The following is a 143665-nucleotide window of genomic DNA, read 5'->3' on the forward strand; positions in this document are numbered from 1 at the left end:
CTTTTGAGAAAGAACGCAGAGCTTTTGACTAGAAGTTTTCAGTTGAGCAAAAAGTTTTAAATGGCCCAAATTGTAGGGGCTCAAAAAATTCAAGAGGGTCTGAGGAAATGAAACGGACCTAAAATTAATTTAACTGTCTACTTAACCAGGAGCATACGAACATTTACTTTTAGGGCAAGTCTAGATTACACTTCTATGAAAAGGTCCATGAATTCTCAGAGTCAAATGATAAAAGGAGCAGGAAAGAGAGAAGCCCTGGTAAGTGTGGGTGAAACAGCTGCCAGTTTCATGGTCCGATGGTTGATGTTTTTTTAATGATACCATTTGTAAAGTGGGTTTAAAATAATATTTTGACTAGTGACTTCACGTCTATAAAAGGTATTAATTATTTTGGAATTTTTCCAATGTTTAGATGCTTTGTGTTTTGGACACACTGATTGATTGGTTAATCTGCAGCTGCCTCCGGGAGCTCAGCAATTTTCCCGTCTTGTTGCTATGAGACGAAGACTTCTCTGGAACAGCCAGTGTGACTGACAGGCATCTGAAGCGGTGGTGGGCTCTGCCTGCCGGCCACAGTGCCATCAAGCGGCCATTCTGTAGAACAGTTTGACAAAGTCGGTTTGCATTTCCACTAATGACAGCACCTTAAAGTCGGCTCTGTTCCAGGCAAATGAGCAAGGGAATTGTTTCTACTCCTCATATTCTTCTACACACAGGGAGGATTTTATCTCCAATACATGAATCATGCCATGGCAAGAAGGATGGCAAAAGGATATTGGCCTGGTAGTAGAAAGCATTTTAGTTTTCCCCTACTTTGACATCTGTTGGTCTTAATTTCCTCTTCTAAACAATGAGAGGCTTGTGCTAGGGTCTCCCAACATCCCTTCTCCTCTAAAAATCTCTAATTCTTTGCTTCTTTTACATGAGGTTCTTACAGAGGGATGCACCCTCAGAGCTGTTGCTGGTCAAGTAACTCCAGCAGATCTTGGTTGTGTGGCTCTGAAACTGAATAGAGGCAGGTAACAGCAAAGCTGGAGAGGTGAAGGGAGGGACTGTGCCCACCAAGAGAGGTAAAACTGCCAACCTTATCTGGCAAATGACTGATCCCAATGCCTGGTGGGTAAAATTGTTCTTCCTGAGCAAGAACTCTGGCCCAGGGAGTCGGCTCCAGGCATTCTGGGTAAACCAGAGGTCCACAGGGAAGCATATGTGAGCAGGATGTGCAGGTTGGTTACACAAATGCTTTCACTGAAGATGAGAAGAGAGAAATTCAAATTCCACCTCAAAGAAGGATGCATCCCTCTCTCCCTTCCTCTGAGTCTATGGGAACCTGGGGCCAGGGAAAAGTGCCTGTACTATGAACCCCACCACATCCCCCATTCTCACTTTCTTGAATTCCTGTTTGGAGACTACATGAATCTGATTCATGGTGTGCATCATCGTGTACCTGGTAAGGAGACTGGAGTAATTCTCTCATTCTCTCCAAAAGCCTGCCTCCCTGCAACTTAACTCTAGTTCTTGACAAGCAAACGTAAGGTACTTGTGCAAATATTCATCAATCTGGGCATTCTATCTGATTTTCTCCAGTTTCAGGATTATGTGAGATAATAGGAATACTATATATTAAACTAAACTAAGATAATGAATTATCAACATGCTGAGAGATTATAGCTGTATTTTCAGAGGTCATGAGATTTTGGTGCTCTCTCGATTATAATTTAACACTTTAATTTGTCATTACTTGGGGGCATTTAAAAACTAGTACTTTTCTATGACAAGAGTTTTTATGAGATGGTCTCACTGAATTTCTACTTACTGGGTAAACTCATAGAACATTAGAGACAGGACAGAGCTTAGCAATTTTCTGGTCTCTTTTCATTTAAACTGAGACCAATAATATACATAAGAATAAATTAAAATGAATTAAGTTTAACTATTTACAATCTAACTTTAAAAAATAATATTCCATTTAAAAGGGCAGGAAATAAAATCACTTCTATTTTTTTTTTTAAACAAGTTTATCAAATTCAAGGACCAAGTGAGATAAACATTGGCCTCATTTTGTCATTTTTAGAGTGCCATTTGCTCACGGAATAAGAATATAAGGGGAAAGAAAAGGAAGGAAAATATAGCTATCATTTTTAACTTTTGAATGTATTGAAGGAAGCACCACCACTTATAAACATCGGCTCTATAAATATTTTGCAGGTTAAATGCTTTATTGTTGTTCTTTCACTCAAATATCAAAGCCAATCTCGTCTTGTTTCCCTGTGTCTGGTGAGGTGGGAAGGTACAGGGTTCTCTGTGTGTCTCAGAAATTCGGCACTACAAGTCCAGGAACCTATCCACAGACAAGGAAAAGGTGAGGGCCAGCTCATTACATTTCATCTAGACTCTCCTTTTAAGAATGGCCAGCTTCTCTTAGACCGTAGTCTTCCACCAAAGCTGTAGCCAGAAAGCTTATGGAGGCCTGGATGGGTTTGGCTGCTCATGTGCTCTCTAGAGACACTGCTGTAATGTCAAGGAAAGAGCAACCGACCTGCATTCTCGGGACCTGAGCGTGAGCACCAGCTCTGTCACACGCCGACTTGAATATGCCACAGAACTTTGAGTCCCAGTACCCTCGTGGATAAAACATCAAGGGGATAATAAGTACATCACAGAATTCTTGAGAGGATCAAATGAGATAGTGCAAAATCACAGAACATCTGGAATTATTTACTTGCAGCTCTTGGTAACTAGGATGTGAAAATGCATACTAGTCTTGTCTGTAAGCCCTTTATCGCTTGAAAACTGTATTGGTCCTAGATTAGAAATAAAAGGGACCTACAAGCCAGAGAAGAAAATCTCAAGTTATCATAGGCAAAGAAGAGTTGATTTTGGGAGGGTACAATGATGTGAGGAACAGGCACTGGCTGGCTGGAGAAAAGGCCTCATGCCTGAAGAAGGTGCTCCTTGCCCTTGCAGTCCTGGGGAATGGGGTTGGGCCAGGCAGCCAAAGGGCCACCTGTCATTCTTCCCTTTGGCATTTTCTGGGGCTGCCTAGCAAGGGCACCAGCCTATTTGCTTGAGTTTAACTCAAAGGAGGAAAGTAAATGTCCTAGACACAACCTAGATAGGATACGGGTGTGAGAAAAACATCCTATTGACTTCAAGTTTTTAAGGTATCATCCAATGCCTAAGTTAAAGAGAAGTGAAAATGAGAGAGAAAGAGAGAAAGAGGGATTAAACAACTCCATAAACTTTCCCTACAAATCCTGATTAAAATTCAGTCACACAAGACTGTCTAGCAGTTCCAGTATATCTCCAATACTGTACATGGAGTGCTTTCTGGGCAGTGATTATTTAGAAAAAGGTAATGTAAAAACATTTACAATATTAACACTTCCTAAATGGTCTTTAATAAAAAAAAAATACAAGCCTCTGAATTGTGTGACAGGGAGGATTCCATTTAAAACAGAAGCCCATAGTTACAGCATTTCAGTAGGAAGGACAAAAAGGAAACAATAACACTAGGTTGATTCATTAATCAAAGACTGTATGTATGATTTACGCTTTTCGAATATAACGGTAAATTAAAAGTAGAAACATTCTCTTTTTTGTGTATGTCACTAGTATAGTAAAAGGAGCTCAAGGTGAAACAGTAACTAAAATTAAAAGAATCATCAATAAATGAATACACTTTACGAAAGAAAACATTTCCCTCAGAAACTTGATTGAAAAAATATATAAATAGCTTCCGTTTGTATAGTTAAAGTTTTTAATCTCTGGCGCATAACAATAATCGAAAGAATTCTGAGATTTTAGACAAAAGTGTTTGGTGGATTTGAGTTAATGGGCCAAGCAAGTTTCTTTTCCTTGGCTTCTCTGTCAAAGGAATCATAGATTGAGTCTTTGGTTATCGTTTTGGCCACGGGAGGGATTTCTGAAATTCCCACATAGTTTTTTTTGGCCATCCTCGAACTGGTGGTGATAGTATAGGCATTGCTGCGGTAACACTTCATCGAGGACATGCAAAAGGTCTCTTTCATTCCTCTCCTGAAACTAGCATTATAAATGGAATACAGAGTAGGCTTAGAGGCTGAAGAACTAAAGGATATGCACGTGATGGCTGCGAACACAAGGGAACTTTTCTTATAGTCTTGTTCCTCGGGGTGCCACAGCTGGACCACATGAAAAGGCAGCCAGGAGAGCAGAAACAATAGGTTCAAAATGAGGAACATCTTGACCGTCTTCACTTTTGTCCTCGGGACAATGTTCATTGTCCTCCTCACAGTTCGGCCATCAGTGCCTATTCTCCAGATATACTTTACGACCTTCTGGTAAAACAAGATTATGAGGACAGATGGGATCACAAAGCCCACCAAGAAATGGATGACAGCGTAGGCAGTCCCCTCCCACGAGGAAGGGAGGAAATAGTTACAATGGTGGTCCCAGCTGGCGCCGTAGAAAAAAAACGCGGGGGTCACAAAGGCTGCGTTGAAGATCCATGACGCTGCAATCATTTTCTTGGCTTTCTCCCTGGACACCTTGAAGCTCAGGGGATAGACGATGGTGTAGAACCGGTCAATGCAGATGGAGAGAAGGACGTAGATCTGGACGCCCGGGGTGAGATGCTGCACGTAGCGCACCATCTTGCACAGGGCGCTGCCCAGCGTCCACTTCCCGGCGGTGAACTGCAGCAGGACGAAAGGCGAGCTGGCGGCGCTGATGAGGAGATCGGCACACGCCATGGAGACCACAAAGTAGTTGGTGGTGGACTGGGTCCTTCGGCTCCTGTGGATGACCAGACAGACCAGGGAGTTGCCAAAGACAGAAAGCAGCCACAGGGCCCCAAACAGAACGCTGGCCGTGGCCACTTCCCCGGGTTTCAGTCCATACTGCAGGTCTGTCCTGTTGCTCCTCCAGCTGTGCTCCTCGTGTGATTCCGCCAGGTCGTGGCTCGGCAGAGGGGTGGCCGTGTCAGGGAAGCTGTGGTTGTGGAGGGGCACCAGGAGTGTCGGGATAACCACAGGCGGCTTGCTGTTCTCCATCCTGTGAGCAAAAACCATATTCATTTTTTTCCTCTTAGTTCTGGATAAGAAAAAAAGAATGAAGCCTCCTGTTAAAATGGTGCCATTTGAGCTTGATTCCTAAGGCTAGCGATCTTATTTGGACACTCAGATTGGTTGTTGTTTGCCAACGAGTAGGACTCGTGCATTGGCAGGAAAACATGACTGCTACCCAGAACAAACTCGGGCCCGTTTCTCTTTTGTTTTAGCAGAGCCCAGCGCAGGTCTCTCTGGCCTCACCCTCTCTTGATCCTTAGTCAAATGTGGTAAAACTCAAACCCAAGCCCCACACCTCATTAGATCCTTGTCCCCTCCACGCATGGGGGATAACAGAGGGTTAGAGAGTCGCAGGAAGGGTGTTCTCCTCAAGGGAGGAGCTGATGGAATTCTGGGCTAGTGAGAAGCTCCCGGATGTGGTAACGGCTAAAGCAACGAGGCTGTAAGAGCGGAAAACTCAGGCCCATGGAAACACTCAGCTGTCAGCGATGGAGACAGCTAACAGGAACCTGTGAGCACAGACTGGCCAGCTACTGAGAAGGATCCCGTCCTTACTGCAGCATTTCCATTACAGAAAAGTATTAAGGAAGCCCATGGAGCCACCAGGACACTTCTGCCTGAGCCAGAAGAGCGCCTCACCTAATGGCATTTGAAAACAGCCCGCTTTCCCCAAAGGTGATGTGGCTCATGTCCTAATAGCTTGCCACCTGTCAAGGTGTTGGCGCTGTTCTCTAGTTATCGTCTCATAAAGTGTCGCACTGACTGAAGGAAGAACGTACAAGATGTCTTCTAAAGAATGCAACCAGGCTACTAGGAACCTTAGGCTTTCAGATGCTTAAAAACAACCAAATGTAACTGTTACTCAGCAACTTTTTAAAAGCTTACGATCCTTCGATATTAAAAAAAATATTATAAAGTTTAACACTGGTCGTTGTAGTATTCCATGAGAAAAAAGAAGTTACACCTTTTATTAGGTAAAGAAGATTGTGTAATTGTGGGCCATTCTATTAAAATTGAGGTGACTGGTGGCAGTGGGGGCGTGGATGTTTAATTTGGCTGCGTCCATTAACCGGAAAGAGAAAGCTTAGCAGTTGAATCTAACAACCAGAGCAGCACCATGGGGCCTCCGGCCCAGGGCGGGGCAGGGCGCTCCGGCAATAGGTCCTGTGCCCCCCTTGTGGGCTCCTGCGACGACACCTCACAGAGAAGCGTTTCAGAAGTTCTAGAGGCGGAATGAATAAACAGCTCCTAATGATCCATTTCTCTGGAAAGGATTTTGCACAAATTTGTACAGGGAATAGGGTTTTTCCTATACATCGTCCTCACCACAAAACCACAAGCAACAAAAGTCTGGACTCAGGACAATGTGCTAAGTGCCAGCTCCATGTTTCCTTCAGGGTTTTTGTGTTTTGTGTTTTTTTTTGGGGGGGGAAGGGGCGCGGGGTGGTCCATGAGGCAGCCCTACTTAATTTCTCAAAGAGAAATGTAAGGTAATTAGACATCTTGACTGCTAAAGGATCTTTAAACATGGCTGGCCAGATGACAGTCAGTTGTCAGAATAACAACCATGCCCTGGCCGTTTGGCTCAGTGGATAGAGTGTTGACCTGCGAACTGAAGGGTCCCAGGTTAAGTTCCAGTCGAGGGCATATGCCCTGGTCGTGGGCTGGATCCCCAGTGGGGGGAATGTAGGAAGCAGTAGATCCATGATTCTCTCTCATCATTGATATTTCTATCTTTCCCTCTCTGAAATCAATAAAAACATTTTTTTTTAAACTAGCAACCATACTTTCCATATTAAAAAAAAATCAGGAAACACAGTCTAAAAACAAAGCATACGATCTAAAATTAGCACTGTCCTAGAAAATGTAGAATGTATGAACCTCCTACTTATACAATGGAAATAATCGTTTTACCTATATATTACTATGTGTAAAACCTGTAAGATGCAAAAAAAAAAAAAAAAAAAAAGAGAGAGAGAGAGAGAAAGCAAATTTAAAAAAAAATATTTCAAGTTTAAAAATAAAACAGACAAGCACTTTTTCAGAAAGAAAAGGCTGCTCCAGACTGGGGATGCCTGTGGCCTAAATAAAATGGGAGTATGTGGCACAGGCGCTTCACAGTCAACACACTCAATTAGAAACCTGTCAACTTCCTCTTGTTTCTCTCAGAGCAAAACTCAGCTAAGAGAGGCGAAACTCTAGTCTACCTTACCCCTAGCAACCACAGCCCTGCCAGGCCTTCTTCCTCGTTCCCTCCAGCTGCTTTATGCCAGTGCGTCTGCTGGTTTTGGCAGCACTACCCCTTGGATGCTCTGACGTGGGACAAGGGGGTCTGGGGAATTCCTGAGGAGAGGTCTCCCCTGATGACCGCATGACTTTCTGACTTGACCTAAAATTGCCACAGCTCTGTTTATTCAGCAAAGAAAAACAAGAAACGGTGCTGGGTACTAAGGAAACAAAGATAAGGGAGACCCATAAAAGGGTAGATGTATAAATAAACTGTCTGCCATATTATAACTGAATTCTATCATAATTTTAATTAACTGCTAAAAACAGATAGGGAGCTAAATGCCAGAGAAAAAGGGATTCCCAATGTTGCTTGGGATAAGAGGAAGAAATGCAACGGCTTCACAAAGGATGTGGGAATGAATAAGACTTCTTCAGAAAGACAAGGTAGTTAAAAAAAAAAAAAAAAATGCCCTCATTCCCGAAAGGGTGAGAAAGAGCCAGTGGAATGAATTTGAGGGTCACCTTTTTGGGCTGACCTTTGTTGGGCACCTTTCCCCTTAGAGACATAATTTCCTGCAGACTTTACCTCCCAGAGTATATAGTTCCTAAATGCCCTACAATCAAACTGACCTACCTTTTCCTCATGGTTATGAGAGCCTATCTTTTCCACATCTGTGGCCAGACAGTGGACAGGAGTATTAGCATATTCAGAATGGATGTGGTATCCTTACCCATACAGCACTTTGTTAGCCCTTTACTACAGTATTTTCCATTTCTTTTGCTTTAGACCAGTGGTTGGCAAACTGCGGCTCTTTGGCCCCTTGAGTGTGGCTCTTCCACAAAATACCACGTGTGGGTGTGCACGTACAGAGCGATGGAAACTCCGTGGCCCATGCACAGAAGCTGGTTTTCGGTCTCAAAAGAAATTTCAATCATTGTACTGTTGATACTTGGCTCTGTTGACTAAAGAGTTGGCTGACCACTGCTTTAAACCAATGGTTCTCTAGCTTAGCAACACTGGACTTTCCCAGGGAGCTTTAAAAAAATATTGACGCTGGGGGTCCTACCCCAGGGCTCTAATTACATTGGTCTGGAGTGCAGCCTGGGCATGGGGATGTTTCAAAGTTCCCCAGGTGATCCTGACGGGCAGCCAGGATCGAGAATCACAGCTTTAGAATGACTTCCAAGTTTCTGTCCTTCCCCACTCAATTATGGCTCCTGGAAGGAGAGCATTATTCCTTTTCCCAAGCTCTACAGCCTCCATTGAAGTTCGCTACATTAATAATTGCTTATTAAATGTTTACTTAGTTGAACCCCTAAGGACAGAGAACTGAATTACATGACTCCCACTCTAGGTGGCTCTGCGAGGAGAATTACAAGCAGAGAGAGAGAGAGAATTGTGTATTCTTGGGGAGCTGGCACATTGGTGACCATGGAGATAGGGGAAAACGTAAGAGCAGGGCCAGTGAAACTGAGTCACCCGGGTCCACTGCTGTGTGAAACAGAACTCTGGTTTGAGGGAGAGAGAAGGTAGTTGAGGAGTCCTCGGGTAGACTCAGCACCCCTCTCCTGGAAAAAAATAGTCTGCCATGTTATAACTAAATTCTAAGGCCCCAAAGTCAAATTTCAGAAAGCTTTCCCCACTCCATTGATTTGGGGGAAAATACATCTTCAATGGATGCTTTGGAAATACAAGGGCTGCTTAATTAGTTATTATGTCCAAGTCATCCATATGTAGTAATTTTAGAAGACTTCTTCACCTCTATCCTGCTCAACCTTTCTCTTCCTGACCAGTTCTGAGCCCACCATGTGACACACACCACTAAGTTAAAATGTGTCTCCATAGTCCTGGCTGGGGTGGCTTAGTGGGTTGAGCATCGTCCCATGCACCAAAAAGTCACTGGTTCTATTTCCAGTCAGAGCACATGCCCAGGTTTCAAGTTTGATCTCCAGTCGGGCTATGTGTGTGAGGCAACTGATCGATGTTTCTCACTCACATCAATGTTTCTCTCTCTCTCCCTCTCCCTTCCCTTCTCCCTAAAAATTAACAATCCATTAAAAATCTAAGAGAGGACTTGTATACATGCATATAAGTACAACCAATGGACACACAATTCTGGGGAGGGAGGGTATGTATGGGGGGGGGGGCAATGGTATATGTACACAGATAATAATTTAATAAAAAATTTTTTTTAAATAATTAAAAAATCTGAGAGAGGAATCACTTGTCTGTCGGGCTCTGAGAGATGCATTTCTTAAAAATATTGTTTTATTGACTTCAGAGAAGAAGGAAAAGAGAGATAGAAATATCAATGAGGAGAGAGAATCATTGATCAGCTGCCTCCTACACACCTCCAACTGGGTTCTGAGCCCACAGTCTGGGCATGTGCCCTGACAGGGAACCAAACCATGACCTCTTAGTAGAGCAGTGGTCGGCAAACTGTGGCTCCGTTGACTAATGAGTTTGCTGACCACATTGGCTAGACTAAGAGAAGTGTTTCAATATGTAAGTGGGGAAATGGTGGATAGGTTGACATGGTATAGAACTGGGGATAGGGTGGACTTCTGAAATGATGGGATCCTAGGAAACCTGGGAGGGGAATACGTGTATCACTTTATAATTTTTATTTTGAATATCTCTCTCCCCATTAGGTTCTAAATTCCTTGAGGACAGAGAATATGTCTTTATCTGCATATATCTGGAGCATATAGATATTAATAAAGGTTTATTGAACAAGTAAATGGACAGACATGTCAATGAAAATGACATAGTGTCTGAAAATAAGTAAACAAAATGATAGCAAATTATTTTAAAGTCATGCCAGGGCATTGTTAGATGGGCTTCTCCAAGGATTAATTCTCTGGGACAAAGTGTCTGTGTTTGATATTGCTATTTACACAATATGACTAGAGTCCAGATTTGTGAAGTTACATGTGAATATGCAGACTTCTGTCCAACAGGAGAAATAACCCTAAAGGTTATATAATAGATTTATTGCCCTGTAGGACATTAACCAGTCTTGTGACTATATTGCCATCTTATGCTGACATTGTTTAAAAGAAAACAAAGCACAAAACCCTATAAATATTCATTTCTTCAAATGCTCTTGGAATCAGCCTTATTGGTTCTTTTGGTAATAAGTTAATAAACCTTTCACACGTTCATTCTGTATTTATATGAGAGTCATGATTTTAACTTTGGAAAATCGTATTTGATGGGTGGATGAACGACTGTACACTGATGAGAGGACCACAATGAGAAACAGAGGGGCCCAGATGACAAACTTGGTTCACTTTACAGTTCTGCCAGGGGCTATTCCTGGCTCAGCTCATTGACTGCTGCTTTGGTTTCTTTCAGATTCAAAAAATCCGAATTTTTCCCCCCCTCCTGAAATTATAAGGATTCACAGACCTTCTCACAATGTAGGAAGACCCTTTTCATTTCTGAGATTTGCTTAAACATTTAATGTCAACCTAGAATTTGTATGATATTGACTTTTTGCATGATTTGGTTGGGGGGAACAAACAAACATGTTCTGTAGAATGGGAAGTATCTGCTAGACCTAAATAGACCTAAATACATAAGGCTGTTTATTAACGAGCAGGAAGATGAATTACAATGACAACAGTAGTTATAACATCACTACTACCGAGAGTTGATATTTATTTTGTGCTTACTATGTATCAGATATTTTATATGTGTAGCCCTTGGAGGTAGCTCTGTTTTACAAATGAAAAAGCTGAAGTTCTTCCCCAAGCACATACAGTGGGAAGTGGTCACCCTCGGACTGCCTCCCTCCACAGCCTGTACACTGAACCTCCATTGGGGCTTTGTGCCCAGCGAGGCCACAAAGGGCTGGATCTGAATTCAGGAGGTTGAACTGGCTGTACATGGATATAGGTCTTTCTTGACTCCTCAGTCAAACGTAGGAATCTAAAGCGATCCCCCACAGCCTCCTAAACACCCACAGATACATCTGTTCAATATGCTAGCTCAGAAATATGTGAAAATCACTTCCCCCCTATACTGGATGGTGGCTTAGCATCCAAAGTTCAGCAGATACATTGATTTGGAAACACAGCCTTTCTTCGGAATAAAAAAAACATGAGTTTTAGAAATTCATTATGAACAATGATTAACTGTTGCCTTTTAAACACATAATGAAAGCAGAATCTATACCTCGTTCTGAACTGAAGTACAGAAAAAGTTTTATCATTTGCTATTACCCCAAGTAGGAAATTATTTTTATATTTTAATAGTTTTACTATAAGAAAATACCATAGTGGTAAGACATTTTCTCTTAAGCTTTTCATTGTTATGTAGGCTTGATTTGCCTCTATATGAACATGAGGATTGCCTGGAGCCGGCATGAGCTGGGGCTGGATTCATGGGCTCCCCGGAGCCAGCTGTGCACATTTCTTTCCAGCTCCAAGTTCAATGACATCGCGTTATCATCGTGAATCACCCACAGTAGGACTAGTCACACCACAGAAACGGACAAACACTATATGAATCACGTTCTTCTTCCTGCAGAGGCAGTTAGAGGTAACCTTCACCAGCCCACTAACTCTAGTAGTGTAGGGTTTACGGTGCAATCTATCTCAAAGCTCTGAACCTACACACATCCCTAGATTTATGCTAAATGGCTGAAGAAACCATATAGGCCCTTTGAAAGTTTCCTGAGTGGCTATCTTACTTTCTGGCCCTAAGCTGTGGACCCTGAGCTGAGTGCTTTACGGAATGACATAAGGTCCAAGCAGCCACCAGCATGACTGTGGTGGGGGACCAGGAAAGCCAGAGAGGATAAGACATGTTCTCACAATGGGCCACCCACATAGGGTCACCAGATGAAATACAAGATGATCAGTTCCATGTGGATTTCAGATAAATAACAATTTTTAGCACAAGTATGTCCAAGGCAATATTCCAGACATGGTGTCCTGTGTTTCTATGGTAGATAAATAATAATTCAATAAAGCTATTTTCTAAAGGTAGTTCCGGGACCTTTGCCTCCCTTTCTCACTGTGCTTCAGGTGACAGGTGGTAATACAGAGTGCAGCTAGGAAGGTGGAACCAGGGCACAGGGTTCCCTGGCTGGGAAGGGTGCACAGCCCCAGGGGTGGTACCAAAGCAGCAGATCCACCAGCCTGCAAGGAGCCACACCAGGTCAGGCCATAATTCCATTTCTGCTACAATCTGCGGGGATCCAAGGCTACAGGGACCATCACACAAATGTACTCTGTAGAGGAACCCCAGGACCCAGGAAGAGGAAGAGAGAAAGAGTCCCAGCAATGTTTGCACAGACTCTCCCATTAGCCTGGTAGGATGAAGACTTGCCTTTTTTTTTTTTTTTGCAGCTTGATTTTGTTTTTTATTTTTCAATTACAGTTGACATACAATATCAAATTCGTTTTAAGTGTACAACATAATTAGACATTTATCACTTACGAAGTGACCCCTCTAATAAGTCTAGTACCCATCTGGCACCAGACACAGTTATTACAGTATTACTGACTATATGCAGGCTTGCCACTATTTAAAGGAAATAATGTGTGTAAATAGGCAGAATGGACCGCCAAAGATGTCCACACCCTAATCCCTGGAGCCTGTTAATATGTTGTGTTATACTTAAAAAAAGGGACTTTGCATATATAATTAAGGTTATGGAATTCAAAATGGGAAAATTATCTTGGATTATCCAGGTGGGCCCAAACTAATAAACCCTTTTCTCTGGTTGGTAGCAGAGAGATGTAGCAGAGGAAGAGACAGATTCCACGCATAAACGGGAATTGACAAGCTGTTGCTGGTTCTGAGATGCAAGGTCCACTTGCAAGAACCAGGAAGGCCCGGCAGGCGTGGCTCAGTGGTTGAGTGTTGACCTATGAACCAAGAGGTCACAGTTCAATTCCCCGGTCAGTGCACATGCCTGGGTTGTGGGCTTGATCCCCAGTAAGTGGGGATGCAGAAGGCAGCCAATCAATGATTCTCATCATTGATGTTTCTATCTCCCTCTGCCTCTCCCTTTCTCTCTGAAATAAATAAAAATATATTTTAAAAAAGAAGAAGAACGAACCAGGGAGATGCCTCTAGGAGTGATGCCCTTAGTCCTGCAACCACAGTGAACTTGGGAGGGGAATCATCCCTGCAGCCTCTACAAAGGAACACAGACCTGCCAACTCCTGGATTTCAGCCTTCTGAGACCAAGCAGAGAAACTAGCCAAGCATACCCAGTCTTCGGACCCATGACATGAGGGACTGTTTTCTTAAGCCACTAAATTTGTGACAATTTGTTATAGTGGCAATAGAAACTAATTCAACATAGCATTTCTTATAAAACTGAGTGTGAAGACTAAAACTTATACCAACTATCCTATCACTTTCCATTACCCTACCAACATCTACTAGAATAGTAGAAATCCTGAAAGGCTTAAAGAATGTAGTGCTTTCTACTTGGCCTTAAACATTGGACTAGGGACCAAGAAAGCTGGGTTCTGACTCTAATTATAAGCACAGAACAGCAAGTCAAGGGACCCAGGTCTTTCTTTTTTTTTTTTTTTTTTTTTTTTCAGTGTAAGGACCTTAATTAAGTAAATCAATCTCTCTGAATCCGTTTTCATGTCCACATGTGAATGAGTTGGTCTGGATGATTTCTAAGGTCATTTTAATTCTAAGAACTAAAACTGATAGGTAGACATTGTAATGAGCAACACACGCTCACTTAACTTATAATCTACCACCCGCACTAGCAGAGAGCTCACCCTGAGAGTGCATTTTGCCAGAAAGAGAGGGAAGTTGTTTGGAGGTGCTGGGGACCAGCACTGTGAGCCTTTGATATTACAATAAACATTCTTTGAATAACCTGCACCGTGCTCACTGAGTTAAAGTAGAGGCAAACAGTTGTCTTGGAGCTCAATGTTCAGTTTCATTTCCAAGCTCTGGTTCAGTTCACATCTCTAGTAGTGTAACTTGAATAGGAAAGAGTTGGGGAGGCAAAGACCAGACCAATTACATTCACAGGAAAGAACTGTACAAGAAATGCGATCTACAGATGTTTGAAAAAAAGGTGAATGATTCATTATGAACCGAGTATAAGCACTGACTGGGGAGTTATCTGCACCACTGTCCGCCACCCAGTTTTTCCAAGAAAGCAACCTTCAAGTTCATGGAGCAAAAGTTAGATTTGAACTTGCATTAATGTGTATTTTTTTAAATATATTTTATTGATTTTTTTACAGAGAGAAAGGGAGAGAGATAGAGAGCTAGAAATGTCGATGAGAGAGTAACATCGACTGGCTGCCTCTTGCACACCCCCTACTGGGGACATGCCCGCAACCAAGGTACATGCCCTTGACCGGAATCGAACCTGGGACCTTTCAGTCTGCAGACCGATGCTCTACCACTGAGCCAAACCAGTTTCGGCTAATGTGTATTTTTCATAGACAAATTATCCATATATATATATCACTGAAAATATTGTTGGATGCATACTTGCATGTTTCACATGGTTAATATTAATTTTAGTGCCATATATATTTTTAGACATTTTATAGGTTAAAATGCTACTGCTGACATTTCTCAATGCTTATTTTCATCCTCTCGGCATATCATCTAATCACCTATACCAATATTTTTCAATTTTTTTTTCTTCAGAGAAAGACATGATAAAAATGTTCTTATGTGTGACATTCCCCAATAGATATATCCAGAATTATCTGCAACTCTAGAAGCTCAACCAACAACTCCAATACTTAATCTTCAACCTAAGAAATCATGTTGAAAAGAAAATAATTATTTAGACATCCTTAAATTTATAATTAAAATTTAAAAATAAATCACTGTCAAACCTTGGTAGTTTGTTTATTAGGAAGCGAATACTTTTGTCTGGGACACAGCAATCTGTTTTGATACTTTGATCAGCACTGCCCTGATATACCACAAGTGACACCTGAAATCGAAATTCTTGAAGGCTGAAGGGTGCCTAGTTCAGAGATAATAAGAGAAAGAAACATAGTTATTTTCCTCACTAGTCAATGGTGTGATTCGATAAGCTTGTTATAAATGTCCACCTATGAAATTTCTCTGTAAGTAACTAAACTCCTACCTATGATCTCTAAAGCCTTTGACATTCCAGGATAGTTTCATAGCCTGCACCCAAATTTGAAGGTGCATTTCCTTCTTTAGATGTGGAAGAAAATAACTCTATGCACATTTTAAATATAAAGAGGCTGTACAGTGTAGTGGTTGAGAACACAGGCTCTAGAGCAGTGGCTCACAGGTCATTTTACCTCTCCGAGGACATTGGGCAAAGGCTGGACACATTCTTGGTTGTCACAACTTGAGGAGGAAGGTGTTACTGACATCTGGTGGGCAGAGGCCAGAAATTCTGCTAAACATCCTCTATAATAAATAAAGATGTAATATGCAAATGGTCATTACACTTCTGACCATGTAATAACCGGGTCATAGATCAGCAGGATGGTGGGCCAGCCAGTTACAAGTGGGCAGCAGAGAGCTACAGGAGGGGGCAGGGCAGCAAGCTATGAAGGGGAGGTGGGAGATGGGGAGAGCTATAGGATGGTGGGGCAGCAGGCAGAGAGCTACTGGAGGGCGGCAGCAAGCTACTGGAAAGCTACTGGCACACGGATTCGTGCACAGGGCTACTAGGTCTATAATAAAGAAGACACCCCCTCACCCCTACAAAGAATTATCTAGTCCAAATGCCAAAAGTGTTGAGGTTGAGAAACCCTGCCTTAGAGCCAGCCTACGTGGGTTTCAAATCACATATTACCTATGCAGCCACCGCAAGTAATTTAGCATTTTTGTACTCATGAGCATCTTCAACAATAAAATTAGGACAATACCTAGACCCACCTTATTGAGCTGTTGTGAGAATAAAATATGATACAAGAAAGGAGCTAAGACCAACATCTGGAACAGAGCAAGTGCTAACATTTACTTTTGTTACTGTTATACTAGAGGCCCAGTGCACCGGTGGGGTCCCTCAGTGTGGCCTGCAGCAATTAGGAGGAAACCAGCTCTCCAACATCCCCCGAGGGTTCCCAGATTGTGAGAAGGAGGTTCTCAGGTGAGCACCTGGAATCAAGCTCCCTCCTCTCTGGTTCCAGGTACATCACCCAAGAAGCGCAGCTGCCAAGTCACCACAGCTCAGCAGCTCCTGCGTTGAGCATCTGCCCCCTGGTGGTCATTGTGCATCATAGCTACCGGTTGGACAGTGAAACAGTCAGGTGGTTGCTTAGACTTTTATATATAGATAGATAGATGCTTTGGGGGGGGGGGGGGGGGACGGACAAAAAATACACCGAAAATTTTAACAGTGGTTATTTATAGGTGGTAAGATCATAACTTATTTTTTATTTTCATTATACTTCTCTATATTTTCCTGAACTGAATTTGTATTAATCTAATATCCAAAAACATATATAACATATATATATGTATATATATGTGTGTGTATATGTATATGTGTGTATATATATATATATATATATATATACACACACACACACAATATTTATATTGTTAATCCTCACACAAGGATATTTTTCCATTGATTTTTTAGAGAGAGTGGAAATGAGGGAGAGAGACAGGGAAACACTGATGTGAAAGAGACTTATTGACTGGGCTGGGATTGAGCCTGCAACGGAGGTATATGCCCTTGACTGGAATCAAACCTGCAACCCTTCAGTCTGCAGGCTGATGCTATAACCACTGTGCAAAACTGGCCAGGGCCCAAAAACATACATTTTAAAAAAGAATATAGACTTCACTTGTGATATACTGGAAAGAGCATAGAATTAGAAAGACAGACTGAGGAATCTGAGGAAAGGTTGGATGGAGGAGAGGCTGGGGAGAGATTAACCAGGGAAATCATATGCATCATGTACATATATGCATAGCCCAAGGACATAGAGAATAGTGTGGTGAAGGCCTGGGAGGGGAAGAATGAATTAATGTGAAAAAAAACAAACAAATTGGACATCTGTAATACTGTGAACAATAAAGATAAATTTTAAAAAGAAAGACTTAGATTCAGATCCTGGCTTTCTTCGCTGTGTGTGACTTTGAGCAGATAAGTTCATCTCTCTGAGCTTCAGTTTCCTTATCAGAATTTGGGGCTAATCATGCCTATCATAGCACCTCCATCAGGATGAACCAAGAGACATCCAATGGGTAGCAAGGTCTGCCGAATGAAAGGCTCCAGGAGATGAATGCTTTACAAGTCTAGCCAAGGGGAAGTGGCTCTACACACGGAAAGAGATGCATGGTGGTAACTCCCCTTTTGCCTTTAAAGCCATCCTCTCAGAGAGGGTACCTCTCATCCCATCCCATTTTGTGCTCTGGTTCATAGAAAAGAAATTGCATCCACTCGGGTCTTTCCTAAGGTGTATTCAGATTCCCAGGATCTGAATACACCTTAGGAAAGGATAATCCCGCTGGCAAGGCATAACTCATTTGGCAGAGTCTACTAGTGGTGGGGCTGGTTACTGTGACCAAAAGACAGGATGGAGGCATCCCTTTCTCATGTCCTTCACCCGTGCTCACTGTCCCTCTTCTTATTTCCTCTTTCATGCATAGTTTCCAAGTTCAAAGCCTCTCCTCCAGGGGAAGGCTCCACTTTTTCTCTCCTGTCTTCTCCTGTTCAGCTGGCTGAGGAGACTGCACCTTTTAGATTCCAGAGGGATGAGTAGGAAGCCCAGGTAGACTTCCAGATGAAGCCTCTTGTGTGCACTAGCCTACCTGCATGAGTGTGAAGGGGACAGGGGTGGGGGAGGTGGGGGGGACTTGCTTCCAGCAGCAGGGCTTTTTCTTTTGCACAGTCCCCTCAGCAGATAGCAAACACTGGAGGGAAGGAGGGTGAGTGAATAGGATTCAGGGATGCGTACCTCATTCACAAACCCCACTCTTCCTCTACTTAATGAATTAATTAGATGGAAAAATAATAGGAACGGTTATATTTGTGACTATTTTAACCCCAATTCGCCTATTAACTCGAATTCAAATGCTAAGCAACCTTTCAAAGACTTAGAAACAATCTTTTGTAGTCCGTTTGGGAAAGGCTGCCTGGCTCTGACCTGCTCTGACACTGAAGGTCCCAGGGTTCTCTAAGGAGGAATCCTGTAGCTCTGGGGGCTCTTGGGCAGCGTTTTGGGCACTGGGATTCACAGTTGATTAAGACAGAGCTGCCCTGGGAAGGAACTGACCTTCTCAAGACATTAACTCTCAACCCAAAGGGAATTATTTCAATGTTGGGAAATAGTGTCAGGCAAAAAAAAACATCAGATATTAGCGGTACCTCCATCTAGATGTAAATAAAAATATCAGAAGACACAGACAACTGTACGGTGGTTACCAGAGGGAAAGAGGCAGGGGATAAAGTGTAAAGGGGGCCAAATATATGGTGACAAAAGATGATTTGACTTTGGGTGGTGGGCACACAGTGCAATATACAGATGATGTATCATAGAAATGTACACTTGAAACCTACATAATCTTATTAACCTATGTCAACCCAATAAATTAATGAAATAAAATATCAGAAGAACTTCATTCTAAATATACATAATTCTAGAGGCCCAGTGCACAAAAACTTGTGTGCTCGGGGGGATCCCTCAGCCTGACCTGCACCCTCTTGCAGTACAGGACCCCTCGGGGGATGTCCATCTGCCGGGTTAGGCCCACTTCCCAGGAGATCAGGCCTAAGCTTGCAGGTAGACATCCCTCTGGTAGCTCAGGAGCCCTCATGGGATGTCCAACTGCTGGCTTAGGCCTAAGCTGCAGTCAGACATCCTTAGCGCTGCTGAGGAGGCGGAATAGAGTCCCGCCACAGCTGCTGTGCTCAGAGCCATCAGCCCAGCTTGTGGCTGAGTAGAGCTCTTCCTATGAGAGCACACTGACCACCAGGGGGCAGCTCCTGCATTGAGCATCTGCCCCCTGGTGATCAGTGTGCGTCATAGTAACCAATTGTTCTTGGTCATTCCGCCATTAGGGTCAATTTGCAAATAACCCTTTTATTATATAGGATGCCAGGGGAATTGGTAATGTCCAAGAAAGAATTTATAGATATGTCTTGAACTCTAATGTGCCATTGTTCAGGGTCAATCTAACTAGCATACATAAATTTCAGGCATAATTTTTTCCTACTGCACATTTATCTCTTCATGATCCTCCCTATAAACATATGCAAAACAAAATAGGCATGGGCCCCAAAATGGCTCCTACCAGGCCCCAAAATGGCAGAATGTTGTCAGTCTTGAGTCTTCCCATTCTTTATCTGTAAATATATATGGAAAGCTTACCATAAATCAGGCCTGGTGCTAAGTGCTAGCAACCCAAAGATGGAAGGATATAAGAAGCTCCCTTCAGTTGACCAGATTAGTGTGAACGTGTTACTTATCCTAGGGAAATGTAGATTTCAGCAGGGATGAAAGGCTTAATCTAAAGGACTAACTAAAGTTCAATACTGTAGGGCACATAATTACTCTTCAAAGTTTCTTCAATGAAACACTGAAGGGAAACACCTCATTTAGTGAAGAATTTTACAAATTTTAGACTCCTTTCCCTTATCTTCCTCTTAGTATCTTTGGCTTAGCAAATTCTCTTAGTTTTCACACAGCATATAAGAACGAGATCAGTCATCTTTTATATCAAAAGAGCAAGAAGGAAAACTACACAGACCAAAGGAAAAAAATCCTTGTATCTCGGAAATTTCCAGAACTTAAAAAAACACACAGAAACTTCCTCATTGTTCCTTAAAAACCTAAAATAATTTACAAAGAGAGAGATCGATTCCCTTGTTTTAAAATGTAGTATTTTAAAGCAACATATCTAATCAGTTTGATATCATAGTTTATGTTCATAATTTTATAAGTGTTGAATCTGTTATATTAGGACCCGGGTAAGTGCTTTTAAAGAGAATATGCTTAGGCTGGATAGAAGAATGTTTCTAGGTTTGATTTTTTTAAAAATCAACCATGATGTAATTCCAGATTTCTTTTTTTCCTTTAGACATCATTTGGTCACCATAGTAACACAGTGTTTTACTACCAGATATCTATACAGCACAAGGGGAAGAGAACAGGCTATTACTTACTCGGTTATTTGGGGGTACAAAATGTGACTATTGGGATAATTCGAGATTAAATATAGATTTCACTGGGGATCTGTTTTAGGCAGGCAAGCTGATTCAATCTTCTAGTAGCATCAACTGAACAAAAATTTTTAACCAAATCAATTACTGACATCATCTGAAATAACACCAAGAAGAGAAGCAGCCTGGTTCAGTGGTTAAGATCATGAACTCTGGGGTCAAGTTTCTTGTGTCCAAATCCTGTACCTGCTATTTCCTAGCTGTGCGACCTTGGCAGAGCCCCTAACCTCGCTGTGCCTTAGTTTCTTCATCACCAAAATGTGGGTACTAATAACACCTCTTCTAGAGGGTTATCATGTGGATTACATGATTGATTTTTGTGTGCTTAGACGGATGCCTTACATACAGTAAGAACTTTGTGAGTATTTGTAAAAGATAGACAAAGTAAAATTTAAACTTGTTAGCTTTCTCCTCTATGCTGGGTAGAAATGGTCAAGATACCGAGATTTGAATACATGGCAGATTATTTTAGCCTTTAACTTTGGGAGATTCCTTTGGGAATTTCATGAGGGGCCCCCTTGGTAGCTGTTCTGTAAGGCTTGAAATTCGGGGGCAGTCTGCTGTCCTGAACCAGAGCTGAAAACTATCACAAGCCCTCCTGGAACATAATTACAGCCATGTATCTGGGGGTCCAGTTTCCCTGGGTCAGGAACATCAGAGGAAGAGGACTGCACAGCACAAAGAAACAGCACGCCTGCCCCCTCATCTCCAGAAGCCACTGCCAACAACCTCTGGGAGCATGAGCAAAGAATACACCGCTGGAGAGGGGTGAAATAGGATTTTATTTCAGTGACAATGAAATCTAGTGGGTTTCAGTAACATTTTTTTTCCCTCCTTCCCAGATTCAAAGAAAAAAAGATCGTTTTCATCAATGACTGCTTTGTTTTATGAATTACCATTATACAGAATTTCCATCTGTTTCTTCAACAGGCACTTACTTTGGTGAATTATTCATTTTGCAGAACTACCTAGGCATCTTTGCTGGACCCATAACAAAACTAAAGCCCCTAACCAGCCAATAAGCCAAGACAAGATCCCCAAATTGCCTGGAAAAAAAAAAAAAAAAAAAAGAAGAAGAGGAAGAAGAAGAAAAAGGTTTTATTTCTCTAAGCCGAATTTCAGTCACAATACCGCGGGATCTCTGGCACATACCTCCATCCGGACTTGATCTTAGAGCCAGTCTCCGTGGGTCTTCTTGGTCAGCAAGAGCCCTTGCATGGGAGTTTGGAGAATGCCATAAGCCACCAGGAAAGCTTGGGAACACATTCATATCTGTCTTCTGCCTTTCCCTTGGCTCGCGGCCGGCTTCCTGGTAGGGAGACAAGATGACGCTGTGCAGGGTTGACTGTTAAACCATCTTCCCGCCCCCAGCCCCACTCTCTGGGTGCCCCTCCCTGCTCTTTTCCAAAGCTCTGGAATGTGTCACATGGGAAATGGATCATGTGGCTCCTGGGGAGAATGTGGCCATCTCCCCTCCCCCTCCCCCCAGTTTTCCTTTCGGGAGCAAAGCAGCAGAAACCTCCAACCTGATTGGCTCAGGCTGAAAATCTCCATATGAAAAGGGAAGATTCAACTCTCAAACCTTCAGCATTCTCCACTTAATTTTTTGTTTTCTTTCTCATCTGAACGTTTTAGTCTGGGCATTCAGAGGTGCCTGGTAGGGTTGGAAATGATGCTTTCTCCCCAGCCCCTATCTTTCCTATTATCAGTCCCCTAACATACAAGGGGTTCCCTAACCAGCCTCCGGAGCCCCCTTGGCACATCTGGGACAATGGAGTATTCAGCACCACGGACAGCATTACAAACCCTTCCGTGTTCACCAAAGCCATTTTTAATTCATTTAACTCTCAGGTAAATAAAAATAGTTTTAAAATATTTCCCTGAGGTCTTTTGCCTAAATAGACATCAGACTAGCCATATATCTGGGGGTCTAGTTTCCCCTGTCTATCTATTTACGGTTACTTTGTAAATACAAATATAATTTTTATATAACATTAAACCCAAAGGGCATTCCATATCTACCTCCTTGTTCTCCCACAACCCATCCCCACCCTTTAAATATGCTGGTGTTTTGGAGGTATTCTTGCGATACAATTTAGTATATGCCCATATGTCTATGCTCACGGAAAAATCACAGAAATAAACAGGATTTCTTGAGTGTGGATATCTGCACGTCTTTAACCTCATCCCTAGGCCTCAGACAGGGCTGCATTAGAGTAGCAGGGAGGAAGCCTGGTAGGAGCTGTTTTGCTCCTCGGTCTATCCTGCTTTGCTGACGTCTCGGTTGCCATGGTGCTAGGTAACTGCTGAAGGGGATGATTTCTTTCAGAAACGGTCACCATGGGACCCAGCTGGCTACAGAAAAGCAGAAGGAAAGGGGCTGAATTGCTGAGGAGGGTTTCCAATTAGCATTTTCAGAGCCAAACTTACTTAATGGGCCCTTACCTTACTGAATTGTTGCTGACCCCTAAATCTTGGAAGGATTCTAGGAATTTGTGTGGACACTGTGATGACAACTCCCTCCATCCTCTACAGCTTCTTTCCTTAAAAATCTGTGTAGGTGTGCCTTGGCTGGTGTAGCTAAGTTGGCTGGGCACTGTCTAGTGTACTGAAGGGTTGCTGGTTCGATTCAGGTTCTAGGCACACGCCTGGGTTTCAGGCTTGTTCCCCTGTAGGGATGCTGCTCTCATACCAATGTTTCTCTCTCACCCTCTTTCTCTAAAAATCAATTTTTAAAAAAATATATTTTATTGATTTTGTACAGAGAGGAAGGGAGAGAGATAGAGAGTTAGAAACATCTAGAAACATCGATGAGAGAGAGTCATCGATCAGCTGCCTCTTGCACACCCCCTACTGGGGATATGCCCGCAACCAAGGTACATGCCCTTGACCGGAATCGAACCCGGGACCTTTCAGTCCCCAAGCCAACGCTCTATCCATTGAGCCAAACCGGTCTCAGCTCTAAAAATCAATTTTTAAAATATTAAAAAAACAAAAAAACTGTTTAGTTGCAACTGAATGAAAATGCCAGCTTCATAGAATGACTGTGTAATGCCATCACCAAGTGGTGGAAAGAACATGAGAAACATATTTCTCTTCAGGCTGGGACGTCTGACTTTTGTGAAGCCATTCATCAAAGACCTTCACTAGGAAATGCTTGAGGTCCTCACCTGATGTTTGACACTAGGAACCATTTTTAAATGTGTTGCAATTTTACAGGAGCAAAGATAAATATATTTTCATGTGAGCTGCTAAACTATTTTTAATAAAAATAATTTGATTAATAAAGTTAATTCCTTGGGTAACATTTGGACTACCCAAATCAGAAATGTAAACCAGTTATATATTTGTCTCCTAAGGCTGGCATATAGCTGATTATTTTAAACTCAGAATCCTATCTATGGCAATTCTGAATATTTATGTTTAGGGAGAAGATCTGACTTGCAATGTGCTGAAATTCGAACTGTGAGAAAACAGGTAGCTCAGGGGAGCTGGATTATGATTTTAAGAAATTGGAGTTCCGCTTTTTGGCTAAGATCAAGTGAAGAAATTGAAATTTCTTACTGACTCAATATCCACAGCTTAAGACATATTTACTCCTTTTATTTTAAAAGAGTCAGGTTAATTCTAGTTTTTCTAAGACTCATAGAAAAAAAAACTCATAGAGAAATTCAAATGCCACTTTCAGAAAATTCACTTATCAGGAAAGCTTTGAAGTTTTTGAAGAAACTGTTAGAAAACTAGCAGACTGGTGACTTGACTATCATCTCTCTTATTAGTCAATAACAACAACAAAAACAATAAAAATAGCTCATATTTATTTTGTGTCATGTATTCAGTACATGACATCATTGAATCCTATCAAGCTATGAGACAGATGAGTAAACCAAGGCTTAAAGAAGATAAGTAATGTGCCCCAAACTGCTCATCTGGTTAGTGTGGGAACTAGGATTTGAAACTAACCTTGACTCCAGGTCAGGCACATTATATTATACTAGTCTGCATCACCAGTCTTAGGCTAGACCAAAATAACTTGTCAAACGAATGTTACAGGATTCATTACTATAGCCCTTTGACAAAAGAAATAAAAAAGATTGCTTTAAATTTTCGCGACAAAAAGAGGCCAAATTATTCATCCCTTTTAGAGTAATTGTATATGTACATCATGGCTTAATGATAAAAATAATTTTTAAAAAAGAAAAAATCATAATTAAAGTAATTTTAAAAGAAATCAGAATATTGTTAATAATTACTACAAAGCATATTGAGTAAATACTAATTCTGTTAAAAAATATCAATATTAATTTTGTAATGTAAGAAACCTCTGGGACAACTTCAAGTGAACAAACATCAGAATTATGGGGGTCCCAGAAGAAGAGAGAGAGCAAGATACTGAAAACATACTGAAAGAAATAGTGACAGAAAACTTCCCCCACCTGGTGAAAGAATTAGACCTACAAGTCCAGGAAGCGCACAGAACCCCAAACAAAAGGAATCCAAAGAGGACTACACCAAGACACGTCATAATTAAAATTCCAAGAGCAAAAGACAAAGAGAGAATATTAAAAGCAGCAAGAGAGAAACAGGGAGTTATCTATAAAGGAGCACCCATACGATTGTCAGCTGATTTCTCAACAGAAACCATGTAGGCCAGACGGGAATGGCAAGAAATATTCAAGGTGATGAATAGCAAGAACCTACAGCCAAAAATAATCTACCCAGCAAAGCTATCACTCAGAATCGAAGGCCAGATAAAGAGCTTCACTAATAAAAAAAAAAAGCTAAAGGAGTTCATCACTGCCAAACCAGAATTATATGAATTGCTGAAGGGGGTTCTTTCGGAAGAGAAAGAAAATAGAGATAAAAATTATGAACAAATACATAACTATCAATGAATCTAAAAACCAAGGGAATTAAAAAACCTGATGAATAATATTAACTGTTGAATATAATAGAATCAGAGGTATGGAAAGGGAGTGGACTGATGATTCTCAGGGAAAAGAAGAGTGGGGGGTGTGGAAAGAGCCTGAACAGAAACTGTGCACCTATGGATGAGGACAATGGGGGGCGGGGAAAGGGCAGAGGGTGGGGTAGGAACCTGGTGGAGGGGGGGGGGGAAATGAGGGACTTTTGTAATAATATGAACAATAAAGGTTTATTTAAAAAAATAAAAATTAAAATAAATAAAATAAAAAATATTAATTTTGTAATCACCAAACATACTCCTAGCCATTTGGAAGAAGAGAAAGAGACAGTTATCTTTCATCCAAACCCATAAAATCCTACAATACTTATGTAATGGAGTGTTATATTGAAAATTATTTGCATGATTTTTATTCCTCTCCCAACATAATCAATCTGCCCTAGGAATAGGAAGTATGGCACCATTTAGAACTTACAAAAGTAATGGAAAGAAGTAATATTCACCTTCTGAAATTCAAACTAGGAATGTGCATCAAAACAACAGGCTTCGAATCCAGGCTACTGTTTTGGAAGCCATTCTTGAAGTTCCTTTATTTCTGCTTCCCTTGTCATCAACCAGAGTTTACTTAGAGTGTTCAGTCCGGTAGAACAGGTCTTCAGACTAGGCCAAGTAAAAACTTCCAAGGGGTCCTACAGCATGCAGACAGTTTTATGAGAGCTAATTTCTTGATTTTTAACTTCCACAAGCAACTTACCTTCAAATACTTCAAATACACAGACACACACACACACACACACACACACACTAAATATCAATTTTAAAAAAACTTTTAACAAAGAAGGAAATCCTGCCGTTTGTGACAACATGGATGAACTTGTAGGGCAATGGTTCTCAACCTTTCTAATGCCTCGACCCTTTTAATACAGTTCCTCACATTGTGGTGACCCCCAACCATAAAATTATTTTCGTTGCTACTTCATAACTATAATTTAGCTACTGTTAATGAATCGTAATGTAAATGTCTGTGTTTTCCAATGAATGGTCTTAGGCTCTCATATTACTTCTGTAATCGCATATATCATATTGCATTGTGTTCATAGATTCTTGTAGGGAGGAATGTCACCCAACTTATCTTTATACCTTTATGATATGAAAAAATAAAGTGGGTGCTCAACAATAGCATTTCAGCACCTTGAACAAGCATAACTTCAGACTAACTTAAAACAACTTAATTTTTATTTTACACTATGAGTACCCTTTCTAGAGGAGTTTTCTTCTCCCAACCCTGAATGAAAATTTGGGCAGTCCCGCCCTAACTGGTTTGGCTCAGTGGATAGAACATCAGCCTAAGGACTGAAAGGTCCCAGGTCGATTCTGATCAAGGGCACATACCTTGTTGCGGGCACATCCCCAGTAGGAGGTGTGCAGGAGGCAGCTGATGAATGTTTCTCTCTCACTGATGTTTCTAATTCTCTCTCCCTCTCCCTTCCTCTTTGTAAAAAATTAATAAAATATATTGAAGAAGAAAAAAAAACTAGGGCAGTCCTATTCCTTTTTCTGGTTACTTTTAGTTAAGAGACGTTAGTAATTGGCCCCGACTGGGTATCTCAGTTAGTTAGAGCATCATCCTGATATACCAACGTTTCAGGTTAGATCCCCTGTCAGGGCACATACAAGAATCGACCAACAGCCCTGGTGGGTGTGGCTCACTGGTTGGGCATTGTCCCGTGTCCCAAAGGGTTGCTAGTTCATTTCCTGGGCAGGGTACATGCCTGGGTCATGGGCTGCATCCCCGGTGGGGTGTGCAGGAGGCAGCCAATCCATGTCCCACTCTCATGTTTCTCAATCTCTCTCCTTCTCCCTTCCTCTATCTCTAAATATCAATTTTAAAAAAAAACTTTTTTAAAATATATATTTTATTGATATTTTACAAAGAGGAGGAAGGGAGAGAGATAGAGAGCTAGAAACATTGATGAGAGAGAAACATCGACCAGCTGCCTCTTGCACCCCCCCTACCGGGGATGTGCCCGCAACCAATGTACATGCTCTTGACCGGAATCGAACCTGGGACCTCAGTCTGCAAACCGACGCTCTACCACAGATCCAAACCGGTTTCGGCTAAAAAAAACTTTTAAGAATCAACCAATGAATGCATTAATAAACGGAACAAGTCGATGTTTCTCTCTTTCCTTTCCCTCTCTCAAAATCAATAAATAAAAATTTAAAGAAAGAGATGTAATTAAAATATTCAGTCCTGTTAAAAGCTACCACCTGACTTAAAGTTAAGGCTTTTCTCCCTTCTCCTAGTTTGTGCCTGCTGTAGAGGGAAGCTTAATTTAGGTAAAGAGTGTGGCCACTTCTCTCTTTCCCTGACTTTATTTTCTAACATCGCTCCAATAACTCCATTCAAATATCCACTTCAAAACCCCTTCCCCAGTCATCATTTTGGTACTTTATGCTTTGGATGAGAGTGAGAGTTTAAGAGTAATCTAATCAGTTCTCACCCTCCTACATTTTTCAAAAGGCCTACAGAGTGGTCTCTCTCTGATTCAGGCAGCACTCCTATTTTTTTTTTTTTTTTTTTTTTTTTTGCTAATCCTAAATGAGGATATTTCTCCATTGATTTTTAGAAAGAGTAGAAGGGAGGAGAGACAGAGAAAGAGAAAACCATCAATGTGAGAGATAGATTGGCTGCATCCTGCACGTGCCCCAACTGTGGCTGGGATAGAGTTTACAACCAAAGTATGTGCCCTTGACCGGCATCAAACCCAGAATCCTTCAGTCCACAGGCCGATGCTCTATCCACTGATCCAAACCAGCCAGGGCAGCACTCCTATTTTAACATACTTTTATAACAGCTTAACTGAAGTGTCACCACTTGGATTTTCTATTTCTAACTTTCAATTGCTTCCCTCCTCATCCCGAGTCTCCTATCCTTCTATCTGACTCCATTCCTCATTTCTGCATGATCTGCTATTCACCCACTTCATAACTTCTAATTATTGACCCCTGCACAGTCTCTGCAAGGGTGCCTCCTTACCAAGGAGACAATTTCACCATTTCACCAATTCTCCTAATAAACAAACTAATGTGCTTCTCAAGAAGAGGGGTCCAAGTAAAGAAAGGTTTCTATGTGGCAGATTTCCTGGCCATTACTGCCCCATATGGGTCTTGATATCCAATGACTGAAGGAGTAGGTGGTTTCAACTACCGATTCACTTACATTCCTAGAAACCAGAGTTGGTGCCCCAGAAAGTACCTTGTCCTTACAAGCTCAAATTCCATGCCATCCCTCCTATTCCAAATGATTCCCAATTCATTAAAAGGCTACAAAAACAGACTTGAACCTCGCCTTTCTCATATTAGCACCAACACCACCAGTTGGGTACTTAAGGCAGCTATATAGGCTATGAGAAGGGGCTTCATCATCAATGGCCTGCTGCACGGCTTTCCCACAGGCATGGACCCACTGGAGAAGAACATCCACATGCATACACTTCCGCGATGCCTTGATGCTCCTCCCCAAACAATGGAGCAGAGTGGGCTGTAAAAGTTCACTCCACCCCTTCACTGCCTTTAGGCCTGCTGATAGCCCAAGATTCATCATGTGACAGAGCGAATAGAGACATCATTATCTGTGTCGCCTGTGCTAGATCAAAGGACCAGCTTAGGAGGCTCAAATTCCCCAGTTTTACATAAATCCTATATATTCCTGGGGCCTGTATTAATGACTTCATCACTGGCCTTTCCAAAATTAAGATGGTCAGCACATCCTTACCATGGTGATCTGTTTTCTGAACATACTAGTAGCTTACTATGCCCCATTCGTCTGCCCATCTCAAACTCTAGCCTTTATTTCTCCAGAATTTTTCAAATACATAGCTATCCAGATCAGGTGGTCTTACACCACAGGTCTAACTTCTTTCGCACATGTGTCAAACACACGGCCCGAGGGCCAAATCCGTCCCGCCAGGCCTTGCAATGTGGCCCGCACCGCGCTGTCATCACTGCACTCCGCTGCGTTTCCATCACAATGACAGTTTATGACTGTTCAGTAAACCATTCGGCCCGCGATTTAGGCTGGATTTTAGATTTTGGCCCCTTCTCTGATTGAGTTCGACACCCCTATATCTAGAGGGAACTCTTAAAGCAGTGGTTTCTTAGTAGCAAAATGAAGAGCTTGAAGACATACTGATAAAAAATAAATAAATAAATAAATAACCCAAAACAAACAAACAAAAACCCATACTGATCTCTGGAATCCACTCCCAGAAATTCTTTTTTAATTGGTTTAGAATGAAGCCTGGGCATTAGAATTTTTAAAAGCTCTCCAGGTGATTCTAATATGCTGGCAAGGTCTAGAATTTACTTTAAGGCTATATAAAGCATCCAATGTATGCAAGATAGCATGCATAAATGTGGCAAGAGGCTCAGGGAAGAAACCCTCATTTGTTGATCATATACTACATACCAAATTCTATGCTACTCACTCATATAGTCTTCTCAATTGCACCTCATTTCTTCTTTCCAATCATCCTATGAGGTCAGCACTGTTATCCTTATGGTACAGAGGGAAACGGGAGAGTTCAGAGAGGTCACACAGAATGACTGGCAGACCCAAGAATCAAACCCCAGGTCTGAGTCCCAATTCCACACACTTACTGTGACACCATCCTGAAATGCCATGCCTCTGATAGCTGGATGATCCCACTCCCTAGAACAAAAACCGAAGTTAGCTTTAATCCCGAAATCCTATCCTATTGTATCCATGGGTTTTTCCTGCAACATTTTCCCATGAACTCCACACAGATAGACCAGCTGCTAGGCTATACTGCAGGCTGCCAAAGTGAAATGAAGTGCTCCAGGGAGAATGTCTTGATAAGGAACTACCATGTCTGGGTCTTTACTGATGGATGTCCATGCTATACCTGCTGCCTTAAGTCCTGAGGCGATAATGCTTACCTACAAGTCATTTCTTCTCTGGTCTAGTAAAATGATATACTCCATCAGCATCCTCTGCCTTGTTCTCCAGATAGTACACAAAGAACCAAAATATACTGGCTAAACTGCCTAAGGCTGCTGCCAATATCAATATGGACTAATAGCGACCTGGGAAGCTAGAGGCTAGAAGTACATACTTTTGTAATGTGCCAGTAGTACATCTAAGTAACTTGGTAGCCGAATTCCAACAATCTTACTCCCCATAATGCACATTTCATTCTGGCTGAGGTATGGGGTTTGTGGAAGGTGGTAGGGCCCAAGAGCCTCAGTGAGAAAGAACGCTCCAGGTGTTGGGTTGTACCTCTAAAATGTTGCAGGACAAAATCCAATGCTTGTGCAGGTGTCCCATGTTCCTGGGAGAGAAAAAAGGGGCAGATTAGTCAGTTCTCTCAAAACAATTCCCAAATTCCTTATTCCTGTTACCGTAACTCTTCTTCCTAATATCAACCACAGAGCTTGCCCAGGACTATGGCTTCTAGAATCCTTCTTGCTTCACTCACTTAGGATTTCTCAATTTTCATTTTACCCATCATGGACTAAATGTGTGATAGGTTTACGCTGTTTTAAGAAAAACTTCTCTATGGCCAACAGTTTTATCTTTCTAGTTTCACCTCTTCGTTGTGCTGTGTAGTTGCCTTAATTTACCTCTGAATTTTTCGCATCTCCTTTCCTCTGCATTACATTAGTTCACACTGACATCCTTTCTTGTCCTCCAGAAAGAAAGAAATATATATATAAAACCAACATATATATATATATATATATTGATATATTGATATATATAGATATAGATATATAGATATATTGATATATATATATATATCCAACACACACACACACACAAAGACAGTTTCAGATGGCTTAGAAGGCTGTGATACAAAACAAGAAGATGGGTTGGTCCCTCAAATGTATTCCTTTGTCGCTTCCAGGTATCTTTCCAAGCACTCACACAACTTATCCCTCAGATGGGCTCTGCCACTCCCACTCCTCCCCTGCCGGATGGGCTGTAACTTCCCGCTCTCCCACCGCGTTCGCGGCCAAACAAAAACACGGAAAGCAGGGACGACCGTACAGGAACGTTGAGAGTGTCGTGTTGTGTGCTTGCAGCCATCGGAGCTACGTTGACCCACCTTTCTCGAGGGCCAAGTTTGGCTGGCCATAACCAAGCGGAAAGTTTTGAACTTTTTGGCGCCAAAGTGCTTAGTCCAGCGCAGGCGCAAACGCACATTTGGGTGGGATGGGTGGGGAAAGGCGCTGTTCGCGCGGGCAGATCTCGCGTGGTTTGGGGAATAATTTATTTATTTATTTATTTTTTGGTGGCGTTGTGAGGCTTTTTTTTTTTTTTTTTTTTTTTTAATGAAGCCGGGATGGATGAGTGCTGCTGTCAGGTAAAAAAAAAAAAAAAAAAAAAAAAAAAAAAAAAAAAAAAAAGATCTAGAGTCGGCGGCGAGAACAAATGAGGGTAGTGTAACTAGCGGCAGTTCTCTGGGGCCGAGGACTTTTCTCCGAGGCCTCCCCCCCTTCCCGGGGCCGCACAAGAGCTAAGAGTATGAAAAAAAAGGAAAAAAACAAAACAAAAAGCCAACGAGGCTATCACCTCAGGGCGCAGTGTTTTGTTCTGCACTTTTCACTACAGGAAAAGTCCCGTTGGCCGCCGACCAACCAGTTTAAGCTGCGGCCGCCGCGGCGCCTGCGCAGGAGTTTGTTTACGAGGCCGCGCTCCTGGCGCCGGGCGGCCGCCGGGTCGGTGTGTGACCCGTGATGGGAATTACGTGTTCGGCCGGGAACACGGCTTGGAGGTTAGGAACAGGGCAATGTCTGTGTAAAATCTAAAGCCAATGAGAATACGAACGGTAGTGAAAGCTCAGAGCTCTCAGAAGTTGTTGTCCTGCCAGGTATTTATCACGAAATGTAGCGAAGAGGACCGCGGCAGCTGATAAGCTGCAAAGTAAACCCAGGAGCGGAGGCAGTAGGTAGGGGCCTTCTGAAAACGGAGGCTCTGTGATGGAAAAGATGCAAATGCGCCTCAGCCTGAGGCCAACCTCGAGCAACAGCTGCCTGACGTGAGGCCGACTCTTGAAGGCAGGTAAAAAAGGCAGCCATGCAAATTGTGAAACTAAAAAGGGATGACTCTAGAAGCAATCGCCGGGAAAAGCACACACCAAGAAGCAAATTTTTAAAAAAAAATGGTCATAAGTTCTCTTCAAAGACAGTTTCAGATGGCTTAGAAGGCTGTGATACAAAACAAGAAGATAGGTTGAAACTACCAGTGTGTGTTACAGATAAGACTGGATGCACTAGCAAATAAGAAAGGCAGGCAAGCTGGTTTTTAAAAAATATATCTTTATGGAAAAGTTTCTAATGGTGCGTTTTACTGTTCTCAAAAAGGTTTAGCAGTAGGTTCTGCTAAACCTGGATCTTTATCTTAGAGTTAGGTGAAAGTATAGATGTTAACAGTCCTGTGAGGTGGGGCCAAATTTCTTAGGCTCTGCACACATTCAGCATCATTCACAGTGCACAGTGAGCTTTCATCTAAAAAAATATATAGCCTCTGGATTTTTCTTACTATATTCAATAAAATAGTAAAATTTAGTAAATCTAGCAATTTGGATACTTACCTTTTAAGGCAAATGTGTACCAAAGTCAGAAGTGACTTTACTTGCTTCATTTTCTGGAGGTACATTCATTTGGTTGAGGTAAGGTGGTAGATAACCAGTTTTCTAAGCCAAGGTTGAATTGACATTTTCTTCATGACTAGCCTTCTGGTCCATACATATTAAGCACAATTAAGGTGAATTGACTCCTTGTTCACACTAATGATTAACACTCACTCATTTGCCCTGACTGGTTTGGCTCAGTGGATAGAGTGTTGGCCTGTAGACTGAGGGATCCCGGGTTCCATTCTGGTCAAAGGCATATACCTTGGTTGTGGCATATCCCCAGTAGGGGGTGTGCAGGGGCAGCTGGTTGATGTTGCTCTCTTGTTGATGTTTCTAACTATCCCTCTCCCTTCCTTTCTGTTAAAAAAAATAAAATAAAATAAAATAAAAATAAAAAATATATTTTTAAAAAAGACTCACTCATAAAAAAATGGCTCACTTTGTCAAGGCAATCAACAACTGAATACTTTTTTAACCCTCCCCAGAGGACATACTGATTTTAGAGAGAGGGGAAGGGAAGGGAAGGGAGGGTGCGGAGAGAGAAACATCAGCATCCTGATGAAATTGAACCGAAAACCTTAGTGTGTGATCTGACCAGGAACCGAACCCACAACCTTTCAGTGTATGGGAGGACTGGACAATGCCACAGCCAACTGAGCCATACTGGCCAGAGCAACAGCTGAGTACTTTTAATGTATATGATGAGATGGCTCAATAAAAAATTAAGTAAGGGGATTAAATGATGAGTTGATAAAGAATTGTGAATCCCTTGAGAGGATTATGATGAGTATGATGAAAATGATAATGTAAGACTGGTAAGTAGTCAAATAAAACTTCATCTTTGTTCACTGAAAGAAAAAAAAAAAGCAATTGTTTGATGAGTAAAAGAAACACTACTGGGTTGGTTTCCCATTGTTTGTCCTATTACTCAGGAAATAATAGTTAGAAAAATGTCCCCAATCAGTAGCTGAAAAAACTATCCATACCATTTCTTTAGCAGTGTTTGGGCACGCTCTCTTATGATTACCCTGACATTGTAAAGCAATGAAAAACTGCTGCCATTTGTATCAACATTTTTATGTCACTGGGTTCTTGAATTATTCTGACCCCAAAACAATTTAATATGTAATACCAACTACCTAAAAGTGGTTGAATTAACACAATATACTATTATTAAGTAAATAATAGAAACCTTTTTTCATGACAGATAACTATTTCTAATAATAGATAATTTTAATTTTAAAAAGTGTTAAACACACAAATTGCTGCTTCTAGCTCTGCACTCTAAGTGTTGGGAGTAACTCCAGCACTCTTGTTATGCCTTAAGAAGGAATGTTTCAATCAGATGGAAGGGAATCCTCAACAAGAGGGTAGGATGAGGGTAAGAGAAAAAAATCATAAACTCTGGTTGTGAATGTTAACTAATACCCACTGAAGGCATCTCTGCTGAAGCACTTTTCCTTGTGCTAACTCTGCCCCATCCCCACCCCTCTTCCCTCCCATTCCCACCTTTGTGTGGCTGGCTTTTCATTACAATTACATCTCTGACTAGAGGCCCAGTGCACAAAATTCGTGTGGGATGGGGGTGGGGAGGCCAGCGGGGGCAGGTTCCCCTCAGCCCAGCCTGCATCCTCTCCAATCCGGGACCCCTCAAGAATGTCCAACTGCCAATTTAGGCCCAATCCCTGGGATCAGACCTAAAATGGCTATCAGACATTCCTCTCACAATCCTGGACTGCTGGCTCCTAATGGCTCACCTTCCTGATGGCCAGGTTACCTCCTACTGCCCCCTCTCTGGTGGCCTGGTTACTCCTAACTGAACCCCCTTCCCCGCTGGCCTGGTCACCCCTTACTGCCTCCCTCTGCCAGCCTGGTTGCTCCCAATTCCCCCCCTCACCCCTGTCGGTCTGCTCACCTCTTACAGCCCCTCCTGCTGGCCTGGTCACCCCCAATTGCCCCTCCTGCCGGCCTGGTCACCCCTCACGGCCCCCTCACCGGCCTGGTAGCCCCACTCAGCCTGCTTGTTCAGTCATTTGGTCATCCCTCACTAACGCCCCTGCTGGCCTGGTTGTAGGCAGCCATCTTGTGAGGGTGCGAGGGATAATTTGCATATTACCTCTTTATTATATAGGAGGATAAGTAAAGGTGCCTTTTTGCTCTGCCACCCTCAGTGTATTAACAAGTCTTCTGTCATAGTCACAGGATGGCTGCCAAAGCTCCAAACATTGTGTTCTCATATGAAATGTTCCAAACAGAGAGGGAGAAGCGGTATAGGTGAAGAGAAAGAAGAAAGCTTTTTCTTTGTGGCCTCTCTCATCATTCCATATGACATAACAGACTGCCCTTTACAGCTCATTGTTCAACGCTATGTTGCTTGGCTACACACTGCTTTGAGGAAGGCTAGGAAAGTATGTATAGGGAAAACAGATACATTCTTTAATATGGTGCATTAAGAATAGCAGGGATATGGGAAATACTGTATAGGTTTAGGAGCAGATCATTTGAAACCTATGCAACTTTGTTACTTGAGGACCATAAAAGTTACTATGCTAATTAAAAAAAAAAAAACACAAAGCAAAAAAAACCCCAAAAAACTACATAGTTAAATCACCAAAGGCATTTTTACTCAACAGTATCATTTAGAGCAGCGTTTTTCAACCGCTGTTTCGCGGCACACTAGTGTGCCGCGAGATGTTGTCTGGTGTGCCGTAGGTGCAGACAAGACAAGAATTTTATAATTTTATATTTTGTTTACTTAATATTTCATAATAAAGTAATTATAAAATACTTTCTTTGTGTTTATTTGATTCCTATTCAAGAGAATTACTTTATATATAGTCAATATAGGCACAGAGTTAAATTTTTTAACATTTTCTAATGGTGGTGTGCCTCGTGATTTTTTTCATGAAACAAGTGTGCCTTTGCCCAAAAAAGGTTGAAAAACACTGATTTAGAGAGCCATACTGTCCAATATGTTGGCCACTAGCTGTGTGTGGCTATTAAGCATTTAAATGTGCTAATCCAAATAAAGCTGTGCTGTAGAATAAAACATACACTGGATTTCAAAGAGTTAGTGTGGCGCTGGCTGGGTGGCTCAGTTGGTTGGAGTGTTGTTTTGTACACCAAAAAGATTGCAGGTTCAATTCCTGTCAGGGCACATACTCGGTGAAGGGGATTGTGGTGCATAGGAAGGCAACTGATCGATATTTCTCTCTCTCCCTTCCTCTCTCTCTAAAAGACAATTTAAAAACAACATATCCTCCAGTGAGGATTAAAAAGAAAAGACTTAATATGAAAAAGTAATGTACATATGTATATTATTAATCGTTTTTATATTAATTACATCATTTCACCTGTTCTTTATTTTTTTAATGTGGCTACTAAAACACTTTAATTGGATATGGGTTTTATATTTCTGTTGGACAGTGCTTCTTTAGAACCTTTAATCCTGGAATATGTGCTTCCTCCTTGGACATATAGATCCTTGATAGCTTCTAATTAAAATCAGTTTCATTAAAATTGAAAATCTGGCCCAGAATTTAGCCTTCTTTATCAGTTTCCTCCACCACACACATGAAAATTATTTCACATCTTCATTTACATTGCAGCTTTACTATGTAAGAAAAACTTAAAGGTTCTTGAAGCCACTAAACAAGACTTTATTTGCACTAAAGGAAAGCACTCCTAAAGAATTTTTCCCCTTCAACGTCTTTATGTGCTAAACTAGAGGCCCGGTGCATGAAATTCCTGCACGGGTGTGTGTGTCCCTCAGCCCAGCCTGCATCCTCTCCAATATGAGACCCCTCAAGGGATCTCCAATTGCCTATTTAGGATTGGGCCTAAATGGGCAATAAGACATCCCTCTCACAATTTAGGACTGCTGGCTCCCAACTGCTTGCCTGCCTGCCTTCCTGATTGCCCCTAACCACTTCTGCTTGCCAGCCTGATCACCTCTAACCACTCCTCTGCCAACCTGATCGATGCCTAACTCTCCATTGCCAGCCTGATTGCCCCTAACTGCCCTCCCCTGTAGGCCTGGTCCCTCCCAGCTGTCCTACCCTGTTGGCCATCTTGTGGTGGCCATCTTGTGTCCACATGGGGGCAAAATATTTGACCATATAGGGCCAGCCACCTTGTGTGTTGGAGTGATGGTCAATTTGCATATTACTCTTTTATTAGATAGGATAGAGGCCTGGTGCGTGGGTGGGGGCCAGCTGGCTTGCCCTGAAGAATGTCCCGGATCAGGGTGGGGGTTCCTTTGGGGTGTGGGGTGGCCTGGGCAAGAGGCCTGTGATGGTTTGCAGACCAGCCATGCCCCCCAGTGACCCAAGCGGAGGCCCTGGTATCTGGGATTTATTTATGTTCTATAATTGAAACTTTTTAGCCTAAGCGGAAGCCAAGGCAGGCCAGAGCTGTGGAGAGCTTGGCTTCCTCCATCACCTGGGGAAACCCAAGCCTCCTGTTTGCAGCCATCTTGGTTAGGTTAATTTGCATACTTGCTCCTGATTGGCTGGTGGGCATGGCTTGTAAGTATAGCAGAGTGATGGTTAATTTGCATATTACTCTTTTATTAGATAGGATTTTTCTGTTTAATTTTGAGAAGGTTTGCCCCTGATTGCTCAAAATGTAAGTGTGCTGGGAAAAATAAAGAATGAGCAAATGTAATTTCTGAATTATTTTGACATTTTTCTCCATTTCCCAATTACATATGAACTAATAATGACATTATCTGGCATACAAAGCTTTTTTATTGTGAGAGATAGGACTGCCAGTAGGCAAAAGAGAGAGAAAATTTCAATCCTATATTTTTATTTTTATTTTATTTTTTTTACAGAGAGGAAGGGAGAAGGATAGAGAGTTAGAAACATCGATGAGAGAGAAACACTGATTTAGCTGCCTCCTGCACACTCCCCACTGGGGATGTACCTGCAACCAAGGTACATGCTTTTTTTTTTTTTAAGGTACATGCTTTTGACCGGAACTAAACCTAGGACCCTCCAGTCCTCAGGCCGATGCTCTATCCACTGAGCCAACTGGCTCCAATCCTATATTTTTAAAGGGTTTGCATATGATTTATGGGCTATGTTGGGCATGGTCAGTGAATAATAACCGGGAAAAAGATGATTCTTCTAGTCACTACATTAACGTTTAGTAATGTCTGATTGGATTAACTCAGCCCCAGTTAAAATCTATTGAGCTCTTAAGACCGATTTCAAAAGCACCTCTCTGATCTCTAGGACCTGCATGCCTTCTCTGATCTCTAGAACCTGCATAGCACTTTGGTTATATTATCTTTTTATAGCACATATATTTGGCCTTGTATTAAAGTTATTGTCTCTGTTAAATTTGTATAAGTAGAATAAAGGTCCCTGCCCCTTTGAAGACAGTGATTGCATTTTATTCATTTTTCAAAATGCTTCTAGTGAGTGGCCTTATGGTTCATACAAATTTGCACACTTAAGTATTTGCCATATTTAATTGTGCTGAATCTATCCTAAATGACTTAAGGTAAAAGTTGGTATTTGATTCAAATCTCTACTGTAGGAGTGAGGAAACTTTTTTCTGCCTAGGGTGATTTGGGTTTTTATAACATCATTCTCCACTTAAAAATTATCAACTTAAAAATTCCCCTGCCATATTTGGACAGACATTTTTTTTTAAACATACTTTATTGATTTTTTTACAGAGAGGAAGGAAGAGGGATAGAGAGTCAGAAACATTAATGAGAAACATTGATCAGCTGCCTTCTGCAGGCTCCCTACTGGGGATGTACCCACAACCAAGGTACCAGAAGCGAACATGGGACCCTTCAGTCTGCAGGCCGACATTGTATCAATCCACTGAACCAAACTGGTTAGGGCTGGTCAGACATTTAATTAACTTACCCCTAATGCCTTGGCAGGACCAGACCAAATGATTTAAAGGGTCTTTTATGGCCCATAGGCTGGACATTCCCCATCCCTGCTGTAGTGCTTATAAAATGTGTAACAGAACCCTCTGTGCAGAATAGTATTAGAAAAATCTGTCTAAGCATGTTAGAGTGTTTACTGGTGGGTTTTTTATTATTCTTTTAAGTGACTATGATGAAATCCACAGTAAACACAGACCTATAATAAATCTGGATCATATAATGATGATTCATGTTTTAAAAGACTCATTTTCTGTGTCTCCCTCTTCTCCCTCCTTGCTCAGTGTCTTTCCCCTTTCCTCCTATGTTTTAAACTCCTTATGCTTTCTTTATGTCCCTGTTTTGATATTTGCTGAAAACAAGAGATCAGTAAGGGATACCTAACTTTTAAAATATCATAACCACGTTTAAAATTCTGAGAAGCCAGCACTCATGTTTAGTAATGTGATGAGCTTAGTAATTATTAACTCTATCTAATTATATCTTTCTCTGTCCCAATAATCAAAGCACTCAAGAATGATAATTTAATTCTGTTCTGTTTTTTTCTCTTGGGTGAATAGTATACTGACATAAATCTCATATTGACTGATAAAGTGGACTTTGATGGAAGAACTCTGTTAGTATGGCAGAGGCAAAAGAGAACCTAAAATTTAGGCAATCAGTATACAGTTTTCCTAAATTTTCTACTATTTATTTCCATTCTCAAATCATGTTTCTGTGGTTTTCGCACTGAGCTTGGAGACAGAGGCCCTCAAATGCTTGTTGTATGTATTTGACTCCAGCACCAACACAATGCCTGACACATTTTAGAATTTAGAGCATCAACAGATGCATGAGGGAGAGAAAGGCAGATTTGACCAAACAATTGCACAATGCATGTGATTTTGTTTGGGGTTAAATATGTGCTTATACTGGTTATAAAGAGAATCTGTTTTCTGATTTGAAGTATTCTCTGATTGAGTGGTGGTTGAGGAAGATCTTTGGTTGTAAGAAACAGTCTCATTGGTTACCTCAAGTAAGGTGTGAAATGGGTGCATGCTTGTGTTCAGATGTATGACAGGAATCGTAGCCATACTCAGAACATGGGAAACCAAACTACTGGGCCTTGAAAAGGTTTCATATAAATAGGAATCACAAGTTCATTGGCATGTTGGGAGTTCTACATACCTTCGCCATTAAAGTCCATGGCCTATCATTCCAGCACATAGTGACTCTGCTGGTCCCTACATGTCCTTTCTTGGCATCTGTCTATTCTCTCTTCACTATGACCCTCTGGTTCTTACTATTCTTCCCAGTTTTAATTCTTTTTAAAAAATATATATTTTATTGATTTTTTATAGAGAGAAAGGGAGAGAGATAGAGAGCTAGAAACGTCAATGAGAGAGAAACATCGACCAGCTGCCTGTTGCACACCCCCTACCGGGGATGTGCCCGCAACCAACGTACATGCCCTTGACCGGAATCGAACCCAGGACCTTTCAGTCAGCAGACCAACGCTCTACCGCTGAGCCAAATCGATTTTGGTTTAATTCTTTTTTAAAAAAACACCTAAAACTAATTTTTTTTTTATTGTTTAAAGTATTACATATAGTAGTACATGTATCTCCTTTTTTTTTCCCCATTGACCATCCCCCAGACTCCCCTACCCTCTGTTGCTTGCCCTCATCCTCACCGCCCCCCAGTATCTTGCGTCCATTGGTGTGTTTATATGCATGCATATAAGTCCTTTGGTGGATCTCCCTCCTCTCCCCCCCCCCCCCCGCCCCAACACCCCCCAGCCTTCCCACGTAATTTGACAGTCTGTTCGGTGTTTTACTGCCTCTGTATCTATCTTTTTGTTCATCGGGTTACAATGTTCTTTATTTTCCATAAATGAGTAAGATCATGTGGTATTTTTTTTTCATTGCCTGGCTTATTTCACTTAACATAATGCTCTCCAGGTCCATCCATGCTGCAAGCAAGGCTAATTTTGTGCTAATTCTCAGCTCATTATCCAAGTGATTCCTTTCAAAGAGGTTTGAGGTAAATTTGTTGACATGACAATTTTTAGAAACTTGTTTTTGAAATGAGTTTAAAACTTTAAATTTATTATGTATTTTGAAATTATTAAATTGTATAAATTTATGTTTAATCAAAGTAAGAATTAAGTAAATTGTTAAGAAAAGATACTGAAGGAAGCAGCAGAAAACCACACAATAAAACAAGGATTGAGAAGATAGTCACCTTTGTAGTTTACTTACTCCTTCATCGGCGAATGCCCAGACCGCACCCTTGGCCTTCTTCCAGACTGGTTTCCTAATATTTGGACCTAGATACTATCTTCTTAGATTGGTTGTTATGTGTGCACATTTTATTCTGTGGGATACAGCATGCATATCCATGACTCTCTCTTTTAGTCCATCCCAGTCAAGCTTTCATATCTTCCAGTCTACCAAAGCTATTCTTATCAAGATTACCAATAATCTCCGTGGCCAAATCCAATGATTAGTTCTTAGTCTTCATCTTAACTCTATCAGCAGCATTTGAACCATGTGGTCTCTCTCTCTCCTCCTTGAAACAATTTATTTTACTTGGTTTTGAGTCACCTCTCTCTTGGCTCTTCTCTCCATTCATGGCTCCTTTCCACTCTCCTTTGCCTGAATTTTTCCCATCCTCTTGATGGGAAGCAGTGGTACCCCAAGGCTTACTGCTCAGGGCTCTTCATTTCTCTGTCTTACTCCCTTAGAGATCTTACCCAGTCCTATTCTATATAATAAAAGCCTAATAGGCTAAGTGTTTGGTCTACCAGTCAGCAATTCAACCAATCAAAGTGTAATATGCTAATGATATGCTAAGGCTGCTCAACCACTTGCTATGACATGCACTGACCACCAGGGGGGAAGATGCTCTGACCAGAAGGTTAGCTTGCTGCTGGGGCCCAGCTGATCGGGAGTGAGTGAGATAGGCCAGGCATGCCCTGGAGCCCTCCCTTGGTCTCTCCCTGTGGCTAACCTCTGTGTCCCTCCCTGGCCCCAATCATGCACCAGTGGGGTCCCTTGGCCTGGCCTGTGCCCTCTCACAATCCGAGACCCCTCAGGGTATATCAGAGAGCCTGTTTTGGCTTGATCCCACAGGCCAGGCCTAGGGAACCCACTGGTGCATGAATTCATGTACTGGACCTCTAGCCTATATAATAAAAGTCTAAGCAACCGTTACAGTGAAATGACCAGAACGACTGATTGCTATGATGTGCACTGAAATCAGGGGACAGATGCTTAATGCAGTTGCTGCCCCCTGGTGGTCAGCCAGAAGCCAGGCTCACAGCTAGTGAGTGCAGCTGGCATGGCAGGAGCCTCTCCCAACTCCAGGATGAGCACAAGCAGTGCCTGGCCCCGATTTGGGCTCCTCCCTGGCTGCCTGCTGCTTAGCACACTGCTTCATTCACCGAGAGGTCCTGGACTGAAAGAGAGTGCAGACTGGGCTGAAAGACGCCCCCCCACCCCCCCACCCCCCCGCCCTCAGGTGCACGAATTTCGTGCACCGGGCCTCTGGTATCTTTAATATCATCTAACTGCTGAAAATTTCCAAATATGTATCTATAACACAAACCTCTCTCTCCTGAATTCCAGACTCATATGTATAACTGTTTACTCAACATCTCCATTTCTACGTCCATGGATATCTCAAACTTACAAATTCAAAGCAAAATTTGTTCATCCCTCAGTCATCCCTATTTTAGTAAACAACCATACCTTTCTTCAGTTGCTTAGGCCAAAAAGCCTTGGAGTCATTATAGACTCCTCTCTCTCACACACACACTCCATTTCCAACCCTTCAGCCAACTCTGTTGGCTGTATCTTTAAGGCTGTATCTATTAACTCTACCCTTTTTCCACCTAAACTGCTACCACCCTGGTCTGAGCCAGCATGGCCTCTTTTTGGATTACTTCATTGGTGTACTAACTGGTCTCCCTACTTCTTTCTTGCTCTTTGAATCACTTTCCATTCAGAGTCAAAGTGATTAAAGTTAGCAAAAGTCAGATAAAAACTCTGCTCAAAGATGACTTACCTTACCCAGTGGTGTGACTCAGTGATTGAGTGTTAACATATGAACCAGGAGGTCAGGGTTTGATTCCCAATCAGGGCACATGCCCCGGCTGCAGGCTTGATCCCCAGTAGGGGGCATGTAGGAGGCAGCTGATCTATCTCTCTCTCCCTCTCCCTTCCTGTCTAAAGTCAATAAAAATATGTATCTTAAAGATGACTTGCCTTGATCAGAATAAAATCCAAAGTCTTTACTATGGCTTATAACGTTTACATCATTTGGGCCACTACTTCTCTGATTTCATCATCTAACTCTTCATCCCTATTTATTCTATTTTTGGAACACAGAAAATTACATGGTCCATACCCTAATTTCATTCAGGTCTCTACTCAAATGTCCTTTATTAGAGAGCCTTTTCCTCTTAATATAGCATCTGCTTTCGTTAGTCTCTGTACACCCAACTAGTTTATTTTTCTTTTTGGCACTTATAACAGCATGGCATACCATGGCTATTTATGTGTATTGTGTGCCTTCCACACTTGAATGTAAGCTCTATTCCACAAAAGCAGGGACTTTGGCTATCTTTGTTTTCTACTGTGTCCCCAAAGAGTTTGGCATCTGGTAAGGGCTCATTAAAAATTTAATGAATGAAAGAATTAACAAATATTCATGTGAACAATTATTCAGAGAGTGGTCAGGAGCAGAAAATGGGGGCAGTTTCCCGTTGTTATTCTTTTAGGGGTAAGTTTGCATAAACGGAAGGCTGAGATCAGAATCAATGGAGGTTTTCTCCTCCGTGGTTTTTCCCAATGTAGAGAATAGAATGTAGTTTAAAATGGCGACTTGGTGGTGAATATGTTTATTGTTCCAAATTCCATATTCTAGTCACAGAAGTTGTCCACTTATGTTTCAGTCATGGACATTAAATCATGTGTATGGCCATGAATCCAGGTTTTGCCACTTATTTCCTATGAACCCAGCAATGCTGGTAAACCTGCACATGCTTACTACATTTTACTTCAAAGTGAAGACTTTTCTCTAAGTGAAAATGCCTGAAGCATTCCCCCCCCCCCCCTTTAAGCTCTGACCCCAGTAGATCCATTGTAAACTGTTCTTGAATCCATTTTCTTTCAAAGATGCTATCTTTCTTTCCAGGAAGTTGAACTTCATTTCCCCCAGAACATTCTTTTTTGTGAATAGTAGATAAATTATACCAATGAGGCCTCCAAATAATTTCCATCCCACCAAGTCATTACATCTTCTACAAGAGTCACCACAATGCACTCTGGACTCAGCTTCTGAAGAGCAGGCACACGAATCTTAGTTCCTTTTCCAGTCTCTTTCGTGGCTTTGGAAACTCAGCCTTCTCTCTCCCAGGGCTTCCTGTGCAAGAGAGGGTAGCAGCATTTGTCTCACAACTGAGGTCTTATGGGGATTAAATGTGATGCCACCAGAAACGGTGCTTTCAAATACATAAAGTATTGTGTTCACTAGGGACGTCTTGGATTCAGCTCACAGAACAGAAACTCCATGGCTTGGAGCCAAAGAGGGGGTAGATTGTTTTTTATGCACAGGGCTGTTCCATAGAACTTAAGTGCAAGGAATGAAACCTCCTGAGCAGCAAGATCCAGAAACCGGGGAGTCTTTGATTGCTAAGAGTTATCTGTCTTTCTAAAACCCACGGTTTCTCTGCCCCTCCTCACATATTCTTTCCTTTCATTCTGACCCTCTGCAGTCTTTATCCACAACGCTGGCACCTGATGGAAGATAGCTTTCGTAAAATGGCTCTTTCAGCCAAAACCGGTTTGGCTCAATGGATGTCAGCCTGCGGACTCAAGAGTCCCAGGTTCGATTCCTGTCAAGGTCAAGGGCATGTACCTTGGTTGCGGACACATACTCAGTAGGGGGTGTGTAAGAGGCAGCTGATTGATGTTTCTAGCTCTCTATCTCTCTCCCTTTCTCTCTGTGAAAAATCAATAAAATATATATATTTTTAAAAAATGGCTCTTACAGTCTCAAATCTGCTGTACCTCATTCATCTCAAATTTACAGTTTACAATTCAAGATTCTGAGACCTGGTTCCAAATTTCCGATAGAGAGAATTTGGTTGGCCGAGTGTAGATCTGATAAACACCTCTCTCCTCATCTTGTCCACTTCAGGAAAGGAATGGAAAGAGGGGCATGGAGTCTGCTGTCCTTGGCAGAAGAGGCGAAGGAAGCAGACTCTGAGAAGGGAGTATGGGACAGTAAAGACCTCAAGTGTGACATAAAAGCACTGAGAACACCACATGCATTCTTATTCCCTTCCTTTTGTAATCTTTAATCTACTCAGCATCTGATCTGGCCATATGATAAATGGCACACTGTAAGCATGAATGGGCTTCAGAAGGCCACACCAGCCACGGCATCACTTCACATATGTGTCACATTCATGTCTTCAACATTGTCTCTGTTTTCTTCTTAAGGAACATAACTTCTTATTCATTTTTTCCCCCCTTGGGGACCCAATTAATTTCATTGCACATACTGGCTTAATGAAGCCAAATTCTTTAACTTTTCCTGTTTCCTATCTCCCAAACTTCTCTCTGTTATTAGTTAAGATTGACTGTAAAATTCTATAATAAATAGACCGAAAATGTAATGGTTCAACAAAATAGTTTATTTTTTTCCTCAAGTCAGTTCAGGGACCCCGGCTGAGGGTGGCTCTAATATCTTCAACACGTGGCTTCTGATGTTGCTCTAGCCTTCCCCTTTATAGTCCGTGGGAAGGGAAGGAGAGGCAGAAGTGATGAGGTTCTTTGACAGGTTTTCTGCACGAGGTGGAAGACACATACCTTATTTCATTCTGCTGGAAAAGACTTAATCACAAGGTCACATCTATCTACAAAGGAAGCTGGAAAATTTAGTGTAGCTAGGCATCTGTATGCCCAGTTATAATTCTGGTACTGGTCAAGAAGACGAGAATGGGGTTTGGGTGGACAGCTAGCAGTCTCTTACTTCTTCCCTCTGTGGTATTTCTCTAGTTAGTGGCATTATTCTGTCAAATACTCAGGCTTGAGTCCTTACAATCATCCTCCAACCCCCCATCTCTCTCCTTATCTGTTATAGCTACCTAAGCAATCCCATATTCATTCCTTGCTTTCTACTGCCTCCTCTATAGCACTGCTCAAAGCTGTTGAATCTCTTGTTTGAGCAACTGTAATCAACCCCCAAAATTACCTCCCTGGGTCAGCCCTTAGAGGCTCTTCACACTCATCTTTTACTCTGCTGTCAAGTGCCACTTCTTTTTTTCTTTTCTTTTTTTAAAATATATTTTTATTGATTTTTTTACAGAGAGAAAGAGGGGATAGAGAGTTAGAAACATCGATCAGCTGCCTCTTGCACACCCACTACTGGGGATGTACCCGCAACTAAGGTACATGCCCTTGACCGGCATCAAACCTGGGGACCTTTCAGTCTGCAGACCGACGCTCTATCCACTGAGCCAAACCGGTTTCAGCAAGTGCCACTTCTTAACACAAAGATCCAACTGTCCAAGGCAGTTTGAGCGCCTTAACGGTTACATCTCTGCTCACCATCAAGGCTGTGAGCACCACATGCAGAGCCCCTGCAGCTAGGCCTTTGTAGCTCAGGGGATCACTCCAGACTGCCTCCCATTCTCCGTTCCAAACCATCTCATCCCGGTCTCATGGCCCATGCTTCCACCTTTTTTGCCTCACACCAGGACTCTGCCCAACTTCATCTTCCTTTGGGTTAACACCATAATGTTAACTCAAACTTTGGGTTGGACTGTCCACTCAACTTTACGTTCAGCTATATGCCAGAGATGGTCTCTCAGGACTCAAGCTTGCTCTTTGTTCGGCAGACAAGTTTGGACAGGGATCATGTTATTCTTTTCACCAAAGGTAACATGACTTCCTATTGCTTATGAATAAAACAGATTTTTTTTTTTAACGTGCCATCTATGGCCTGCCTCCATCTGATCCCATTCCACAATGACCACCCTTACCAATACACCCTTATAATCTTCTTAACACTTTTCTCATTCTTTAGTATCTGACTCATCTATCACCCCCTCCAGAAGCCTTCCTCTTCTTCTCTCTTTTGTACTCCATCTTTGTACCATATTCTTCTAGGTATTGCTTTCTACCTCTGTAGCTTTTGTGTACACAATGACCTCCCCATCTAGAGTATATACACCCTAAAAACAGGGATTGTGACTTAGTCATCCTTTCAGTCCTCATGCTGCGGAGAATAAAGCCTCGGGGAATAGTTTAGCTCATGTTATTCTACTGCTTAAGATCTCCTAATGCTCCAGTGGCTTCCTATATCACTCAGTCAATGACAGAAGCCCTACATAGGACTACATGGTCTTATAGTCTGGAATGTTCCTGTTACCACTCTCCCCTTGCTCCTTGCTGTTCCTCGAACACATCAGACAAGATCCCACCTCAGAGCCTTTGCATTTGCTGTTCCTTTTATTGAGACACTCTTTCCCCAGATATCTGCATGGCTTGCTTTCTCAATTTCTCAGGGCTTTTCTCCAAAGCCACTTTCTCAATGAGGCCTTCCCCAATCACTGTATTCACATTGGGACTCTTGCAACACTCTCTTTCCCTCTCCCCTGATTATTGTTTCTCCATAGCAGACATCACCTCCTTACATAACACAGACTTGCCTCATTTATTGTGCTTCTCTCTCCCCTTGCTAGAATGTAAGCTGCACCCTAGTTTAATACTTCTACATCCTCAGAACCTAGGATAACGCCTGGCATATGGAAGACACTCCATAGGCATTAGTTGAAAGAAAGTAAGAATAATTATACTAATAGAAAGTGTTCAATAAATATTTGTTAAACTGAATGAAAAGTGTCAGGAACAGATGACTGAACTTTCCAAATGCTAAAAATACGTTGGCTTAGGAGAACTGTGAAACTGAGTGAAAGCTGCCTCGTGATAAACATCCTTGAGAAAGGACAAATCGTGTCTTTGTGGTGGGAGGGCAACCAAGCAAGGCAACGCAGACCTTGCGGACACATTAGGGGCTGCCGGCCGGCCGGTTAACCCCACAGCCTGCCTCACGTCCCGCTTTGGACACGATTTATCACGCAGGTGTTTCTCTGAAGTCTCCTCAGCTTGTGAAGCACCCAGAAATCTTGAGTGGCTTACGTGACACTTCTCAGGTGTAACTAGGAAACTACCAGGAGTAAAAATGACAGCAAAGCAAAACAAAAAAACACCACCCACAACTAGATTTTGGGTCTTGGGGAAGCGGAGCCCCGTGTAGAATAGCGCAGAGGGAAACTTTCCGCCTTCTCCCAAGGCTCCACCCTGACTCTGTTTATCTGAAACCCTTGTCCGCTTCACTCTTGCAGCCTCCTGATCTTCGCCTTCCCTCTTCTCTCCTGGACCCATAGTATTTTCTCCTCCTCCTCGTCCTCGTCCTCATCCTCCTCGTCCTCCTCCTCCTCCTCCTCCTCCTCCTCCTCCTCCTCCTCCTCATAGTATTTTTTTCTCCTCCTCCTTCTCCTCCTCCTCATAGTATTTTTTCTCCTCCTCCTTCTCCTCCTCCTAGTATTTTTTCTCCTCCTCCTCCTCCTCCTCCTCCTCCTCCTCCTCCTCCTCCTCCTCCTCCTCCTTCTCCTCCTCTTCCTCCTCCTCCTCCTCCTCCTCCTCCTAGTATTTTTTCTCTCCCCCTCCCTCCTCCCCCTCCCCCTCTCCCTCCTCCTGCTTTGTTGCTGCTAGACGCCAAGCCTTCTCTTTCTTTGCTGTTTCCAAATCCGGTGCCTTGGCTGTAAACAAAACACGTTAGTTAGCTCTTAGCAAGGTGGATGTAGGCAGTTTTCCTGCTGCCAGCCAGACGTCTTAAGGTTGTGTGACTGTCGCTCGCTGCTCGCTCCTTTACTCCTCAAGATGAACAAAACCACAACATGGCTCTACATATGAACTGAAGAAAGGCTCATTATGTATAGAGGATAGAAGTATTACTTTTCTACTTTTATGTAGGATACTGAGTCCAAAAATAAAATGAAACTCTGCGGCAAGGGGGAATCCTAGAGGATCTCCATTTACATAGTTGTGGTAGTTTGTGTACGAATGCGTGTGAATGTATGCTAATATAGCATGTAGCATTCCTGTATAGTCTAGCAATTATTTTTAAAAATTTCGGCCACAAAGATCTCATTTCAGGGATGGGTATAAATTATGGCACTGAGGCCTACCCGAACTGGGCTGTCCCTCTTTTCCTCTTCTCTAGTCTAATAACTCTGGAGTCATTCGATGTAGACAAATGAAGATGAGGCCACCTACTTTGATGCCAGGTGAAATATTTTCTGTCAGGAAAGAAGTCCTGACTTGAAGCAAGTATTGGGCACTGCCTCCCTCACTGCTCCCTGCGTAGGGTATCACCCCTCTCCTTAGGAAATCTGCATTTTAGTTGAAATCATGGATAGTGATACCAAAGGCCAGTGACGGCGATATTTAAGTAGCAGTGACCACAGGCCACATCAAGGAAACATCTGCAGGCATCCCCTGGCATGTGAACAAGCCATTTTGAATTATTTTACAATAATTCAAATTTTACAATAATCTGCAAGAGAGAAGGACCTGCAGATTACAGCACAGGCAAGCACAGACAAAACAAAAAACAAACAAAATCTGAACCAGTTGGGGCCATCAGGTAGGGAAGAAACAAAATGAACCAGCTTGAGAGAGGAGACCTCTGTCTACTCCTGTCGCTTCGACCCACTGGACATGGAATCCTCCGAGTGTCCATTTCCTCAGTGGTTAAAATAAAAAGGGGGGGGGAGGGGTGGTGTGAACCATAGGGCTGCGAAGGTCTCTCTGAGCTCTAACACTATGGTGTGTATGAGGTGAAGCAGGCACAGAGTGAACAAACAACAACGTGGTTAAGAAAAGTTGAAAATCAAAGTCACCTGTAGCCTAGGTGCCTAAGAAAACATTGCTGCTGTGGACTATTAGAATGGAAGGAGATTAGTTTATTAATCAAACCAAGATTATTTGTTTGGGGGGGGGGGCGGGGTTGGCAGTTGAAGACCCAATGAGATCTGAGATGCCACAGCCGGGCCCTTGCTGTTTTACCTCCTATCACCCTGCTCAGGACCACACTGACAGGGAAATTTCAGGTTGGCAAGGGGAGCTGAGAAATGTCCGAACAGTATCAGTTCTGAAGACATGGTTGTAGTGGTTTTAGAAATCACTGCATAATCTGGACTTCCAGATTATGAAAAGTCCAAAAGCATTCACTTGGCACCTGCCTATTGTTCGGGGGGGGGGGGGGGGGGGGGGGGGGGGGGGGGGGGAGACGTGCCTCTGGAGAGAAAGGAGGGAAGCAGGAAGGAGCTGTTGTTGGCGGCGGGACTCAGGCAGAGGAAACTACCACCACCGGGGAAAGAACTGAAAACACACAGAGAGACGAGTTCCTACACGCAGCCCACGTCCATTGCTTTATCCGTGTTTGGGAGGCAAGGACCTGGGCCAGGAGTGTAACCTCGCTTTTGAACACTAAAGATGTTTTGAGACAGCTACAAAGTTTATTAGGGACTCCGGAGAGACCAGTGTGCGTTTTAGATCCTGAAATCTTATTTTTTTTATGGAGAGCTTGGGTCCAGAATATATACTATTATAAATGTCACGCCTACCCCAGGCTCATCTGTAGAAAGACGTTCGCCTTGGCTTCTTCCCTAAGCCCCCTGTCTCCTCTAGAATAGTTGAGACTCCAAGGTTCAGGGTGAGCTGACCACTGCTCATCCACAGCGAAGGCTCCCAGACCCTCCCGCCTCTCCCGCAGGGCTTGGAGTTGGGGCAGCAGGTAACAAAGAGCCCAGCTGCGGGCAGAGCCCCCCCCCCATGTCTGCCTCCCCCCATAGCTGCCCGGGGGAAGAGACAAGATCGCCACCGAGGCTCACAAAGAGCAAGCAGCCAGCAGCCTTTGCGATCGTCTGGTCCAGCCCTGCGCTTCCCGGCAGAGGAGCGGGAGACCCGGGCTCCGGGCGGGACGGCTGCGCGCCCGTCCGCGCAGCGCCAGGCCCCGCCGCCCCGGCCCCTCCCCACCTCCCCAGCCGTTTGGCTAGTTTGTTTGTCTCTCTCTCTCTCTCTCCTCTCTCTCTCTCTTTTCTTTTTTTATTTCTCCCAGGCCAGCCGGAGCAGGTTTGCTGGCAGCCGTACACCTCCAGCAATCACGGGACCAGCCAATCTGCGGGCGGCGCTCGGGGAGGGAGGCGGGGAGGCGGCGGATCGCTCCCGGGCCACCTTAAGGCCGCGCTCGCCAGCCTCGGCGGGGCGGCTCCCGGCGCCGCAGCCAATGGATCTCCTCCTCTGTTTAAATAGACTTGCGGGCGGTGTCAATCATTTTCTTCTTCGTCAGCCTCCCTTCCACCGCCATATTGGGCCACTAAGAAAAAAAGGGGCTCTCGTCTTTTTTCGGGGTGTGTTCTTCTCCCTTTTCCCCCTCTTGCTCATCCCGCCGCGACTCCGACGCCGGCCAGGCTTGGAGAGCCGCTCGGTGCGCGGGAGCCGCGCGCGGGCTCGCCAGCAGCCGGCCTGCCCTCGGACGGGCTCCGCGCCCCCGCCTCTCGCCTCGCCTCTCCCCTCCCCTCCCCGCCCTCCCGCTCGCCCGCGGACACTTGATCGGCGGCGGAGACTCGGGGCTGCCGGGCCGGGGCTTCCCCTCACCCCTCCCTCCCTCCGCCCAGCGCGCTCCTGACGTCCGCCAGTTACTCGCTGGGGTTTGTTGCTCTTGGCTCCCGGGGCCGGCGCGCAGGGCTTTATAAGAGCAGTCCGGGCTGGGTCGGGGCGTTTTTGTTTTTGTTCGTTTTTTTTTTGTTTTGTTTTCCGAGATAGAGAGAGAGGAGAGAGAGAGAGAGGAGAGAGAGAAAGGGAGAAAGGAGAGCGCGCTCAAGAGAGAGGCGGTCGGCCGTCCGGACCCGGGAGGAGGAAGATGTCCACCGTGCGAGTGTCTAACGGGAGCCCGAGCCTGGAGCGGATGGACGCGCGGCAGGCCGAGTACCCCAAGCCCTCCGCCTGCAGGAACCTCTTCGGCCCCGTGGACCACGAAGAGCTGACCCGGGACCTGGAGAAGCACTGCCGGGACATAGAGGAGGCCAGCCAGCGCAAGTGGAATTTCGACTTCAAGAACCACAAGCCCCTGGAGGGCAGGTACGAGTGGCAGGAGGTGGACAAGGGCAGCTTGCCCGAGTTCTACTACCGAGCCCCGCGGCCCCCCAAGGGCGCCGGGAAGGTGCCCGCGCAGGAGGGCCAGGACGGCAGCGGGAGCCGCCCCGCGGCAGCGGCGGCGGCGGCGGCGGCGGCGGCGGCGGCGGCGGCGGCAGCGGCGGCAGCGGCGGGGCCGCCCGTCGGGCCGCAGGCCAACAACGCCGAGGACATGCACTTGGCGGAGCCCAAGGCGGAGGCGCCCGACGGCCAGCCGGGCTTAGCGGAGCCGTGCGCCGGGATGAGGAAGCGACCTGCCGCAGACGGTAAGGACCCGCCCTCCCCAGGCCATAAAACGTCTGTCCGTCTGTCTGTCCGTCTGTCCGTCCGTCTGTCTGGGGCACCGCCTTGCCCGCTTGCGGAGCTGAACCCACCCCCTTTCTTCTCAGCCCGCTCTGGCGCAGCTCCCCAAGGAGGGAACTTTCCGTAATCGTAGGTGGCGCGTGCCGTCGGGCTGCTTCTCTGTGTGTGTTTATGATTTGTGAGTCAGGAGCCCGAGATTGTTTTATCTGATAAGTTTGCTAACCGAAAGCATCGCAGATCCTGCCTCCCGTCCAGCCGGCCGGGGTGGGGTGGGGGGGTAGGTGACAAGGTTGGGGTGTTTATCAGCGGCCTCCCTCTGCACTCGGGAAGAGGCCGTTTGGGGCGTAGCAAGCACAATCTGTCCTGTAAAAAAAAAAAAAAGAAAGAAAGAAAGAAAGAAAGAAAAAGAAAAAGAAAAAGAAAAAAAGAAAACAATCTCAGTGTGTGCCCTGAAAAGGCTCCTTTGGTATGACGGGCCCAGGAATGGTGGGTGGAGGTGGTGGGTTTTTCATTCCTTCCCCGACTATTGAGCCAACTTCTGCCAGCCATTGTTTTTTTTGTGTGTGTTTTTTTTCTAATGAAGATTGTGTGTTCTTTTTCTTTTCTTTTCTTAATCCCTTCTTGTCCCTAGATGCCTCTACTCAAAACAAAAGAACCAACAGAACAGAGGAAAACGTTTCAGACGGTTCCCCGAACTCGGGCTCCGTGGAGCAGACGCCCAAGAAGCCGGGCCTCAGAAAACGTCAAACGTAAATGGCTCTCGGGTGGGTTGATGACTTTGGAGCACAAATAACTGACACCCAAGTCGGCCTGCAGGAATTCTTGGAGCTTTCAAACCCCAAGATAACCTGATCTCAGTGGTGGCCGGCAGATTAGAGCTTTGTGGGTTTTTCTTTTGTTTATATGTTTCAAAAAAAGAAAAAAAGCAGGCATGGCGAAAGCTGGGGCATCACTGTGGGGATACTGTTATTTCTTCACAGTTTCCATGTCCTCGGGTCATTTTCCCTTGGAACTAGAAATGACTAGAGCAAGCGTCCCAGACAAATCCTGGTAAATCAGGGGCTCTGTGGGTAGCAACCTAAGTTCCCTGTGAGTCCCACCAAAACATGCTGGGAATAATAGGTTCTTTCCTCATCTGACCAAGATCAAGGGGTGTATATGTCTCAGACCCACTTCAGGAGAATTCATTTCCTAGAGGTTCCAGTTCTGTGAATAACAGATTCTGGGCCATACATGGAAAGATGCCCGCCCCCCCCCCCCCCCCAAAAAAAAAAAAAAAAAAAGAAAAAGAAAAAAGATTACATTTAAAATTAGAGGGAAATGCCAGGTACACATGTCTCATATTTGGTTGATCAAAATGCAAAAAGAGAGGTGTGTTGTGTTCTTGTATCTATCATTTCTATACACTGTCACTTTCCCTGCTTTCTGATAAGTTTGAGGTCAGAGAAGGAAGCTGCATATTTTTAAAAACCAAAATAGAAAGCTCAAAACACCAGCAACAACAACGAAGGTTCCTACAGAAGTTCTGGTAACCCTGAAGTTACAAAGCAGAAGTTAAATTAACTCTGCCAGAGTAAGCAGTCCAGGAACACGTCAGCATGTGTATGCTAATCATGCTGCAACAGGGAGATCTGGATATTTGTACGGGGAATGGATAGTAGATATCGGTTGTCGAGGGTGGGTCTGCCCCCAAACAAGGGAAGTGGAGATTTTTCCATCTACTGAAAGCAATCAACATAAATAATTGTAGTAACTCGCCACCCCCAACTTTACATAGGTTAGCTATTCATGATGATCACAGTATTGATATGAATAGTTTGTATACTTCTTACAGAAAGACTGTGACCTCTTCTCCCCCTTCCCCCACCCCCCCTCATACATGCTCATAGCTTAGCATATAAAGAGATCTTAATAGATGTTGGTACTAACTTTTAAAATCCTCATGTATAAAAATTTAAAAATAAGTTAACCGCCCTAACTGGTTTGTCTCAGTGGCTAGAGCATTGGCCTTTGGACTCAAGGGTCCCGGGTTCGATTCTGGTCAAAGGCATGTACCTTGCTTGTGGGCACATACCCAGTACGGAGTGTGCAGGAGGCAGCTGATGGATGTTTCTCTCTCATCGATGTTTCTAACTCTCTATCCCTCTCCTTTCCTCTCTGTAAAAAAAAAAAAAAAAAAAAAAAAAAATCAATAAAATATATTAAAAAAAAAAAATAAGCCATAGGGATTGAGGTGGGATTCAAGTGTGTGGCGTTTTTATTTATTTATTTATTTATTTAAAAAATATATTTGTATTGATTTTTTACAGAGAGGAAGAGAGAGGGACAGAGAGCTAGAAACATTGATGAGAGAGAATCATCGATCAGCTGCCTCCTGCACCCCCCCCACCGGGATGGTGTGTGGTGTTTTTAAACCATAATGTCATATATGACTTCTTCAAATACATCTGATTTTTTCAGAGCTTATATAAAATGACACTGCAGACCCTCTGTGTTACAGCTGTAAATGAAGAGGGGAAATTGGATGAAAACCTGTTCTGGCACTTCCTCATCACCTGCAGCTATTGCTGGTTTGTGACTTGTGGCCTAGCTCATTAGATGAGCCACAGTGAACCAGACCTACTGGATTTTGACCTGGTTCCATTCTGACATAGAGAGGCATCTGCTACTAAATACTGCCCTTTTAGAGAATACTAGAAATAATAGTAAAGCACTATTCAGGAGCATTCATAGGTATGTCCTGCATAGGACTAAGACACTAAGACATTTTGAAAAAGATGTAAATAGGATTTTCTTGGTAGACTAGAAGTTCTAGTTTCCATTGTTTCTCAAATTTAGAAAATTTTGCAACTCTTTAAGTGTTACAGTTTCTTAATTTTTCCTCTCTCTGTTCTTTCTCACCATCTTTGACCCCAATTCTCTAGACCAGGGTTTCTCAACCTCTGCACTGTTGACACTTTGGGCCAAGTAAGTCTTTGTTGTGGGAGGTTGTCCTGTGCGATGTAGAATGGTTGGCAGCATCCCTGGTCTCTCCCACTAGGTGCCAGTAGCAAACACCCTCCTCCCCCCCTTGTGACAACCAAAATGCCTCCAAACATTGCCAAATGTCTCCTGGGGGACAAAATTGCCCACTGTTGAGAACTAGTGCTGTAGACAAAAGTCTACAACACAGAGGAGAGCAAGGGAGGAAACGTTGGCTAGAGACGTCTATGGCCATCCACTTTTAGTACTACATACTTTCTTAGTTGGTATTTCCCAACTAAGAGAGTGACAAATAACTCCTGTACTTTATGGGTAATGTTATTCTAATACTTTTCTCATAATACTTTCCTCTGTTTCTCTTGCAGAATTGAGAGGATGTTTCCTTGTTTATCAGACACTTCACTGCTTGGCGAAGCAAGGAAGATATGAATTTAAACATTTTAAATACATATCGCTGACTCCATGGAATGGACGTCCTGTATAAGCACTGAAAAGAAACAACACAATAACACTAAAATTTTAGGCCCTCTTAAAAGTGATCTGCCTCTAAAAGCATTGGATGTAGCATCATGCAATTAGGTTTTTCCTTATTTGCTTCATTGTACTACCTGTGTATATAGTTTTTAGCTTTTATGTAGCATATAAACTTTGGGGGAAGGGAGGGTTGGGTGGGAAGGGTGAGGCTGAGGAATTGGCTTTGGGAGGCATGAAGAGCTTGCTTTCGATTTAGAGCAAGGAGAAAATTATTTGACTTTAACATGAAAAGAAGCAGTTTAAGGAAGGGGTTTGAATTGTTTTTCTTTAAAGATGTAATGTCCCTTTCAGTGAAAACTGATACTTCGTTTTAAAAATCATTCAAATTTGAACACTGGCTGCAAAAATTGCTATTTATTTTTTACATGAAGCTATTTTTTCATTTGGGAGCTCTAATGATTCCGTTATGTAGCAGTAAATGGCTTTTTTTTTTTTTTTTTAAAACAACAAAAAACTGTCCTCAGTGCCCCCCTTAAAATTGGAATTTACCAGTTAATTATTTAGCAGTTTAGGTAATCACTCCAGGTAATTATAGGCAAAAATAAATAAATAAATAAATAAATAAATAAATAAATGGAGGAGGGGAGTCTGAATGCTCAGAATCAACCATCTAATTTTTATCAGAATTGTTGAGAAAATTTCTGAATTTTCTTTTTCACTTTGGGCTAAATAATTCTAAATCCTTGGATATTTTAAAAAATATCTAAGTAATTCCACATGAAAAATAATGAAATAATTTTAAATGTAAAGTTTCTTATTCTATTTGCTAATTTGCCCAAAGGAAATTAGTGTTTTAAGAGGTAAGTGTGTATACAAAAAGCCCAGTCTGATAGAAGTGAAATGGATACTACATCTTTAAGCAGTATTTTTCATTTCCTGTGTATGTATATGAAACAAAACCATTTGAAGTGTACCTGTGTACATAACTCTGTAAAGACACTGAAAAACTATACTAACTTATTTATGTTAAAAAAAAAAAAAAAGATTTTTTTTTTTAATCTAGACAATATACAAGCCAAAGGGGCATGTTTTGTGCATTTGTAAATGCTGTATTGGGTAGAATAGATTTCCCCCCTTCTTCTGTTAAATAATATGGCTGTGCTTAAGAGGTTGCATACTGAGCCAAGTATAATTTTTTTGTAATGTGTGAAAAGACCCAATTATTGTTACATATCAAACAATCAATAAAGAAAGCTTCCATAGCTACTCATTGAGTTGAACTGTGTATATTGTGTTTTACTAAGCTTGAGGTATTCAGCCTGGCATTTTAGTCATATTTACACAAATACAGTAGGAAGTGGAAAATATCTAGACAATTCAGTCCCACAACTCATATGTTTATGTGGGTCCGAATGTGGTAGTAGCTATTTTCCACTTAGTTCTATAAAGGTGGACAAAACTTTACAAGTAAAATGTGGAAAAGCCATATTTTTACATAAATAAGATTGTTAAATTCTCCTTTAGTTCAAATATTTATGTCTTCTAGGATATGAATGTGTCATAACTAAAAATTCTTACATAAGTGTACTCTGATCACACATTTGCAGGATTGAAAATGAAAGTAACATTGGTGGCTTCTCAATTCTTTATTTACACATGTAAAGTATTGTGGGGAATTAGAGCAGTTGTTTAGACCGTCTAATCAACGCCCCTTGTGCAAAATATTCAAATTTATAGGCCCTTCAGAAATTAGTGTGCATTCCACCCTAATTTAGATAAAACCACCATTCTTCAAATTTAACTCGTCATAACAAGTTCCTAAACTTATAAATTTCCTGATAATCTATCCAATCTAAAATTGGTTAAATAAAAAAAATCAGAGGGTTTTCGGTTCTCATATTCACAGCAGAGATAATTTTTACTTAAATAAGAAAAAAAATGAAGACTTTTTAAAGTCAGGTTTACTAAAATTCCTGTAATTTTACATTCTCTTCAAAGTGTAAAAGTAGATTATTTTTTTTCTAGGGAACTGCAAATGGTTAAATTGCAAAAATCTGAATTTGAGTTAAATTGTTTCCCTCAAGTAGTTACATTTACATTGTTGCTCCCCAAAAGCAGGCTGTAAACAAGATAGTTGCAGCTTATTTTGACCCCAAGTTGTGTCTGTGTGTGTGTGTGGTGTGTTTTAAAAAAAGGGTTGACTCCCTACAGCTGCGGGAAGGGAAAATTAGGTCCTTTGCTGGCTGGGCGACATTTTTCCAAGGTGGTATTATTTTAATTAAAGACGGAAAGGTGTTTTTTTTGTGATCCTATTCAAAACACGTATGGGTGTTTTTCAGGAAGACACTAAGAAAGCAAGTAAAACAATTCAAAATGGGGAGGAAGGAGTGGAGGGAGAATCAGGAAATAATGAAATAAAGTTTCTCTGAACCCAAAAGGGTACTTTAAACATAAAAAAGTGTTTCTACCAGGAAAAAAAAAGCCTCTTCGTTGTTGCATGTACCCCCTTTTCTCCTCCTAGAGAGGCACCTTGAATGTGAATTTTTAGAGGTTGCGTTTTAGGAGTGCTGGGCCAGGAGGCGGTGGATGCTCGCCGCGCAGGGCGCGTTCACGGGAACGCAGTTCCCCGTCGTCGTGCGGATCCGTCCCACGTCGGCGTCAGGTCTGCAGACGCATCCCCCGCGGTTCGGAGCGTCCCCTTCCCCAGGCCCGCACCGCGTCGTCCGCCGCCCGCGTCCCTCCGAGGGGACCGGGGCACCGGCACCGGCCACCTCCTGCCCGGCCACCCTGGCCACTGCGCCGTCGTCTCCCCGATCCGCCCCGCAGTTCCGCGTTCGCCCGCCGAGGGAGGTGCGGGGTCGGGCTGGCTGGCGCTTCGGGACAGATCGACCACGTCTAAGCTCCGGGTCTCCAACGTGCGGCTCCCGCACCGCCGGGGTTCCTGAGCGCTGAGCCCCCCGCGCCCCGGCGCCCGCAGGCCGCGTCCCCGCCTGCGCAGCGGGGCTGAGCGGTTTCTCAGAAACTTGCCTCCCTCATCATCCCTCCTCTGGGCGACGAAAGGAGCGCAAGCACCCCATTCCTCTCGGCACACAGACCCTCCCCATCACACTCAGCAAGCTCCCTCCATGGTGAGCATGGAGGGGGGACCTGAGCGAAAGGGAGAACTTTTCCGAGTTCGTGTACCCTCCAGGGCAGGAGCACGCTCCCCTCCACCCCCCACCCCACCCCGGGCTCCAATGACCCGCAGCCCCGCGCTTTTCGAAAGGCTCCCTGGCTCGCCGGCAGCCCGAGGGCCGCAGGGGCGCACCGGGGGGCCACGCGCCACCGCCGCTCGCGGGGGTCGCTTCCTCCCGCCCAGCCGCTTGGCCAAGTCCCCTGTCGCATCCCCGGCTGCCTAGCCAGAGACCTGGGGTAGGGAAGCACTAGCAGAGGTTACGATCGATTGGGGATCGATTGGGGGACGGAAGAGGCCGAGGAAATTTAAAAAAAAAAAAAAGGGGAGCGGGGGCCGATGGCCTTGCTGGCTACGGTGCGCCCACCGCCCTGGCCGCGCGCGGCGACCTTTCCTGGCTGGCGTCTTGGGTCGCTGCCTTCGCCATTTCATCTTCACCATCATGAGCGTCGATACTTGCTCTTCTTACGCTTTTTTTTTTTTTTTTTTTTAAGATGGAAAAGGATGTTTTCAAAGCTCGTCTAGGCTCTCCAGATCTGTTTCTCCTAGTACTAACTTTTTAAAATTTGCCATCTCTTTCCACCTGAGCCACACCCTACGCTCAGCCCCCCTTCCCTCCCGGGCAAATTGAAGGTGAAAATACTGCCAGCGAGGCGGGGGCGGGGGGGAGTGCCCACTATCACTCCACTCGGGGCGGAGGCAGAACTTGGGGACCTGGTCAACAGCAGGGCTCTCGTGGGGGTGGGGTGGGTGGGTGGGGTCAGCCTCAGAGCCCGCAGAACCGAAAGTGTATCTATTTACATGTAAACTTCGTCTGTGTGTGTGTCCCCCACCCGCGTACCAGCTCCGTCTCGCGTGGGGATGGGGGTGGGGGGTGGGACACAGAGTAGCTGGGAATCGGAAAGTGAAAGATCCAAAAAGAACTCGCGAAACGTCGAGGCGCCTCGGAAGGAGCGCGAAGGAAAAGCAGGGAGGAGGCGCGCGGCCGAGCCCGGCCCTGCCCGAGGGATCGCATCCCCGCGGCTCCCCCGCGAGAAAATGGGCTCCGCACCGCGGCCACCATCATGGCGCTCGGGCCGGGCCGCGCTTCCCGCGCGCATTCCCCGGGCGCCCGGGCCACGGGCACCGCGCCTCCGGCCGGCGCTCTGCAAACACCGCCTCTCCCGCGCGCGCCTGCGCCCCCCCTCCTTTTGTGTGCCTGTGTGTGCCTGTGTGTGCGTCCGTGTGCGCGCGTCCGTGTGACTGTGTGTGGACTGGAGAACTTGCAAATTGTTTTTTTCCTCTCTCTCTCTCTCTCTCTCTCTCCCCCCCCCCTCTCGTGCTGGTGGTTGTAAACTTGATTGGCATTGGCTGCGCCCACTGACCCCTGCGTCGAGTCCACTGGAGATTTAAGGTGGATCCGAGAGGCTGCAGCTACAGGCGGAGGCTCGCGCTCGAGCTGGTTTTGGAGGGGAAAAAAAATACATACATATACACACACACACACACACACACACAGGTTTGGGAGGAAAACACACACACACAAAACAAACAAACAAACAAACAAACAAAAAACCCCAAACCGGGCGCCCGCCGTGTTTGTACGCCCCCCCCCCCCGCGCGCCCCGCCCGCTTCGCCCGCCTCGCGCTGCCTCCGCCCACCGCCCGCTCCTTCCCCATTGGCCGCTGAGTGCAGTTTGAATTTTTTTTTTTCCTTTTCTTTTCTGGGATGCTTGTTTTCTTGTGAAAAAAATAATACAGGAATCCAGATCATGAGCCAAAACCGCTCCTGCGGCTCCAGGTGAGGTGTGCAGCTGGTTTTGTGGAGGCGGGAAGGAAGCGGATAGGTGGAGCTTCGGTTCCCAAAATTTCCCCCGAAGCGCGGGTGACAGCGCGCAGACGGGTGGGGTGCGCGGGACGCGCGGGACGCTCCGGCGGGGCCGGGGATGTAGTATCCGCGTTAATGGATGGCCAGGCCGCGCCGGTCCGCCGGCCGTGGGCCAGAGGCACAGAGGAGGCGCCCGCAGGAGCTCCGATGAGGGTGCACCTCCCCCTGCCCTGGAAAAGTGGAATTAGGGAAGGCGGGAGGGCGAAAGCGGCCCGGAAAAGACCACCTCCCTACCAAGGGGAAAAAGGAAGAAAAGAAAAATAGAAGAAATGCAAATAAACGCAGGGGGGAAAAGTATTATTTCAGGAGCCACTAAGTCAGGGAATCACATAAGACCGGCAGTCGATGTCATTTTTACTGACTTAAAAATAAAGTTAGTTGCCTGTCTCTCATGTCCAGATTATTTTTATGGAAGGAGAAGGCTAAAACCCAGAGAAGGGATGGTTTCGAAAGTGCTTTGACTTTTGGATCTGAAAAGTTAATTCTTTAGGATAATGTTAGTTGTAAAACAGGTCTACTACATAGGAGATCCTTCGTTAATTATAAGCCAACTATGTTTTACTTTATGGTGAAAAGTTTTAAAGTTTGTTACAAATTTAAACTATTCTCCTAATCAGTTAACTCCAGATTAGTGAAGTTGGCTTATAAGCATATGGGTGTTTTGTGGGGTTTTTTTTTTTTTTTTTTTGGGGGGGGGGGGGACAGGGAAAGGGATAGTTTTATTTGTCACTATAGTTACAGTGTAGTTGACAATTTGAATCAGAATTTCAGCCCAGCTTTTAGTCTAACAGTTCCTATTCAAACCACCCCATCTATTTTGTAGTTTTTAATTCCCCCAATACTTCGTAGCCCAATTAACCAACCCCTTAAGGTAAGCCCAACCCAACTAAGCTGCTCAGACCACCATATGCCAATCTGCCTGTGCTCTTGGCAAGGAATTTTTGAGCTAAGATTGTCCCCAAATAGACTGGCTGGCCTCAGTGAATTCATCATTCCTGGAAGTGTGAGTCAAGCACTAGTCTGAGTGACCCCTCGATAAGGGACTTTGTAGAAAAGATTCGACTATCAAATGAATGTTAAGATTTGTGATTTTTAAAAGATATATTTTATTGATTTTTTACAGAGAGGAAAGGAGAAGGATAGAGAGTTAGAAACATTGATGAGGGAGAAACATCCATCAGCTGCCTCCTATGTGCCCCCCACTGGGTACGTGCCCGAAACCAAGAATTGAACCTGACCAGAATTGAACCCCGGACCCCTCAGTCCGCAGGCCAACATTCTGAGCCAAACTGGTCAGGCCAAGATTTGTGATTTTTAAAGTCTATTCCAGACCCTTGAGATACTATATTTCCAACATTGGAGTTCCTGGGTTTCTATTAAATTAAGCAATTTTCCTTGCTCTTGAACATTTTCTAGAGTCGAGTTGTCCAGTATGGTAGCCAGAAGCCATATGTGGCTATTGAGCACCTGAATGTAGTTAGTCCAAACGAAGATGTGCTGTAAGTGTGAAATATACACTAGGTTTCCAGAATTAGTATGAAAAATATGTTAAATACCTCAGTAATAATTTTTTTAAATATTGATTTCGGAGAGGAAGGGGGAGAGAGAGAGAAACATCAATAATGAGAAGGAATCCTTGATTAGCTGCTGCCTACATGCCCCACCCTGGGGATCAAGACTGAAACCAGACCAAAATGTGCCCAGACCAAAAATCGAACCTTGACCTCCTAGTTCATAGGTGGAGGCTCAACCATTGCACCACACCAGCCAGACAATAATTTTTGTATTGATTATATGTTGAAATGATCAAATTTTTGAATTATGAGGTTAAATAAAAATATTAAATTTAAGTTCATGTGTTTCTTTTTACTATTTTGTAGGGTGGTTACTAGACAATTTTAATTTACAGGTGTGACTTAGCATTTGTATGGTTGGACATTGCTGTTCTAGACCAACATGAAGCCCCTATCTTTGAGTTTGGTGGCTGGTAATACCAATTAGGTGGTAACTTCCAGCTGCCATCCTAACTTCCCCAAGTTAAATCAAGGCTTAACCTCAGACATTGGAACCTTTTTTAAAAAAATGTTACTAACATTTAACACCTACCATTTAATCTTTAACACAGTATTGAGTTTGAACCCAGACCATGGAAATATGGTATAGATGTGTCTAATTAAGTTAGATTTGATCACAGCTTTCCATATTTTGTAAAGAGAGAAACTGGGAAGTCCAATATGTTAGGAATGACTCTGGAAAAAATTTAGACCCCAAACAAAACTTCCACAAGTAATTTTTCACTACCACTGTGCAGCAGACAGGACGGCAGTAAGAGAAGACTTGAACGAATGAAAAGGTGAGTCATATTTTTGGATAGGAATACTCAACATGCTAAAGATGGCAGTAAATTAATACCTTTTCAATTAAATTTATACCTTTACACTAAATTCTGATGAGATCTACGTAGTCATCCTATTTTACTCGGTTATTCTCTCGGTTTCAGCACTCAGGGCCAAATTATTTTGAAGACTGTAAAGATGTTTTAATTTCTGATAGCACTAATCCCACACACCCCATCTAGACCCTTTTCAGAAATTTCCTGGCTTCTTTTGCTGGCCTTGCTTCCCTGTATGAATTTAAAATGAATTTGTCTAGCTGCAAATATACTGTAATCCCTATTGGCATTAAAAAATAAAGTGAGATTTTTTATCTCACACTTTATACCAGGATAAATTCCTGAAGGACTTAAATGAAGTATAAAAATATTAAAATTAAGCCCTACCTGGTTTTGCTTAGTAGATAGAGAATCACCTTGTGGACCAAAGGGTCCCAGCTATGATTCTGGTCAAGGGCATGTACTTCGATTGCAAGCTCCTCTCTGGCCAGGGCCATGGTTAGGGCTGGTGCAGGAGGCAACCAACTGATGTGTTTCTTTCACAGCAATGTTTCTCTCTGTCTCTTCCTTCTCTCTCCCTAAAAATCAATGGAAAAATATCCTCGAGCGAGGATTAACAACAATAACAAAAAAAAGTTTAAATTGAAAAAAATGAAGTTATGGACATACCAGAAGAAACCTCAGAGGATTAAAAAATCATAATCTCAGTGTGAGGAAGGTCTAACCATGACACAAAATTTAACATTCATAAAATGTAATATTGATAATTAGATATAAAAATAAAAACATTTTGCATGACAAAACCTGCCATAGTAGAGTGAAAAAAAAAATGAGATGGGGGTTGTGTGAGTATACTTAGTGCCATTGAGCTGTATAGTTAAAAAAATACATTTTTAAAATGTATTTTATTGATTTTTTTTATAGAGAGAAGGGAGAGGAATAGAGAGTTAGAAACATCTATCTAACTCTGATGTGTTGCCAGCACATCCCCAGCTGCCTCCTGCATTCAACTCTCCTGGGGATGTGCTGGCAACCAAGGTACATGCCCTTGACCTGAATCAAACCTGGGATCCTTCAGTCTGCAGGCTGACTATCCACTGAGCCAAACCAGTTAGGGCTAAATATACTAAAAGTGGTAAATTTTATGTTGTTATGTGTAATTAAGTACAGTAGTAAGTAAGTAAAATCGCTAAAATATTTCAAAGGTCATTCATGTTCCAGCCAAATGAATTTTACACAGCGTTCGGGTCCCATCCTCTGGGGGGTGGACACTGGGGCAGTGGTTTGACTTCAGGCTCCTGGAGAGTCTGCTTGGGTTTGAGTCCCGTTACCTAACGTACTGCCTGTGAAACTTGCTGCAGATTACTCCACCTTTTACAGTTTCTGTTTCTGTGGCTGTGTAATGAGGCTGTTTACAGTTCTCTCATTGGGTTATTAAACTATTCAGTAAGATAATGTATGTGCAGTACTTAGTGTCGTACTTGGTATACATTTAATAAATAGCCATTATATGTTCATAAACAATATAATTAATAGATGTTCTGTTCTTATTTTGGATTCTCAGGTAACCACAACCAGCACTACTTATAACCTTGTAAATATGTTTTCTCATTTTTAAATATGCTCTTATTACCCTTAAAAAGAACAGATGATTTTTTTTGGTGGCATTTAATGAACAGAATTAATGTATTGCAAAAAATGGTCAAAATGGTACACTTTATGTCATATTTCACCACAATATTTTGAAAAGCTTAAAGGCATTTGTTGAGTTTAGGATCCTCTCTAATTATCTTAGAAAGAACCTGGTATGGATTCGTGTGTGGTACTAATCAGTAACACACTCATACAACAGATAATGAAAAATGTTTGCAATCCATACATCAAAAGGCCGATTTCCCTAATAAACAGTGTCTATAAATAAATGAGAAAAAACAAACAGACCAATAGAAAAATAAGCAAATGCTATGAACATGGTTTTCAGAAAAGGAAATACAAAAGGTTTCTAAAATGTGGAAACATTTATAGTTTGAGACTGTTGGGACATAAATTATATAGAGAATACATGACTTTAAGTAAAGAGTTGCAATGAGTGCCCCTCGGATGCAAAGGTGACTTTTATCGTTCCTTGATAGTTTAACTTCTGCTTCCCTCCCTTCTAGCCAAGGCTGAGTTTCCCCAGCTTCATTGACCAGAGAAGCAAGGGGTTTTCGTGTGTGGAAGCCATGAGTACCTTTCAAGCTCAGGGTAAAATCTCTCTCATTCAACCCGTGTAATCTTTGGCTTACTGGCATTACCTTACTTTCCCCTAGAAATCCCCCGAATCAGCCTCTTAAAAGCAAGTACAGTGACCTTTCTGCACACATTCGTCCATTCCTGTTTTTAATGCCTGTTTATTAGCCAGTAATCTGAATCTCTGAAACCACCACTTGATTCTGGTTTTTCCTTCAAGTTTTCTATTCTCTTAAAGCTTCAAGCAGAATTTATTGTACGGTTCATATGGAATGTCAGAGTATATGATGGAGTAAATGGTGTTAGGTTAGAACCACACATACATTATGCCATTTATATTATATACTGTGGGTTCATACTTGGATTCAGTAGTTCCTTTCTACAGATTTACTTTTGGAAAATGGTCAGATTTGTGACTAGAGATATATTTACCAGCATGATCATTGTGAAGTTACATATTAGACTTTAAAAAGAAACAAAGTAAAAAACCAAACAACATCCCCTCAGTTATAGGATTAAAGGATTGCTTGTATGGTTGCAATCATTAAACATCCAGGTAGCTTTATTTATATTAATATGAAAAGTTGTCCATAATATTAAACCAGTGTAGAACAATATTTATGGTATGACTCCATTTTCTGTAAAAAAAAAAAAAAATTTAAAAATTTAAGTCACGTGTATATGCTTCGCTTCCTGAGAGTAGAATTATGAAGACTTTCATATTGTTTATTTACATATTGGTTGTATATTTTAATAATGGATTTTAAGAGGAAAAAGCCATAAAAATATTTCAAATTTAAAAATAATTATCCTTAAAATTCTTGAATGGAGACTAAGTTTCTCTTTGTAGTCTCACTTCTCAGATATTATCACAGAACAAGGCATTTCCATAATTAATTTTCCTTCTTAAAGGAATATAATTAAATCCCTACATGAATTATGAGGAGTGTTGTGTGTTTGGGTATATGGTTTTGCTTCCAGGGCACATAAATTAAGGCATAAATATCATCCCATTAACTCAGGGCTATCTTAACCAACCATGGAAAACTGAGCCTATTCCATCTTTTTGCCACATGGGATCCTGGTGGTAACATTATCCCAAACCTCACATTCCTTGATCTTTGGCATTTGGCACACCAGGATTCTGCCTGGAATTCAACAGGCTCAACTCTCTGCCCATAGTTTAGTTACTTAGGGCATCGTGCTGGGGAGAACGTTTTAAATTTCAAGTTAGCAGGCCAGTCTGGAGCTGTCCCTTTCTGTGGGCCGGGCCTGAGCAAACCTTAGGATCTCAGAATACCGAGGATGGGAGGTCACTGCATCCACTTTCATTTTGCAAAAGAGAAAACTCTAATCCTCGATTTCCTGTAAAGTGAGGAAGTTAAGCAAGATGATTTATAGGTTCCTTTTGGCTTCCAATCCCGTGATTTGTTTCCTAGTCAAGATCATGAAGTCCATCCCTATGGATTAGGTTTTGTTTTGCTTTTCCCCAAGAAAGCCAGATTACTGATTTTTTGGCCACAAATTACATACTCACAGGAGTAGAAGGAAGATGACAGTACAACAGTGTCGGCTGAAGAGTGAACTTTTATGATGTCCCTAGAAGGACAAGCATGTGGAAGTGTAACTTCATGGTTGCTGAGTGGGACTCAGCACTACTTCACTGTTGCATGAAGACTCACGGAGTCTTCAGCATGGCAAGCAGGAGCCCTACCCTCCTGCTATTGGAGGAGATGGGCAGGGGATCACAGCCATAGTCATTTTGCGGGGTTTAGGTGAGGGTTCTGAAGGGTAAGTGCTGTGAAGGGACAGCAGAGCTTCTGCTCTGTGCTCCTACAAAGGTGTCCAGCGGAGGGCGCCAGCACGGGCTGGAACCCAAACTCTACAGGCCAGCCATGTTTATCCAAAAGAAACAAGTCTTTCAACATCCACCCCCCATGCAGTGCCTTCTGCAGTTTTCTGAAAGTCCCTGTGTGGCAGTGGTTACCCCGTAGTGGATGCTGTAAGAGTTTGGAACAGGGGGCCTCCTCTACTGGTGGGGGCTCACAAGGCCCTCCTAAGGCAATGACCTTGGTGCTGAGACGTGGAGGCTGAGCAGGAGTTAACCAGTTGAAGGCAGGAGGGGAGGAAGAGGGATCCAAGCAGAGCACTGTCCAAGGCCCCAAGTTAGGGAAGGACTTTGAGGACTGGGATGAAGGGCAGCAGGCACGGGTGATAGGAATAGAGTGTTGGGACAGTCCGGATGGCGATGGGCTCTCTAAGCCATGGTAAGAATTTTGGAATTGACTTCAAGAGCAGTGGGAAGCCATCAGACAACTGAAGAGAGTGACTTGAGCAGCGTCGATGAAACCTGCTTATTTCCTCATTGCATCTTATTCTCGTCAAAACCCTTAGTGCTGGGCATTGCACCTCTATTCTTCCCAAACATGCACAATTTAAAAATGCTTTAAAGCTCTGGGTATATGGTTTTTCAGGGAGGGGGGCATGAAGTCCTTGGACCATCAGAGCAGATACTGGTCACAGCGGATATATTTCAGGTGTTGAAGGAGGGCCCACGCAAGCACCACGGCTGGGTGTCGGTCTGCTGAGCTGGTGGGCTGAACGCGCCATTCGCACCCCTTCTGCTCCACCTTGCCCTGTGTAGCTCGCAGTCTGTTTTCATTGCCATGATGAGGCCATTGCTTGTCCTTTAGGAGCTCGCCCAGGTTTCGTCCTTTGCCAGCACAGTTGGTGTGCATCTTCTAAGCATGGGAACAGCTTAGGGGTGAATACTGAATCCTTTTCTTCAAAAATAGCTCAGCATTTTAATCTTCCTTTTACTGAGCATCTGGATTCAGTGTTTACTAATACTTTGGCCAAAGGATTAACTATTTACTTGGTTTTGGAAAGAAATGTCAGAAAGAGAGATAATAAAAAATGAACCCACAGGGACTTTAAAAAAAAATATTTATTTATTTATTTATTTTTAAATATATATTTTTTTATTGAGTTCAGAGAGGAAGGGCGAGGGAAAAAGAGAGAGAAACACCCGGGATGTAGTTTCAGACATATGCTCCGACAGAATCAAACCGTGACCTCCTGGTTCATAGGTCAACACTCAACCAATGAGCCATGCTGGCTGGGCTTGTTGTGTTCTGTGTGTGTGTGTGTGTGTGTGTGTGTGTGTGTGTGTGTTTTAATTGAGATTTAATAAAAGAGAGACCACTGCTGGCTAAACTGGTATAATGACCTAGAGTTGGTCTGTCACTCAACAGGAAGCCGTCTTCGAAGCTTTTACAGGTAGGTGTTAGAACATCATGGCTCACAGTTCATTTCCTCAGCTATCAACTCAGGTTCTTTGAAGCTAATCCAAGGGACCTGTGATTTCAAGCCCCAGTCACAGTTGTTTCTGTCTTTAGGAAAAGTCTTAGTTTTTTATGTTTCTAAAAAATTATAGCGTTAATTTTTTAAATATATTTTTTATTTCAGAGAGGAAGGGATAGAAATATCAATGATGAGAGAGAATCATTGACAGGCTGCCTCCTGCACTCGCGCGTGCATGTGCGCGCGCACAGACTCACACACACACACACACACACACACAAACACCGGGGATAGAGCCTGGAACCCATGCCCTGACAGGGAATTGAACCGTGACCTCCTGGTTCATAGATCGACACTCAACCCCTGAGCCATGCCAGCTGGACTAAAAAATTATAGCTTCAAATATCAGGCCTGAGAAAAACCTAGACCTGAATAACTCCTGAATTTTACCTTCTTTGTTTCCTTTCTCTCTTCTCCTCCCTTCCTCCCCTCCACCAGTAAAACAAATAAATCTTCACTCAAAAGAGAGTACTGCTAAAACTGTGGTACATCTATACAATGGCATACTATGCTGCTGTAAAAAAGAAGGAACTCCGACCATTTGCTATAGCATGGATGGACTTGGAGAGCATTATGCTAAGTGACATAAGTCAATCAGAAAAAGATAAATATCACATAATCTCACTCATTTGTGGAATATAATGAACAACATAAACTAATGAACAAAAACAGATCCAAAGACAGAGAAGCATCCATCAGACTGTCAAACCTCAGATGGAAGGCAGGGGCAGGTGGGGGTAAGGGAGGGAGAGAGATCAGCCAAAGGACTTGTATGCACACATATAAGCATAACCAATGGATGAAGACACCAAGGGGATAAGGGTATGAGTTGGGGTGGGAGGAGTGGAGGGGGAGCTATGGGAGGATAAGGACACATACAGAATACCTTAATCAGTAAATAATTAAAGAGAGAATACTGCTGATGGAAGGTGAGAAGGGGGGAAACTTACTTGCTTATCTCTAACATATCCTCAACTGAATACCCACGCTCGGGGCCCAGGATTGAGGTTAGATAGCTGAGGAGAGCTGTCAATCCCATTAATGTCTTCTGCTGGAAGTGTTCAGCCATGGGAATGAGGAGGCACAAAGGGAAGGAGATTGGGTGACTGGGAGACCCCACAAGTGAGAATGTGAAGGTGGCTGTGTAGTGGGAGGAATGGAAGGTCTTGAGATGTTCCATTTGTTGACAGTGGTGAGTGCCTACTATGGGCCAGGCTGTGGGCCAAACTTCATTCTGTTTCTTGCTTTTCCTCTCACTTCATAATCTTTTTTTTTTTTTTTAATATATTTTATTGATTTTTTACAGAGAGGAAGGGAGAGAGCTAGAGAGCTAGAAACATCGATGAGAGAGAAACATCGACCAGTTGCCTCTTGCACACCCCCTACAGGGGATGTGCCCGCAACCAAGGTACATGTCCTTGACCTGAATCGAACCCGGGACCTTTCAGTCTGCAGACCAACGCTCTACCACTGAGCCAAACCGGTTTCGGCTCGCTTCATAATATTTTTTTTTAAAGTATTTTATTGATTTTTTTTTTTAATAGAGAGGAAGGGAGAGGGATAGAGAGTTAGAAACATCGATGAGAGAGAGACATTGATCAGCTGCCTCTTACACACCCCCTACTGGGGGTGTGCCTGCAACCAAGTACATGCCCTTGACTGGAATCGAACCTGGGACCCTTCAGTCTGCAGGTAGACGCTCCATCCACTGAGCCAATCTGGTTTCGGCTCACTTCATAATCTGAAGAACATCTTTCTCCGGGAAGTATTTAATAAGTGTAAAAATAATAGTTATGTGTATGTTCACTATTTTGTTATGTTTTTACTCTGGAATATGCTGCAGCTCCTACTCATGAGAAGAGGCCTTCCGCAGGCTCCCCAGAGTGAGTCCTCCATGTGCTTCTAAAATAACACCTCCTGTGCTCGTGGCGGAGCCGCCGAGAGGCCGCTTTGGCCTGGCAGGTTGTTGCCACACAGTGGCTCCCACGTCCTGTCTTCCCAAGTCTCACACCTCTTACACCTTAAATACCCATTCTTCTCCCCTCCACAGCCTCTTCTGGACGGGCTAACGCATGAGCTATTCATGTGGAGGGGTGATCATTTTAATGCTGTTAAGAGACCACCAACCTCTCTATTAAGGAAGAGGAGGCCAGGAGGGTCAATTGCCGAAGGCTACCCATCTAGTGGGCAGTTCCCCGAGTTTTTTTTTTTTTTTTTTTTTAACATATTTTATTGATTTTTTTACAGAGAGGAAAGGAAGGGAGAGAGGTAGAGTGTTAAAAACATTGATGAGCCGAAACCAGTTTGGCTCAGTGGATAGAGCATCGGCTTGGGGACTGAAGGGTCCTGGGTTCGATTCCGGTCAAGGGCATGTACCTTGGTTGTGGGCACATCCCCAGTAGGGGGTGTGCAAGAGGCAGCTGATCGATGACTCTCTCTCATCGATGTTTCTAACTTGCTATCTCTCTTCCTTCCTCTCTGTACAAAATCAATAAAATATATTAAAAAAAAAAAAAAACATTGATGAGAGAGAAACATTGATCAGCTGCCTCCTTCACACCCCCCACTGGGGATGTGCCTGCAACCAAGGTACATGCCCTTGACCAGAATCAAACCTGGGTCCCTTGAGTCCGCAGGACCATGCTCTATCCACTGAGCCAAACCAGTTAGGGCAGCTCCCCCATTCTTGATGTAACACTTCCTGTATGACATCCACGCTGTCCTTGGTGTGCATTGTGCAGCAGATGGTTTTCCTTATACTTTCTGCTTCTTCTCTTCTCCAGTTGCCTGCCGCTCCTTTTCTGAGCCCCCCATCCCCAACAGACAACCAGGGCCCATTAGGGCGCCACCAGGAGCTTCTGTGACCAGTCCAGGCAACTTTTCCTCCCTCTCCTAAACTGTCTGATTCTGTTTGGGCCTTGTTAGGGCACTAACAAATCACATGACTCACACATTTACCAAAAAATGTCCATAGATTTCTATGCTCTGAACTGTCTATTAATGTTGTCATTTCTATACTGCTGATTGTGTTGTTTTTCGTGTACACCTTACATTTGTATATGTTAGGAATTGCCTTATATGTATTGAACTCTCCCTGCTCCCTTAGCATAATACAGTGCCTTTTACTGAAAGTATAATACCTCCTACTTTCTTAACCCCAAAGAATAAATCTTTAACTCTGGAGATTTTAAGCACTGTGGCAGGCCGATTATATAGATACTAGAGGCCCAGTGCACAATTCATGCACTGGGTTTCAAGGGGAGGGTCAGTTAGCCCTGCCTGTGCCCTCTCACAGCCTGGGACCCATCAGGGGATGTCCGCCTGCCGGCTTAGACCCCATCACCCATGGGGATTGGGCCTAAGCCGGCAGTCAGACATCCCTGTCACAGTCTGGAGCTTTTGCAGCCTGGGACCCCTTGCTCCTTACCGTCCACCTGCAGTGGAAGCGGGAGAGGCTCCTGCCACCGCCACTGCACTCATCAGCCATGAGCCTGGCTTCTGGCTGAGTGGCACTGGCGCTCCCTCCCTACCCCCAACTCCTGTGTTGAGTATCTGTCCCCTGGTGGTCTGCACGTCATAGCAACCAATCATTCTTCCAGTCTCCCCCCATTCAATTGGTTTGCATATTAGGGTTTTATTATATAGGATTCTAAAACAGGGTGTTCTTTTAAGAGTTTTCAATTAGCCCTAACCGGTTTGGCTCAGTGGATAGAGCGTCGGCCTGCAGACTGAAAGGTCCCAGGTTCAATTCCGATCAAGGGCATGTACCTTGCTTGTGGGCACATACCCATAGGGAGTGTGCAGGAGGCAACTGATGGATGTTTCTTTCTCATAGATGTTTCTAACTCTCTTTCCCTCTCCCTTCCTCTCTGTAAAAAAATAATATATATATATATATATTTTTTTTTTAAAGAGTTTCCAATTATACTCTAGTTTCTAATGTGATGCCCTGAGTATACTGTTGCGATTTACTAAAGTTTCATAAAAGATAAACTGCCCTGCTTCAGAATGAATTCATTCGTGGATCTGGCAATTATTAAGGAGTGCTCATGAAGTATGCTGGCCTATGATAGGCCCTGAAGGCATTTGCTAACAAGTTTGACATCTGCCTATCTGTCCCCTTCTGGCCGCCTAGAAGGTGGATAAAATGGGTGCAACTTGAGGAGGCATCCTTTGTTCCGAGGATAGAAGGTGCATTGTGGAGCAGGACGATACAGGAACCATAGGCGATGCCACACCAGCTCTGCACCGCTTATCTCCCAGAGTTCCTTTACAGAAAAGAAAAATAAACTTTTATCGTGTTCAAGCCACTATTATTTCTGGGCTCTGTTACTAGCTGCCAAATGCAAATCTTAACTGATAGAGAAGTCCTTGTGGGGGTTTTTGAGCAAGGCAACGATTCTGATTGGTGGCTCTGCAAAGGACAAATTCCAGGAGCGGGTGTTCCAGGGGCCGGCAAAGAGATGGAAGTTGGCTTGGCAGGTGGGGAGAGATAGGGCTGGGAGACTGAATGAGGAGAATACACATCCTGCACAGGGTCATTGAGTGGTTTTTTGTTGTTGTCCCCCCCTCCCCCCAGGACACCTCTGCTAACCTCCAGTTATACAGTGGTTATTTAAATATGTCGTAATGGAGTAATTTGCATTCTGCTATTGTCAAGTGGCCTGAAAGCTAGGGAGATGGAGGAGATGGATGCTCTTTGTGTCTTAAAAAAGAAGCAGGCAAACGCTGGACTGCGGAGAGAGTATCAGTGTCACAGTAAAGTGGTTATTATGTGCTCTGAACTCCTGCGGGCATTTTCCAAGGAAAGGAACTTTTGTTAGCGCGGATCGTCTAATCAAGATACATTTGAAATGTATCCTTTTACTGGATAGCAACTGTAAATAATATTTTAAAAATGAATCTTGGGGGCAGGACGGGTGGGGGGTGCATTTGGCTTCTGCACAAGAGGATTGTGTGCCCAGGGCTGCCAGGAAATTCCCTCCAACTTCGGAGGCTGCCCTTCTTTAATTCGACTTTACAGAGGAGGAAACTGAGGCACCGGGCAGCTCCGAGGGTTCCGGGGAGGCGGGAGCCGCGGAATCCCAGGCCCCCAAAGGCGAGAAGCGGGACCCCTGAGCTGAATGTCGTTGCGGGGGATGAGGGTAGGGGGATGGGGGGAAAGGGGCGGGAGCTGGTCATTCACTTGCACCTTAGTTCATTTATTTTCATTCATTCATTCATTCAACATCTGTGGAACACCGACCTTGTGACTCCCCGCCACCTTCACGGGGGCTCCATCCGCTGAGGCTGCGGGAATGTGCAGCCCCTTGGCTGTTTCTAATCATGGTAATTTAATGTAATAACCCCGATTTGGCCCCTACCGAGTGCCACACCCTATGCTAACCACTTTATCCAGAAAAAGGCAGAGCTGACCCATTTTACAGATGAGAAACCGAGGCTCCTCAGGGCGCATGCACCGCGGCTGGCTAGTGCTGGCGGCAGGATTCGAGGCCAGGCCCGGGAACATCCGGGCGCCAGTGAGTGCAGTGATTTCCATTCGCCCACCTAAGAAAGGAGCCCAGTGAAAAGACGCCTGCATGTGACTAACTGGGGCCCCCAAGACGTTGGGGGTGGGTCTTTCAAGACCTCTGTGGCCCCTGGGCCATTGCGTCTGGTTTGGAAGGCAGGAGGGGGCAGGTGAAGCCCCTTGTTCTGGGACCTGGGGGTCTTGCTGGCTGGAACTGTCTTGTCTCTCCCAGGCTCAAGCAGACCCTCTGGGAGGATAGAGGACCCAGCTCACAGGCCAGGGTGGCCAGGCTCTCCTCACTCCTTCCAGGGCAGCCTGGCTGCTTGGCCTCTCCCCTGCGTCAGATGCACTGTGCTGTTTCCCATCTCAGGGACTTGGTCCCTGCTGTGCCCTCCTGCTAAACATTCTTCCACTTCCTCTTTCAGGTCTCAGCTTACCTGTCCTTCCTTAGGAGGGCCCTCCGTGATCTCCACCCAAGAGTGGTTCCCTTTGTTATCGCGCCCCCGCTATCTCCTCTGCACAGTGGATTGTACATTTTGGTCTGTCTCTTCCCCAGGAGTAGGTCCGTTTCATTCATTGCCATGTCTGTGGAATAGTGCCTGGCACACAGGTGCTGAATACATGTTTGCTGAATGAATGAATGAATGAATGAATGAATGATTAGCCTGCAGAGCTCCAGGCCTGGCCCAGCTGCATCCTTGACCAGAGGCTAGGCCCAGGAGGTGAGCTGGCAGTTGAACAGCAGTCGGGGACAGAGAGACAAAGGGGAGCCCAGCTGTAGGCCAGCTGCTCTGGAAGCCAGAGCCAAGCTCTCAGTTGTCTTCTGTTCCACAGCCTGTCCAGCGCTGCCCTCTGAGACCCCTGCCCCCTAAGACTCCTGCCCCGTCAGCCATGCCCGGGAGCCCAGAGCAGAAGGGAGACAGGTTCTTCCCACAGACCCAGTTTCAGTGGCTTCTGTGGTCCCACCTAAAGTTGACAAAGACCTCATTCGTGGTGAGGATGTGGGAAGGACAGGCTGGGAGCCCCAGACCCAGCCAGGGCTGGCCAAGGGATGATGGAGGAGGTGGGGATACTTTTGGGGGAAAGATTCTAGGAGAAAAAAATGGTGAGGTGGGATATAAAATAGCACAGAAGTTGAGAAAGAAAAAAAAAGTATACACACACACACACACACACACACACACTCCAACATATATAACTTGCAGGGTAAAGATGATATCATATGCTAAACATTTCTAAAAGGGGAAAAATCTATTTTATTAGTTTATGCTAAGCTTCATGTGATCACACTGAGTAATAGCTGTCTCTTCGTAGTGAAATTTTCATCTTGACGTTGGGCAGGTAATTTCACCACTCTTAAATTAGAAGATGTTTAATTATTGTTTATATGGATTATAAAAATATAGCATAACATAGCTTTCCTCTGAGCTAGATGTGCTAACTCAATATCCAACTGTGTTTAAAAAAAGAAACAGGTTGGCAGTCCCAAAGTTCCTTCCAAATCTGGCTCAAACAGGTAATTAGAAGCTTTAGCACAACTACAAATTTCAAGGTCCCTTAAGGCCATGGCCTTCAGCCATTCTCCCCTGCAGATGTGCACAGTTTGACCTGAAGGACAGATGTGCACAGTTTGACCTGAAAATTCTCACTTGTTAACTATGTCTCTCCCACTTCCCTCATTTGGGAAAAAATACACTAGAATGCAAGTGACTGAATATTAGGTTATAATCTGGACTGTCTGTTGCAAATTTCCATACTGTTTCTATCAACTCCATTATAATAGTCACCTCTGACTGTCCCTCGTTTATAATGGAGAAAAATATTAAAGTGATTCAAAATATTAGGTTTTTGATTTATACCTCCCTGAAGTGCCTGTTGCGTTTTGCTATAGTCTGCACACAGGAAACACACACAAAACACACACACACACACACACATACACACACACACACTAGTCTGGTAAGCAGATGTTCTCTCTCTCCATTTAAATAAATAATAACAATAGCCAATGTTTGCGGAGCAGTCAGTGTGTGCTATGCCACTTATCTATGTTATTTCTTGTAATCCTGATGAAAATGGCATATCGATGAGGAAACTGAGCCTTGGAACTATTGCTCAAGGTCACATTACACAGCTGAACTGAGGCCCAAATTTAGGCCTTGCTGACTCTCAGCCTGGGCTTAGAGGCTGTCCTGTTATTCTTGTAAAAGCTCTCAGTGAGAACAAGGCCAACTAACTGGCTCAGTTTGACACTTGATCCAAAATCGTTCTCTCTCACTTTCTGCCAGATTGGAAGGCGGTATAGTGATTAAATATTTCTGGCCGGCAATAGCTTGCCATTTATGGAAAAATGATACCCTTAAATCTTTAATAATTGTTTCATTAAGAACTAAAACAAAGCCCCTGCAAGACTTTGGAACAAGTACAGGAAAATCTACTTCTCTGCACCTCACTCTCCTCAGGCAAGATGCAAAGAATAGGCTCACTTTCGAAGTAGCTTTGGGAAGAAGACAAACAGTGGATGTTGCTTAGTTATAATTAGTAGACATTATGTGTGTGTGTGTGTGACTACAGATAACATTTTAAGATTAAAGAACCCCTTCTTTATGGTAAGAGAAACTTGTAAGGCCCAAGGAAGGAATTTATAAAAATAGGAGCTTACTGCCCTAACCAGTTTGGCTCAGTGGATAGAGGGTCGGCCTGCAGACTGAAGGGTCCCAGGTTCGATTCTGGTCAGGGCATGTACCTTGGTTGCGGACACATCCCCAGTAGGGGGTGTGCAGGAGGCAACTGATCGATGTTTCTCTCTCATCGATGTTTCTAACTATCCCTCTCCCTTCATCTCTGTAAAAAATCAGTAAAATATATTTTAAAAATATAGGAGCTTACCTCTGAACCTCCTTTTGCTTTTAGCTCCATGCAGATTAAGGAGTTTCTCAAAGGCTGCCTTCTTGCAAGGTAGGTGAGAAGGTCTGCTCAAAAGTTTTATCGATATATTTGCTAAATTTGTGTTGGTTTCCTATTTCCTCTGTTATTTGCCTGGGAGGAGTGACCCAGCTTACTTTGGGGAAGGTTGTAGGAAGATAGGAGCCAAGTGATGCTTGCTGACGTGTCTGTTTGGTGAGGGGCTTTCATTAAAAAGGTCATTTCGTTTGTGCAGTTAAAGAACTCCCAAGGGACTTTTCTCATTTATCTAGTTTGATGTTTGGGGAGTAATTCTGTAAGGAACAGCTGAGACCTAGGTCTTCTTTTCAGGTCTGGGAAAAAGTCTTGTTGCTCTTTGGGTGGGCACCCACAGCTGGGATGGAAGTGGAGTGGGTGGGAGGAAGGTGGATCTGACTAGTTGAAATCGAAGGCCATCTTCCCCAATGGGACATTGTGGATGTCTCCATCAGCTGAGCCAGAACAAGCGTGAAGGTTGGGTTATTATTACGGTGTAGGATGCCTGGCTTAACCTAAGTTCCTGCCCTCAAGGAGCTCAGAGGTGTGTGTGCGTGTGTGTGTGTGTGTGTGTGTGTGTGTGTGTAGAGAGAGAAAGAGAGAGACAGAGAGAGAGAGATAACTTTCTTCAGGTAGTTGTCATGATCAACTGCTTTATAAATATACTAGAGGCCTGATGTACGAAATTCGTGCATGGGTATGGTCCCTAGGCCTGGCCAGTGATAAGGGCCAATCGGGGCCTTCCAGCTGCCGGCCAGGGCCTCCCTTCCCTGGCTGTTAGCTGCTGGCTGGGGGGCCTTCTTCATTCTGTGCTGCCCCCTGGTGGTCATCGCACATCATAGCAAACGAACAGTTTCCTGGTAGAAATTCCATGGGGATAATTTGCATATTATGCTTTTATATATATATATATATATAGATAGATTATTATAATGTATGAAATGGTGGCTAATGGGAGTGCTACAAAATTTTAGCTATTATTAATAGGAGTGAAAGTTCAATATTATGCCTAATTGGAGGAAGCTGATTTATGAACATGTGGCAACGTTTCAAAATCTGTCCTTTCCCTCCCTGTTCACTGATATTTCTCAGCATCCATTCCCATCACTCCCAGTTCTCTCTCAATTTGCATAGTGTATTCATATAAACACATTCTCCCATTCAGCTTTAGCAGATGGTACATTGCAATTGTTTTCCTTGGTGGTTCTGTTCTGTGCGGAGTGCACACTGACTACACATGAGTCTTTACTGTGAGAACACTGAGGACAATTCAAAGCCCAAGGCATGTTGTAACACTCTTTAGTAATCTGATGTGGGAATAATAGGTATGTTTTCTTCAGGGCTGGTGTGTTAGACCTGTTTCCGAGGGCAGTGCCTCATTCCAGAGCACAAGGCATCTTAATTAATCGAATGAGAATCAGGCCATGTTGGGTATGGTGCAATTGCATTAGTGCTCGGCACAATCTGTGCCATAATTCTGTGGCCATCCGGCCAAGTCATTGAGATAGCTAAAGTAACTGTGAGAACGATGGCTCTCACACCTGGTGTGACAGAGAAGTTCCTAATGTAACTTTGAGGATGCATGTTTGCACAAAGTTCAAGCATCTCCCTACCCAGGGAGAAGTTCTCTATCAGTCATTTTTCCTTTTTTCCTTCCCTCCTTCCTTCCAATAAAAATGTATTCAGTGCCTGCTGTGTGCTAAGAATTAGGTATAAAAACATTATTCCTGTCCTCAAGGAGCTCAGTGGTGTGTGTGTGTGTGTGTGTGTGTGTGTGTGAGAGAGAGAGAGAGAGAGAGAGAGAGAGAGAGAGAGAGAGAGAGGTCAGTACAATGAGTTACGAACAATAAAATAGGTTTGAATAACCTTCTGTGAGCATATACATGGGAAAGGACAGTTCTGGGGAGGGTCTGCTGAGGGGAAGTGATTTTAAGAATTAAAAGATAAATAGGAATTTTCCCACCCCCCAACTAGCCAACAAAAAAGTAGAAGGTGGGCTATCCCTGTGGTTGAACAGAGCCCGGGAAGGTGCTAATTGAGTTCTGGAGGCACACGATTGAGAAATGTGGTGTATGGCTCATTGCTACCAGTGCTTGGATGCATGTTCCACAGCACTGGGCATTTTGTGGATACGCTCCAGAGATTTCTCAATAGCTATGGTAACCATCTACTGACATCTGCCTTTTGTAGGCCAACTTTATTTTTGGTCTACTTTTTAGTGTGGGGTTTTGTAGGATTCTTATGAGTCAATTCTGTTCTTGAGTAAAATTTTGAACCCTTGAATCCACTACCTATGCCTACTGCCACTGAATGGTAAATATGCAGAGAGTATACTCTAGGCAGAATCACTTTGTATCATTTGGGTTTCTGGTTCTGGTAACTAATGCGGGGTTTTAAGTGACACCAATTCCTTTAGCGTAGAGTCCCAGTGGTCAGCAAACTCATTAATCAACAGAGTGGCAAACCATGGCTCGCAAGACACATGTGGCTCTTTGGCCCCTTGAGTGTGGCTCTTCCACAAAATTAGGGGTACCCTAATTCAGTTAATAACAATGTACCTACATATAGTTTAAGTTTAAAAAAATTTGGCTCTTAAAAAGAAATTTCAGTCGTTGTACTGTTGATATTTGGCTCTGTTGACTAATGAGTTTCGCTACCACGGTCTAGGTCCAGGAGATACTCAGTGTCTCCCCCGTCACTTTTCTCCTAAGTACTTTCTGCTATTTCCTATTGCCTGCCTACTACAGAGCTCCCAATCAATGAAAACCTCTGGGACACCATCTTCTTATGGGCTTGAAAGGGTGCACAGAAAGTCAGTGCAAGAAGTAAGAATCTAAGTTAGGAAAAGCCAAGATGGAGTGAGTCGTGCGGAAAGAGCAGCCAAAGGATTCTCATGGCTCCCAGGTATCCTCTTCCCTTAGTATCGCCACTGCACTCAGTCATTGGTCAGGAGCAGCCTTGGGAAGCATGGCTTCAACCCAAACTGGGTGATGGATTGCCGGTGACTTTGACTTGAGGAGTCCCCAGTGGCCGTGCTGAGTTTTCTTTAGAAGCACACTCCCATCTAAGATAGTTCCCCTCCCTCTCCCTCCCTTCCCATCCTCTTTCACTCAGGGTCAGACCTGCATGGTGGTCTGACAGTTCTCCCAACCTCTCCTCATTTCCTCTACATTTTCCCGAATAACTTTTCCCTAATAAATTTCTTACATATCTAATTTCATCTTGGTGGCTGTTTCTTGGAGAACCCGGGGTAATATTGGATGGATACCATACGATTTCACTCGTATGTGGAATAGAATGAACAAAATGAACTGACAAAATAGAAACAGACTCCTATAAAGAACAGGTTGACAGCTGTCAGAGGGGAGGGGGGTTGCAGGGCTGGGTGATAAAGTGCAAAAACAAAAAAACAACTCATAGACACAGATAATACTGTGGTGATTACCAGATGAAAAGGGGGTGGGGGAGGTAGAAGAGGGCATAGGGGAGATTAATGGTGGTGAAAGGAGACTTGACTTCGGGTGGTGAATACACAAAACAATATACAGATGATGTATTACAGAATTGTACACCTGAAGCGTATATAATTTTATTGACCAATGTTACCCCAATAAGTTCAATAAAACATGTTGGATGAAAGGTCAAAGAAATGTGGTGTGTGTGTGTGTGTGTGTGTGTTGTTGTTGTTGTTGTTGTTGTTCTAAAGCTCTTAATACATACTGAGATTCAAAGATAAGAAAATGTAGTACTTGGATCAAAAGAACAATTTTAAAAAAGAAGAGAAAGAGAACAAAAAAATGTACCAAGCAAATACATTATGAGAAAGCCTTTGAACAATACTAAAGTTAGGTAAAATAAGGATAATAGGGAATGACATACAAGAGGATAACAATTTTAAATACATGTTAGAAGAAATATGAGGGGGGGCGTGAAATAATAAAAATGCAATTTTATGTGGTGTCACACCACCCCCTGAGGTCTACTCAGTGGGAGTAGCCTCACTTGTCAACCTGGTTGGATCTCCACCTTGAGCTACTCCTTTAGCTCACGAACTCACTCTTAAATGACAAAAATCCATTCTCCCAGTGTCAATTCGACAATGAACACTCTCCAGTTCAGTGTCTACCCAAAACTCCATCTTTGTTTAAGAGAAAAGCTTCTCCTCACCCACCAGCTGGGACAAGAACCATCCTGTGGCCTTTGCTTTATTCTATTTGTCAAAGCCAATTGCATGACTGACTCCAAAATTAATGTTCAAGGAAGTATACTTATTCCTGAGTGAGGGACACTGCAAAGGTATTGGGTCTAGTACTAATTAATGTCGTTTTTTAACATTCGTTTAAAATCTTGCTTGGCGTTGACTTGTATTGACATAACCTTCAAACACGTGGTATCTACAGAACGTGTGAAGTGCAATTAACAAGTTTTGCTTGAGAGGATCCAAGATGGCTGCGCCCAGGTGAACACCTAGCCGCAGCCACACACAACAATTTCAAAAAAAAAAACCAACTAAAATATAAAACGGACATTGCCCAGAACTACAGGAAGGTTGACTGACTGGAAATTCTACAGCGAGAAGCAAGGAGAAAACCAGAAGGAGGCGCAGAGGAGCTGGAAAAGCCCAAGGTATGGAGACACAGCGCGCAGAGAGGACGGAGCCAGAGAGGAGGGGGAGACGGAGTGCCTGGCGGGCGTTCCCTAGCGGAAAGGAGATAAAACTCCGACTGTGCTGGGCCCCGGACTGCTCTGAACCCCAGTTCTAGGCCAGCCCCCAGGGACTCAGGCTCAGCCATAGGGAGCCGGGCTGTAAGGTGGAACCCCGGGGAGCGGCGAAAGGAGGTCCCAGCGGCAGCGCACACACTGCGCGCAGAGAAGGGACAGTCGGCTGTGCCGCAGGATTGCCCTGACGGGAAGGAGACTGGGGCTCCAGACTGCTGTGAACACCACCTCCAACCCCACTTCCAACTGAACTGAACCCCAATATCGGGCTCATTGTGGGAGAGCATAGACTGTTTGGCAGCAGGCGAAAATCGAGGGCACCTTTCTCTCAGAGGCACCAGCAGCGAGCACTGAAGGACCCGCATAGGGCGGAGCTGACGGAAGCCAAAGCTGCAGGCTCCACCCTGAAACCCTGTCCCATCTGTAACTGCGAAATGCAACAATGAAATAGATCACAAATGAAAGAAATGGAGGACAAAAAGTGTCTGGATATAGAGTTCAAATCTACGCTTATAAGGTTTTTCAAGAATTTCCTAGAAAAGATGGATAAGGCCTATAAGGATATGAAAAGAGATCAACTAGAATTAATAAGGAGTCATCAAGAAATGATAAGGGATCAACAAGAAATAAAGAATACATTGTCTGAAATAAAAAATATTTTACAGAGTCCTAAAAACAGAATGGAAGATCACAAGAATCAAGTCAAAGATTTGGAACATAAAGAGCCAGAAGACACTCCTCCACAGAAGCTAGAAGGCAAGAGAATCCAGAAAATTGAAGATAATGCAAGAAACCTCTGGGACAACTTCAAGCGAACCAACAGCAGAATTATGGGGGTCCCAGAAGATGAGAGAGAGCAAGATATCAAAAACATACTGAAAGAAATAGTGACAGAAAACTTCCCCCACCTGGTGAAAGAATTAGACTTACAAGTCCAGGAAGCGCACAGAACTCCAAACAAAAGGAATCCAAAAAAGACCACACCAAGACACATCATACTTAAAATTCCAAGAGCAAAAGACAAAGAGAGAATATTAAAAGAAGCAAGAGCAAAGAAGGTATTGTAGTTACCTATAAAGGAGCACCTATACGATTGTCAGCTGACTTCTCAACAGAAACCATGCAGGCCAGAAGGGAATGGCAAGAAATATTCAAGGTGATGAATAGTAAGAACCTACAGCCAAAGATAATCTATCCAGCAAAGCTATCACTCAGAATCAAAGGTCAGATAAAGAGCTTCACTAATAAAAAAAAGCTAAAGGAGTTCATCACCACCAAACCAGAATTATATGAATTGCTGAAGGGGGTTCTTTCAGAAGAGAAAGTAAACAAAGATAAAAATTATGAACAATAAATACGTAACTATCAACAAGTGAGTCTAAAAACCAAGGAAATTAAAAAAAAAATCTGATGAACAATAGTAACTGTTGAATATAATAGAATCAGAGGTATGGAAGGGGAGTGAACTGACGATTCTTGGGGAAAAGGGGAGAGGGGGGCGTGGGAAGAGACTGAACATAAACTGTGCACCTATGGATGAGGACAATGGGTAGTGGGGAAAGGGCAGAGGGTGGTTTGGGAACCTGGTGGAGGAGAGCAATGGTGGTGGTGGGGGAAAGGAACATTTGTAATAATATGAACAATAAAAACTTATTAAAAATAAATAAATAATTAATTTAAAAAACAAACAAACAAGTTTTGCTTGAAAAAGTTTGTGTTTGGTTTGGTTTTTGTTGCAAAACTAGGGCCAAGAAGATGGCGCATGAAGAGCATATTCGGCACTGCATGCTTTATGAGTTCCAATTAGGAAGAAAAGCAAGTGAGGCTGCAAAAAACATCTGTAGTGCTCTTGGTCAAGATGCAGTTAGCGCCAGAAAATGCCAGCATTGGTTTGAGAAATTTTGCGAGGGAAATTTTTCGTTAGATGACAAGAGTGGTCGAGGCCGTGTGTCCAATTTTGATCAAGAAGCTCTTCAAGCTCTTTTGGTGCAAAATCCTCAAATTACCCAACAAGAGCTTGCGACAACTTTAAATTGTTCACAAAAAACAATTTCCAATCAATTGCGTGCACTTGGCAAAGTCCAAAAGTTTGGAAAATGGGTTCCTCATGAGTTGACCGACAATAACCGTAATCAAAGAGTCACAATTTGCAGTTCGCTCCTCTCTCGTCAAAACCGTTTGCCGTTTTTAGAGCAAATTGTTACCGGAGATGAAGAATGGGTGCTGTATGTTAATTTGAAAAGGCGGCCTCAATGGTTGGACAAAAATGAGGCTCCGCAGCCCATGCCAAAACCTGACTTGCATGCGAAAAAAGTGATGTTGTGTGTTTGGTGGAATTTTAAAGGAATTCTTCATTATGAACTTTTACCATCTAACCAAACCATTACAAGTGCAGTGTATAGTGCCCAATTGGAAAGGTTAGCCCAAGCTTTAAGAGAAAAAGAACCCGCGCTGATTAATCGGAAGGGTGTAATTCTTCACCACGATAACACACGACCGCATACTGCAAGAATCACTGCTGAAAAACTGCGCCAGTTGGAATGGGAAGTTCTCCCTCAACCTGCATATTCTCCTGACATTGTTCCTTCCGATTACCATTTGTTTCGTTCTTTGCAAAACTTTCTTCTTGGAAAAAATTTAATAATGAAGAATGCCTCAAAAATGCATTGACAGAATTTTTTGCATCAAAATCACAAGAATTTTACAACAGAGGGATTAAAATGCTTCCTGAGCATTGGGCACAAGTAGTAGAAAACAACGGCAACTATATTGCTGATTAAATTTTGTTGTATTGTTTAAATAAATTTTATTTTAAAAAGTATTAGAAAACGACATTAATTATTACTAGACCTGGTACATGATGCAGGGTGTAGATAGAGAGAGGAGCAAAAGGCCGGGTCAGTAGTTCACTCTTCCATAGTACCAAAGAAAAAGTCTAATTCATCCCCTGACCATTTCTTGTGGGCAGGGTGGGGACATGGCAGTATGACTGGCCACTATAATAGGACATATGCTTGAAAGGGGTCAGAATTGCTGCTCCCCCAAAGAAAGAGATGCTGATCCTGGAAGAAAGGAGGCATGCTGGACAAACAAAACAAGCACTATTCATACCACACCCTCCAGCCTGTCTCCCCAGTCTCTGTAATCATTCTTTCACATAGGTACTACTAATACCCTCTTTTCACAGATGAGAAAATTGAGGTTATGAAACTTGCTCAAGATAACATATCTTGAGTAATGGAGATTTTTGGATTAAAAAATATAGGGGCAAGATGTTTGCCAATAGTGCGGGTCAACTGCCTCCTCCCCCCGCACCCCCACTCCCAAACACACACACACACAGAGGCAGATAGCAAAGATCTGCCTGAGAAAGGTGGCCTCCCCAACATGAGGGAATGACTCAGCACAGGAAAACCGGGGTATCTGCCTTTGGAACTCTAACCCGAGAGCCCCTAATCCTGGCTCTGCTCACATAGCTCCAGTCCACTCTGCCCTCTCTCTAGACCCCAAGGTGAGTGGCTGCACATGAAGTTTTGTGCATTGGTTCTTTAAGAGGGTGCCTGCATTTCCAGCCATCTTTCCTGGGCAAACAGCAACCCCATGGCTTTTCACAGCCAGATGTTATGTGGGCACCTTTCTCAGTTCTGAATATCTCTGCTGGGGAGGGGGCGGGTGCAGCTTAGGGATTAGACCCCAGAGTTCTCAGTGGCAAACTGCCATAGCTGAGATATCTCCAGAATTTCATCTGCTGTCTGTGGGAGCCCGGCCAGCCCTTTGTGCCTCCACCCTTCCTACCAATCTCTACACCAGTAGTTCCCAACGTGGGGCACACACCCCACAAGGGGGCAATTTGGATTTTTAAGAGGGGCAATTTGAGAATAAGTTATTACCAGTGAATTTTTTGCATTTCTTATGGTCCTAGGGGACTATTGCACAGTATCTATCTATCTATCTATCTATCTATCTATCTATCATCTATCTATCTATCTATCTATCTATGGCTAGGTGACCAGCCAATAGGCCAATAGGTATGACACACACTGACCACCAGGGGGAAGATGCTCAATGCAGAAGCTGCCCAGCTGCAGTGACTTGGCAGCGGTGATTCTCGGGTTACACACCCCGGAACCAGAGAGGAGGGAGCCTCATTCCTCCTGGGGCCCACGAGATTCTACCTTCAGCCGTGGGTTATGTTGTTGCTCAGGCACTGTTGACTTCAAATTTGGTTTACTGCACACTTGTGTTTGTGTGCATCCCGGGACCCCTTAGGGGATGTTGGAGAGCAGTTTTTGGCCCAACCCCAGGCCAAGGGACCCCACAGGCCAGGCCAAGGGATCCCACTTTCCAAAGGGACCCAACCTGCTGGAGAGACCCTGTTCACTTTGAGCCGCAGCACCGCCCCAGATGGCTGGCTGGGGAAGGACCGCAGGAGGTTGGCTCCAGGGCAAGTCCAGCCCTTCTCTGCCAGCCACCTTCTAATTAATTTCCTTTTAATATTCATGAATCCATGCACCAGGTCACTAGTGTAAATATATATTGTGACATATTTATGCATTTCAGTTCTCCATTATATGTTTTGGAAATTTGCTATATTTTTTTAAAATATATTTTATTGATTTTTTACAAAGAGGAAGGGAGAGAGATAGAGAACTAGAATCGTCAATGAGAGAGAAACATCGACCAGCTGCCTCTTGCACACCCCCTACTGGGGATGTGCCCGCAACCAACACCACTGACTGGAATCGAACCTGGGACCTTTCAGTCCGCAGACCGACGCTCTACCACTGAGCCAAACTGGTTTCGGCCAACTTTGCTATTTTTTCATATCTCTTCATATTGTTATTTTTTAAACAATTTGTTGGTGATTTTTTAATATTTCAACTGTCCTTTTGTTTTTTTGTTTTTCTCTTTCATGGATGACGTGTTCTTTGGAAGCTTGTTTAGACCAAGGTAATGGCCTTTTAGGCTTCCTCCACATGAATAGGAGTTCACTTTTTGAATAATAAGAATTATATGGCCAAAACCGGTTTGGCTCAGTGGTAGAGGGTCAATCTGCAGACTGAGGGGTTCCGGGTTCGATTCCGGTCAAGGGCATGTACGTTGGTTGCGGGCACATCCCCAGTAGGGGGTGTGCAGGAGGCAGCTGGTCGATGTTTCTCTCTCATCGACGTTTCTGGCTCTCTATCGCTCTCCCTTCCTCTCTGTAAAAAATCAATAAAATATATTAAAAAAAAAAAAGAATTATATGTCACAGGGAGGGCATCAGGACTTTAGAGATGCTTAGGTTGGGCATAGCCCACAAAAGGTTGGGAACCAATGCTCTACGCAGTCTCCATTTTCTGTCCTTGGTTATCAGGATTCTCTCCATCTATTCTTCTGTTGATTATTCAGAATTTTATTTTATTTTATCTTTTGTATTTTAGTTGTAATTCTAGTTTGGTCCTGGGCTCAACATCTGTATATCATCCACTTACTCTGCTGCCATTTCTAATCTCCCCTCTTGTGGGCATTCTGAGAACAGCACCCTAGTAAGGGATTTTTTGCAATAGTGCCCTCTTTAAAATACATGTAGATTTATCAATTAATCAAAACTACTGTAATCAAAAGAGTTGTATTTATTGAAAGGATAGGCACAAAGATCAATGGAACGGAATACAGAGTCCAGAAGGAGATCCACTCATGTATTGCACATCAAGTTTTGACAAAAGTGCAAAACCAATTCAATGTAGGAAGGATAGACCTTTCAATAAGTGGTGCTGGGCCCTAGCTGATTTGGCTCAGTGGATAGAGCATCGGCCTGAAGACTGAAGGGTCCCAGGTTCGATTCTGGCCAAGGGCACATGCCTGGGTTGTGGGCTCGATCCCCAGTAGGGGATGTGCAGGAGGCAGCCAATCAATGATTCTCTCTCATCATTGATGTTTCTATCTCTCCCTCTTCCTTCCTCTCTAAAATCAATAAAAATATTACACACAAAAAAGTGGTGCTGGAATAAAAACAAAAAAAGGAAAGAAAAATAACCTTAGCCTATACCTTTTATCTTATGCAAAAATCACCTCAAAATGGATCATAGAACTAAGTGCAAAGTGTAAAACTAGCAGCTTCTAGGAAAAATTCTTTGTGACTTTGAATGAGGGTATTTTTAGATATGACACTGAAAGCATTATCCATGAAAGAAAACAAGCATAAATTGTACTTCATCAAAATTTAAAACTTTTCTGTTAAGAGAATGAAAAGATAAGACACAGAGTAAAAGAAATATTTTCAAATCACATAAGTAATAGAGGACTTATATGCAAAATTTATAAGAGCTTTCAAAACTTATTGGTAAGAAAACAAACAACCCAATTGAAAATGGGCAAAATATTTTGAACAGATACTTCATGAAAGAAAATATATATGGATGACACACATGCCCATAAAAATATGTTTAACATCATTAGTAATTAGGGAATTGCACATTCAAACAACAATGAGATAATACCACACACCTATTAGAACAGCTAAAAACCCAACCCAAGTCAAACTAAAACAAAACATAAAACTGACATTAAATGTTGACAAGGATGTAGAGCAACTGAAACTTTCATACATTGCTGGTAAGAATGCAAAACGGTGCAGCCATTTTGGAAAGTTTAGCAGTTCTTCATAAAGATAAACTTGCACTTACTATATGATGCAATAATCCTATATGTTTACCCAAAAGAAATGTAAACTGAAATTCACACACAAAAAACTGTACACAAATGTTTATTGCAGCTTTATTCATAATCACTGAAACCTGGAAACATAATATCCATCAACAATTGAATAGATAAACTGTGGTATAGCCAAACAATAAAGTACTACTCCGCAATTGGGTGACTCTCAAGTGCATTTGATCAATCAAAGAAACCAAACCCCAAAGACTACAAATCATATGATTCCATTTATATGTCATTCTCAGAAAGGCAAAAGGAAGGACTGGAGACCAGATCAGTGGTGGCCAGGAGTGGGATGAGGAGATGTGCTAGTTACACACAGGCAACGCCAGGGGATTATTTAAGCTGATGTAACTCTTTTGTATCTTGATGGTGCTGGTGGCACCATACTGCTGCTTCACTTCCTAGTCAAGAAAGAGAAAAGATGCACACAATTTTTTTTTTCTAGTCTAGGGAGCTAATAGTGAAATACCCTAATTTCTGCTTTCCTAAATTGAAATAATCACATCTACAAGTTGGTTTCTCTATAAGGACTTTCGACAGGGCACCCATTGGAATTTTCAGAGACATTGACAAGCTTAGATGCCTAAAAAAGTCCCATCATAGAATAGAAAAGCTCCCCAAAGATGTCTACATCTTAATTACTGGTACCTGGGTTGCCTTAAGTGGCTTTTCACATATGTGATTTTATGAACGTTGAGGTGGGGAGAATGTTTTGAATTATGCAGGTGGGCTCAATCTAATCAAATGAATCTTTAAAAGCAAAAAACAGAGAACCTTTCCTGCTGTGGTCAGGGGGAGACACGAGTATGGAAGGATAGTCCCTTCCTCTCCCCAACCCCTGTTTTGTCTTTCTCCACAGTGCTGGCATCACCGTGTGGCAGGCAGAATGCTGGCTCCTCAAAGATGTAAACACCCCAATCCCCCGATTCTGTGAAGATGTTATGCTACGTGGCAAAGGGGAGTTCAGGTTTCAGGGGGAATTAAGTTTGCTCATTTGCTCACCTTCAAACAGGAAGGCTATATTTTGGATTACCCCAGGGGATTCAAGGGGATCACCAGGGAACTGAAAAGTGGAAGAAGGCAGAAGGGGTCCGTGAAGTGATGAGAGGCTCACCCTACTCCTGCTGGCTGTGAAGACGGAGGCAGGGGGCGTGAGCCAAGGAGTGCAGGCGGCCTCTAGAAATTGGAAAGAGGAAAAGGACTCTCTCCTCCAAAGCCTCCATCAAGGAAGCAGCCTGGTCAGCACTCTGGTGTCAGTCCAGTCAGACCCATGTTAGGCTTGTAGCCCACAGGTACTGAGTTTGTGTTGTTTCATGCCACTAAGTCTGTGGTAATTTGTTACAGCAGCAAAAGAAAATAAATACATAAATAGAATGTATTATTCTTTTTTTAAAAAAACATATATTTTATTGATTTTTTTACAGAGAGGAAGGGAGAGGAATAGAAAGCTAGAAACACAGATGAGAGAGAAACAACGATCAGCCGCCTCCTGCACCCGCCCCACAGGGGATGTGCCCGCAACCAAGGTACATGCCCCTGACCTGAACTGAACCGGGACCCTTTAGTCCGCAGGCCAACGCTCTATCCACTGAGCTAAACCTGTTTCAACAGAATGTATTATTCTTAAGTGTGAGGAGAAAACACTAGGATTAGGGAACTGATGGTTTGCTGGGTCCTCAACCCTGGACTGTAGGCAGGTGACCTATTTATCCAATTTTCATAATCGGTCTCATTGCCACAGGGATCAGTTCTGATCCTGGCAGGAAACTTGTGGGGTATTTATTAAGTCTAATATTTACCGAGTTTTAAACCGCATTCCTGTGGCCCGTGTCCAGTATTCCTGAAAACCCTTCTCTCGCTCCTGGTCTCCTCTTGCACAGGCGAGGTGGCCTCATTTGAACCCAGTTTTATGTTGCATCTGCCCCTCCCGTGAGGCCCATGCTCCCCACATGCTTTCCCTTCCCCAGATGCCACGATAGACTGTGCTTTTCTAGATCCCATATTTGCTTCACCCTGAAATAGCTTTTTCTTCCCTCCACGTCTTGCCTGCTTGGGATTTTGTTTTATGTCTGTGCGACAGAGGGAAAATGTATTAAAATGATGTACTGGCAATACTCCCTTTTTGCTGGCCAGGAAGAATGAGTGCTTTGTGCACTCGGCTCACTGGAGGGCCTTTGTTGAATTAAGCAGGGTATTTGGCAGCGAGGAGAATAAAAATGCCGAGAGGAGACCAAATTACTCTACCCACCGCAGAACGAGGGCGATACTTGGAAGGACATTTTATAAGGAGGTTGGAGAAAAGAGGAAGTGGAGATGGGTGAGCTCTGAGCTGTAGAACCTTTGAGGAAAGAGAAAGAAACTCAAAGAATATTTAAAAGAAAGGCTTTCTATAGAATGTGCAATGTAAGCAACACTCGGTAAATGTTAGATTTGCGGGAGTTCGGATGCATTCATCGCTGAGGTTGGCCATTGGGCAAGAGTAGGATGACTCCAGATCAAATAGTTTTAGGTGGTAATGATGAAGCAAAAAGGGAAGGAAGGATGCAAAGCGGTGTTTCCAATAGCAGGTCTTTCAGCAGGCATGCTTGCTCAGTACTCGGGAAGAATTCTGCAGAAAGGTTGCAGGAAGAAGCTAACCTGCACGACAGTCCAAGAAAGAGAGAAAGAGGGCATTTACCTGCCTGCTCCCTCCTGTCTCCTTTCCCTTGGCCAAGGTTTACTTTACAGAGCCAGATCCCCTGAACTCCCAGGCGTGCCACTTGGCTGCCGTGCAGCCACTCAGGAAATTAATGTCACACCTCCTGGTGTGGCCATTTCATTCAAGTCTGGAAATGGGATGTGGCTCGAATGGGTGAGGCACTGACAAAAAGAAAGAACAGAAGGAGCAATAGAAGGGATCTGAGAAGGCTGTCAATGCTTGTCCTCTGTGATGAAGAAAAACTTTTATTTAAATTTTGCTTCGCCCAGCCATTGTGACTCAGTAGTTGAGCACAGACCTATGAATCAGGAGGTCACCAGTTCGATTCCCTGCCTGGGTCGTGGGCTCGCTCCTCAATGTGGGGTGTGCAGGAGGCAGCCCATCAATGGTTCTCTTTCATCCTTGATGTTTCCATCTCTCTGTCCCTCTTCCTTCTCTCAAATCAATAAAAATAAACAAATAAATAAATCTTGAGAGAATCCAAGATGGCTGCACAGGTAAACATCTAGCTGCAGCCGCACACAACAATTTCAATAAAATACAACTAAAAAATAAAATGGACATTACCCAGAACTACAGGAAAGTCGACTGACTGGAAATTCTACAACAAGAAGGAAGGAGAAAACCAGAAGGAAGAGCAGAGGAGCTGTAAGAGCCTAAGGTACGGAGACACATGGCACACGCGGAGAGGACGGAGCCGGAGAGGAGGGGCGGCTGAGTGCCTGGCTGGTGTTCCCTAGCGGGAAGGAGATAAAAGCTCCGACTGTGCTGGGCCCCAGTTCCGACTGCTCTGAACCCCAGTTCTAGGCCAGACCCTGGGGACCCAGGCTCACACAGAGGGAGTGGGCTGTAAGGTGGAACTCCGGGGGAGCGGCGAAAGGAGGTCCCAGAGGCGCGCACATTGTGCTCAGAGAAGGGACAGTTGGCTGTGCTGCAGGATTGCCCTGGCGGGAAGGAGACAAAAGCTCCGGGCTGCTCTGAACGCCACCTCCAATTCCACTTCCAACTGAACTGAACCCCAGTTCCGGGCTCATTGGGGGAGAGCCTAGACTGTTTGGTAGCAGGTGAAAATCGAGAGCACCTTTCTCTCAGAGGTGCTTGCAACGAGTACTGAAGGACCCTGGGGGTTACTGAGACTCAGGAACCTCATAGGGCGGAGCTGACAGAAGCCAGGGCTGTAGGCTCCACCCTGAAACCCCGCCCCATTAGGAAAGCTGAGAAAATGCCGAAACAACGAAATAGATCACAAACGAAAGAAATGGAGGACAAAAAGTGACTAGATCACATGTTTCAAACACAAGGCCCGCGGGCCAAATCCGTCCCTCCAGGCCTTGCAATGTGGCCCGCACCGCGCTGTCATCACTGCACTCCGCTGTGTTTCCATCACAATGACAGTTTATGACTGTTCAGTAAACCATTCAGCCTGCAATTTAGTCTGGATTTTAGATTTTGGCCCCTTCTCTGATTGAGTTCGACACCCCTAGACTAGATATAGAGTTCAAATCTACGCTTATAAGGTTTTTCAAGAATTTCCTAGTAAAGGTCGATAAGACCTATGAGGATATGAAAAGGGATCAACTAGAATTAATAAGGAATCAACAATAAATGATAAGGGATCAACAAGAAATAAAAAATACATTATCTGAAATAAAAAAATATTATACAGAGTCCTAAAAACAGAATGGAAGATCACAAGAATCAAGTCAAAGATTTGGAACATAAAGAGCCAGAAGACACTCCTCTGCAGAAGCAAGAAGACAAGAGAATCCAGAAAATTGAAGATAATGTAAGAAACCTCTGGGACAACTTCAAGCGAACCAACAGCAGAATTATGGGGGTCCCAGAAGATGAGAGAGAGCAAGATATCAAAAACATACTGAAAGAAATAGTGACAGAAAACTTCCCCCACCTGGTGAAAGAATTAGACTTACAAGTCCAGGAAGCGCACAGAACTCCAAACAAAAGGAATCCAAAGAAGACCACACCAAGACAAATCATAATTAAAATCCCAAGAGCAAAAGACAAAGAGAGAATATTAAAAGCAGTAAGAGCAAGGCTGGTAGTTACCTATAAAGGAGCACTTATACGATTGTCAGCTGATTTCTCAACAGAAACCATGCAGGCCAGACAAGAATGGCAAGAAATATTCAAGGTGATGAATAGTAAGAACCTATAGCCAAAGATAATCTACCCAGCAAAGATATCACTCAGAATCGAAGGCCAGATAAAGAGCTTCACTAAAAAAAAAAAAAAAAAAAAAAAAAGCTAAAGGAGTTCATCACCACCAAACCAGAATTATATGAATTGCTGAAGGGGGTTCTTTCGGAAGAGAAAGAAAATAAAGATAAAAATTAAGAACAACAAATATGTAAATATCAACAAAGTGAATCTAAAAACCAAGGAAATTAAAAAAAAATCTGATGAACAATATTAACTGTTGAATATAATAGAATCAGAGGTATGGAAGGGGAATGAACTGACGATTCTTGGGGAAAAGGGGAAAGGGGGATGTGGGAAGAGACTAAAGATAAACTGTGCACCTATAGATGAGTACAATGGGGGGTGGGGAAAGGGCAGAGGGTGGGATGGGAACCTGGTGGAGGAGAGCAATGGGGGGGGAGGGGGGGCAAAGGAACATTTGTAATAATATGAACAATAAAAATTTATTTAAATAAATAAAGTAAAAAAATAAATAAATTGCTGTGATCAAATTAAAAAAAAAAAAATCTTGCTTCAAATTGTGAATCGTGATGGCCAAGGTATGAATTTAAGTGTTTTCTTTAAGACATGTGAAAAACTGTTTAAAAGAGTGGGAAGCCATCTACTAATTGTAATAGGTTATGCCCAAGAAATCTTATCATTAGACTTTCAAATTATAATCATAGCACCCCAGTCCTACCATCTAATAGCTACCATTATCTTGATTTAAAAAAAAATAAAGTTATTTAATTATCCAAGTAATATATACATATGTTTTACTAGTTTTTTGTTTTTAAAAGGCCCTACCCAGTTTGGTTCAGTAAATAGGGTGTAGGGCTGCGGACTGAAGGGTCCCAGTCAGGGGCATGTGCTGGGGTTGTGGCCTCAATCTTCAGTAGGGTGCATGCAGAAGGCAAGCCAATCAATGATTCTCTGTCATCACTGATGTTTTTATCTCTCTGTCCCCTCTCCCTTCCTCTCTGAAATCAATAAAAATATATTTTTTTAAAAAATAATAAAATAAAAAATCTTTAAAAAGAAACAAACACTGAACTTCTAGGTGAAGGGAGTTATGTTAGTGTAATGCCTGGCTTTTCTCTGCCCTTTCTTTAAAAAAAATTTTTTTTTAAAATATATATATTATTATTATTAATTTTTTTTACAGAGAGGAAGGGAGAGAGAGAGTTAGAAACATTGATCAGCTGCCTCCTGCACGCCCCCCAACTGGGGATGTGCCTACAGCCAAGGTACATGCCCTTGACCAGAATCAAACCTGGGACCCTTTAGTCTACAGGCCAAAGCTCTATCCACTGAGCCAAACCTGTCAGGGCAGGGTCTGACTCTGAACTGAGGAGGGCTTGATTTCATTGGCAAATTTGGGGAAAATATAGTGGGCATGTGCAGCTTGTTCCTGTCCCCCTTCCTCTGTGGAGTCCAGCCAGCACAGGTCTGCTCTGGGGGCAGGCTGACGCTCCCACCCCCGTAAGGCAAGCTGACTTTGGACCCGAACAGTGGCATCTTATTCTGCAGTTTAGTGCTGGGAAACTCTTCTGACTCTCCTAGTAAGCTGCATCCTGCCGCCCAGCTTTATCAGAAATGAATGAATAATTTGCCCTTCTTCCATTCCTTTACCTTATTAATTTGTTTTGCACCCAGAAAAGGAGGAAGGGTGCTTTTTATTGGGTGTCCCTTCGAAGTTCCAACATTTGATGCATTTGGCCATAAATTTAACAGGTAAGCAATCAGGAACACACTTAGGGAGAAGCAATGAATACACGTGGAGTGATTGAGGCTTCTGGAGAGGCAAAGGATTGGCCTTGGTCCTGGGCCTTGATCTGTGTGCAGGACCTTTCGGTCTTGGCAGTTTGTAAAGGCTTATGTTGGGCCAGGTAGGTTTTTATGGTGGTGCACTTGGCTTTTGAAGCGGTGGCCTAGGGGGAAAGACCTTGGAAAAGCCACTCAGAGGCAGTAAGAGGGACTTGGCATGGGGACAGGGACCAAGAGAGGGTCTTAGAGGCCAGCAGGCTGAAGAGGACTTAACAAACAGTTAAAGCTGAGGCAGGAATTCAATTATAGGAAGAAAGAAACAGTCTTTTCATACACGTTCCCTTTAGATATTAAAGGAGTGCAAAAATATTTGCGGCTCTTAAATTGTGGGGCAGCTGGGTTCTCTCTGGGTCACAGAACATTGGTGAGAGATTAGCCTTTAATGGGCTAGTGCGAGGGCTAGGTGGTAATGTAAACAGACAGCTGATTTAATTTCTCTTTTATGTTATTTTGAACTATCTTAAGGGCAAAAGAGGACAGGGTGAATAAACTAAGTTTGCTTTCATGTAGCTCAAGAGTCATTCTCTCCCTGTCCTTAAGGCTGTTAGAAAGTGGTTATTTAAATATGATGGAGCCCTAGCCAGTTTGGCTCCGTGGATAGAGCATCAGCCTGCAGACCAAAGAGTCCTGGGTTCAATTCCGGTCAAGGGCACGTGCCTTAGTTCCAGGCTCTTCCCTGGCCAACAACCAATGGATGTGTTTCTCTCACATCGTCTCTCTGTCTTTCCTTCTCCCATTCTCTCTAAAAATCAAGGTGAAGATTAAAAATAAATAAATAAATAAATAAATAAATAGGATGAAGAAATATTTCCCAGGGGATGGTTTTCTTAGGCCTGAGGAAGAGGCAGTGGGAAAAGCCATTGCAGCTCAGGAGTAGACATGGGCAGTATAATTGTGAAAGCTCTGTTAGTAGGAATTCACCTTCATTGTAACACCACAGTGCAAGCACCTGAAGTTCAAAGGGGACAAGAAGTAAAAGGTTTTGACTCTCTGGGTGGGGAAGAACCGCTCCTCAAATCAGGTCTGATGACTGAAGATGTTGCCAGTGCACCTTTCTGAACTGTGCAAGAAGGCAGCACCTCCCTCAAACACTTTGCCAGAGAGAGGAGACAGCCCCCAGAGGCAGTGCTTCCTGGAAATGCTGAGGGCAAGGTGCCATCGTGCGGAAATGAACCTGTAGCCAGGAGATTTCTCCTCCCTGGGCGTTAGTCCACAGGCCACAGGTTTGGACTCTGGTATCCATCAGCTGGCATCCGAGGGAGGCTGCGGTCTCTACAATAGCCTTTGGCCACAGAGAGTATTGGTTTTGAATATGCATTTTGCTTGAGATGCCTGCTAGGAATTGGCTTGTTTTCTGAATGTGGTGGCTGTAGGGTAGCGCTGTGATCATTTTGCATCTCCTACTAAATCTATAGACCCTGAAGGAAAAAAGGATACTTACAGACATGCTGTTATTATCTTCTAACTGAGAGGCCCTGTAGGGACTGTAACCATTCCAGTGAGATATCACGTAGGCTGCCATTGCTAAAAGACCCCTGACTCTACCCAGACTCTATCTACTTACCAACTGATAGAGAGCAGAATAAGAAGTTGGAGAAGATGGATTTTAATTTCTTTGAATTTTAACCCATACAAACAAGATATAACTCCCACACCATTCACCTACTTAAAAGGTATAATTCAGTGGTGTTAGAATAATCACAGAGTTGCACAAACATCTCCTGACTTGCATAGCTCTCCCTTGCACCCAGTGGATAGTTCATGTAGGAAAGGCAGGATAAATGCTTGCTCAGTCCTTTCATTTACCAGTTTTCAGGATATTGAATTAATTTCTTTGCATCCTCCAGAGGTGACCAGTCACTTGGGAATTTTTGTTTTCTAGATCCTTTTAAACCAATATGAATGCACATTTTTAAGTATGTTTGATGGGTTTCAATTCATTAGTGAAGCTCAAATTGTTCCATTTTGGCTAACATTATTTCCTGGGTCTCTTTGACACATTATTAGTTGTCTTTGATAGCTTCCTTGCTATCTGGTGTGATGAGCTGCTATAAAGCATATCACAGACTTTGGTGATGTAAACAATGTGATACTGATGTAGAAATGGACAAGTAAATTAATAAAAAAATATGGGACTTAGTAAGTCATAAGGTTATGCAGTGGCCATCTGTTTGTTTATTTTTATCTTTCAGCATTATTGCATTTTTCACTTGGAATGGTTTCTCAAAATTTGTTTTGGACATCACTCCTGATTCATTCATCCTTATTAAAGTGTGTTGAGAAGGACTGACCCCATCTTCAGCTCCAGTTGCTGCCTTGATTGACTTAAGCCAATCAGCATAGCCAGTTACCTTGCCCACAGGGACTAATGATAGGCATGACCAGAATCCATGAAAGCCAAGAAGATTCAGCTTCTAGGAAAGATGTTGGGATCATTGGCCTTCCATTTGGAGGCAGATATTAAGTTTCTACTTCTTACCATTCATAAATATTCACTGAAATGGTATTAAGAATGTGAAGAGTCTATTATTAGAAGACACAGAAAGACAAAAAAACATATTATTAATGATTAATAATTTGGTTACATGATATTAGGACTACAAAACAGCATGAATAAGATAAAGCAAATTTTATGGAAGGAAATATTTGCTATATCATCCTACCTAATAAAAGAGTAATATGCAAATTAACCATTACTCTGCTATACCCACAGGCCAATCAGACCAAGTATGCAAATAAACCCAACCAAGATGGCTACAGCCACAGAGAGCAGGAAGGAGGCTTGGGTTTCCCAGGCAACAGAAGAAGTCAAGCTTTCAGCCTGCCCTTGCTGGCCTAAGCCTCCGCTCAATGCTACAAAATTTCAATTATAGAAGGTAAACAAATCCAAACAGAAATGGCTGCCGGCCACTGAGTGAGTCGGAGGCTTGGCTCCGTTCCAGGTTACAAAGTTTCAATTGTACAAGGTAAATAAATTCCAGATACCAGGGCCTCCATCACCAGGGGTCATGCTGTCCTACAAACCACCACAGGTGCCCCACACCCCAAGAGAACCCCCACTCTAATCCGAGACACCCTTCAGGGCAAACCAGCTGGCCCCGACCCATGTACCAGGCCTTTATCTTATCTAATAAAAGAATAATATGTAGATTGACCATCACTCCAACACACAAGATGGCTGCCCACATGTGGTCAAAGATGGCTGCCCCAATCTGGACACAAGATGGACATCACAAGATGGCCAGCAGGGGAGGGCAGTTGGGAGGCACCATGCCTGCAAGGGAGGGCAGTTGAGAGGGACCAGGCCTGTAAGGAAGGGCAGTTGGAGGCGATCAACCAATTCGGGGGTCGGGCCAACTGGCCCACCACCCACAACCCCTCCCCATGGCCAGACCCACCCCAACTGGCCCCCCAACCCAATCAGGGTCAGACCCACCAGCCCCTACCCCTAGCCAGCCTGGTCCTGATCGGCCCTGATTGGGGTGGGCCGGTTGACCAACCTCCTGCCATCTCCTTCTCCTATCAGGTCTAGCCCGGATTCATGCACTGGGCCTCTAGTATATAAATAATAAGAGTTGCCGGGACCGGTTTGGCTCAATGGATAGAGCATCGGCTTGGGGACTGAAAGGTCCCGGGTTCGATTCCGGTCAAAGGCATGTACCTTGGTTGCGGGCATATCCCTGGTAGGGGGTGTGCAAGAGACAGCTGATCGATGACTCTCTCATCGATGTTTCTAACTCTCTATCTCTCTCCCTTCCTCTCTGTACAAAATCAATAAAATATATTTAAAATAAATAAATAAATAAATAAATAATAAGAGTTAGCATCTATATCATAGTAAAGCTTCAATAAGTGGATAAGAAAAAAGACAACACAATAGAAATATAGGCAATATTGACTTTCTGCCCAGGAGGGAAAGAAAATATTCACACACATACACATACCTACACACAAGATATAAGCAGAAAATCCACATAGGACGATATGGGCAAAAAGAGGCAATCTCCCCTGTCCCGCCTTCAAAACCCCACTATAAACATAGGAAAAGTGTTCAACTTCACTCATAATCAAGGAAGTGCGTTTTAAAACTGCTCAATAGTATTTCATAGCACGGATATACTAAAGTTTAACTCACCATTTCCTTACTGATGGGAATTTAGACCAGTGGTCGGCAAACTGTGGCTCGCGAGCCACCTACGGCTCTTTGGCCCCTTGAGTTTTTATTTTTATTTATTTTTTTTATTATTATTTTTTAAATATATATTTTTATTGATTTTGTACAGAGAGGAAAGGAGAGAGATAGAGAGTTAGAAACATCGATGAGAGAGAGTCATCGATCAGCTGCCTCTTGCACACCCCCTACTGGGGATATGCCCGCAACCCAAGGTACATGCCCTTGACCGGAATCAAACCCGGGATCCTTCAGTCCCCAAGCCGACGCTCTATCCATTGAGCCAAACCGGACTCGGCGGCCCCTTGAGTTTTTAGCAAAGGCCAGTTTAGGAGTACCCTAATTAAGTTAATAACAATGTACCTACCTATATAGTTTAAGTTTAAACATTTTAGCCCTCAAAAGAAATTTCAATTGTTGTACTGTTGATATTTGGCTCTCTTGACTAATGAGTTTGCCGACCACTGATTTAGATGATTCATTTACTACTTACAGTGCTCAATGAACATCTCTATCTTGCTTCCTTGAACCTCTCTCTGTTTTTGTGATATTAAGCCTTGTAAACTTAAACCTAGAATGTGGTAGTAAACACGTTGGTATCTGGATCCCCAAATAAATGTTGTCTATTATGTGAGTGTGCTCTGAAACCGGCCAACAGAATATTCTTTGGGTTTTGTTCTTAATCCTGTGCTTAAGCTAATACACTCAAGGACCATCGGAACTTTTTCTGGTCAGATTAGCTCCAACAGTCAGAAATTGTTCTCTTTTCTTGGAATAAAGCTGATTGAAGGATTATGTTGTCTGAATAGCTGTAGGATTCAGAAGCTCCTTTCTAAAGAGCTTATGTTTAGGTTAAAAATATTCACAACTTCTTTTGGAGTAATGGTCTAACATGAATGTTTTATGAGAGCCTTACTTTTTCATGTAGCACAGCTCTAGCTTGTTTGTTGCTCATTAGCTATAAATATATTCCAGGAAGAGGAAATAGTTGACTCGCTGCCCAGGAGGGAGAGAAAATACTAATCAAGTTCAAAATATGTATGCCTTTTGTTTCAGCAGTTCCAATTTTAGGATGCTCTCCTACGGAAATACTCACCAAACATATTCACACACAAGGATGTTCACTGTGCCATTGTAATAAATAATTCACTTGAAAATATGGTAAATGCCCACCAATAAAGGAATGGATAAGTAAATCATGACCTGGCAATATGCTGAGTGACAGCTATGAGTATCACCTTGGAAAAGTATCTGTATAAGAGAGGGCCCGGCTGAGACCGGTTTGGCTTAATGGATAGAGCTTCGGCTTGGGGACTGAAGGGTCCCGGGTTCGATTCCAGTCAAAGGCTGGGTGGGGGGGCATATCCCCAGGAGGGGGTGTGCAAGAGGTAGCTGATCGATGACTCTCTCTCATCGATGTTTCTAACTCTCAATCTCCCTTCCTCTCTGTACAAAATCAATAAAATATATAAAAAAAAAAAAAAAAAAAGAGAGGGCCCAGCAGGAAGAAGAACTCATTCCAGGTGTTTCAAGTGAAGAGATTTTGAAGGAAAAGTTTAATTACAAGAAGTTGATTAGTGTTAAGCCAGCAAAGAAAACATGGAAAAGTACCTACAGATTAGCAATAGAGGAAAATCATTACCTTTCCTAAGGCTTAAGGCACAAAGGAGAGGTCATCCTAAATAATAAAAGGCTAATATGCAAATCGACTGAACAGCGGAAGGACAGGTTGCTATGACACACACTGATCACCAGGGGGCAGACGCACAAGGCAGGAGCTGCCCCCTGGTGGTCAGTGTGCTCCCATAGGGGACATGCTGCTCAGCCAGAAGCCCGGAGTCAGGTGGTGGTGGCGGCAGTGCTATGGATGTCTGACTGCTGGCTTAGGCCAGTTCCCTGTGAGGAGTAAGCCTAAGCTGGCAGTCCGACATCCCCCGAGGGCTACTGGATTGCAAGAGAGTGTAGGCCGGGCTGAGGGACCCCCCTGAGTGCATGAATTTCATGCACCAGGCCTCTAGTATATAATAGGAGCCCAGGGAAATTTGGAACCATAGAGGCAGGGCCACCCAGGGAAGCAATAGCCAAACAAGGACACAGCTACTGCAAAGGACAGCTGAAGGGAGGGAGAGCAGGGAGGGAGTCCTCTGACTTCTCTCCTCTTAGACTCTGCTCTCTTGCTGGTGACTCCTATTGACTGAACCCCATCAGAAGACTCTGGCAGGGGAGCTTGACTGAGGCAGCATAGGAGTCAGCCTGCAGGGCACAGAGCAGGCCAGAGAGAAAGGGCAATATGATCTGTGGGGATAGGGAATGACACTACTTGTGCTATATTTTTAAGTGGAGAAAAAGGTTGCATAGGAATATATATATATATAATATGCTATTTCTTTTGTTTTGTTTTAAAAAAATATATATTTTTTATTTATTGCAGAGAGGGAGGGTGAAGGAGAGAAACACCAATTATGAGAGAGAAGCATTGATTGTCTGCCTCCTGCACGCCCCCTGCTGGGGATCGAGTTCACAACCTGGGCATGTGCCCTTGATGGGAATCAAAGCCAGGACCTTTTGGTCTGAAGGCCGATGCTCTAACCACTGAGCAAAACTGGCCAGGGCCAATATGATATTTTTCTGAAAGAAAGTCACAATCACCTATTTTTGTTATCATAAACACAATGTAAGGACACAAAACAAATTATAAACCTCAGTACCGTGTTTCCCTGAAAATGAGACATCCTCCAAAAATAAGACCTACTTACAGGTTTCCCTCTGAGTGTAATATAAGGCATCCCCCCTGAAAATAAGGCCCCCCTCCTCCTAGGCTAAACATGAGAGATTTGGTCCACTGATTCTGAAAGAAATGGAGTCACAAGAAATTCACCAGGAAATTCAGGAATTGGATTGTTATGATGATGTTCCAAAAGATGATGAGATGATTGTCATTGAATAAATGAGTAAATTCTTGATACTGTAGGATTCACAGTTTGTCTGGTTTGTGTTGACAACTACCGTACTACTGTACTGTATACAGGTAATAAATTTCCTTTATTTTCATTTAACAATAAATGTGTACCGTATTCTTCTTCATGGAAAAATAAGACATCCCCTGAAAATAAGACTTAGCGCATCTTTGGGAGCAAAAATTAATATAAGACACTGTCTTATTTTCGGGGAAAGAGGGTATTACTTCTAGAGGGTGAAAACAGATGGAGAGAGAAAACTTTCATTTTTAACTTTCTACATTTTGATATTATATAAATTTGTTGCAAGCAGTATTGCTTGTGGGGTTAGAAAAATAAAGAGAGCTTGTATTTTCCACAGAAGAAAGCACTATTACACCTAAGGTGAAGACAAAGGTAGGAGGAGCCCCTACATGGTTAGCAAGTAGTTTGTTAACTTAAGGTAGGGGTGTCGAACTCAATCAGAGAAGGGGCCAAAATCTAAAATCCAGCCTAAATCGCGGGCCGAATGGTTTACTGAACAGTCATAAACTGTCATTGTGATGGAAACGCAGCGGAGTGCAGTGATGACAGCGCGGTGCGGGCCACATTGCAAGGCCTGGCGGGACGGATTTGGCCCTCGGGCCTTGTGTTTGACACATGTGACTTAAGGACATTGCAGAGAGAAAACCTCCAAAAATCTACGTTAATTCTTTTACCGTTAGACACAAAGAGTAAATCTTATATGCTGCAGTGTTGGTTAGGCTTCTCTGTTGCAAAGATCAGAAATCAGTATCACTCAAGAAATAAAATGGGTGTTAAAAATAATAAGGATTATGATGAATCATAGAATAGAAGAATGGCAGGAAATAAAAATTAAGACTCCCTTTTTGCCTCTTAGGTAACTTCTCTCTTTTTCTTAGCAAACAAATTTTCTCTGTTATTTGGGGCACATAATGGGCAAAATGTAGCTTCCCCATAGACCTCAAGTTCCGTATTTCAGTTCCAGCCACTGAGAAGACTAGCTCAGCACTTTCTGGGTCCAAATATCAAAATCTCAGAAGGAAGAATCTGATTGACTAAGTGTGTTTCAGATGTCCCCCTCTGGTCCAAGTGGCTGTAGTCAGTGGAGCAGGATCGTTGCCATCCTTTGGATGGAGATAAAGAGATGTTGTTAGACCAAGTGTAGGATGTATGTTTTCAAGTTACTTACCACAACTGGAAAAAGAGCAGAGAACATTAGAAATTGACAAGCTAAACATCACTTTGAACTGCCCCAAAGTTGAAAAATAAAAAAGGTATTTCAAAGGAAGCATAGAAAGGCAATGGCACATACTAATATAAAATAAAATCAGCTGATAAATCAAGTAATATACTATCAGAATAATAAAATACAAATGTTGAACTTTTTAAAAGGCTACAGATAATCAGAAAGCACAAATAGTCACAGATTTGAACAAGGGTCCTAGTTATATTTGTACCACATTTTATAGGTCTCAAAAGGATCCCACATTTATTTAATTTCTCTCTATATATATAAAAGCCTAAGTGACCAACCAACGATTCAACCATCTGACTGGTAGCTATGATGCACACTGACCACCAGGGGGGCAGATGCTCAAGGCAGGAGTGGAAACCACAGGCATGGAAACATGTAACAGACCGATGAATCTCAGAGGGGAGTGGGAGGGTGGAGAGCGGGAAGAGATTAACCAAAGATCTTACATGCATACTCAAGACCTGGTGCACAGATTCATGCTCCGGTGGGGTCCCTCGGCCTGGCCTGCAGGGATCGTTAGAAACTGGCTCTCTGATATCCCCTGAGAAGTTCCGGATTGCGAGAGGGTGCAAGCCAGGTGAGGGCCTGGCCTGTGCCCTCTCACAATCTGGGACCCCCCTCGGGGGATGTTAGAGAGCTGGTTTCGGCCTGGTCTTGCTTCACTGTAATGTTTACTCTGAAATGACCAAAATCTTTTATTAAAAATAGGTTATAAGCAAAGTTAAAAATAAAAGAGAACCAATACTCAGCATTCTCTTGCCTACTAGAGACACACTGAAAAATGAAACTATTCAAGTTGTCCGAAAGTCGAGGGAGAGCTTTAGATTTATTATGGCTCTGTATACACAAGACAAGCAGATGTCATAATCCAGGTTGCTGTGGTTGGTTGTTATATATGTCTCTGAGAACTTGAGAGATAATGACTAGGCCTGGGAAAGAGAGCAACCCAGGTAGTAGTTGTCCTGTGTCCTGGTAGATAAAAGAATCTTTACGGCTACTGGGGGGGTGTGGACTTGGCTGCGATCTTCCTGGCACCAGAGGCAAAAGCACGTGGTAAAGAAGATATGCTGTAGGGCCCCTGGGGCACATGTTTCTACGCTAATGACGAGATGTATGTGTCATCCACGTGATCCCATGTATTCTGGGCAGGTGTGCACACCTGCGGAGGAGGACATAGAATAAACCTAAACTGGCCTCAGTTGATCATATAGGGAGACTGGGACAATGGAAGAGCTTCCAGTGTCATCTTTGTCCAAAAGAATATACTTTTTATTTTCTTTTTTTTCCAGAAAAGGTCGAGTCTCCCTTAAAAAATAAAAATCTTGGAGCAGAAACTGGTTTGGCTCAGTGGATAGAGTGTTAGCCTGCAGACTGAAGGGTCACAGGTTCAATTCTGGTCAAGGGCATGTACCTTGGTTGCAGGCACATCTCCAGTAGGGGGTGTGCAGGAGGCAGTTGATCGATGATTCTCTCTCTGAGCTATGTTTCTAGCTCTCTCTACCTCTCTGTAAAAAAAAAAAAAAAAAAAAAAAAAAAAAAATCAATAAAAAATATATTAAAAAATAAAATAAAATACAAACCATACTTAAAAAAAAAAATCTTGGAAAAGAACTGAAGTCCTGCCATGGTTGATCCCCCGGGTGCCAGCTCCGCTGCCCTGCTGGAGAGTCCTGCACGGACGCTACCTGGGATATTTTCCGCAAGTTTTTGGAGTTTCTGCGATCCCTGCGCGCTGCCGCTCCTGGCTTGGTTCGCTACCACCACCAGGAGCGCCTGTGTCTGGGCCTCAAGGCCAAGGTGGTGGTGGAGCTGATCCTCCAGGGCCTTTGTGCGGTCCACGTTCTGAACGCCTCGTATCTCCACTTCCCGTGTCTGGACCTGCTGTCTGCGGGACCCCAAAGCTGCAGAGCAGGATCTGAGGATCGTCTCTGAGGATCGTCTCAGAAAGCCCAGGCCCACGAGGTACAGGAAAAAACAAGGGACACACATAATAGTTCCAACAGGTGATGCAGGCACGAAAGCAGCTGGAAAGTCTAGGCGTCCATCCCAGACCCCGGGGTGGAAAGCTATGAAGGAGAACCCAGGTGACTTGTCCGCCTCAGAGCAGAAGGATGTGTCCTCCAGCTCTGGGCAGCCCTGTCATTACCAGAGGGCACTTGGCTTTGGACTCCAATGAAGAAGAAAATGGCCAGAGTGGAGGAATGGAGGCTCTGGAAAACTATGAGAAGACATAGCTTGAACCCAAATCCCCACCTTCTGTGGATACCTCCCCTCTTCCAGTCCCAATGCTGGTCTGCCCCTTCCCATGACCATGTAGACTCCTCTGATAGGACCAGAATGCCATCTCATCTTGCCTGTCTCCTCCCTCCTCACCTCCACAGGCCATTTAGTGGGGATAAAGTGAAAGCCCAGTCTTGGGTTGCTTGACTCCATGGCCCAAATTATTTTGTAATGCTTGATCATTCAACTTTGGATTTGTTTAAATAAATAAAAACCTTGCCAAGCTGGTGTTGACCTATGAACCAGGAGGTCACGGTTCAATTCCCAGTCAGGGCACATACCAGGTTGCAGTCTCGATCCCCAGTGTAGGGCATGCAGGAGACAGCCAATCAATGATTCTCTCTCATCATTGATGTTTCTATCTCTCTCTTCCTCTCCCTTTCTCTCTGGAATCAATAAAAATATATGTTAAAAAAGTAAAAATTTTATGATGAAGCAGTGATTATAGCAACGTGGAACAAAAGCCATGCAAATGTTCATTCTCACCCTAGCCCATGTGGCTCAGTTGGTTGGAACATACCCCAAAAGGTGGCAGTTTGATTCCCAGTTAAGAGCACATACCCAGGTTCCGGGTTTGATCCTGGGTTGGGGCCTGTTCGGGAGGCAACCAAACCATGTTTCTCTCCCACTCTCTCTCTCTCTCTCTCTCTCTCTCTCTCTCTCTCTCTCTCTCTCCCCCTTCCTTTAAAATAAAAATTTTTTTAAAAAATTCACTCTTCTTCACCTGGTATTTTTTCCATATGTGAATATTCCCCAAAGAAAAATCCAAAGAGGGGAAATTTACGCAGATGTTCCTGGCACCTCTAGTTATACTAGTGAAGAAAAAAAAAAAATTGGAAGCAATCCAAGTGTCTAATAGGGAGGTGACTAAACAAACAACGGGATTATTACATAGCTATTAAAAATGACAGAGGTGAGGACTATGTCAACAGAGAAGTGTGTATCTGCAGGAACGTTAAGTGGAAAAAAGAACACAGAGCAGTATTTAAACACTAGTGGTTAAGGATGTGTGTGTACATTATCAAAGGTCACAGGCCAAGAAAAGAAGATAGCTGGAGTTCAGTGTTCACTGGGTCTTTTTTAAATATTCGTAGTGCCATGAATTTGTGACAATCATAGTTGAGATGTCATGCAACATAGATATCCTGGAAGTCCCCTGCAGAATAAGAGCTCTAACTTACCTACCAGGCTGTATTTTCCAAGAGATAATTTTATGCCAAATTCTCATCAAGTTATTATGAAAACAGTGCCACTTCTTTAAGAGAACAAAATACCTTTCTTTAGTTTTATTCAACAAGCAATTCTGAGAGCTTAATGATGTGCTAGAAGAGTTGCAGTCTTGTGATATATATATATATATATATATATATATATATATATGCACAAACACATGGGACACCCTCAGGTGGATATGTGCTATTATTTTCATTTTCATTTATTTGAGTGCCTGTATGTATTAGGATCTATTACAAGGAAAAGTCTGGGAGACCTTTGGCCTTTGTGAATGAAACCCCACATTTATAAATTGTCTTGATTTTATACTTTTGATGTTGTCTCCAAAAGGAATCCTGTGTATAGTCCCTGAGACTATACTGATAAAGATTAAAAGGAAAAGGTCATCATCATTCTCTAAATTTGTCTCAGATTACCATTGTAGTGCACTATGGATTAATATTTTATAGATCCTGTGATTATCTGGTGAGTAACAAAATATTAACATTGCAAAATGTATTGATATTATGTTGTAATTAAAAGATATAAACCACACATTTTCATATCTTGTCTTAGAATTTATTTTTATTCACCAAGAGCCTCAACAAATAGACGTGGCCTAGGCTTCTCTACATCTCTGGGAGGCCCTGATGGGGATTTTCACTTTATCTTTAGCACGTGGTCGTTTTAACGAGGGCCCACAATGAATCAACACCTACTTAACAAACTGCTCTCTACCAGCCATACTATTTCTGCTGCTGTGTCACTAGTGGTCAGTGAGTATCTGGCTGAGGTGAGAATCCCCTGCACTTGCCAGATACCAGATCTGCTGATTCAGACTCTCCAGGGTTGGAGTTTGGAGATCCCTGTACTTAAAGAGCTCTCTCCCTCTTCCTTCTTGCACTAGGGAATTGAAAAATCAGCGTACTCTTCTTTTTGCCCACCGCCTCCCTACTCTTGATTAGACCTGGCTTATATTTCATTTGGAGTGTTAATGTCTATGGGGACACATTTTTCCACCTCTTAATTCAAAAGCTCAGGCAGCCCTACCCGGTTTTGCTCAGTGGATAGAGCATCGGCCAGTGGGCAGAAGGGTCCCAGGTTCGATTCCGGTCAAGGACACATACTTGGGTTGTGGGCTCGATCCACAGTGGGGTTGTGCAGGAGGCAGCCAACCAATGACTCTCTGTCATCATTGATGTTTCTATCTCTCTCTCCCTCTTCCTTCCTCTCTGAAATCAATAAAAATATATTAAAAAAAAAAAAAAAAACTCAGGCAGATACTGAAGGCATCTTGACTAAGGTTATATTTACCCTTTGAGGAACTATAACCAGAATATTTTTTTAAATATATTTTATTGATATTTTACAGATAGGAAGGGAGAGAGATAGAGAGCTAGAAACGTCGATGAGAGAGAAACATTGACCAGCTGCCTCTTGCACACCCCCTGCTGGGGATGTGTCCACAACCAAGGTATATGCCCTTGACCGGAATCGAACCCGGGACCTTTCTGTCCGCAGACCGACGCCCTACCACTGAGCCAAACCGGTTTCGGCTATAACCAGAATATTTGCATCTGGACCAAAGATTCAAAAAAGTCAAGTTCAAAAGGACTGTGGTGAGTGGTAACAAATGGCGTTGTATTGATAAAGACAAAGCATAGTTACGAAGGTGGCGAAGTCCATTGTGTTCCAGAAAGATATGGCTGTTAAGACTGTCCAGATGAACCAGAGAGTTGAGACGATAATCATTTAAGGGAGAATCCAATATGGCCTTCCTTATTTTAAGGTGCGAGTGTTAGAAGAAGGATTAATACATTTGGGGTCCTGTGGTCGGAGGCCGTCAGGCTGAGCTCCAACCAGCAGGAGGCACCCACAGATGCCGTACTCCCCTTTTCCTCCTGAATGATTCCGACAACTGCCCTTCCAGGCATGCTTCACGAGCCTGGAGATAGAACCCATTCATTTAACTATTGCACTGACTAACAATGGCTACTTCCAATGAAAACCCGGGAAGCTGAATCCCTGCTGCTGTTGAGAGTATATAATTAGCTCCTTGTGCAGCCTGACCCCACAGATCGTTTTCTGACGCATTCGGCCTGCAGCGTGACCTTTCTGAGACCTCCGATATCTTCTCCCAGCTGGAGATGCCCAGAACTGCACGCAGCACTTCCTCCGGGTGTGGCCTTGTGGTTGCTTTTTTTTTTTTTTTTTTTTTTTTTTTTTTTTAAGGCTTCATGCTTATTGGATCACATTTTTCAACCACTCTCAGATTCACATAGCTTTTTATAATACAGGCGTGGACTGTAAGTGGCTATCTCAAACATAACGGTTCCTGCCCTCTCCCCCCCCCGCCCCCTTTAAAAAAAAATGATTTTGGAATTATGGCCTCTTAAGAAACACTATAATTGGTCAGCCTGGGGTGCGTTTGATGTCCTCCCAGATCACGTCATTAGCTATTCTCAGGAGAGGAAAGGCCGCGTATACCCTCCTGGGAGAATGACACACTCTGTTTCAAGTTGAGGAAGAGCCTGCTGTTCTTTTCCTGCTGTTTGGGGGAAAGCGAACACACAATGTTCACTTCCTAAATACGGGATGTGCTGTGAGGCTGGCAGGTCATTTTCCACCATGTCACATCCTTCTGGGTGAAGGCAGCAGGGGCCAGGACAGGAAAAGGCAATTCTCAGGGTGAGACAAGGCTTTCCCAGGGCAGCCATTGGCTCTCGTGAACTATAAAGCGTGCTCATCCAGAAACAGCCTCCGATTCCTCTTCCCGGAGGTAGCCAGAGGCGAATGGTAAGTGGGGAGCCTAGCGGGACACTACCTGAAACACTGCCATTGGACTTGTCATACTGGGCTCTTCTGTCCCTGGTCCGTTATATATTTTAAGTGACTTTTCCCCCACTTTGCAAAGAGATGTCTTTCCCTGGAAATTTATCCCTGGTGGGTGGAATTATGGAGGCATACAAGTAAAATTCAGACCTTGCAAGAGTCAGGAGATTAAGATTCTAGACGGGGCTCTGTGAAGGACTGGCTGCATCTAGAATCTGACTCTTTCGATTTCTTCATGAGGAAAACATCTCTGCCCTGATTATCTCACAGGATCGGAACACTCCATTCCTGTGTCTTATTTGCCACTTTAAAGAAGTTCCTGATAATGATGAGTACAGTGGATACGAAGGGGGGGTGGTGGTGGCAACTAGCAAGGATGTACTTTTACCCCAGAGGGTACAGTCTGTCTCTTTGTTAGTCATCTGTAATTGGCTTCCATTCATTTTGGTGCAAGGTCTGCCCTCAGTGAGTTGTTAAAAAAATTTGTGTTGGGTGACTATTTTATTCAACCGTTATTCATTAAAAAAATTATTGATTTCAGAGAGGAAGGGGGAATGAGAGAGATAAAAACATCAATGATGAGAGAAAAATCATTGATTGACTGCCTCCTGCACTCCCCACACGGGATTGAGCTCACAACTGGCAGAATCTAACCGTGACCTCTTGGTTCATAGGTTGACGCTCAACCACTGAGCAACACTAGCCGGGCCAACTGCTGTTCATTTTTTAAAAGGCAGCTTTCATAGTAGAGATAGAGTGGTATTAATTTAATTTAGTTTTAACTAAGCACCCATCAAAGAGCGAGACCTGATGAGCTCTCCCTAGAATAAACAGCAAAAGCCACATCTGAGGCTTAATTCTAAGATAACAGCCTGGAAGAATAACAAGCAGAACCGTTGCCCCAGGCAACCATATAACTTAGAAAGATTTGTTTCTTACACTTGATAAATAATGTGATTTTTGAGTTTTTGGTGACTTGTTGGGGTGGGGGAGACTATATTACAACTCTTATGAGCCACGTCTTCATATGACAAAAGGACTTTGTAAGCAGGCACAACCTCCTGCTTGTAAAATATTGTCTTCCCGACAGAGCAGAGGCCCTAGTGTTGCAGATGTTAGAAGGCTCCTCCTCTCCTCACGGCATTTTCTTCTTTTTTTCTTTTTGAAATTTCTATATTGATTACGGTATCACATATTTGTCCTCATCCCGCCCCCCCTTCTCACTCATGCCCCCACCCCTCTATTGTCCTTGACCACTGGTTAGGCTCCTATGGCATTTTCATCTTATGTAATAAATAACTAGTGAAGTCCATCCTTAGTGTTCCTGGGGGGAAAAGCAGAGGACAGCTTTGGTCCTCGTTGCACATGCGGATTCAAGGTCCTGAGAACTTGGGCGACCTGCCCCAGATCACAGCACTGCTCTTTTTTAAAAATATATTTTATTGATTTTTTTTACAGAGAGGAAGAGAGAGGGATAGAGAGTTTGAAACATCGATGAGAGAGAATCATTGATTAGCTGCCTCTAGCACAACCCCTACTGGGGATATGCCCGCAACCAAGGTACATGCCTTTGACGGGAATCGAACCTGGGACTTTTCAGCCGATGCTGTATCCACTGAGCCAAACCGGTTTTGGCAACACAGCACTGCTCTTTGGGAACTGGGCGCATGGCTGGCTGGAAAGGGACCCCTTTGCCCTTATGGCAGTGGCTGCTATGCTCAAGTGACCAGACGTCAATCTTTCTAAAAATCGAGACTTTTTTAAAACGCCGCGGAACGCGGGACAAATGGTTAAAAATCGGGACTGTCCCGCCAAAAGCGGGGCGTCCGGTCCCCTTATTATGCTATGCTTAGCTTTGGCCGACTGCCCCCCTAGCGTGTGGGGGCCGCGGTGGGTCGCGGAGACTCCGGAATAATGTGCGTGTCCGTGTCCCCGCAGGGCATGGAGCGGCCGGCGGCCGGGGAGCTGCAGGGCGCCGAGGCGCTGCGGCGCTTCCAGGGGCTGCTGCTCGACCGCCGCGGCCGGCTGCACGGCCAGCTGCTGCGCCTGCGCGAGGCGGCCCGGCGCCTGCAGCGCCTGCGCAGACGCTCCCAGGCGGCCCGCGTGGCCGGCAGCGCGCTGAGCGCCGCGGGCGCCGTCACCGCGCTGGTGGGGCTGTCGCTCAGCCCGCTCACCCTGGGCGCCTCGCTGCTGGCGTCGGCCGTGGGGCTCGGGGTGGCCACGGCCGGGGGCGCCGTCACCGTCACGTCCGACCTGTCCCTGATCGTCCGCCACGCCCCGGAGGTGCGCCGCGTGCAGGAGATCGCGGCCGCCTGCCAGGACCAGATGCGCGAGCTGCTGAGCTGCCTCGAGTTCTTCTGCCGCTGGCAGGGCCGCGGCGACCGCCGGCTGCTGCAGAGCGGGAGGAGCGCCTCCATGGCCCTGTACAACGCCGTCTACTTCATGGTCTTCTTCGGCTCCCGCGGCTTCCTCGTCCTCCGGCGGGCCGAGGGCGCCGCCAAGGTGAGCCAGGCCGTGCTCAAGGCCAAGGTGCAGAAGCTGGCCGAGAGCCTCGAGGCCTGCACGGGGGCCCTGGACGAACTCAGCGAGCAGCTGGAGGCCACCGTCCGGCTGCGCACCAAGGCCAGACGACGGGACCGCGACCTCAGGATCGCTGCGGACCAGCCCTCGGCGCTGTGGTTCAGAGAACATCCTTTCTCCTAAGGACCGAGGCCAGAGACACCCCCCCCGCCCCCCCAAAAAAACCCTGGGGGGGATGCTCTGGCTTGGTGGCTCCCTCTGAGTGCAAAGAATGAGGAGAAACTGTGCTTGACGTGAAGGGTCCTCGAGGCCCTTCTTTCCCCCCAGCACCGTGAACATTCTGCTGAGGACTGCTTTATTGAGCGATCCCTAGTGGAATGATGTGACCTGAACACTATTTTTTTTTTCCTTGATCAGAACCACCCAGTCTTCACATTCCTGGGCACTCGGGTTTTAAGTGGTTGGGTGGCCCCTGCCCCTGCCCTGGTGGTCTGAGCTAAGGCTGGAGAGGGTGCAGAGACATGGCCATCCTTTGGGTCCTTTCTAAAGCTCTTACTTGGCTTGGAGGTCCTCAGAAGGAAGGCCTTAGTGGGGAGACACAAGCTTGAAAGCCTCTCTTCCAGAGTTTCTGAGTACAAAAGACCTCCAGAATCCAGTGCAAAGTGACCTGCTTCTGAACAGTGTAGGAGGGTTCAGGATCCGAGAGAGGCCCCTCCCTCTGACATGCCACCTCCCTCCCCACCCCTCTCTTCTCAGCTCATCCACTCACAGGTCCAGCTTGGGGATGGAGTGGACCTTCCCGGGTGGCTTCCTATTCAGGCTCTGAGAGGGGAAACCATCCCACCTCCAAGTGCTGTCCCTGGCAGGAAGCAGCGGCTGAGGCCACGGAAGACGAAGCGACTTGCAGCTTCATTTACTGACTTCCGCGTGTACAGAAGAGAGCGGTGGCTTTGAGTTAGACAGCCCTGGGTTTATTAGGTACCCTGTCACTACTGTGCGATGGTGGCCACTTGGTCTCTTTGAGACTTGGCTTCCTGGTCAGCCAGAGAGAGATGCTAAGCCCTCACTCTGTTGTGAGTCTGACGCGAGATGAAGTGCCCAGCACAGTGTCTGGCTCCTGAGGAGCAGCCTCTGGACTGGCAGGATCGGCATCACCGGGGACCTTGTTAGAAAGGCCAGTTCTTGGACTCAGCCGCTGACTTAGGGAATCAGAAACTCTGGAGGTGCATTTAAACAAGCCCTCAGGGTGATTCTGATGCCCACTAAGGTTTGAAAACCACTACAACAGATGTTCGTTTCTCATCTCCTCAGTGCGCTTTCATAGAACATCAGGGCCTCTCTAGGAGCTCCGTGGTCTTCAGAGCCATTCCCTGAAGGTCAAGGACAGACCGTGTCCCAGAAGTAAAAGAATGTGTGTGCATCCATCAATGCATGCATCCGGGGCACCTTGCCATCGTGTTAGCTAAGGGATGTAAAAACAGTAAGCCCTTTAGAGGGCAGTGTTGCCCACTCATTGTAGAAACTGGTACAGAAAGGAATGTGAATTTATTGGAAATGGATCTTTAGTACCTTCTCTGAAAACTGCTAGACCATGTGATTTTTAATTTATTTTAGTTTTTTTAATTTATTTACTTTTTATTATTTGCATGTAATTTTATTTAATCATCACATTTAGGAAATAATAAGAATAGCAAGTGACTGGGAGACTTGAGGCTCTTTTCTGGAGATGAGGTGGAGTTTGACTTTCTGAGTTCTCCTGGAATACTTCTCTCTTCCCACGTGAAATAAAAGTGGGACGCTCTGAATAGACAGACCCAGAGCTGAGTTTTAAGCTTATCAATAGAGGCTTGACTTGCAGGAGGTGGAAATGATGCAGGCATATTTAACCTGAAGGTACTTTGCCAGCAGGTAACACTTGAGCTGAAAGGAGAATCTGTTTAGCCCTGGGCTCTGAATTACTTTTTGGGAGGGAAACAAGACAAAGGCATGTGAAAGAAGCACTTAGACCTTGGAAACCTGATGTCTTGTAACGTCTTATGGGTTATAAACAAAATAGCTTGTGTTATGGTGGCGATGTGTCATATTTTCACATTGTAAAAAGTCTATAAACTGTCTCTTGGAAAATATGATTTATTCACTTTCCACTCCTACAACTGTAATGTTGAAAAGTCTTTGAGACTACACACACAAGAACGTGGCTGTATTAGTTCAGGATTTAGCAGGCTTTTAATTGGCTCCGTTTTCTCCCAAGGTTCCCAACGATGGCAGTGTGTCTGAGGAAGTACAATGTCAATGCTGGGGCGAGGTGGTTGGTGGTTCTAAATTTTAATTTTTTCCTATAAATTTCAACCGATGTGTATCCTGGTTTGTTTTCAAGTTGGCACTGGTTTCCTAGACAACCCTGCACAGATGCTAGCATTTTGGCTCACCGGAATGTACTTCATGTTGTCATTTGTGCTAGGTATGTCATAAAGGTACAGCCACTCCCTAACGCCATCTTCTATGAATGCTTAAGTTTGGATTATATTCTTCCAATGCCTGAGCTGTTCCCTAGAAATCTATGGGGCGCTTTTGGCAGCAGCAGCGAACATTTCCTATCAGTAGGGTATTTTGACTGTATCAGAGCTCTAGGCTCTTGAAGTATCATTTCAGTGGCCCATTTTACATCTAAGGAAGAGTGTCTACTTTGGAACGACACTTTGAATAATAATTATTCAAATGCATTTGAATAATTTAATGAATTTGCTTAGCGGTTTTAATAGGAATTTATTTATGATAAAAGACTATCCATCCTCTCCATGCCTGTTATAAAGACTGGAGCTTCTATCAGGATTTAGTCAAGTTCAGTTCAATGGATGCTAGAGACAAATGTTTATTTCTTTTGTGGAAATGTGAATAAGGCTTTTCCTTATGGCCGACATTCTACAAACAAACAGATTGAAATGGTATGTTGTAACGAGAAGGAGGGAAAGGGTTATTTAGGTCACAAGCATACTCCAGAAAAAGTCCTGAGTTTGAAAAATAAATATGTTTGTACTAAAGGCTTAACTGCTGGTAGTTTCTGGGGTTTACAATCATTTGAATGGTTCTCTTTCACAATAAAGGGGATTCAAGGAAACTGCATTCTGCTCTATTGAAAAACAACCCTTAGCAAACATGCTGATCCTAATTGCTTTGATGCATTTGCCCTAAGACATCTGTCATTTCCAATATGGAGACTGTCAAAGTCAAAAGTGTGTACTGGGAATAAAAAGAGGTAGAGAGTGGTGTAGAAGCCACTTTAAATCAGATATGTCAAACAATCAGTCAACTTGATATAGTTCTCATTCAATGCCTTGGTGTGAAAAGAAAGAGGGAATTGAGACATGGAGATAAAGACACTACAGAGATAAAGAGGGATTCAAATGCAGTGGTGTGTTTTTTTCACTGTAGCAAAATTAGTTCTTTCTCCTATTGAAATAAACTGTCCGTTCCTCAAATGTTTTGATCTCTGTGATTAGTCACCTGATCTCATGTTCACCTGGGTACGAATTAATAACTGAAAAAGGGCAGATATTTAATCACTTTCATGTAGAATATTCAGTTTCAAACTGTGTAAATCAACTTTTAAAAAGCAGTTAACTCACGTACAGGAATATTCGTATTCCCTAGAAATCAGACTTCCAGCAGTTTTTCCCAGGAGGCAAAATTTCCCCACAAATCTCCAGACAACGTCACCTTACAAGTCAGTGATCTTGACCGTGCGAGGGAAATGTAATAATTTTTAGCTAAGAATTGGCGGATCCCAATATACCTAGATTCTGTTAGAAAGGAAGGTGGACATAGGACAGGGGGTCCAGCAATCCATTCAGAGAGCCTGTAGTGGTTGCCAGAGTCAGCCAAGAGCTTTTGGATGGTGGTCTCCCTATCAGAGTGCCAGCCAGCCTGAGTCTCCCCACCAGGGAGACATGCCCGGGTCCAGATGCTGTACTGTTAGTGGGTGTGCAACAACAACAACAAAAAGGCTGTGTTGGCAAGACCCTGACTGTTTGCAAAGCCAGCCACAGGCTGGGATCGTGTTTTTGCTGTTGCAATGTGTTCCTGTCTTAACAAGCATCCATTTAGTTAATTGCAATAAATCTCTCCTTGTTAAATTGACAGAAGGTGGGGATGTTAACTTTTTTGCTCCAGGCAAAAACCCTGGGGAATTCTGCTGTGGTCTGGAATAAGACAAAGAGTGATGTCAGATCTTAGATTTTTACTCTTTCTTTTCTGTCTCTTCACAATTTTTGCTACATACTTTAGGTTCTATATGGTAGGCCTTGGCAGCTTTAGGCTCATCAGCATACCAAGTCTAGCATGAGAGAGAAGAGAAGCACATTTAACTGATAGTTCAAGCAGAAGTCCCAGAATTAAGTCTTGCTGGCCTTGATTAGCCTTACTAGGACATTGTGCACACTGTTGAACCAATCATTGTAATAGAGAGGATGAGAGACATTCACCAGTTGGCTTATTCTAGGTCATGTGCTCCACCCCTGGGTCCCAAGAGGGATGGGGAGATCTGAAGTAGTGGGCTGGTTTTACAGTTGACCCACCTGTATATCACACTCTTTCCTAGGGTGATGTCTTCTAAGAGTATCATTTCAAGCCTGGGGTGTTTCTTGGACTCCTTTCTTTTTGGCAGATGTTGAACTCACCAAAACCTTGCTCCTTCAGGTGACCACTTGTTCCGATTGATGGCACACGCACTGTCTGAGCAGCACTTCAAAACGTACGAAGAAGTGGAAAACTGGGTCTCTGAATGGTTTGCCTCGAAACAAGGAAAGTTCTATTGGGACCGTATCCACAAATTACCTGAAAGATGGGGGAAATGGGTAGCTAGCGATGGACATTACTTTGAATAAAGCACTTTTGATGTTTCTCCAGAAATTACCTTGTTTTCTTTGGATCACAAAATCTGCATTACTACTAACTGGTAATGGCCAATTGGAATTATTAACTGGTTAATAGTTAATCCACAATTTGAAAGAATCTGTGATGAGTTATTTATTTATTTTTAAAAATATATATTTTTATTGATTTCAGAGAAGAAGGGAGAGGGAGAGAGAGATCGAAACATCAATGATGAGAATCCTTGATTCCTGCCTCCTGCACACCCCTACTGGGGATTGAGCCTTCAATCCTCTTCTCTTAACCGACCGCCCCCCCCCTCCCCCCCCTGCCATGTGCCCTTGACTAAAATCGAACCCAGGACCCTTGACCCAAATCAGCCAGGGCTGTGTCACTTATTTATTATCTGTCTTCTCCATGAGGGTAAAGGGTGCTGCCTTTGTCACTAAGCATATCACGTAGCCCTAGTATATGGTAGGCACTCAACAAATTTTTTAATAAAGAAATGCAATAATAATTATAATAAATAGTACTGTGATATCAACCTGTTTAAAACTCTATGGTTAGAAAAGTAAGGAGCCAGGACCGGTTTAGCTCAATGGATAGAGCGTCGGCTTAGGGACTGAAGGCACCTGGGTTCGATTCCGGTCAAGGGCATGTACCTTGGTTGCGGGCATATCCCCAGTAGGGGGTGTGCAAGAGGCAACTGATCGATGACTCTCATCGATGTTTCTAACTCTCTATCTCTCTCCCTTCCTCTCTGTACAAAATCAATAAAATATATATATATATATAAAAAAAAAGAAAAGTAAGAAGTATCCTGGGTGGGGATCTGAAGGGCATATTGGAGGCCCTGGTCATCGGCCCCTTCCATACTCGGTTCAGTTCCTCAAGTCCACACTCATTCCTAACTTTTCCGCTGGGTTTCCGCGAAAAGCCACACCCCTCCGGTTTGCTGATGCAAAACCCGGCATGGCCGCAGGGCGGCGCCCAGAACACGCAGTCGGGGGAACGACAAACTACATTAACCAGCATCCCGTGCGCCGCCGCCCCACTTCCGGAGCCGCCGGACAGCATGGCGGCGCCCGAAGAACCCGGCTCCTTTACCGAAGCGCCCCAGCCGGCCGTGGAAGAGGAGGAGGAAACGAAAACGTTTAAAGACCTGGTGAGGGTGGTTCCTCTCCGTCCTGCTGGCGCCAGGCGCAGGCAGAGGCCAGTCGCCTTCGATCTCGGCTGGTGGGGAACAGGAGCAGCGGGGCCTAGCTTAGGTGTCCCCCCGAATTTCTGAAGCTCGGGGTCCGGACGCGCTCCCTCACCGTCTGGGTTTGGTCATGGGGGGAAGGCCCAAGTGAGAGCCCCGTTGGCGCTTTTCTCCACTTTGATGAGGCTTCGTTTGGGCTTTGGAGTAAGAAGAACCGCATTCGAATCCTGACCCAGCCTTTCCCTAGGGACGTGGTCGGCAAACTGCGGCTCGCGAGCCACATGTGGCTCTTTGCCCCATTGAGTGTGACCCTTCCACAAAAGACCACGGCCTGGGCGAGTCTATCTTGAAGAAGTGGCGTTGGAAGAAGTTTAAGTTAAAAAAAAATAATTGGCTCTCCAAAGAAATTCCAATTGTTGTACTGTTGATATTTGGCTCTGTTGACTAATGAGTTTGCCGACCACTGCCCTAGAGCAACTTGTTACGTCTCTGTGCCTCCTTTCGACATCAGCAAGTTGGGGAAGCACCTCCTAGCATTATGAGGATTAAATGGAATAACAGGTGTCAAGAGCTTGGCTTTGTCCCTGGTGAGCAGTAGTCCATAGAAGGAGCGCTAGATGCCCTTTGAATGAGATGTAAGGGACCCGTGCCCACGATGCCAGCCGGTGGCTCTGACAGCCATTGGATGAGGGTGGGGGAAGGGAGTGTGTGCTGCTCTTTGCTAAAGTGTGTGTATTTTTTATTTTTAATTCCAAGGGTGTGACCGATGTGTTGTGCGAAGCTTGCGACCAGTTGGGGTGGACAAAGCCCACCAAAATCCAGGTGGAAGCTATTCCTTTGGCCTTACAAGGTAGGTTGACATGAAACATGTGACCTGGGACAGATTCAGTATGAACTTAAGATTGTGTCAGAGAACTGCTTCTTGCCTACTTGAAGTGAAATAAAAATATCCTCTCTTTTGAGTTTTGGTGGAGTGTTGGCTTTTGTAAAAGTTCTCCAGTTTTCTTTTCTTTTTTTTTTTCTTTTCTTATAATATGATTTGTGAATCACTTATTCTGTGAAATGTCATATCGTCACATGTTATGTTTTCTGTTGAGAGAGAGGGAGGGAGAGAAACATTGATGGGGATCGAACCTATAGCAAGGGTATGTGCCCTGACGGGAATTGAACCTACAACCCTTCGGTGCTGGGGATGACAGCCCAACCGCCTGAGCCACCCTGGCCAGAGCTGAGCTTACTTTGTATAAGGAGCTTTAGTGTCTGCGACCTAAGGAAGCACTGGATTGAAATGTACTGACAAGAGACTTGTTAGAAAGCATGACTCTCTTCTCGGCTTTTTGGCTAAGATCAAGTGTAATATCTGTTCTTATCAGTTTAGTATCTGATACATCCTCTATCTGATGATACTATATTAAACTAGAGGCCCAATGCATGAAATTCGTGCATGGGTAGGGTCCCTAGGCCTGGCCTGGAATCGGTAGATTAGATTCCCTCCCTCCCTGCCTCCTCCTTCCCTCACCACCAGAGTGCCTCCACCACCACCACATGGTTCCCCTTGCCTCCCCCTTTCCTCACTCCTCACTCCCTCAGTGCCTGGCCAGAGCTGCTGGTTGCCCGCCATGTTCTGCGCTGTCCCTTGGTGGTCAGCGCAATACATAGGGAGTGATCAAACTCCTTGTCTCTCAGTCTAATTCTTGAGCAGACACTTTGCATATTAGCCATATATATATATATGTGTGTGTGTGTATATATATATATATATGTGTGTGTGTGTGTGTGTGTGTGTATATATATATATATATATATGCACACACATATGTATATGTATATGTATTTTTTGGATAGGAATATGGATTAGGAGTTTGCTCTGTCCACTCCACACATTGACCCAGTATTGCAATACCTCTGGGAATGGTGCACCAAAAAAAAACCCCAAAACAACAAAAAAAGAAATCATGAATAATAAGTGCAGATTTACGTAAGGGTTTCTGGAATCCTTGTTAGTATCTGGAGGTGTTGAGAACTTGTGCTGTAAGACATGCTTACCAGACTTGCAGAAGAGTGGCTGATGACTAGTGGGACTGGAACTTGCAGGGTGAACTTTAACAAGAGGAGAAGTGAAATCCTGTTCCTAGATTCCCCAAACTCAACTGTACAGGATTAGGGTGGGTGGTAAAAAGACACCCAGAATTGCTAACTGAAATTCATTGAGGTCCTCAGAGAAAGTGAGGTACATTACCATAAGAGAAGGCTGACATTCTTACCGCTTTGAGAATCAAATAAAAATTATAGAGTTTCTTCCCAGAAAAAAGCACATAAATATATCTACACATAACATTTATTGCTCTGAATTTATTCCTCTCCCACAAGTCCCAGGTTAAGAACTGAACTAGCTCGAGAGAGAGAATAGTGCTTTGAACTGTGTTTCTAACCCTGCATTTCTTCTGAGCCCCATGCAAGTATGCCCAGGTGGTTTTTAGCGATTTCTCTGAGCTCATTGTAGGAACCTCTGGCTCCCTATGTCCAAACCAGAGTCACCGGAACTAATTTTTCTGTAGTCCCAATCAAAATTTATGGCCTTTGAGTTTCTCATGCTAGAAACCTTAGTGTCAAATACATTTCCTTTTGGAACTTTCTAAATTTCACTGGTTTCCATTCTCAATGCCTTGTAACTCCCTTGGTATCCTAATTGATGTCTCCTTTTCCTGTGTGTTCCCCATTCTGGGAGTTTGGTTTATATTAAATGGTAAAGAGCAGAGTCATGTTCAGGCTACTTCAGGGGGTTAATGTCTTGGAGAGGAAGCCTCAGCAGCCACGCAGTCAGGAACCATGGAGGTCATTGCTGAGGAGGAAGCCATTCCATCGGGCACTGTCCTGGTGGTTTGGCTTGGCAGGTATTTTCCAAATCTTACCCGTAATAGCTTAAGGAATTGCTTATGACATTCTTCCCTCAGAAGAAGGGACCTGGACTGTTAGCTCCGTGCCTCCTCCCTGTGCCATCAGGCAGGCCTAGTTCATCTTCCTAATAAGTACCATTGGTCATGATATTCCCTGTTCAGATTCTTCAGATCCCCTCACTTATCGGAAGATATCAAAACTCTTTGGCAGGGCTTATGAGTTTCCTTTCTAGCCTCATTCTTCTCCCCTTTCCCCTTAAGATGTCTGCTCCAGCACATTGTGCAGCTCACTCTCCCTACTGTGTCTGCTATGTTTTTTAAAGCTTTCAGCCTCTCTTCCTCCATCATATGGGAATGCCCTTTCTTTCCTTCTGTGCTTACTTGCAGATTTAACTTACTCATCACTTCTTTTAGCTTTTCCTGACGCTTTAGGGCAGAAAGTTACTCCTTCCTTTGTGTTCTCACTCTATTTTGCAGGGGCTTATATTAAAGCTCTTATCACACCGTTCTGTATTTGTGTATTGTGTCCCTGGATTTTGAGCTTATCTGGAGCAGAGACCATGTCTTCTGTCTCTTCAGCCTTATTCTGCCCCCAGTTCCTCAAATATTTATTCAGTGTTTACTTTGTGCCCAGCATTGTGTCATTGTAGAAAATGTGGAAATAGCAGAGAAAGTTTCTATGAGAGGTTTTCTTTCTTTTTCCACCCCCTAGGTCGTGATATCATTGGGCTGGCGGAAACCGGCTCTGGGAAAACAGGGGCCTTTGCTTTGCCCATTCTGAACGCGCTGCTGGAGACGCCCCAGCGTCTGTTTGCGTTGGTCCTCACCCCCACCCGAGAGCTGGCATTTCAGATCTCGGAGCAGTTTGAAGCCCTAGGGTCTTCTATTGGAGTACAGACTGGTAAGTTCTAAGAGGAAAGGAGTCTAAGGGCTCCTTCACTAGTTGAGAGTGAGTGTGAAAGGAGAATGGAAGGAAGTATAATTAGCATACGTTTATTGGCCAAAAAGCTGATATGGTATTTTAGCTTTGGGGAAAGTTGTATATTTAAGTAGAAATATCTAGCATTGGCTTTTAAAAGGTGATCAGTGAACTATGGAAAAAATTAAGGGCCTCTTTCCTATGTTTCTTTTTTTTTTTTTTTTTTTTCTCCCCCTGTAGCTGTGATTGTAGGTGGAATTGATTCAATGTCCCAGTCTCTGGCCCTGGCAAAAAAACCACATGTAATAATAGGTGAGTAGTTGCCAAAGGTAAAAGATGCTGGCAGTGATGAATTGGAGAACATCTACCAATGCTGGGTGTTACTTTCTTGTGTGGAAATGTTAGCGGCGAATGTGGACCTCAGGTTTTGTGTTCGGCTAGGAAAGAATTCAGAGCCAAGAACTCTAGCTTGGGAGGCAGTTTCTTTAGCAAGCAAAGCGAAAGTACACTCAGAGGGAAGAGTCGCATGGGCTGCTCAGAGAGCTGCCCTCGTGTATTGGCAAGGGCTCCTTTTTAAAAATATATATACATATATATTTATTGATTTCATAGAGGAAGAGAGAGGGAGAGATAGAAACATCAAAGATAAGAGAATCATTAATTAGCTGCCTCCTGCACACCCCCTACTGGTGATCCAGGCCTCAGCCTGACCAGAATCGAACCAGAAATGGAACTGTAACCTGCTGGTTCATAGATTGATGCTCAACCACTGAGCCATGCTGGCTGGGTTTAGCTGCTTCTTTAAGCTGACCTATCAGGGCCTTTCCCATTCCCGTCTCCTGTTCTTGTACATGAGTCATGAGGTCATTCTCCAACCCTTTGTTCCTCTAAGGGGGTCTAAACCACGTGACCAATGACATGCTAGGTGGGGAAAGGTCACCCTGGGGCAAGGTGCCAGCCTATAATAGTTGGCTCTTTAGTTTTGCTAGGCACCTGGGACTTTCCACCCTGGTATCATTCCATACATTGCTGCTCTGGTCGTGCCTAACTGCTTACTCTAACAGAAAGACTTTGAAGAACAGATTTTGTAAACCTATTTAATTTTTAATTTCTGAAATTGAGAGAGGTGGTGATGTTTTTGTCCTTGTTCTTAAATATTGCTCTTTCTCCTCAATCTTTCTTTGTAAGCAACTCCTGGTCGACTGATTGACCACTTGGAAAACACAAAAGGTTTCAACTTAAGAGCTCTCAAATACTTGGTCATGGATGAAGCAGATCGAATATTGAATATGGATTTTGAGACAGAGGTGAGCTTACAATTTCCTCCTTTTACAGCAACTCAAGTGCACCGTTTCAAAATTTGATTCATTGCACACCTGCCTTATGGGGATGCTGCATCATTATCAGCTAATTTAAACATTTGCTGCCTTGCTGAGACCGGTTTGGCTCAGTGGATAGAGTGTCGGCCTGTGGACTGAAAGGTCCCGGGTTCGATTCCGGTCAAGGGCATGTACCTTGGTTGCGGGCACATCCCCAGTGGGGGTGATGCAAGAAGCAGCTGATCGATGATTCTCTCTCATCGATGTTTCTAACTCTCTATCCCTCTCTCTTCCTCTCTGTAAAAAATTAATAAAAAAAAAAATATAAAAAACATGTATTAAACATTTGCTGCCTTTTTCATTTGTGGTGCTCTTCCCATTGTTAGTGCCTCACCATCCGAATATAGTTGGACTCCGATTTCAGAGATGGGGAATATCAAAACCAGATTTTCTTTTTCCATTTCATTTGATATAGACCTTTTTTTTTTTTTTTTTTGATGACCTACTCTTCATAGCTTATTTATTTGATTAACACCTATTCTCGACTTTTCTCTTAGATTAGTTCTAATGTACTAATTTAAATTGCTCTTTTTTTCACTGAATCACATTTTTTTTTATAGCATTTGGTATGGTATCAGATAATAAATATTTTGTAAAATTTAGCTGGATTGAATTGAATTTTTGAACCCCCAAATCCCCACAGTGTTGTATTTAGTTTGTTACTCTATTCTCTGTCTCCTTCACAAAGAAATTTGCAGGTGTCTGGTCTAAATATTGTATTGATACCCTTTCCTCTTTGTGCCTTAGGTTGACAAGATTCTCAAAGTGATTCCCCGAGATCGGAAAACATTTCTCTTCTCTGCTACCATGACCAAGAAGGTGAAATTTTTAGGACTTCTTATTTATAAGATGATTAATGCAAACAACAATAATAGTAAAACTAGAAAGAGCATTTGGGAATCAGAGTACTATTCCAGGTTTTGTTTTGTTTTTCTTTAGGTACAAAAACTTCAGCGAGCAGCACTGAAGAATCCTGTGAAATGTGCTGTTTCCTCTAAATACCAGACGGTTGAGAAATTACAGCAATATTATATTTTTATTCCCTCTAAATTCAAGGTAAAGTGTTCCCTCTCCTTCCTTACCAAAACATCTGGAAATGAGTCAACTCTTGATTAGTTAAGAGCTGTGCTACAGATTGGAGTTCTTTCTGTTTGCTTTGGAGAGCAGGCTGTGGTTCGGTTTATCGCTGATAAAGTCAAACATTCCACAAATTCACAACATACTAAGTAAACCACAGTAATGAAATTATGATATAATTCCTTCCCAACCCCATCCTTGAGGTAGTTTTTCTTTTGTGTGCTTATTATAGCTTTTTTTTGTAGTCAAGGGACGCTATGTTTTGTGTTGATGTGAGGACTTTTTTTGGTTGCTGAGTACAGATCTCCTTGTTCTTGGCTCAAGCTGTATGTGGAATTCAGAGTTCATAGAGATGATGATGCTGGTTAAGAAGTGCAAAGTTGACCTAGCAGGTGTTGCTCAATGGTTAGGTCAATTTCCAGTCAAGTTACATGCCCTAGTTGAGGGCTTAAGCCCCAGTAGGGGGGCATGCAGGAGGCAGCAGATTAATGGTTCTTATCACTGATACTTCTCTCTGTCTCTCCCTCTCCCTTCCTCTTGGAAATCAGTAAAAATATATGTTTTTAGCCCAAGCCAGTTTGGCTCAATGGATAGAGCATTGGCCTGAGGATCCGAAGGGTCCCAGGTTCAATTCCAGTCAAGGGCATGTACCTTGGTTGCAGGTTCCATCCCAGCCCTGGTTGGGGCGCATGCAAGAGGCAATCAATTGATGTGTCTCTCTCACATCAATGTTTCTTTCCCTCTGTCTCTCCCCCTACTTTCCACTCTCTTGAAAAATTAATGGAGAAATATTATCCATTATTTAGAATTAACAAAAAATGAAATAGAGTGCAAAGCTGGCAGCTAGGGGTTTGTATAATTGAGAAGCAAGTATAAGTTTAGACTTTTATGGAATTTATATGTCCAAGACCCCAACCTTTTCTTCCAGGTTCATTTACATGTATTATCTTTTATTTGTAATTTAGGATACCTACCTGGTTTATATTCTAAATGAATTGGCTGGAAACTCCTTCATGATATTCTGCAGCACCTGTAACAATACTCAGAGAACAGCTTTGCTACTCCGAAATCTTGGATTCACTGCCATTCCCCTCCACGGACAGATGAGTCAGGTAAAGATTAGGTGGCATGAGAAAGATAAACTGTATAGCAATAGATTTGTACAGTAATAACACAGGGCTTTACTGCATCTTCCCATGATTGATTTTATGCGCTTGGAGTGTTGCTCTGGATGCTTACTTCCTCCTTTCAAGATAAGCAAGAGATTCTAGTTAATTCCTTAGGTAGTTTCTGATATGGATGCTATTGAGTTGATTTATTCAGCCCTAGTGGTAATAGTGATTCTCTGATCTCTAAGGATTTTTAATATATTATTTCCCAATTATCTATTATGTTAATTCTTATGTTATGCTAGTATTTTCTAGCCTTAGTCTTAAATACTAGTGGCCCGGTGCACGAAATTCATGCATGGGGTGGGGGGTTTCCCTCAGCCCAGCCTGCACCCTCTTCAATCAGGGACTCCATGGGGGATGTCCAACTGCTAGGATCAGGCCTAAACTGGCAGTTGGACATCTCTCTTGCAATCTGGGACCACTGGCTCCTAACCACTCACCTGCCTGTCTGCCTGATCGCCCCTAACTTCCCTCTCCTGTTGGCCTGATCTCACCCCTAACTGCTCTCCCCTGTCGGCCTGATTGCCCCTAACTGCCTCTGTCTGCTTGATCGCTCCTAACTGCCCCTCGGCCTGATCTCACCCTCAACTGCCCTCCCCTGCCTGCCTGATCTCGCCCTCAACTGCCCTCCCCTGCTGGCCTGTTTGCCCCCAACTGCCCTCACCCATCAGCCTGATCTTGCCCTAACTGCCTTCCTCTGCTGGCCTGATCACGCCTAACTGCCTCTGCCTCAGCCCCCACCACCATGGCTTTGTCCAGAAGGAAGTCAGATGTCCAAAAGATGGCCATTGATCCAATCTAATTAGAGTATTACCTCTTTAGTAGTATAGGTAGATTATATAGGATAGGATTGCCTAAATGGGCAGGGGAAAGCCTTTTTCAGCAGAAGGAGATGCTCTTGGTAGACAGAAATACATAATCTCTATATCTGGACTGATAGCCAGTCACATGCACTATACTGCCAAACTGGTCATTAAAAATTGAACTGCTTTCTTACACCTTACACCAAACAGCTGTTGCCCTTAAAACCCCTCCTCAGCCCCCACCTTAAGTTCTGCCTTTGCAGTTCACCCAGATTAGGTTCTGGTTGGTCGGTTTCTATGCCAGTCAGTATCTCTAGGCCTGTCTTCAGGTCTATCTCTGGGCCTGATCAGAGAGGCGGGGCTGATCAGCAGAGGCCGGGAGAGAAAGAGAGGCAAGAGCTGATCAACAGCTGCCATGGAGGCTGTGGATTAGACCCTGCTTTTCTCTCTGGGCTTCTCTCTGGCCTTGATCCACAGCCCCCTTGGCAGTAAATGCTAGGTCCCTGACTACAAGACTGACTTCTGGTATTTGGTCGTTTTGGACCCTGGCTCTCTCTCTATAGATTTTGTTGTTGTTGTTGCTTTCATGTTTCTTTTTGACCCGTGAAGTCCAATCTGGACTTGGGGGGAAATATCCTTTGAAAAATTTATCTCTTGTATTTAATATGTCTAATTGGTATGTCTTATAGTTTCCAAGAATCCTTAAATTATTTTCCTCATTTTAGAGCAAGCGTCTGGGATCCCTTAATAAGTTTAAGGCAAAGACTCGTTCCATTCTTCTAGCAACTGATGTTGCAAGCCGAGGTTTGGACATACCTCATGTGGATGTAGTTGTCAACTTTGACATTCCTACCCATTCCAAGGTGAGTCCTTTTCTGACCTGATTTCTAGTCCCAAAGTGAAATTGAGGTATAATTCACATGTAACATTATATTCGTTTCTGGTATACAGGGTAAAAGTTAGATATTTGTATCACATGTAACATTATATTCGTTTCTGGTATACTGGGTAAAAGTTCGATATTATAAATGATCATTATAATAAGCCAAGTTAAACATTTGTCACCACACAAAATAATCTTTTTTTTTCTTGTGATGAGAACTTTTAAGATCTATTCTCTAAGCAACTTTCAAATATGCATTACAGTATTACAAACTATAATGTTACATTCCCATGACTTTTATAATATTTCATAGTTGGAAATTTATACCTTTTGATACTGCGTCCCATCTCCTTACCCATTTCACTCCCCTAATCCTCCTCAACCTCTGGCAACACCACATTTGTTCTCTGTGTCTATGAGCTCAGTTTTTTTGTTTCTGTTTTAGATTTCACATATAAGTTAGGATCATATAGTATTTGTTTTTCTCTGAACTATTTCACTCAGCATAATGCCCTCAGGATTCATCCATGTTATCACAAATGGCAAGATTTAATTATTGTTTTTTATGGCTGAATAATATTCCATTGTATTGAGAATGTATTGTTTTTTTAATTTTTATTGATTTCAGAGAGGAAGGGAGTGGGAGAGAGAGACAGAAACATCATCCATCAGTTGCCTCCTGCACACTCCACACTGGGAGCCTTCAACCCGGGCATGTGCCCTGACCAGGAATTGAACCGCGACCTTCTAGTTCATAGGTTGACGATCAACCACTGAACCACAGCTGGGCCAGAGTATATTTCTTAATGAAATGTTTACTGTGTTTTCTTTTTCTTTTTTTGGTCCATGATTAATTAAGCATCAAAAACTAGGAAAGGCCCTGATCTATTCATTTTTACCATTTTGCACATGCCTGCAGATATACTATTAATAAAGGTGAATGAAGGTAGCCAGAGAGAAGTGTTAAATAATGATCACAGTCTGAGAGGTAGATGCAGCATGCTGATCTTTGTCAGTCTTATTTCTTTAGAAGTGACAGCTTGTGGTCCTTAGTGTATCTCGGTTTTCTCAATCTGGACACTATTAACATTTGGGGCCAGTGAATTCTTCGTTGTGGTGGCTGTCCTTTGTAGTGTAGGATGCTTAGCAGCATTCCTGGCCTCTACCCAGAGGTGCCACTATGACAAATAGATATGTTTTCAGATTTTTGCAAATATTCCCTGGGGAGGACAAAAATCACCCCTGTTTGAGACCAACCCGTATCTCTTGGCTATATATTTAACTGCTGTAGACAAGGTGCTGTCTCATTTGATTTTCACAATAACTCTGAGTTTGGGCATGTCTTTTATCCCTGTTTTATAGGTAAGAAACCAAGGTTCAGACAGGTTATGTGATTTACAGACAGTTGTGTAGCTGGGAGGTGGTAAAACCACAGCTGTGACCCAGATCTGCCTCTAGATCCAGTGCTGTTTTTCTCTACTCCAAGATAATATGCTTAGTGACCATGTAAATATGCTTTGTTGATTTGTCTTTCTATAAAAGAAAGGAAAAATGGGGTCAGTTTGTGTTGTGAAATAAAATAGGTGATGCAGATTTATCTCAACAAAATTTTAAATCCATTTTTCCATGTTCCACTACAAATTTGTTTTCTTTCAGAGATTTACAGTAAGACTTTACATGCATAGTGTTTTACTTATACTACATGTAACTCAAATTCGTTTACCCTTTTGTTTCAGGATTACATTCACCGAGTAGGTCGGACAGCTCGAGCTGGGCGCTCCGGGAAGTCCATCACCTTTGTCACACAGTAAGTGAATCGGGGTCGGGGCAGAGCAGTTAAGAAAAGAGCTGAGTTTGGGAACAGACTGACTTGAAACCTGACTCTACCAGTTACTAGAATGGTTACTTTACCTCCCTGATCCCATTTTCATCATTCGTGAAATGGAAATAATGCCTACCTTTGGAAAAGTCTGAAAACATGTTTGTCACAGTGCCACCTGGTAGAGGCCAGGAATGCTGCTAAGCATCCAGCAATACAAAGGAAGCCCCCACAACAAAGAATCCTCTGCTCCTAATGTTAATAGTGAGGGTTTTAATGAGACTGGAGATGTTGTCTTCAAGGTCTAATACAGTGTTTGGTATATAGAAGGACAAAACCCACCCTATTATTTCTTTAGCTGCTAGAGCCAGAGAGCAGTGGCCTTCCCCTCAACTCACAGAATTAGAATAACTATTTCTGATTTTCTTTTTAAAGGAAAAATTTTATATACCCAGTCCTTTTCTGGGAGTACAGACTGTTGGGGGATTTTCTAGTGGGCTATGCACAGAATATTGCATTTAGTTAGTATTCTGAAAAGGAATAATAGATTCAGTATTGTTTAACACTGGCTCCTGTTGCACTGTATAATGCAATACCTATTTTGGAACGGGCTGACATGTGCATTGTCAGTCCACCAAAGCCCTGCCAATGTTTCTTCCTCAGATATGATGTGGAACTCTTCCAGCGCATAGAACACTTAATTGGGAAGAAACTGCCTGTCTTTCCAACACAAGATGACGAGGTTATGATGCTGACAGAACGTGTGACTGAAGCCCAAAGATTCGCCCGAATGGTATGCAACTTATTTTTTTAACCACCTTTTTTGCAAATGATATTATCTGTGTGCTAGATATTGTATTAGTCCTCATAATAAAATGCAGGAGCTAGGTTATAATTTATTCTGAATTTAAGAATAAATGCATTTCTAAGCATGCTAAAACTTCGAGATGGTAGGTCCATCATTAGACCCTACAACTAGGTAGTTGAATCAGGATTCAGACTCAGTCTCACCACAGTGACCACGTTCTCGGCCACTGTTCATGTTTCACATGTGGCAGGAAAACCTTCGGACTTGAGATCAGATGTCCCAGTTGTGACTGATTTCTCAGAAACAGTTCCTCACCAAGCAGTTCCTATCCTAATTTAGAGAGTAATACTTACCTTGGAAACCTTATGGGGTTCTATGAGCACCAGATGAGCTAATATAAACTGCATAATTGCTAATAGTAGCAGTAACAGCAGTGGAGATGAGAAGATTTTAAAGGAGAATCTTTGCAAGTATTTGCTCCCTGGGATTCTAGTCTGAGGGACAGAGGAAATTTGCCCATGGGGTGCCTTGGAGTAGCTGAAGAGTGGACTTGGTTTTGTTTTTCTTCCAAAATAGAATTCTTTGATATTTTTGTTTACGTGTGCATTGGAGGGGGGGAGGGGATTCAGAAAATACAGAAAGTATTCAAATAGTAAATAGAATGTATAAACCACCCCGCACAGAGAACCATAGGTAATCTTTGTCTATATTTCTTTTTTTTTTAGCCATAATTAGACTATCTAATTGTATATGATTTTTTTATTTCAGCACATTAGATCCATGTGATCATTTCTTCATTGCTACAAAGAATTGTTATGAACATGTAACATGATTTACATTGATATGTATTTAGGTTTTTTGTAACTTCTTGTATTTTAACTAGCATGGTTGAACAGTAAGTTCAGCCTAGTAAGTACAGTTTTGAATACTTGTCTTGTTTCCTTAGAATAATCCTTAGAACTGTTGGGCTGAGGAGTATACAGTTAAAATTTGAATTCACATGGAATGCTGCATTGCCCCGTAGAAGAGCTGTCGCAGTTTACACTGTCAGTGAATGTCCTCACATTTTGGTCAATACTAGATACTACCATTCTCTTAAATCTTTGCTAGTCTGCCATGTGAAAATAATAGCTTATTGTTTTAATTTATATCTTTGATTGTTAATTAGGTTAACATTTTTGTATATTGGGGTTTTGGTCTTATTCCTTCGCTAATCATGGTTTGATTTATTGGAGGGGAGACCAGGATGTGTAACTCACAGTGGCGGAGGTTCATTTTCGGTCCCGTCCTTTCTGTGTTGCAGGAGCTGAGGGAGCATGGAGAAAAGAAGAAGCGTGCACGGGAGGATGCTGGAGACAATGATGATACGGAGGGCGCCATGGGTGTTAGGAACAAGGTGGCAGGAGGGAAAATGAAGAAACGGAAAGGCCGTTAGTCTCTTTTATAAAGACTTGATTTCTGCTTTCTGTTGTGTGAAAGAGGATTTAAGAAGAGAAAGAAACCTCCTCCGGTAGAGTTCTTCAGACTGAAATCTCTCAGAATTATGTCCAGAGTCTGCTCAGCTGCCTCAGTACTTACTCTCCTTTCTTTGTTGGAGTGTCATGACTGCAGAATGTTTTGGTTCCTGCTCATGTCATGAGTAGAATGTGCGCCCTTCTGTCACTTCACACAGACCTGTTGCTTTCTCAGCTGCAAGTCAAAGACTAGCACTTGACCTGGAATTGTAAAGAAGCGTCTGCATCGATAAAATGGGGATACCTAGGGTACCTAAGCAATCTCAGCTTGTGCTTTGTTAGACCTAATGTGAAATAATAAATTTAAATATTATTTTTAAAAGATTGGAACTTCTTGAAGACCTTTATAAGTTAAAGTACTCAAAGATTTAAGAAGATCTTGCTCATAGTTAAGAAATTAACAGTGGCAGTTACGTGGCAAATTCATTGGTTGTTCTTAATTTAAGTTAAATGACATTTAAAATTAGCAAAGGAACAAGATGAGGAATGGCTTGGAAAGAAAGTTCTACTTAAAAGGAGGTTGGTCTATGTAAAAGGGGATGATGCAAAGTCCTTACGTGAGACTGCAGTGATTCTTAGATCCCTAAATAGATTCACTTCCCTGGCTTCTTGGACTGAGCAAGTGGTTAGGAAGACTGGTTTTTATATATATATATATATATATATATATATATATATATATATATATTATTATTATTATTTTTTAATATATTTTATTGATTTTTTACAGAGAGGAAAGGAGAGAGATAGAGAGTTAGAAACATCGATGAGAGAGTCACTGATCAGCTGCCTCTTGCACACCCCCTACTGGGGATGTGCCCGCAACCAAGGTACATGCCCTTGACCAGAATCGAACCTGGGACCCTTCAGTCCGCAGGCTGATGCTCTTTCCACTGAGCCAAACCGGTTTCGGCTATATATTCTTACTCTCAGGTGACTAGATTGAAGTCAGAAAGCATCATAAATTCAGTTTCATCCACTTGTCATTGGTGACCATTGGACACTATTTCGTTTCTTTTAGCCTCATCTGTTGATTATTTAATTCAGGAGATATGAAGCTGGGCTTCAGCTGCTGGGGAGGAAGTAGACACTGGCACTGTAGGGCCTGAGTGGGGCACGGAGAGGTGATGGAAATCAGAAACAACTTTGAGCAGTCGTGAAGTCATGTGCTCTGACGGTTTTTACACATAAAGATATCTAATCATTTTTGTCGAATGTAAGTTTTATTAGAAGAGGATGTCTGGGGTGCAGAACCAGGATGAAACGATTCCAGTAAGACTGAGAATGAGTTTTGGCAGAAGAGAAACATTCTGCATTCATAGTAATGCAAAGTGCGTGTTTCTTAGAGTCAAAGTGAGAAGTAAAAAAAAGTAGATGTCGGTAAAATTCTGTGTGGTAGCCAGGTGTGAACTGTTGGTTGCAGGAAGGTCTTTTGTAAATATAGCAGGTAGGGTGCCTTCTGCCACAAATGTATCCTGAGATGGGTGCCTGTGGATAAAGGCATTTACAGTTAATTGGAATCTAAAACATGGCTCGTTTTGTTTTAGTTTGCCTCAAATTTCATTGCTGCTCATGGTACATTAGAGTGGAGGATAAATTAGAGGAGTCCGGAGACAATAAAAAAGGAAAGGAGAAAATGGTAGAAGAAAGGAAAGGCAAATAGTTGAATGGGGCCATCCTTTGACTATTTGTTATGAGTTGTGTCTATTACTGGAGGCTAATTCTTCATAATGTATTTTCCTGATGGGAATCTCCAGATGGCTTAGGATAATGGCCTCTCTCTCTGTGTCTCAGCCAGTCAGTAAAAGTAAATAGATGGTTGCTATTTCAACTCGGTGGATGATTGCAGAAGCAAGCTGAAACTGAATCTCGGTGGTGGGAAAGGAGGAGAGATTGGAAGTAGTCTAAATAGGCAGGGGTCTCTAACCTAGGGTCTGTGGACACCTGAGGTATAGGCATATTCTGGGGAAACTAAAAGGTTAAAAACTACCACTCGAAAAGTTAGCTATTGTCTCTAAAGCAAATTCTTAATTATGCTTTGCTAGGATGGGAAGATGGACACTAAGAGAAGAAAGGTGGATTGTGTGTCTTCAGCCATATTGGTGTCCAGACCATAGATTAGAGTCCCAAACAGAACAAGTGAAGATGTCATTGTGAAGGGCAGGAGGCACACAAGTAAATGAGTGAGATGCATTACTAAATGAGACATGGCTGTGGGTTTATGCTGTTATTCAAGGCTATGCTCTCTTGTCCTCTAAGACAAGGTTTCTAAGTCTTGCTGCTGAATCCCCTATTGAGGTGTGTATTAGTTCCCTCGGCTGCTGTAACAAAGCATCACACACTGGGTGGCTTAAAAATCCATTGCCTCACAGTTCTGGAGGCTAGAAGTCTGAGATCACGGTATGGCAGGGCTGTGCTTTATCTGAAACCTCAGGAGAAGAACCCTGTCTCTCCCTCCCTAGCTTCTGGTGGTTGCTGGCAATTGTTGGTGTACTTTGGCTTGTGGCAGCATAACTCCAGTCTCTGCCACTATCTTCACATACTGGTAGCCTTCTAGTGTTCGTGTCTTCACTAGGCCTTCTTATAAGCATACCAGTCATGGGATTTGGGGCGCACCCTAACCCAATATGACCTCATCTTAACTCATTACAGTGGACCCTTGAACAACATGGGTTTGAACTGCAAGGATCAACTAATACCCGTATTATTTTGCAGTACATTAACAGTTGAACTTTCATATCTCTGGGTTTTGTTTCCACTGATTCAACCAACTGTGGATCAAAAACAGTATTTTCTGTCTGTGGTTAGGAATCTGCAGATGTGGAGAACCAACTATGCATTGCTTTATGCTACTTTGTGTAAGGGATCTGAGTGTCTGCAGATTTTGGTATCTGCAGGGGGCCCTGGAATTAATCTCTCATGGATCCTTAGGGGCAACTTTAGTTAATTTTGGGGGGAGTCAAAAATTATATGCAGCCTTAGCTGGTTTTGCTCAGTGGATAGAACATCAGTTTGAGGACTGAAGGGTTCCGGGTTTGATTCAGGTCAAGGGCACATGCTCAGATTGCGGCTGGATCCCCAGTAGGGGGTATGCAGAAGGCAGCCAATCAATGATTCTCATCATTGATGTTTCTATTTCTTCCTCACCCTTTCTGAAATCAATAAAGATATATTTAAAAAATTATATGCAGGTTTTCCACTGCATAGGACAGGAGAAGGATTGTTGAATCACTAACTCCTGTGTTCAAGGATCTACTTCTTACCTGTAGAGACCTTCTTTCCAAATAAGGTCACATGTTTTGGGGTTCCAGGTAGACATGAATTTTTTGGGGTACACTAGTCAACCATTACAAACTCTGGACTGCTATGTTCCTTGTGGTTTAAGATTGCATTGTAGAATAGAAGTGGTAAGAGTTGATTAGAAGAGACAGAAGATAGGTCTTCATAAATGGTGGGATGGGTAGAAGTTTAGGGGTTTAAAATGACTTTTTTTTAAATATATATATATATATTGATTTTTTACAGAGGAGGAGAGAGGGATAGAGAGCTAGAAACGTCAATGAGAGAGAAACATCGACCAGCAGCCTCCTGCACACCCCTTATCGGGGATGTGCCTGCAACCAATGTACCTGCCCCTGACCGGAATCGAACCTGGGACCCTTCAGTCTGCAGACCGACGCTCTACCATTGAGCCAAACCGGTTTCAGCTAAAATGACTTTCTTTAAATAAAATGTAAATTGTCTTTGCAGTCAAGGTACCAATGGCTCTAGTTAAGGAATGGAGAAGGAGGTCCTGACCTTTGTTCTGTTCCTTCGTGGTATAATTCCTTAGTTCTGTTTTCCTGATTTAAGAAACAAAGCTTCAACCAACTGACCAACCTCTCACCCTCTCCCAACTGCACACAAACACACCTCACCTGACTTCTAAGACCTTGTAGAGGGCGTATGTCAATAGTTATGTAATGCTGGCCCAGAGAAAAACTTCTCTTTATTTCTCAGCTGAATCATAAAACCACTTTTTATAGCTTTATGGTGTCATGACTTCATGATCCTAGTTAGCCTGGTTTTACCTCTTCGGTACAGAGCTAATGTGAGATTAGGAAATACCTCTATCTTATGAAGGGGTCGTTTGGAGATGCTATTCCAAGCTCCAAGCAAGCTCAGAGTCCCAGGCACTCTGAGGGCATTCTGGTGGTTGCCAGAAGGGGTCTAGACTCCTAAATCACGATTCTTTCTTAGACCTTAAACATGTAATGAATATCTTAGAACTTGGCTGGCTATCAAGACATCCAGCTTACAGCCAGTGTGTTCTGGTTCGCTCCTCACCTGAAAATATGTCAAGAAATGTAAATCAGGTACTCTAATCTTCCCCAGGTCCCGCAAAGGCCTGGGAAATGGGACCAGAGAGAACCACAGGCCGTGATACTGGTTACAGAAAATGAAGGCATTCCAAGTTATCAAAAGCAGGTAACAAAGTAACATAAGAAAATATGTTCCAAAGAGCAAACACACAGGGACAAAGACTTGAATACAAAATTAGAGGCCATAGAGGAAGTCTTAATCCACAAAGTTCTTAAGGTGAAACCTAGCCTCAGTGCAGATAATAAATCAGGGTGTGAGTCAACCTTCATTGGCTGGAATGACAAGAGACCCAGACCCTAGCACTAGAGATTCAAGGGTTACCCACACCCACATTCCTTCTCATGCCTCACCTGTCCCAGGTATGCAGTAAAATTCCAGCTAAAAATAACTGTAGAAACTTGAACTCTGGGAAATAGCCCTAAACAGTCTCACCTAGAGTAAAGAGCTGATTTGTGCCAAGTGGAAGAGAGAGACGGGAGAAAATGTGCCCATTAGAGACCATGTAATCTCTATGATGTGGTCCCCAATACCTGCTCATACTGAAGTTTTTATTTGCTTATGGCCATCCACCTACCTGATACCCTCAGAAGGCATTACTTTCATTAACCTCTGGATGCCCCCCCTGGGGTCCTGGAAGAAAGCAGAGGGATGGGGGAGACGGTGAAGTTGAAAGTATTAGTTGCTCCCATTCGCTCTTGCTATGAGATCTGGTACTGAACCTCGATCTCTCTCATTTGCTAATATGGAAACTAAGAGCATCTATCCTGTCTGACTTAGAGTCTTGAACCTGATTTTATTTTTATTTTTAAAATTCTGTTCCTTCCCTCCCAGGGCCTGCTATCTCCTAGCCACTGCCAGGTACTAGGAAGACTATGCTGAAGAGAGTTAAAAAAAAAAAAAAAAAAAAAAAAAAAAAAAAGATTTTGTCGTTGCTGAACTGTCTTAGCTGGACACGGTCTTAGCACTGCATTATAATTGTCCTTGCCTAGAGAGGGCTGGGACCATGCCTTATTCATGGATGTGGATGCAACTTTATGATCTTGCAGGGCCCAACCCTTAGTGAATGACCAGTAGCTGTTGTTTTCAAAACATAGACATACTGTGTGTCAGCAGCTTTACATGTGTTGCATCTAAGTCCTTGAAAAATCCTAAAAGGTGGTTATGGTTGTTCCTATTATGACTGTGTGGGGAGTCAGACTGTCAGGTCTGCTATGTTCATCTCACCCTCTATGATGAACTGTGAGACCTTGGGCTAGGTATTCACCCTTAACATGTTCCAGCCTCCTTATCTGAGAGCCATAGACCTTACATAATATGCCTACCTCACAGGGTTGTGAGGTTTAAATGAACTATCCTGTGGCTCATCATAATGATTAATAAGTGTTAGCCCCTGTATTTATCACTATTATTACTATCACTACAGATGAAGACTGGCTAAGTAGCTTGTCTAGACTGTAGAGCTGATAAGGAGATAAGTAAACAATTTGAAGCCTCTATATTATGTACACTGTGTTTATGATAATTTCATATTATGTTATTCATTAAATGCTTATTGGATGAAGGAAAGATTGAACCTTCATTTATAATATATATTTTTTCCTTTGGAAAAATGTCTTCCCCATGATAAGCATTACACAAATGAGCTTTTGGACTTCAACCTATTTGCAAATCAGGAACAGCCAGGTGAAGGGAATATATTTTCATTTCCACCAGTAGATGGTGGAAGGGAGAAAAGATACCCCTGAATGGGAAGGAGTTTTCATTCTGAGCAGTGACTGCAACACAGGGACTCATTAAAAGGACTCTTTGTGCAGTGTTTGGCCCACAGTGACAAAGGGGTGGGAGTCAGGGTGCGCATGGGAGCTACCTACAGGTATTTGAAGGGTATCAATCTTCAAGAAGATCGGCTAGGTTGGCCCAGATGATGAGAACTGGGAAACTGAAGTAAGCTGAAGTTCAGACATAGTAATAAGAACAAGCTGCATTCCACTATTATCTCTTCTTCACAGCCCCTGTCTGCATTCCCTCCTTTCTGCTTACAAGCAGCTTTTTCTTTCTAAAAGTCTGCCTTTTCCCTCTGGAATTCTGATTAAGTCATTCCCTCTGTTCATGTCCTCCCCCAGCATCCCACCCCACCCCCCACTCTGTAACCTAGGAGTACTGTTATTGCATATCCCAGTACATGTTGCTTGTAAAAATTTGAAAGTAAAAGTTTATGAATGTAAATTCTCTGAGCCACTAACTCCCTTTTATTGTATCTCTCTGCCTCCATGGAGTAAGCTTTGCCCATAGCCCTCCGTCAGATAAGCTGGTGAGCTTCTTGTTTGTTCATCCTGTCCCAGGCATGTCTTTCAGCAGCAAGTGATGGGGAGTTGTCCCTCTGGTTCTAAAAGAGTACGAGCAGCAGCAATCATATGGGATGGTCAGAAATATTGGACCAGACAGCGGCTGACTCCGCTCTGATTTCTGTGCTGGCTCTTTTCTCCCAACATTCCTTTTGAGGGAGGAGTCTACTCCTGCTCAATTCCTGACCCCTTGGACACTCTAACCCAAACTGTTAAATTCAGTGCCCACTTCCAACCACCATTGTTGTGTTTTCTGGGTGGTTAATAGAGTAGGGACCATGGGAAGGTTTCTTATTTTATATACTAGTGGCCTGGTGCATGAAATTCATGCACGGGGATGGGGGAGTGTGTGTCTCTCAGTGCAGCCTGCACCCTCTCCAATCTGGGACTTCTCGGGGGATGTCCTACTGTCTCACCCCTCAACTGCTCCCCCTTGCCAGCCTGATCCCTGTGGGATCATGCCTAAACCAGTAATCCGGGATCACTGACTCCTAACTGCTCACCTGCCTGTGTAATTGCCCCTAACCACTCTGCCTGCTGGTCTGCTTGCCTCCAACTGCCCCCCCCCCCCCCCCCCCCCCCCCATCAGCCTGATCATCCCCAACTGCCCTCCCCTCCTGGCCTGATCGCCTCTAACTGCCTCTGCCTCGGCCCCACCAGGACATCCAGGAAAGTCTCCCAGTCTAATTAGCATATTACTTTTATTACTATAAATTTCTGTTTGCACATTTGTGATGGTTTGTTTGAGATTCTTTACAACGAGGCTGTGGAGAGCTTGTTGTGCAGGAGGCATTTGCTAGGTGCTTGCAATATAGTTTTAAGTTTCCTGGAGGTAATGAGCCATTTCTTGACTAAACATCCTAAAGCTTGTTTGTGATATTTTAAAAACACAACTTGATCATTTCTTATTGAGTATCTTTGGTGATTTCCTACATCCACCCAAGGGTCTTTAGGAATTCTGCAGGGCGAACTCATGCCAACAAAGTGCATAGAGATTTGGTCACATTGTAGTTAATCTGTAGCTTTGTTTTAATTTCCTTGGTTTTGGGGTAATTCAGAGGCCTGCATGAGGGAAGGATTTTCTGCTTCACTATAGTTCTGTATTTTCACCATGTCTCTGGGAAATGTGTAAGTTTGACATATGGACTCTACCATCTCTGCCATAATCATGTGAAACCTCACACAATATCAGAATTTTAGGGTTTGTTGGCCGGTATGGCTCAGTGGTTGAGCTTCAACTTATGAACCAGGAGCTCACAGTTCAATTTCCTATCAAAGCACATGCCCAGGTTGTGGGCTCACCTCCAGGAGGCAGCCAAATCAACAATTCTCTTTCAGCATTGATGTTTCTATCTCTGTTTCCCTCTCCTTTCCTCTCTGAAGTCAATGAAAATATCTTTTTAAAAAAAAGAATTTTAGGGTTTGAGAGGATGTTAGTGATCAGTCTAATTGTTCATTTTCCTTTGAGAATACTTAAAGGTACTAACTATATCTATGTTTATCAGTTTTATGTGCTTTGCAATGCGTAGACTTGTGTATATTTTATAATGTGTTTCAATGGTTATAACTACTTAAAGAGATTCTCTAAAGTAGACTTCTATTCTTCAAAAAAGTTCTAGTGGAATTTTGTTTATAATACCTGCCCAAGCAAAAGATGTTTGCTTTTCAGAACTAACATCTTAGAAACTGAAGTCTTCCTTTCTGAGAATAGTGGTGGAAGATTTGGGGGGGACAAAAATGTGTTTTAGGTAACCCTGGTTAGCCTAACTAATTCCCCTAGCCAATGCTGGTGTTGCCCTTAACCTGGGACCCTTCAGCCTGTAGGCTGACACTCTATCTACTAGGCCAGTGGTCCGCAAACTCATTAGTCAACAGAGCCAAATATCAACAGTACAATGACTGGAATTTTTCTAAAATATATTTTATTGATTTTGTACAGAGAGGAAGGGAGAGAGATAGAGAGTTACGTAGAAACATCGATGAGAGAGAGTCATCCATCAGCTGTCTCTTGCCCACCCCCTACTGGGGATATGCCTCAACCAAGGTACATGCCCTTGACAGGAATCTAACCCGGGTCCCTTCAGTCCCCAAGCCGACGCTCTATCCATTGAGCCAAACCGATATCGGCTGGAATTTCTTTTGAGAGACAAATTTTTTAAACTTCTTCAAAATAGACTCACCCAGGCTGTGGTATTTTGTGGAAGAGCCACACTTAAGGGGCCAAAGAGCTGCATGTGGCTCTCGAGCGGTAGTTTGGTGACCACGGAGCTAGGGTTTTAACAGCTTACTGAAATGTCATTAACATAGCAAAAAAAAATCCACCCATTTTAAGTGTATTCATTTTTAACAGATTTGATGCAACCATCACTATACTCTAGTTTTAGAACATTTCCTCATCCCAAAAACTTTTCTTGTGCCCATTTGCTTTGCATTTCTATTATTTCGCCTTTTCTTGTATTTTTTTTTTTTTTTAGATGGGAAATAATTATGAATTCATACTGTTATTTTCAATTCTGGTCATCCTGTAGGCGGCGTCTTCTTTCGCCACACCTTGTAAATCAGACAGGTTTGGTTGGAGTTGAACCTGAACCTGAGACTACTACCATGTTAAATGGTGTGTGGTGACCCTCCCACCTTCCTTTGGAATAATGCCCTGAGCGGCTGCTAACAATCCTCGTTTATCTCTTCCTCCACCTCTCTGTCAATTCAGCTTGGAGTGCTTTGGCCCCCTTTCCTTTTCATCCCCTGATTTGGAAAAAATACTAAGGCATACAATGTAGATCTCTTCTGCAAGTTAGAAGCCAAAATAAGCAGTGATGCCAACTGAGGTTTTCTAATTTAACTTTCATCAGATGCCAAAATGCACAAGGGACTGTACAAAGCACCGCATTAACTCCAGTCAACAGCTACAGGGCTGCAGAGGGAGTGCGGAGGCCAGGAAAACGCAGGAAATGTGTGCACCCTCCCATCCCGGCAGCTGAGAGGAGGTTAATACCGAGAACCACCACGGCTCCCTTCTACACAGTGGAAGTGCAGGTTTCTGATGACAGTCCCTTTTTATCAACCTCTGGTTTTTCAAATTAGGAAACAGCAAATGGAGAATTCAGGTGATTTGCCTCAAACTTCCAGTTGGGTGGGGCAGACGCAACCTTGCTTGACCTGGGCAGTGCCCGCTCCCTGTCGTGAGGCACAGGAGAGACCGTGAAGGAATGGGGAAAGCTAAGGGTGGACCATGTTTTCTATATGACTTCATTGGCATGACTGCTGTGTGTGGGCAATGCCACTGGGGGTTTACGCTCCCTGCACCCTCACCTTTCCTTATTGTTAGAGGAGGCAGACTATGCCCGTCCAAGGAATTATTTGGCACTAGTTTTGCTCTTTTTCCAGAGTTCCCCACTAGGTGAAGCAATGCTTGTCAACTCTCAGAAAGACAACCAACACACTCACCCACCACCCTTTAGTCTCTTTCACTGCTCTTTAGAGAAGGGAAAGACAAAGCCCCCTTTGCATGGCCTACAAGGCTTTGTGTGGCCCTTTAGCCTCTCCAGCAGCTCTCCCACTGTCCTCCCCCCACCCCCCACGGGCCCCTTTTCAGTCCCTGAGCTCCGGCCTGCCCTAGAGCTTTTGTACATGCCGTTCTCTCTGCCTGCTTTCCTCTTCTGCTCTCTTCACCTGTGCAAGCCAGCGTCTTTGCCAATACGCCATCTCATTCTGGTACTGCAGTGGCTACTCTTTCTATGCACTCAGTGTGCTGTATTTACTAAACCGTAAATTACTGGGGTATGTGCTTCCTGATTGAGAGGGGCTGTCAGCACATTTTTAAAATAAACTTTTAAAATATGTTTTTGTAGCCGAAACCAGTTTGGCTCAGTAGACCCTTCAGCCTGCGGACTGAAAGGTCCGGGGCTTGATTCCATTCAAGGGCATTTACCTTGGTTGTGGGCACATCCCCAGTAGGGGGTGTGCAAGAGGCAGCTGATCCATGATTCTCTCTCATCAATGTTTCTAACTTTCTATCCCTCTCTCTTCCTCTCTGTAAAAAATAAATAAAATATATTTTAAAAAATAATAAAATATGTTTTGTATTGATTTCAGAGAGAGGAAGGGAGAGGGAGAGAGAGATAGAAACATCAATGATGAGAGGAAATCATTGATCGGCTGCCTCCTGCACATCCCCAACTGGGAATCGAGCGCAAAACCCAGGCAAGTGCCCTGATTGGGAATTGAACCATGATCTCCTGGTTCACAGGTCAACGCTCAACCACTAAAACACACTGGCCAGGCTGTATTTTGAGCCAGGATGTGGAAGATAGTTCTGGATTGTCTTAACTTCTTGCAGGTGAACTCAAATATTCCTCCACACATCCTGATCCCAAAAGGATCTGCTCATGGCCATCCACCCCTCACCTTCCCATTGTACAAGCCCTGGGATTCATCCCTTCAGAGCTGACCAACTGCCAGTGCAAAGGGTTAACAGCCCGGACTCCTGAGTGAGCACCAACCAGACCACTCGGTTCATTCAGCCCACTGGCTGCTGAGGTTCATTCCTTCGTGAGAGGCTCTCCCTGGAGGAGCCCTGTGTACACCGGTAGGAGCTGTGGCTCTGTTGGGTACATTGGGTTTTCTGTCCCCTTCCAGAGCTGGGACCAAAATCCTAAGGGCACTCTCTCCTGTTGTCTCTACCACAGTGCCTGAGCTATACCTCCCGGAGCCACAGACACAGCTAACTCGAATGGCAGCCCTCTTGAGAGGTGCCCAGAGCTTTAATCTGTTTCAATAATATTTTTGTCTTCTCAAACACGGCTTGCTGCTCCGATCT

At 43.5% G+C, this 143665-nt stretch overlaps 4 protein-coding genes, 1 long non-coding RNA gene and 1 pseudogene across 10 annotated transcripts; 5 read left to right on the forward strand and 1 right to left on the reverse strand.

The window, feature by feature from the left end:
* Positions 1-3378: 3378 nt before the first annotated feature.
* Positions 3379-31651, reverse strand: GPR19 (G protein-coupled receptor 19). 3 transcript variants are annotated; one of them, XM_045587763.1, is made up of 6 exons: positions 31502-31651; positions 30673-30724; positions 30033-30084; positions 29861-29928; positions 21599-21755; positions 3379-5034 (listed from the first exon to the last, which is right to left on the reverse strand). In XM_045587763.1, exon 6 carries the CDS (start codon positions 5031-5033, stop codon positions 3804-3806), a length of 1230 nt encoding a protein of 409 aa, XP_045443719.1. In that variant the 5' UTR covers position 5034; positions 21599-21755; positions 29861-29928; positions 30033-30084; positions 30673-30724; positions 31502-31651; the 3' UTR covers positions 3379-3803. The 3 variants fall into 3 exon arrangements, with proteins under 3 accessions (XP_045443719.1, XP_045443718.1, XP_036313749.1); XM_045587762.1 differs by having other exon boundaries at positions 3379-5073; positions 31502-31649; XM_036457856.2 differs by lacking the exons at positions 29861-29928; positions 30033-30084 and adding an exon at positions 25874-26059 and having other exon boundaries at positions 3379-5073; positions 31502-31649.
* Positions 31652-51223: 19572 nt separating this feature from the next.
* CDKN1B (cyclin dependent kinase inhibitor 1B) lies at positions 51224-56905 on the forward strand. Of its 2 annotated transcripts, XM_036456402.2 has the most exons (4): positions 51231-52260; positions 52321-52458; positions 53127-53259; positions 55843-56905. In XM_036456402.2, exons 1-3 carry the CDS (start codon positions 51921-51923, stop codon positions 53246-53248), a joined length of 600 nt encoding a protein of 199 aa, XP_036312295.1. In that variant the 5' UTR covers positions 51231-51920; the 3' UTR covers positions 53249-53259; positions 55843-56905. The 2 variants fall into 2 exon arrangements, with proteins under 2 accessions (XP_036312294.1, XP_036312295.1); XM_036456401.2 differs by having other exon boundaries at positions 51224-52458.
* Positions 56906-60747: 3842 nt separating this feature from the next.
* On the forward strand, positions 60748-74101 carry LOC118729120. Of its 2 annotated transcripts, XR_006742789.1 has the most exons (3): positions 60748-60908; positions 63302-63343; positions 73110-74101. It is a non-coding gene; the product is annotated as an uncharacterized LOC118729120 (long non-coding RNA). The 2 variants fall into 2 exon arrangements; XR_006742788.1 differs by lacking the exons at positions 60748-60908; positions 73110-74101 and adding an exon at positions 64947-66212 and having other exon boundaries at positions 62224-63343.
* Positions 74102-109825: 35724 nt separating this feature from the next.
* Positions 109826-116786, forward strand: APOLD1 (apolipoprotein L domain containing 1). The gene is made up of 2 exons (XM_036455915.2): positions 109826-110242; positions 112217-116786. Exons 1-2 carry the CDS (start codon positions 110240-110242, stop codon positions 112979-112981), a joined length of 768 nt encoding a protein of 255 aa, XP_036311808.1. The 5' UTR covers positions 109826-110239; the 3' UTR covers positions 112982-116786.
* Positions 116787-118725: 1939 nt separating this feature from the next.
* DDX47 (DEAD-box helicase 47) lies at positions 118726-132457 on the forward strand. 2 transcript variants are annotated; one of them, XM_036455913.2, is made up of 12 exons: positions 118726-118832; positions 119625-119718; positions 122478-122666; positions 122925-122996; positions 123873-123991; positions 124811-124882; positions 125003-125119; positions 126106-126252; positions 127841-127978; positions 129735-129805; positions 130481-130610; positions 131929-132457. In XM_036455913.2, exons 1-12 carry the CDS (start codon positions 118743-118745, stop codon positions 132058-132060), a joined length of 1371 nt encoding a protein of 456 aa, XP_036311806.1. In that variant the 5' UTR covers positions 118726-118742; the 3' UTR covers positions 132061-132457. The 2 variants fall into 2 exon arrangements, with proteins under 2 accessions (XP_036311806.1, XP_036311807.1); XM_036455914.2 differs by lacking the exon at positions 122925-122996 and having other exon boundaries at positions 118728-118832.
* On the forward strand, positions 120190-120301 carry LOC118730914 (annotated as a pseudogene).
* Positions 132458-143665: the final 11208 nt, after the last annotated feature.

Source organism: Pipistrellus kuhlii, unplaced genomic scaffold (genome assembly GCF_014108245.1).
Source record: "Pipistrellus kuhlii isolate mPipKuh1 unplaced genomic scaffold, mPipKuh1.p scaffold_m20_p_3, whole genome shotgun sequence".
NCBI classification, from domain to species: Eukaryota; Metazoa; Chordata; class Mammalia; order Chiroptera; family Vespertilionidae; genus Pipistrellus; species Pipistrellus kuhlii.

Bases quoted from the DNA above. Each gene is read 5' to 3' on its own strand.
- DDX47 (XM_036455913.2), top strand. From the start codon at position 118,743: ATGGCGGCGCCCGAAGAACCCGGCTCCTTTACCGAAGCGCCCCAGCCG. The intron at 122,667-122,924 runs GTAAGTTCTAAG...CTCCCCCTGTAG, and splicing joins TTCTATTGGAGTACAGACTG to CTGTGATTGTAGGTGGAATT. The intron at 124,883-125,002 runs GTGAAATTTTTA...GTTTTTCTTTAG, and splicing joins CTGCTACCATGACCAAGAAG to GTACAAAAACTTCAGCGAGC.
- GPR19 (XM_036457856.2), bottom strand. From the start codon at position 5,057: ATGAATATGGTTTTTGCTCACAGGATGGAGAACAGCAAGCCGCCTGTG.
- CDKN1B (XM_036456401.2), top strand. From the start codon at position 51,921: ATGTCCACCGTGCGAGTGTCTAACGGGAGCCCGAGCCTGGAGCGGATG. The intron at 52,459-53,126 runs GTAAGGACCCGC...TCTTGTCCCTAG, and splicing joins GAAGCGACCTGCCGCAGACG to ATGCCTCTACTCAAAACAAA.